At 41.4% G+C, this 113,743-nt stretch overlaps 1 protein-coding gene across 4 annotated transcripts; it reads right to left on the bottom strand.

Annotated features, from left to right (window-relative positions):
- Positions 1–11,543: 11,543 nt before the first annotated feature.
- SULF1 (sulfatase 1) lies at positions 11,544–105,551 on the bottom strand. Of its 4 annotated transcripts, XM_075270410.1 has the most exons (21): positions 105,296–105,550; positions 91,971–92,075; positions 67,681–67,911; positions 65,146–65,385; positions 61,836–61,987; positions 54,341–54,510; positions 50,970–51,120; positions 50,502–50,677; positions 49,480–49,608; positions 47,976–48,032; positions 46,409–46,538; positions 28,824–29,040; positions 25,215–25,482; positions 22,663–22,759; positions 21,983–22,077; positions 21,447–21,512; positions 20,147–20,319; positions 18,711–18,853; positions 17,469–17,592; positions 16,686–16,719; positions 12,736–12,917 (listed from the first exon to the last, which is right to left on the bottom strand). In XM_075270410.1, exons 3-21 carry the CDS (start codon positions 67,838–67,840, stop codon positions 12,887–12,889), a joined length of 2,613 nt encoding a protein of 870 aa, XP_075126511.1. In that variant the 5' UTR covers positions 67,841–67,911; positions 91,971–92,075; positions 105,296–105,550; the 3' UTR covers positions 12,736–12,886. The 4 variants fall into 4 exon arrangements, with proteins under 4 accessions (XP_075126507.1, XP_075126509.1, XP_075126510.1 ...); XM_075270406.1 differs by lacking the exon at positions 16,686–16,719 and having other exon boundaries at positions 11,544–12,917; positions 105,296–105,551; XM_075270408.1 differs by lacking the exons at positions 16,686–16,719; positions 91,971–92,075 and having other exon boundaries at positions 11,544–12,917; positions 105,296–105,551.
- Positions 105,552–113,743: the final 8,192 nt, after the last annotated feature.

The following is a 113,743-nucleotide window of genomic DNA, read 5'->3' as shown; positions in this document are numbered from 1 at the left end:
GTGGGACAGGAACTACGACACTGGGGGCATTGAAAAAAATTGGAAAAAGTCATTGGCTGCCGAAATCAGGTGACCTCCATTTTAGACGAATAGTGGATTTCAAATCCGGGTCATATGAGAATGTGAACTTTGTGACTATGAGACAGGGATAGCTGTACAGGCAGGGATAGCTAGGGATAACCTTTATTTAGGGGGGAATGTTATTAAAAATAACTTTTTGGGGCTCTATCGGGTGTGTAATTGTGATTTTTGTGAGATAAACTTTTTCCCATAGGGATGCATTGGCCAGCGCTGATTGGCCGAATTCCGTACTCTGGCCAATCAGTGCTGGCCAATGCATTCTATTAGCTTGATGAAGCAGAGTGTGCACAAGGGTTCAAGCGCACCCTCGGCTCTGATGTAGCAGAGCCGAGGCTGCACAAGGGTTCAAGCGCACCCTCGGCTCTGATGTAGGAGAGCCGAGGGTGCACTTGAACCCTTGTGCACCCTCAGCTCTGCTACATCAGAGCCGAGGGTGCGCTTGAACCCTTGTGCACACTCTGCTTCATCAAGCTAATAGAATGCATTGGCCAGCGCTGATTGGCCAATGTATTCTATTAGCCTGATGAAGTAGAGCTGAATGTGTGTGCTAAGCACACACATTCAGCTCTACTTCATCGGGCTAATAGAATGCATTGGCCAGCGCTGATTGGCCAGAGTACGGAACTCGACCAATCAGCGCTGGCTCTGCTGGAGGAGGCGGAGTCTAAGATCGCTCCACACCAGTCTCCATTCAGGTCCGACCTTAGACTCCGCCTCCTCCGGCAGAGCCAGCGCTGATTGGCCGAAGGCTGGCCAATGCATTCCTATGCGAATGCAGAGACTTAGCAGTGCTGAGTCAGTTTTGCTCAACTACACATCTGATGCACACTCGGCACTGCTACATCAGATGTAGCAATCTGATGTAGCAGAGCCGAGGGTGCACTAGAACCCCTGTGCAAACTCAGTTCACGCTAATAGAATGCATTGGCCAGCGCTGATTGGCCAATGCATTCTATTAGCCCGATGAAGTAGAGCTGAATGTGTGTGCTAAGCACACACATTCAGCACTGCTTCATCAAGCCAATACAATGCATTAGCCAGTGCTGATTGGCCAGAGTACGGAATTCGGCCAATCAGCGCTGGCTCTGCTGGAGGAGGCGGAGTCTAAGGTCGCTCCACACCAGTCTCCATTCAGGTCCGACCTTAGACTCCGCCTCCTCCGGCAGAGCCAGCGCTGATTGGCCGAAGGCTGGCCAATGCATTCCTATGCGAATGCATACTTAGCAGTGCTGAGTCAGTTTTGCTCAACTACACATCTGATGCACACTCGGCACTGCTACATCAGATGTAGCAATCTGATGTAGCAGAGCCGAGGGTGCACTAGAACCCCTGTGCAAACTCAGTTCACGCTAATAGAATGCATTGGCCAGCGCTGATTGGCCAATGCATTCTATTAGCCCGATGAAGTAGAGCTGAATGTGTGTGCTAAGCACACACATTCAGCACTGCTTCATCAAGCCAATACAATGCATTAGCCAGTGCTGATTGGCCAGAGTACGGAATTCGGCCAATCAGCGCTGGCTCTGCTGGAGGAGGCGGAGTCTAAGGTCGGACCTGAATGGAGACTGGTGTGGAGCGATCTTAGACTCCGCCTCCTCCAGCAGAGCCAGCGCTGATTGGTCGAGTTCCGTACTCTGGCCAATCAGCGCTGGCCAATGCATTCTATTAGCCCGATGAAGTAGAGCTGAATGTGTGTGCTTAGCACACACATTCAGCTCTACTTCATCAGGCTAATAGAATACATTGGCCAATCAGCGCTGGCCAATGCATTCTATTAGCTTGATGAAGCAGAGTGTGCACAAGGGTTCAAGCGCACCCTCGGCTCTGATGTAGCAGAGCTGAGGGTGCACAAGGGTTCAAGTGCACCCTCGGCTCTCCTACATCAGAGCCGAGGGTGCGCTTGAACCCTTGTGCACACTCTGCTTCATCAAGCTAATAGAATGCATTGGCCAGCACTGATTGGCCAGAGTACGGAATTCGGCCAATCAGCGCTGGCCAATGCATTCTATTAGCCCGATGAAGTAGAGCTGAATGTGTGTGCTAAGCACACACATTCAGCACTGCTTCATCACGCCAATACAATGCATTAGCCAGTGCTGATTGGCCAGAGTACGGAATTCGGCCAATCAGCGCTGGCTCTGCTGGAGGAGGCGGAGTCTAAGATCGCTCCACACCAGTCTCCATTCAGGTCCGACCTTAGACTCCGCCTCCTCCAGCAGAGCCAGCGCTGATTGGTCGAGTTCCGTACTCTGGCCAATCAGCGCTGGCCAATGCATTCTATTAGCCCGATGAAGTAGAGCTGAATGTGTGTGCTTAGCACACACATTCAGCTCTACTTCATCGGGCTAATAGAATGCATTGGCCAGCGCTGATTGGCCGAATTCCGTACTCTGGCCAATCAGCACTGGCTAATGCATTGTATTGGCTTGATGAAGCAGTGCTGAATGTGTGTGCTTAGCACACACATTCAGCTCTACTTCATCGGGCTAATAGAATGCATTGGCCAGCGCTGATTGGCCGAATTCCGTACTCTGGCCAATCAGCACTGGCTAATGCATTGTATTGGCTTGATGAAGCAGTGCTGAATGTGTGTGCTTAGCACACACATTCAGCTCTACTTCATCGGGCTAATAGAATGCATTGGCCAATCAGCGCTGGCCAATGCATTCTATTAGCGTGAACTGAGTTTGCACAGGGGTTCTAGTGCACCCTCGGCTCTGCTACATCAGATTGCTACATCTGATGTAGCAGTGCCGAGTGTGCATCAGATGTGTAGTTGAGCAAAACTGACTCAGCACTGCTAAGTCTGCATTCGCATAGGAATGCATTGGCCAGCCTTCGGCCAATCAGCGCTGGCTCTGCCGGAGGAGGCGGAGTCTAAGGTCGGACCTGAATGGAGACTGGTGTGGAGCGACCTTAGACTCCGCCTCCTCCAGCAGAGCCAGCGCTGATTGGCCGAATTCCGTACTCTGGCCAATCAGCACTGGCTAATGCATTGTATTGGCTTGATGAAGCAGTGCTGAATGTGTGTGCTTAGCACACACATTCAGCTCTACTTCATCGGGCTAATAGAATGCATTGGCCAGCGCTGATTGGCCGAATTCCGTACTCTGGCCAATCAGCACTGGCTAATGCATTGTATTGGCTTGATGAAGCAGTGCTGAATGTGTGTGCTTAGCACACACATTCAGCTCTACTTCATCGGGCTAATAGAATGCATTGGCCAATCAGCGCTGGCCAATGCATTCTATTAGCGTGAACTGAGTTTGCACAGGGGTTCTAGTGCACCCTCGGCTCTGCTACATCAGATTGCTACATCTGATGTAGCAGTGCCGAGTGTGCATCAGATGTGTAGTTGAGCAAAACTGACTCAGCACTGCTAAGTCTGCATTCGCATAGGAATGCATTGGCCAGCCTTCGGCCAATCAGCGCTGGCTCTGCCGGAGGAGGCGGAGTCTAAGGTCGGACCTGAATGGAGACTGGTGTGGAGCTATCTTAGACTCCGCCTCCTCCAGCAGAGCCAGCGCTGATTGGTCGAGTTCCGTACTCTGGCCAATCAGCACTGGCCAATGCATTTCTATGGGGAAAAGTTAGCTTGCGAAAATCGCAAACTGACAGGGATTTCCATGAAATAAAGTGACTTTTATGCCCCCAGACATGCTTCCCCTGCTGTCCCAGTGTCATTCCAGGGTGTTGGTATCATTTCCTGGGGTGTCATAGTGGACTTGGTGACCCTCCAGACACGAATTTGGGTTTCCCCCTTAACGAGTTTATGTTCCCCATAGACTATAATGGGGTTCGAAACCCATTCGAACACTCGAACAGTGAGCGGCTGTTCGAATCGAATTTCGAACCTCGAACATTTTAGTGTTCGCTCATCTCTAATTAAATCGTCCGAATATTGTAAAAATTCGCTTTTAATCACAAATTTATTTCTGTGTCTTTGTGGTCAGACTAGTGTCGCCAGGTTAGGCTCTGTTCACGCTGGTATCATGGTTTCCATGTGACCACACATGGCTGCTATCTCACCAACACATTGTCCTGCTCTAAAACACCCGTGACAGCAAATCCACATCTTTGAATGGATTTTTGGTATACTCGTCATGTTGGAAAAATAACTTTAGTAATATAGAATCTAGACAATCTTTATTCTGAACATACATGATAAGATTACCTAAGCATGCTCAGTTTGGTGATGTACAATGGTCTCTAACCTAGGACTAAGCTTTTGCAAAACTACAAGTGCCAGCCTGTGACTCTCAATGACTGCTGGAGGGCAAAAGATTGGAGATCATTGTCTTAATACATATGTAGAATTAACCCTTAAGTACTATCATGGTGTCTATCATACATTACCACTACCATAGACATATCATTATGATAGAAACCATGATAGTACTTAATGGTTAAAGACTTTTTTCTTTTAATGGGTTAAGTAGCTGGCTTTAAACAGTTAAAAACAAGGGGGCAGATTTATGGATTGTCTGATATTTAGTCAGTCTAAAGCGAAGGCCCCACGTTGCGAAAAAGCTGCTTTTTATAGCCTGGAGTGGCTGGAAAACAATATAAAAGGAGGCTTTATACTTCTCCCTTCTGCTCTATCTATACCTGGCTTTGGTCTAAAAAACAAAACAAAACTTTTTTTTATCCTGTATAAATGGGGTAAATTCACATGGGATCAATTACACTTTTGTAAAAATTAGTCACTGTAAAGTGTGGTATAAGTAGGTATAGGTAGTGAGTAAGTAGTAAATAAAAAAAATAAAGGCCATGGTTCAGCCTTCAGGCTAAGGCCCCACATAGCCGGCTGCAGCAAAGAAATAAAAAGCATTGCTGAAAAAAAAACAAAAAAAAACGCAGCAGCAATGCATCACAGTTTTTCCTGCAGCGCTTTCCACAGAAAATCCACAGGAGGACTGTAAAACGCCACTTTTTTTTTCAGTGGCATTTGCATTACATGGGACCCCCGCCTCAGTCTTCATGCTTAAAATGATTGCTTTCCGGGGTTAATGTCACAGTATTCCTTCTAGAGAGCCATCATCAGCCCGGCCCCCACAAAGTCCTAGAGACATACACACCAGGGACCGCTCCTCAGAGCTTTCTAAAGGAAATTAGTTACTGCTATCATATACATGTATATATCTCAATGCAAGATAGCCTAAGGCCTGGTTCACATCTGCGCCAGTAATCCGTTCGGATAATCTACATGGGGACCTTCCCCCCCGAACAGACTACCGAACACATTGACAAGTGGTGTGCAATGAAAGCACATGGACCCCATAGACTATAATGGGGTTCGTGTGCTTTCCGCACAGTCTCTGCATGAGTCATTGCGGACATTAAAAGTAGATCATGAACTACTTTTCTGTCCGCATGTCAATGCGTTCGGTAGTCCGTTCGGGGGGCCTAACTCCTGTGTAGTTGATATCTATGATGCTCACACACCTCATTCAGGCTGGGTTCACCTCTGCACCGGAGACTCCATCATTGAAGCCACTGAAAACAGGCGGAGAGAAGTTTTCTCAGTCACCTTCAGTGTGAAAACCGCACACCTCATTATAGTCAGTGGGGTCTGCCGGTGTCCATATGTAACCATTGTTTTAGCGGCCCGACTAGCCATCATTTGGATCCCTCAGACTCCATAGAGTCATTAAAATCCATGAATTCATTAAATGTCCATAAAGATAATAAATATGGAGTAGGAAGGGAGAAGTTTCATAACCCTCAGAGAAAAGACGCGATTTATAGAGTCCACACTCCTCCCTCTATGCGTTTCACCCACAATATTGGAGCAGTTAAAACATTTCCCAGCACCCTGATGGTGGGAGCCGATACTTTCATATACAGTCATCCAGAATTTTATGGGTTACTATTACTTACTACCTATTACTATACCTACTAATACCACAATGTATAGGTGGGGAGTGCACCTCCAGAATCTTATTACTATTCCTAAGGTCCTAAAAGGGTCTGTCTGGCCAACCATCTTCCCAGGTGCTGTTTCTTTGGGGGGAAAAAAAAATTCTTGAATTTTAATATACAGTATTCCCTTTACTTTGGTCTATATTTAGCGGTTTCAGTCATAGTCGCAGTTGGTTGCATGGCTAGTACATGGCGGTATATCACTTGAGGTAGACTAGTATTAGCAGTTATTTGCCGATAACTCTGGCCTCACACAAAGGAAACCGTAGCGCTGTTCCTGGCGGGGTAAATCAGTATTAAACTATACGTTTTGCATTTCAATAGAATAAAATTGCTCTTTTATAAAAATTTACAGACTCCCCATTGTACCGAAAATGATCTGTTATATGGTTTCCCTCCTAACTTCTCCTAATCATATATATTAACATGGCTGCTTATGATTGACGAAAACGCGACAGTGTGCAATAATCTGTAGTTTAGCACATACCCAGAATGCTTTACATTACTATTATACATCCTAGTGTAAGAACAAGCATGGTGACTTGGGAATGTTGCATGACAATAAATGTAGTGCACTCACTTATCGATTATACGGAAGTCATTGTATCCTTGAATTATTCGTACATTTAGGAGATAGCGTATATTATTCCGTAGTATTGCTCATGTTCCAGTATTAAGCAATTGCAAGTGATTTTTTTTATTAAAAAATTATACATAAATATAGATCTAATGATATCTTACATAAGAGAAAGTATCCAAATCCTCACCTATAGACTTAGAGTAAATGATATGCTGGTGCGATGTAGCAAGTACAATAAATTGTGCAATACAACAAAGTCTGACTGTATATATAGAAACAGCCCATCTGGCACACGGATGACTTGGGTTCACACAGTAATATGCATTTGTCATAAGGAAGTATTACCGTAAACTGTGTGATCTGGAAGTAAAATACCTAAAAGGGTTTTTCCCTTAATAGACTTTAATGATGTGTCAATCAGACTTTCAGAAGGGTCACATCAGTGGGGGTCTGGGAAGTGGAAACCCCCACTGATAATAAGATTAAATGGGTTCCAGCATGGACTTTTATAGAAAGATGTGCAGTCACCAAATAAATGGAAGCTTATGGGACAAACACTCCCTAAAATCAATCAAGTAATAAAACTTGCACAACTTTCCGGAAAGTTAAGGAAATGTGGCTGTACGTGCATGGCGATAGATCATTTGTGACATCAGCAGAGGGCCTGACATGTCTGAGTCATATGGGAACCTCTTATGTACGTGAAGCCCTATCTGCAGGCAGCATGTTATAGAGCAGATTGATATACCTTTTATAACAATACTATATAACTTGTATTTTATTCATTTATTCATGAGCCGAGTGAGCCGTACACGCGAGCGCTTCCCATTCACTTCAATGGGAGCGCTCGTAGAGAAAAAAAGCAGCCCATTCATTTCAATGGGGAGCGCTCGTATGCCGGCTCCCATTGAAATGAATGGGATCTGCTTTATATGCGCTGATTCTGAACGTGGTTTAATGTTCAGAATCAGTCAGCGTATCCGTAGTGTGAATGGGCCCTTAAAGGAATAAAATACAAATTATATATCTTTTCCAACAAAACTAGATCGGTCAATCGCCCTATTAGACATTATGGATTCCCTTTAAAAACTTTATGGCAAAATGTCAGAAGAAGAACATAAGAACTCCTTTAAAACCAGGAATTCATCGGCCAGACCCTTGGCTGGATAAAGCCTAAAATTAGCCTACTAGGACTATCTTGTGGCTCCTGCACACTACTGGACGTAGTAATGTAGTATTGGTACTGCATGTAGTATTGCACAGCACCAATGAATGAATGGCTGAGCATAGAATACCTGATATCACCAAGTCCGTCAAAGCAAAAGTTCTTCTTTGCTGCGTCTCCCTGCTCTGACTAATGGGAAGCCTCCTGTGCGGACACCTCCTCCATGTATAAAGTCCATATGTCTTAATGCGATTTGTAAACAGTTATTCTAAAATGAGAACTTCTCTCAAACACACTTTTTATTATCATACAGGTTTTTGTGTATTATTACCTCTATCATTTCCACTGGGTTCCATTTAGAGGCCCCGGTCATGACATACTTCTCTTTTTTTTAGCATATGTTCATGTATTTGTGTTATGTATCTGCATAATTACTACGTTATATAGAACTAATAGGACACTTTAGGTTAGACGCCGTGTCCTGGGATAGAACTAAGTGCCGAGTTAGCGGGCAGTGGACATACTATATGGGAATGAGACCCATTACATTTTTACCCTCTTTCTGACTTCGGTCACATGTTGCCTAATAGTTTTTATGTATTCATCTCAATTTCAACAAGTTATAAACCAGGTTAAAAAGTTGGTATGAAAACCTATCAAACTGGAGGTGGTTACTGAATTTAGGGTCAGTTTCCAGCCCTGATGATATTAGTTTAACACCACTACTATATTTTACTACTTTGTGAAGTACAGCAGACATTGCCAATGAAATACCTCTACGAAAACCAATCAGGGCGGGTTCACATCTGCGCCCTGGTCTCTGGTTTCAGGTTTCCGTCTTGTGCCCAAGAAAGTGGACAGGGCGCAGATGTGAACCCACCCTCACTCGAAGATAGACAAAGATGACAGAATTAAGAAGGGGTTCACCAGGATTTTAATATTTTGTTGGGCCATATGGCAGACCACCAATTTTTCATGTTCTGGAGAACCCCTTTACGTAATGGACATCTCTCCAGAACATCTTTTCAAAATTGTACATAATGAAAAGGATTTACCTAATGTTTGCCGAGGATACGGTTTTGCCGTAACGCGAGGCATTTGGCAATCAGACCCTGGTACATATTGTAGTTAGGAATGAATGAATGTGTGTTGGTGCTATATCCAAGGAAAGCGCACATCGGCCCATACATCTGCCATTATTGTGATTGTAGATCATTGGGGAATATGTTGGCGCTTATTCATTGATGACGTACAAGTATTATCATCGCGTTGGGTATGGCACAAGAGTATTTGTGTGGACAGATTTCACTTCTAGTACAAGAGTCTGCCTAAGTTAGGTTTGTTTTTACTTGATATTTATTTCTACAATGACCTTGAAATCATTTTTGGGAAACTTCTAACTGGTTTGTTTAGCTCAATCTTTCTGAAAATGTTGTTTACAAACCTTTCGATACTTGATATAATGTAATAAAGATGAAATATTCATACTGTGCGTTTCATGGGTGGCATTCCTTATTCATGGCTTGTGACGTGATAAATTATTTGCTGCTTTACCTTTCATGAATCTTTCACACTTTTATCAAAGAGGTCATTCATTGCCCCCACCCCATAAAATTAAAGTAGTACAGTATGCTACTGAGATCAAAAGGACCCCTGAATCCAATTCTGCAAGACTATTTAGCCAGTGCATCATCCAGAAAAAGACTGGCTTACATGTGTGCAAAAGCTGTGAACATGCCATCATGTCCATTAGGGTCATTTCACAGGTTTTTGGAAAAATTCCAATGCAGCTTTTGACAATATTTCTTGAGCCAAAGCTAGCAGTGAATCCAGCAGAAAGAAGTCTATGGCCTTCCATAATATTTCCCAATCCTTATGAATCCACTCCTGCACTTTATAAGAAAAATACATTCATAGGCTGGGGCCCTTAGTCAGGGTTTGCGCAGGCTAGCAGATACAAACATGCCAGGGTCTATCCCACTGCAAGCTATATTAGCAGTTCTGTTGATGAGATTAAGCAGATCTCATCCATATATAGACAAAATTGCAGAATTTCCTTGGAATTTTGCAATGTGTCCATAGTGTGTGTCCCCAGCTTTAGGGTATGTTTGTGTGGTAAAGTAACAGCATTCTACATGACCAGCAAGGTGCATGAATGAAGTCAATGTGGTGAGCTTTTACACCCCTAGCATGTCAAATTATGCTGCAGGTTGTCATAGTGAATAGGGTGAAATTTGCAGACCACCATAAAAATTTGCATTAATTTGGGCAAATCCACAATTTGCAGAATTCCTTGATCGTTTCTTTGAATACATCTTGGGGGCCAGGGCCCAACGTTAAATATTGGAGCCTCTGTTGCTGGGAAGTTGCTGTTTTTGTTAACATGCAATTGAGCTCTTAAGAGCAATGGGGACATTGTTGTTGCTCCTGAGAAGTAAGCCCTTCTACCCCATCTGATTGACTGTGCCAAGCTATATACCTAAATCGCTCCTGGACCCCGGTTCTGTCACACTTGACACTGCTCATTCTCATGCATTCCTAGTGCATAGCTCATTTGCATAGTCAAAAAAGGCTATATAAAGCAACAGCGGAGGCATGGAGGAGCCTCACGTAGAAGAAACGCCGCAGTGTTGTACACTCCCTGCAATGAGGGTGGGATTTTGCCCTTCCTGCAGTTCTCAACCCTTACGCCTGGTACACACGGGGTGTTTTGGTCCAGAATCTGAGGTGGAGGCCGCCTCAAGTTCCGGACCAAAAACTGGGTAGCCGTGACTGAAAGCCAGTGCACTGCACCAGCATCCAGTCATGCACTCCGTTCCGGATTAGGCCCAATGAATGGGCCTAGTCAGGAGGAGGGAGTTTCTTCAGACCGAATCGCGAGGCGAAACTGCCTGAAGAATCAACGGCTCCCATTGATTTCAATGTGAGCCGTATTTTTGGTCAGGATTTTGAGGCGGATACAGCCTCAAAATCCTGACCAAAATACTCAGTCTGAACTTAGCCTTACAATTCAGAAATGAGACCTGCACCAGTAACTAACATACCTCAGGTTTTAGTGACAGAATGTGGATGAGATTTTTTTTACTCTCATCTACTATGCTGCAACTGTATATCCCAGTAGATCAGCAGCGAGTTTGTGGCAGGTAATCTGCTGCGATTACTCCCTATATGGCCCCAGTCTGTGGCTGACATTGTAGGTCATCGTCAAAAAAAAAAAAAATCCCCAATACTGGGTAGAGAAGACTTGTCCAATAACGAAAGGATAAAAAAACATTTGCACAAATCTGCACTAACTTAATAAACAAAATCAAATTAAAGTTTCAATTTTTAAAATTAAAGCACATTTTTTTTTATTTGAAGAAATGTTGCTTCGTGACTTTCCTGAAGCCCGAGTTGTTCTATAAAAGTATAACAGATACTATACATGATAAAAAAAAAAAAAAAAAAGACAAAACCTATAATCTGAAATCTATTTACAAAAAGGAGAAATAGTACTTTCATCACCATAAATATGTTTGTGCTGTCATCTTGTAGATGACCTGCACACCAACAAGTAATTTTTTAAGTAAATTTACATAGACCATGTAAGGACTGCTCAGAGAATTAAAAATATTCGCTACTACAACTGCAATGAAGAAGATTTTTATGTCTTATGTGAAATCCAAAAACATTTTTATAAAACTGGCAAAAATGAAAATTTTGAGGTAAACCGTGAATTTTTTTTTTTTTTTTTTTTTTTTTTTTTTTAAATCAACTCTCTACCTGAAAGCACCGATTTTTATTTTTTAATTTCTTTTTTGTTCAATGTGCCATGTAGACCGTTAGGAACAGTCTCTAACACTCTTGTGGTATATTTTTACATAGATCAAGAGGTACATGCGACTTTTGAATTCAATCTTTTAAGGCACATTTTTGGCACAGAATTTTTTTTTTGTTTGTTTTCTATGCACAATTCGTCACACCGTGATGCAGAGATGAAAGTAAAAAAAAGGGATAAAATTTGTGATCAAGCTCAAAAAGCTTTAAAAAGTGCAAAATTAGTTTAATTAAGAAATTCCAGTGGTTAGAAAATAAAACAAAAAAAATATTTAGTGGGGATGTAAAATCATTTTTGGTGTATAAACACCAAAAAATGAGCCCAAATGGTAGACAGAAAATAAAAAGAATACATTAACAATATGGTAAATACAACTTTGCGATGTGGTGATGTAGGTAACAACGTCATATAGGGGCCGATGGTTGAACCATTTTCACAAATTATGATCCGATAAAGAAAATCAGTTTAGAGTACCAAATCTGGAATGTCAAGTGCCACAAATTTTTGCCTGCTGTTTGTTTGAATTGTCATGCGTGTTCCATAGCCAGAGAAGGCCATGGATCAGGCACTGCCTTCCACATCAAAGTTTGTGGTAATTTCCTCTTGAGAATGTTTTGTAGATCTGACTGTTGTGCTTTCTTGATCTTCAGAATTATACACCGGATCTGCAGCTGAGACATTGCTTTTCTGTTGAGTCACAGAGTCAATGGGAAGGTACATCTGATCTTCAAAAATATCTTCACTTGCGTGACTGCGATGCTGTTGTGTTTCTGTAGGGCTGTAACTAATAGTCTTAATATTTAAGGAATTCTTGGATTCTAGTTCCAGGAACCCATTTCCACTGAAGTCCATTTCGTAAGTATCTAAGTCTACATGGTCTCTCCATTTTTCGGATTTATACTTGATCCAGTGTGCCTGGTTAGTTTTTTTCCTTTCAGGAATATCGTTATTGGTTTCAAGTTTTTTCTTGTGATGAAATATCACTGTGCTCAAATTCAAAATACCAAAGTTGGCTTCCATTTTAGGTTCCCTTTCTTCTGCAACTACACCACTAAATTCGTCTTCGAAATCAGCAGAGGACATTTCCACCAGAGATGAAGAATCGGAAGGCCCAAAAATTTGTTCAACCACAGTTGTATTTGCTGGATTTTTTTTAGGGATACTGTTCAGCAGTGCAAAAATTCTATCTACATCCTTCAAGTAATTAGCCCAGTCATCCGGACTAAGCCTGTAGTTGTTTCTGTAGCCATACAAGCTTTCATTGACGCTGTACAAATCTTCCAGTCCTTTCCAGTCAACATCCTCTGTGAAATTTGGCAGGTTAACCTTCCCATCCGTCCCATAGTTGCCCTCTGTAAAAACATAAAGTGGATCTGTGAGATTAAGGTTCAACAGTTTTTTCACCAGTTTTATACTTATCAGAATGGAATTGAAAATTTCAGCAATGGAAAAAAATATGGAAATGGTGAAAGCAGGAATATGGGGTTTTGTGGGAATACAATTTTTAGTTATGGTGAATTTACTGCACTGTAACCCCCAGTGCCAAAAAGTATTGTATCCCCACACCCCCAATAACTCTAGCTATAAAAGCACAGTATATCTCATGCATTAAACAAGTGCCAACAACTAATCTGATCACTGACTAACTCAAACTTTACTAGAAAAGGCTTCAGCTTATATGAAATATCACCGATATTTTATACAATGGTTTTACCACCAATTATAGTAATTGAAAAATTCCCCTTTTAAAATTTGCCGACAATCTGCAGTCCTATATACGGGAAATATAATAGAGAAGCATCTGAATAGTTTTATATTTAGGTTTTTGGGAAAATATTCAGCATAACCCTTAAATTTTGATTCCTGCTCTTTCTAGACTTACAGCCATCTCTGCATGTATGTATATATATATATATATATATATATATATATATATATATATATATATATATATATATATATAGTGGTCTCTCCCTAAGGAGTGACAATATCCCCCGAACCCTATATAAGGAAGGTTGTCAATTACTATTAGGACCACCCACTGGACTCCTAAGCTCAGAGTAAGCAGGAATTTAAACAAATGGTTTACAAGTTATACCAAGTCTTTTCCCACCAAGGTTACTTTGCTTTTTGTGGGCAAAGAAAAAAAAAAATTAAACGTTATACATCCTAGTAGGGCTGGGAGATTATGAACCAAATCAAAAATCACGAATTAATTGGGTATTTTCGCTTGATTCCAATTACTGATTTAAACCACGCCCCTTTTAAAGTAACAGTACGTGTTTGAATGAACCACTGGGTGAGGTTCACTTAGACTGAAAGTCAGGACCAAAACGATAATACTCTGGGGTCTCTTCGGTTTAGAAGAATTTGGTCCGAATTAAACTAAATTATGTTATCGGAGTTTGTTGGGGAGAATAGTAAACGCCTTAATTTTTTCCCCCAGTGTCTTTCTGTACATGAAAAGACAATGGACATGTGAATGGCTGGATAGACTAAATTAGGGTCATGTACAATCTGATTTTTCGCATATTGCACTTTTGTTATGGGTCTTGTAAATTCTGATGAAGGCCGTATGGGCCGAAACATCATAATCTACTTGTCCAAACACGCGTTAAAATTATAATTTAATCCTGAAGTAAAATTACACCATTACCGATTTTCTATCTTGATTTAAAGTAAAGTAACCGTAATGCTAGCTATAGCCACCAAAGCAAACAGAATGAACTTTGGATGACTGATTACCCTTACATATTAGGTTGGCAGCCCCTCCTGGCAAAGTATATAGTCAAGGAAATAGGACTGGACTTTCTGTCAGAGGTGCCCGACAGTGGTTTATCCCTTCACTATTCATTAAAGGGAGTCTATCATTGGAAAAAGTGCCTTTGAGTTAAACACATGTCTGAATAGATTTTAAAAGGGCTATTCTTCTACTACCTTTACTTTCTGTTGTCCCCGCCATTTATTTTTAAATTGCTTTATTTCTGTATGCTAATTAACCCCATGGAGCACCCACGGCGTTCCCCAAGGCATCCAAGCAACCTCCACGTCATACCATTAATACCGCCCCACTTGTACTCCATCTGTCCTCCTTCTCAAAGCTCAGGAGATTACTGCATGTCCAAGTGGCCATTTTGGTGTAGTATATGCTCAGTTCTTCAGAGAACACCAAAATGGCCGCTTGGACAGTACCAGGCATGTATGAGCGGCAATTTTGGTGTAGTTCTCTGGAGGAGGGCAGACTGAGCACAAGCACTGGAGGGGAGGTATTAAAGGTATGACGTGGGGGGGGTGCTCAGAGGCCTTGGGGAACGCCCAGGGTGCTCCGTAGGGTTAATTAGCATTAAAAAAATAAAGCAGTTTAAAAAGAAATGGTGGGGACAACAGAAAAAGTAAATGGAATAGTAGAATAGCTTTTTTAAAAGTCTATTTAGACATGTGTTTTAGCTCAAAAGCACTTCCCAATGATAGAGTCCCTTTAAACTACACAGATTTGAGCAGTCTAAACATGATTTTTAAGAGTGAGACATCCGAGTATTTACAATGTGTATGACTGGTTTAAAAAAGGGGTGTTCCATCTCAATTTTATTATTTTATACTGCTGCTGAGGGCCCCTTGCATAAACCATTATTCACCTCTTCCTGGGCCTCAGTTTCCAGTACCTGTGGCTCATAGGTGTTCAGGTCTACTGGCTGTTTGTACAGAGTTTGCATCACAGTAGTCACATGCTGTCTGTGAAGAGGTCACTACTAGGGCCTGTAATTAGCTGCAGTTGTCACCTAGCAGGATATCACAGACAAAAATAGCTGCTGGTGGAGGCTCAGGGAGAGGCGAGTAATCATTGATTAAGTTTAAGGGCTCCTTAGCAGCAATGTTAAATAATAGCATTAGGAGTTGAACCACACTTAGGTTGGTTCTATTCATGTGATTTGGATGAACTTGTGACACAGATGTGAACACAGACTCTATGGTCTACACTCTGTTGACGGATCCAACATACAATACTGAGTTTAATTTTTTTTTATTTTATTTTTTTTAACTACCTACCACTGCGTAAAAGATATTTTCTGTATGGTTATATATTGAAGTACACATAAAGAGAAAATACATTCTTGCACTTCATAAGGATCATTCAGCTGAACAGCACACCTAATGGTTAGGCATGGTATTGCAATGCAAGATTTCATCATTACATGAATGATCCTACAGTTCCTAGCAGGTTACTAAATAAGGATAGGTTATTTTTTTCCCCCAAAGCGTTCTGGTTCAGTATTGATTCAGTACACAATGTGGAATTGATCAACACATTTACATTGTTTTCTAGTGCAGATATGTGATAATGTGGCACATGTTTGGCATATGGCCGCATCTTGAGCCACATTCCCTCTTCTCAGCCTTGCTCAACATTTTCTGCAGACATGGGTGGAGTTGGTGAGAATGACTCAGCCTAACATATTTATTATGATACGCCAGTTTTTTGGCATGAGTTCTACATTACTTTATGCCGATCTCTTGGTAATTCAGGCACGTCTTGCCCCAGTCTGGCCCTTTACCAAGAGCCATGTTCCTTAAATCTGACCCATTGTTTACAGAAGTTGCAACGGTACAGATCTTTATTTTCAGAATCCCTTTATGGATACCCAACAAAAGCTGTCACCTAGTACTATATGTGTACATGGATGCTCATTGTATGAATGCATGTGAACATTGACATATGAATGAAAATGCAAAGACTGTGCAGTATATACAAGAATAAATCTAACAAAATCTTACAATATAAAATGAAATGCAAAATAAAGGCATATCATAATGATGAAAGCGGAAACAATACACTGTATCACCACTTATAATGGAAACCAAATCATTTAATGAATTTTATGTTGAAAATCACAAGTCACGACAAGCATGAAATGGGATGCATGAGCTCTTGCTGTGAAGGAGAGAGAAGTAAATGATGGTAGACCTCAAACCACTGACCATAAGTGAAACCATGGTTAGAATTTGCATGCACCAAAAGCTACGCCGTGTGCCAAGATACAGACATTAGTCAGAACGGACTGATCATGCAATTACGTGGGAAGAAGCTGCTGAGAAGGATAAATAAGAAAAAGGACATATACCTGTGTGGATCATAGGTTCCTCCATCTTTACTTCCTGATATAGGAAAATACAAGAGTAACGTTTGTTAACGTTTGGAAGAGAAATCAATCACAAAAAGTAGATTGCCACCACATCTAGAAAGATGAGTTACGTTGTACCTGTGCCTAAACTCAGTCAAGGCCGCTATTGTTTTGGTTTGACCAAGAGACATAACCATGCACCGAATACATCAAACTGAATGCCATTTACCGAAAATGGCTGAATTCACCTAATGGGAGTTCAGTTTGATCTGCATGTAAGTAGTGTAGTATGTTTTCATTTACTAAAAGGTGCAAAATAGGCAAAAAAAAAAAAATCCATGAAAATTTCTGAAGGTCAATTAAGAAAAAAAAAAAAAAAAATTAAAGATCACTCAATGTTTGTATTAAACAATAATGTCAGTCTTGGAAAAGATAAAGTACATTGCACTATACAAGGTGTCAGCGGGTTAGTTGGCAGCCCCTGGCTAGGCTCAGTCTAGTAGCTGTTAGCTGGCAATAAGCTTTGCTGTCTAGGTTAGGCCTTCCTATTAAGAACCCTGTAAAGAGGAACTGAAAGGCTGTGTGTGTGTGTGTGTGTGTGTGTGTGTGTGTGTGTGTGAAGATTCAGTAGTCCGCTGCACATATATACATGGAAGGTGCAGCTTGATCCTTCAGCCCCTGCAATAGACCACATCTGGAATCCAGAAAACCTTAAAGGGCCCTCCACAATAACCACAGGTACCATTACAATTAACCGTTTACCTGCTCATAAAGTCACGTTACCTGTTTCTAATCCTCTTGGCCTTGGGTTGCACTGTCGATGACCTTGGCAGCTTCTTAGCTCCATTAGTTGTATGTGAAGCTGGTTCAATACTCCTCTCTCAACTGTATGTACGGCATTTGTTAGCTACAAGATAAAGCAAGGTAGTCTGAGAAAGAATTCTGCATCAAAAATAAAGTTCTGTGCACATTATGGCATTTTTATTAGTAGTATGGCTTTTTATAGACCTCTTTGAGGCAGTTTTTTCTCTCTATGTGAAAACTAATTTAATTGTATATTGTGGATGCCTAAGAGCATTGCTTACAGGAGAGACCAACCTTATAACAGAACCCTCCATACTTCGAGTGCCTATTACTCATAGTAAGGAACTACAGAAACTTGGTACCCCTACAGAGTATTATGGACATCGCTCTACCGCGCATGGTTACTAAAGAAACATGGTTGAAATTAGGGGCATTATAGTAGAATATTTAATATAAAGCATGGTGGCTCAGTGGTTAGCACGGTTTCCTTGCAGCACTGGAGTCTTGGGTTCGATTCTAACCAAGGACATCTGCAAGGAGTATTAGTATGGATTTCTTCAGGGTATGTCGATTTCCTTTCACACTCCATGCGCACATTATTGGGGAATTTAGATTATGTCATAGTTAACAACCGTTAAAGGAAAGTTCATCATCTGAACCAGTGATAAGGCCAGGACAGCCGCTTCTTAGATCTGATGTAGCATGTATAGTACAAGGAGTTTAATCCATGGACAGCTCTAGAGTAGATCTCCATTCTGAGCAGGAGACGTTCAGAAGTCCTACTAAAGCATATGACCATGGTTTTCTATGGGGAAAACCACTATTCTCATAATTCAATATATGAAGAGTCCCAAGTACACTATTCGATAACTCACTAAGCTCAATGTATTTTATATAACTAATTCTTTAATAAGAAAATCAAATAGCAGCACTCCAGGATTTAGGAAAACTAGCAGTTCTTTACTCCAATACAACATTTTGGTTCACATCTGTACCTTTCTCCAACCTGTGGTTCAGACTTGAACCGAAATGTTACATTGGAATAAAGAACCATTTATTTTGCTAAACTCTGGAGTGCTGCCATTTGTGTTTCTACTATTGGAGGAGATTAGCCCGTCTTCTTGGATATTGCACCAATCTGCCTTTAGTAGGTCGTATACTCAGCTTAGAAAAGAACTATACAAAAATAAGTCTATGGCTTAACAGCTTTTACGCATTTACCTGATAAGGGTCGATGTTCATATCAAAATATTCCAAGAATCCAGTTGCGAATTCACAAAACAGAAAATTATGAGTCTCATTGACAGTTCTCAGGCACCAGTATGTGTTATTGTTGGAGCTGGTACAGGCACAGAAAGATCCCACTGTGAACATGGAGGAGGACAGATGTCAGATGAGGAGGCATAGAGAAGATTTCTAAACTGAGCAGTAAACCATGAAATCAAATAGCAGATCATAATTACAATAGCGCAATAAATAATAATAAATCATATAAAATAAGGTCTGACCTGGAAATCAAACTTAACTGCACTACACAGATGTAGCAGAGCTGAATTTAGAATTTCACAATGTCTTTAGATAGATTGGTGGATACAAATTATATTATCTACAGACAAAGATTTACTGCAATATAAACAGATGAAGTTTCAATGAGTTCAGCCAAATTCAGCTCTACTACATCTGTAGTAGTTTATTAAAGAGTGTCGTTTATGGGGTAACACTTCATTAACTGATCGCGGCTCCTCAGTCCTTAAGAATTTATCTACCCTGTACGTAGGAGGCCGAGCGCTTACATCACTTTTATAAGGTGTCGGCCATTTGATTTACTGCGCTTATAGACAAACCTGCATATAAGAACAGTACAGTAGATGACCGACAGCAATTTACATATATCTCGAAGCTAATAGTCACAGAGAGGAACGCTCCACTATCGAATCCGGTTTTTCCATAAATGTTCCTCCTTTTAGTAACACGTATAAATAGAGAAGGTCTCTACAAAGTCTTTGCAAGCAGAAGCCGTATCTACTGGAGAGCAGATACACCGACCGGCATGAAAGTCCCGCAGGCAATGCTTAATGGAAAAGGTATAAATGTTAGGAAGGAAAATCTGTGTCCACTGCCACCAATAGGTAGTACCCATGTAAGTCAATGCCCAACCTATTCAAAGAGATTTAAAAACATGAATTTGGATGTTGGCCAATTCACAAAAATGGAAGAGACACCCATATCCTCTTGGAGGGGACTCTGACTAGGCTAAAACCCCAAGTCATATCTTGTGGCTTTTTAATAAGTTGGGCATCTTTATAGTTTGCTTTAAGGAAACTAATTTCTTTCTTCAGTAAGAGTTAATTCTCATATTAATGCTTGGTTCATCTGCGTTCGGGGAGGAATCGCCCTGAGTGGAAACCTAATCCACTTAAAACAGCGGTTACCCTAAGAAACCCAAAGGCCCCAGAGGCTATAACAGGGACCGCTGGGTTTCTGAAAAATGTGGAGAGAAAAGTCTTGCAGAACTTATCTCCTCATTTTTAAAGTGGAATGGGGGAACACAATCCTCCAGCGGAGTACATGCACAAGTGTGAATGTATAAAGTACGGAATCTAGATGAGGGTGATGGAGACATAGTTTAGTATTGGTCTCTATCATGCAGTCCTTACAGTTCCAGAATGGAGCCGTCTGCCAGTGGTTATTGTCATGGGTGAAGCAGGTGAGTCCTGGAAGGCTGCATTCTTCTCCTTTTCTCTGACGTTTCTTTTCTTTTCTCTCCTTTTTCCGTCTGCGGTTCTCCTTAAAGATCTGTAACTTGTTGTCGACCTCTTGAGCACCTTCCCTGCAAGCGTTAAACATCTTTACTATAATGTACGCAGCAGTAATAAACAGGTCTTATGGCTCATGTAATATGTTCTTCCTGTGACACTTCATTAGAGGCCAACAATCCTGGATATGAAGAATACCAAGCTGCAAGCCATTACTGGACTGGAGATATTCCTATTTAAGATTGCTAATGGATAGACCTGACTTTAGTCCTGACTATCATTCGACACGCCTTACCCTTTTCTTATCAGGTATGACAGTGAAAGTGAGAAAACCGGTAGAAAGTAATACCCGATAGACCGCCACCAGTTGTACACCTCACGTACAATGATAAATTAACTACTATTGCAACAAGTCACATGTCTAGTTTCTCCAGTTTGTGTCCATTCATGGTGTGCCAAGGCATGTGGATTAGCAGTTATTATGGGGCCCTACCTGTAGTTGCCATTGTCTAGATAGCATGCATAGGTTTAGCTTGGCACTAGCCGTAATCCGCAAGTCTTAACCTGAGCTTGGACACACTGGGGGAAATTTATGAACGCTGTCAGAACTTGTCACATACTTGATAAATGTAGCACAAGGCATTTTTACAATTTGTCTGACAAATGGGCTTGACTGCGTAGAAAAAGCAGGCATGGTCTAAGTTTTGACACCATGTACCAAACAACAAATAGGAGGTGCAAAGTTACACAAGACAGTCTAATAATGCAATAGTATCTAGCATTGGATGATAAATCTATGATAAATCTGGAATATTCTAAGGCGGTCGAACATTCCTTTATTACAATAAAAGAACTATACCACAAGTATCAGCCATTTATGAATGGTTTAGTAGCCACAATTGTGCGCACTAGTCCAGCAGTCGAAGGGCATCTCTATAATCTCCATAGAGAATACTGGAGTGTTGCACATTGATAGTTTGGAAAGAGAACATACAGGTTATTATAAATGATATCACTCAATGATCTAAGCATGGAGGGGTTATGGGGCCGGCCATGTATTATGGGAACTCTTCTCCGTTCTTTCCACTGAAGTAATAGAAGGCGGAGATGACTAAATGAAACAAGCCCTATAGGGAGAAGGCGCCATATGTGATACATTTCAGTAGAAAACATCTGCACAATGAGGATTACTGATACTTACTTGAATGGATGGAGATGACTCTTTATTTTATCCTGTGTCCTAGCTCCTTTATCTTTTTTATAAAACCTGCAAAACACACAATATCACACGACTAAAACTTTATATGGACGACAGACGTCACATCTGCACAGAATTTCTGGCAGCACCAGATCCGTCCACATGACAGAGACCAATTGGCACCTGACAGTCCCTATTGATCACAATGGTGTCCGTCAGGTTTCTGCCATAGTGCCCATCATGTTACGAGAATATCGTATGTGGTCCTATTTTTCTAGCTTTTTGACAGTATTTGCAAGACCATTTAAAAGACAGATCTGGGCCTAACTTGGAACGGTTGTTAATCTACATCGCAATAGTATTTGCCAGCTGGCTACGGAGCAGTAAATCCGGTTCTACAAGTGGAGCTGAACTACCGGGGTCATACAGTATATTATCTAATACATTTAGTCTGTACATGGATTTAGTTATCATCTATACTCGTGATAAAACCAGTAATGGTATACGGTATACAGCCCATACATCATCTGAATACTCACCCAGGCTTGCTACAGTCACATTCATCTGGCTTTCTCCTCTTCAGATGTCCTCTTACTTCTCGTAAATTCTTTATTTTGTCCTGTAACGCTTCAATCTAACAAAACCAGAAAACAATTATTCATTTTACAGCATTTCCATCTGACAAGTGCATTTATATGAATGGGAAATAGCAATAGGGAATGCATTGGTGCAAAGGTCTGTTGGCCATATAAAGGATCGTATCAGGTGCCCTGTGCGTTGGGTGTTGGCGGGGCATCGCTGGAAAATACTGGGGACAATAGGATTTTGGTAGCAGTGTAAATCTGCATGGGGTAGGTGAGCGTGTACCGCACACAGCAGCAATGCATGCAAAAAATCCAAATGTGCATGTCGGTGATTCTTATGTATTACTTTGTAAGAAGAGGGCACTATCAGGAGCATCATACCATATGTATGACATTATTGGAACGGAATTGTGTAATGGTTAAGGGTCCAAAATGTTCAGCCAGTTGTTGGAAACCATTATTAATTGTACAAAGGAATAACGATATCTGTGAGAGTGGACACAAGCAGTGCCCCTAAGTTCTGCCAAGAGATTTGGTATTCTATGGCACAAAATGACTATTGTAGTATTTAATACAGGTATTCTACAATATTATACAAGCAAGAGAAAATGTATTGTCTTCAAGAATCAGTTTACCTCCTTGTCAATGTACGCTTTGTGGTCCTTCCAGGCTTTACTTGAATGGTAGAGTTCCCTTTCACAATGTACGGTGTCATTAGAGAGGATATAACACCTATGCAAGGCACATAAAACATACATACCATGAATGCCAAGAACCACAATGATTTAAAGAGGACCTTTCACCACTTTTGGGCACATGCAGTGTTATATACTGCTGGAAAGCTGACAGTGCGCTGAATTCAGCACACTGTCGGCTTTCCCGATCTGTGCCCGGTGTGAAGAGCTTACGGTGCCGGTACCGTAGTGCTCTATGGTCAGAAGGGAGTTTCTGACCATTAGCCAGAGACGTCCTTCTGCCTTGCGGCGCCTATCGCGTTGTGCTGGGAGAGCCGGGAGGAACGCCCCCTCCCTCTGCTCACACAGCTCATCCATAGACGAGTATTATCAGGAGCGGGAGGGGGGAGTTCCTCCCCGCTCCACAGCACAGCGTGATTGGCGCCGCGAGGCAGAAGGACGTTCCTGGCTAACTGTCAGAAACGCCCTTCTGACCATAGAGCACTACGGTACCGGCACCGTAAGCTCTTTACACCGGGCACAGATCGGGAAAGCCGACAGTGCGCTGAATTCAGCGCACTGTCAGCTTTCCAGCAGTATATAACACTGCATGGGCCCAAAAGTGGTGAAAGGTCCTCTTTAAGAATATCATCTACCTACTAGTTTGGTACTAGACAGATTGTTCCAGGATTGCAATGGAAGATTAAGCTAATATTCCTGAAGTGCCTTGGCCTACTAGCGTGCTAGTCTTGGTTTATTCCTGTGTATATTAAAGGGGTCCAAGCATACATAATTAGTAAGTAGCGGAACACCATATAAAGGACCTGGTATGAAATTCCCAATGACATACATGATCTGATTGATGACATCATCCCGAACATTGTAGTGTTGGGTTTATCCAAATCTATTCAGCCATTCCAAAGATATAAACCCTTTTAGAGTTAATGCAAATTAGGGTATACTAGCCAAGTGGGCTATAACCCTTTATGACATAGCACCTAGAGAAGTCCGTGTTACCAGCCACTTGCATCAACCCTATAAAAAGGGCCTAGATCTTTGGACTAGCTGAACAAAGAAAAATGCTCAGGGTGACATCTCCTAGCAGATGAAGGAGGTTATTGGGCTTTTCAGACCTTGTTACCAGCACACTGTAATGAACATACGGCTAGGTTACTTTGGGAATGGGCATAAGTGTTAGATTGTGTACTTTGTTTGTCATAGCAGTTTCCTATTCCTATAAAGCTCTGGCTCAGGGATTTCTCGATCACGCACTTGGAGACATCTGGGAATAATCAGGGCTTAGCCTTGTTAGACCTTGCCTTGAAACTTGCTGGACTAACTTCGGCCAGTGACCAAAAATCCAGAGCTCTTTCGTCAAAGTGAATCATGAATCAAATGTTAACAGCGTGGATTAATTCCTGACACATCAATGACTAAGAACAAAACCTTCATTCCCGGTTTTAAGCCATATCATAAGCCAAATTCACGGAATGCAGAATTTGACTCAAAACAGTGTAAATTGTGTCACTTTTTACTTAACCCCATATTTCAAAACCACTAACATGATAATATAACACTACATCATATACAAATGGGATAAACCTGAGATTATTCTGTACTGTCCTCAAAGGATTGTATAGGAAACTATAGAGTGCAAGCTCCTGAGCTCAGGATTATATAGAAGCCACAATTTGATTCTGTAAATTAAAGAGGGCCTCTGACCACCGCTGCACCCATTAGTAGGTGGTGTGCCATTGATTCTAGTGCAGTTGGAATTTTCTCTCTAGATCCCACCATTTATCAGAATCATTTCAGTATCCAATATGATAATTAGGCTCTCTACTGTCAGGTGGGCGGTACCTGCCTGCTCTATCCCAGTACTACCCACATGACCGTAAAAACCGAATTGAAATTTTTACTTTATGCTAATTTCACCAGAAAAGTAGCACAGAATCTAGTGGAGGATGCAAAGAGTTGGAGTGGTGGTGAAAGGTCCTACCATAACCTTTAGGATGACCTTTCAGGATAAAACACCATAGGTTCTTACATGAACAATAACATTAGGCAAACTCTGGCTCCTCCCCACTTTCTGGTTCCATAGACTTCTACGGACACATGCAATTTGAGCTGAATGACGTGTAAGAGAGACCAGTTACTCTGTAAGGGTAGGACAGTTGCAGGCCATCTCTGTATACAGTGGCGTAACAAGGAATGGCAAGGCCCCAAGGCGAACATTTGACATGCCATACGTTAGCTAAAACAATAGCACAGGCAAATATATGAAGCTTTGGAATATATCTGATCAGAGAAAAGAAATAAAAATGCCCTTTTCTCCACTTTCACCTTATTCTTTCCCTCCTAAACGGACAACATCATCCCCCTGTATCCAATACTGCCCTCAGATAGGACAAGACAGTGGCCCTAGTACATAAGCTCTTCTTTATACATCAGCTCAGTCTGCATTACAAGCAAAATAAATCAATTGGAACATAGAAATTAATGAAAATAATTACTTGTGTGTGACTCTGACAGATGCAGAATGACTGGTTTCAATAACCCCGTCAGCCACCATGACATCATCTTCACTTGGGATTGTGAACGAGTCTTCATCCTCCTCCTCTTCATCCTCATTCTCCTCCGCATCCTCTTCTGAGGTGTAATGTCTTTTGGTCCGTGAAGCCAGAATATTGTCATCATCCAGACTTATATCATAGATCGCTCCTTCAAACTCCACAGCCAAGGAGCGCGCTTGACGCGTGTGAACAAAGCGAGGGTTGAATTCTGTAGAGGGCACGACATGGTCAAAAGGAAAGTCACATTTTTCATAGACTTTGTTAATAAATATATACTTCAATATACGTGTATTTGATCAGATCTGGACCAGGTGTAGATCCTGGGCTCATGACTGGGCCATAAAAGGCTGCAGCTCTTGCATTGCAGGGCAGAACCATGAGGTGGATGGTTCTGTCCTGTAACCCTGAGTCCGGTAAGACAATATTACACCTGTTAAGTCTGTGTGGCTGGAAGTAAGCCACATGTATAGTTAGGTTAACCTATCGTTTAGCTAGTGGCTCAGATGAGCAGGTTTTTATTTTGTGTTTGCCTGAAGTTAAGGCTGTATTTTGTTGTATTATTTTGTGCCTGAAGTCAAGGTTTATTTATTTTCCTGTTTTTTTCTAAATAAACCAGTTTGCTACATATTCTGTGTCCCCGTCTTGACCGTTTGGGTCCACATCACCACTTCTACCGAGCTAACTTCCCCACATAAGGTACAAATTTTTACAGAGGAATCCATATTTTGTGGCCCTACCTTGAAAAATATTACATGTGCAATGACAGATTGCTATCAATATCTAAACATAGGTCACTGCAGAAGTGGTTTTGAACCCATGTGCTCGTAGCTTAAAGGGATTTCCTGAGCTTTAAAGGATAAGTCATCAATATCAGAAAACCTTCTGTTAGGTCATCAATATCAGATCAGTGGGAAATTTGCAGCTTATTGATGCTGGAAAACTGGTGCAGATAGCATAATACATTCCACCCCTGTGGGTCCCCACAAGGAGAGAACAGCTGAATTACATAAACATTCTCTCGAAAATTCAGAGTCGATTAAAATTCTTTACTTCTCCTGCAAGAAAATGGCCTTTGCAATGTATTCCTATGTATGTGGCCACAAGATTACCAATGGTTAGGAGTATTTACAAAGCATGAACTAAATCTTCTATAAATATTCTGCATAAACAACTAATATATACACGACTCCTATAGCGAAACACAATGGTTAGGCCATTACTGACAATCTTATACAATGCAGCTGTATACCTACACATTGTAACCTAGAACATCTGTTGCCCTTTCATTAAACAGGTCAACCTTTGCCCCCATCAGTGCCCTAAACATCACATGGGGCAATAAAACTAATTGAAAAATAGCCTCAATAAAACATAATTATAGTGATTTATGGTATCAGATCTTAAAGAATGACATACATCGGAAACGCAATAGTGAAAGGCAATTGGGCAATTGGCATGAGCCTCATGGGGTTATTTGCCTTCCCCTGGATCAACACTGTAGTGGATTGTAGGGATTGTATAGGTTGGACTTGATGGACTAATGTCTTTGTCCAACCTCATCTACTATGTAAGGTTAGTATAAACCATAAGCAAATCCTCTGTCTCAATAACATTTATTGCTACCGCTGAAAAAGATCAGCCATTAGTAGGAACTTCTGCCACCTTGGCTCCTTGAGTATAAATTTTACAGATTTTTTATCCTGCCATTTTCCAAACCATCCACTAGGGGCCACTAGAGTTTAGTAAGTGCTTAATCATATTCGGTAGTTTGGCTGATCCCTTCATTAATTCCAGATTTAATTAATTTAAGTCAGAGACTCTAGCGGAGCGGCGATTATGGATTTTCAGAGAATTTAAGATGAATTAGGGTATTATGTAACAAAAAAGTCTACAACTAAGTTTTACAGGATTTAAAAAAGGAACTTTTAAGATTTGGTAATAAAAGAAGAATGAAAGGAAATATAAATTAGGCTTATTTTCACACGAATACATCTGCAAAAAATTTATTGAAAACCCAAATTTATCCCGATCTTAACATTTGAGTGTTCATTTAAGAAGTGCATTAATGCAGATAAGTGTATATTCCGCTAATAAGTATAAATATATTCATGGACACACAGCAGCTTTAGACTGGAACGCCAGTGATAATTGGTATTCATGGTTGTCAGCAATATAAAGTAATGGGAAATTAATAATTCAGGTTCTGTGCAAACTTTACGGTTTATTTTTACAGGATCTATGAAGATTCTTTCTGATCTACCATAGCTTGTTATACGGCATTTTATCAATCCATCGGACTAAATGGAGCATAATTTGCTTTTTAATATTAGCTTCTTTATAGATCGAAGATTCTATGCTAATTTCTTAGTATGCTTTTATCTTATAGCAGTTGGAGCTAAAATCTGCACTGGTTTAGAGCTCATACCAACTTTGTGGCAGAGTTATGCCCAATCTATCATGCCCACCTTGGCACTGACTCCCCACTTTCATAAAATGCATCGCGCGTGGTGTAGAAAGGAAGGTGCAAAAGAAGATGCACAACTTTTCCATGTAGGCCAATTTTGAGAAGGAGGGAATCTTAAATTTCAACCAATTTAAGGGCGCCTAGACAGGTACCAAGGACCAAGTATAGACTCTTAAATCCAGGCAAAGACAGGGCCTCTTTGCAAACTAGATGGGTGTTGACTGTGTACGTTACCAATTAATCACATTTTGTCGATTTGTTCATTACAATAAGGGTAAACTTATACACAGTGGTTAAATTGGGCCGGAACCGAGTTCCGGCATAATTGCGAAATGATTCCGGCATAATTGCGAAATGACTAAGCGTTCCGGTATAAATGTGTCTGAAGCGGAATGTGTGGAACATAACACAGTTACTTACCTCTCCTGGCTCCGGAAGGCTTCAGGCTTACTTGGTGACGTCCCATGCACGGGAGTATGCGTCCTTAGGTGTCGTGACGCAGTCCCCTGCTCATGTGACGTCCACTGTCCCGCACATCATTGAAAATGGCTGACATCTGCAGGGAATCCGCCGGAGCCAGGGAGAGGTAAGTAACAGTGTTTTATTTGCATCCTCCTCAGGTCCTGGGTCTCTGAATACTATACTCTGGGGTCTGTGTGTAAATGTGCCCCAATAGGGCTTTATAGGCCGTGAGATCATCATGCTGAAAATATTTGGCTACAAGTATATTTATAACACACCAAACACTTGTCTATAGTGTGACAAAGTGGTGCGCAAATGGATTTGTAAGTCCCCAATGACCCAGTAGTGAAATGTGGGCCAACCTATTTCCCAAATGGGCGCAGCCTCACATATTATGGTGGTAACCTATCCGCAGCAAAGTTCTTCTTCATAAGGTTTAAAGAGTGAACCGAACCAGATGCATCTGCCTGGCACAACGCTGCTTTATCAGATACTAATCCCTTCACGCTGTGAGACATCAATAAAATACATTCCCAATTGGACCGGACTGTAATGGAGCTTTGGATGTGATTAGGTTTTAAGAACTCCAGCTCACCTACTTGAGGAATCACCTGGTTACTTACTTTTAGAGTTGGAAGCTCTTAAGAAAATCCTTTGTTTTTTCCTCTGGTTTTTACTGGTCCTATATTCCGTCTCTGGGCAGATGCAGTCTTTGTGTTTGCTTCCATAGCCCCTTGAGTTGATGCTTCGTGTTCTCTTCCTTAGTGCTAAGATATCTGAGGATCCTTTACACTTATGAATCCGAAGTTTTCCCGACATATCTTCTATACATTGCCACTTCTGAGAAGAAATCACAGATGCAGGGTGTACTGTTAATAGATACAGTCAATGGATAGCACTGCCCCCCACCCACAAGAACTGGTCCATGGTCAGAAGTAGAGATGGGCGAACCTCCCAAGTTTTGGGTTCAAGTGGCATATATACTGGATTTGCTTCAAGAATACATTGAACTGGAAGTGAAAATATTATACTCTGAGGTTTCTTCAATCCCCAGAATATAATAGGCGGAGGCCAAGGGGAGGTGTAAAAAAAACAAAAAAAACAAAAACACATTTATACTCCCCTTCCCTAATTTCTTTTGGGCCTCCTCATATCAATTGCACTCTCTCACCGTCTCCTTGGTGACATCATACACTTGGGGACACAGTTGAGGCCTATGCTTAGGCCTCAGTGGAGAAATAAGCGTGCCGAACTCCATTCTGCTTAGTTTGCCCACGTGACTCCGTTTACATGATGTCACCAGGAGAGACGCAAGGAGGCTCAAAAGTAGTAAGGAAAGGGGGATAGGAGGGTTTTACATTTTAGTGTGTCCAAGATGAATCCACAATGGTTTGGGTTAGCTAAAAACCGAACAATTTGGGATATTATTTAGGTTGAACTGACTTGTGACATATATAAAAAAAACAAAAAAAAACAAAACAAAACTTGATAGCCATTAAAAAGGTATCAACTACTGAAGACTAACTCATAATGATTAGAGATGAGCGAACACTAAAATGTTCGAGGTTCGAAATTCGATTCGAACAGCCGCTCAATGTTCGTGTGTTCGAACGGGTTTCGAACCCCATTATAGTCTATGGGGAACAGATACTCGTTAAGGGGGAAACCCAAATCCGTGTCTGGAGGGTCACCAAGTCCACTATGACACCCCAGGAAATGATGCCAACACCTCTGGAATGACACTGGGACAGCAGGGGAAGCATGTCTGGGGGCATCTAACACACCAAAGACCCTCTATTACCCCAACATCACAGCCTAACAACTACACACTTTACACACTCAATACCACCTCTCTGACAGTAGGAAAACACCTTGAAACATGTGTATTTGGCACTTGCAGTGAGGAGAGCTTGTCACCAGCAGTGAATTTGGCCCTTGTAGTAAGTTGAGGTTGGCACCAACATTTGTTTTGAAAATCAGGGTGGATTGAGCCTCTAACCAGCAGAGTTTGGGCAAATTCATGGTGGAGGGAGCCTCTAAACACCCCAGTTTGGACCAATTCATGGTGGAGGGAGCCTCTAAAAACCCCAGTTTGGACCAATTCATGGTGGAGGGAGCCTCTAAAAACCCCAGTTTGGACCAATTCATGGTGGAGGGAGCCTCTAAACAGCCCAGTTTGGACCAATTCATGGTGGAGGGAGCCTCTAAAAACCCCAGTTTGGACCAATTCATGGTGGAGGGAGCCTCTAAAAACCCCAGTTTGGACCAATTCATGGTGGAGGGAGCCTCTAAACAGCCCAGTTTGGGCAAATTCATGGTGGAGGGAGCCTCTAAAAACCCCCAGTTTGGACCAATTCATGGTGGAGGGAGCCTCTAAAAACCCCAGTTTGGACCAATTCATGGTGGAGGGAGCCTCTAAACAGCCCAGTTTGGGCAAATTCATGGTGGAGGGAGCCTCTAAAAACCCCCAGTTTGGACCAATTCATGGTGGAGGGAGCCTCTAAAAACCCCAGTTTGGACCAATTCATGGTGGAGGGAGCCTCTAAAAACCCCAGTTTGGACCAATTCATGGTGGAGGGAGCCTCTAAACAGCCCAGTTTGGACCAATTCATGGTGGAGGGAGCCTCTAAAAACCCCAGTTTGGACCAATTCATGGTGGAGAGAGCCTATAAAAACCCCAGTTTGGACCAATTCATGGTGGAGGGAGCCTCTAAACAGGCCAGTTTGGGCAAATTCATGGTGGAGGGAGCCTCTAACCAGCCCAGTTTGGACCAATTCATGGTGGAGGGAGCCTCTAAAAACCCCAGTTTGGACCAATTCATGGTGGAGGGAGCCTCTAAACAGCCCAGTTTGGGCAAATTCATGGTGGAGGGAGCCTCTAAAAACCCCCAGTTTGGACCAATTCATGGTGGAGGGAGCCTCTAAAAACCCCAGTTTGGACCAATTCATGGTGGAGGGAGCCTCTAAACAGCCCAGTTTGGACCAATTCATGGTGGAGGGAGCCTCTAAAAACCCCAGTTTGGACCAATTCAAGGTGGAGGGAGCCTCTAAAAACCCCAGTTTGGACCAATTCATGGTGGAGGGAGCCTCTAAACAGCCCAGTTTGGGCAAATTCATGGTGGAGGGAGCCTCTAAAAACCCCCAGTTTGGACCAATTCATGGTGGAGGGAGCCTCTAAACAGCCCAGTTTGGACCAATTCATGGTGGAGGGAGCCTCTAAAAACCCCAGTTTGGACCAATTCATGGTGGAGGGAGCCTCTAAAAACCCCAGTTTGGACCAATTCATGGTGGAGGGAGCCTCTAAACAGCCCAGTTTGGACCAATTCATGGTGGAGGGAGCCTCTAAACAGGCCAGTTTGGGCAAATTCATGGTGGAGGGAGCCTCTAACCAGCCCAGTTTGGACCAATTCATGGTGGAGGGAGCCTCTAAAAACCCCAGTTTGGACCAATTCATGGTGGAGGGAGCCTCTAAACAGCCCAGTTTGGGCAAAATCATGGTGGAGGGAGCCTCTAAAAACCCCCAGTTTGGACCAATTCATGGTGGAGGGAGCCTCTAAAAACCCCAGTTTGGACCAATTCATGGTGGAGGGAGCCTCTAAAAACCCCAGTTTGGACCAATTCATGGTGGAGGGAGCCTCTAAAAACCCCAGTTTGGACCAATTCATGGTGGAGGGAGCCTCTAAAAACCCCAGTTTGGACCAATTCATGGTGGAGGGAGCCTCTAAAAACCCCCAGTTTGGACCAATTCATGGTGGAGGGAGCCTCTAAAAACCCCAGTTTGGACCAATTCATGGTGGAGGGAGCCTCTAAAAACCCCAGTTTGGACCAATTCATGGTGGAGGGAGCCTCTAAAAACCCCAGTTTGGACCAATTCATGGTGGAGGGAGCCTCTAAAAACCCCAGTTTGGACCAATTCATGGTGGAGGGAGCCTCTAAAAACCCCAGTTTGGACCAATTCATGGTGGAGGGAGCCTCTAAAAACCCCAGTTTGGACCAATTCATGGTGGAGGGAGCCTCTAAAAACCCCAGTTTGGACCAATTCATGGTGGAGGGAGCCTCTAAAAACCCCAGTTTGGACCAATTCATGGTGGAGGGAGCCTCTAAACAGCCCAGTTTGGGCAAATTCATGGTGGAGGGAGCCTCTAAAAACCCCCAGTTTGGACCAATTCATGGTGGAGGGAGCCTCTAAAAACCCCAGTTTGGACCAATTCATGGTGGAGGGAGCCTCTAAACAGCCCAGTTTGGACCAATTCATGGTGGAGGGAGCCTCTAAAAACCCCAGTTTGGACCAATTCATGGTGGAGGGAGCCTCTAACCAGCAGAGTTGGGGGAAATCAGGGTGGAGGGAGCCTAGTATTAGCAGAATTGTGCAACGCTTATGGTGGATGAGTATGAGGATGCGGAGGAATTGGAGAGGTTGAGTACAGACATGGAGTTTCATGTTGGGGTGCTTTACACAGGTGGGCCCAAAAATGAAGGCTCTATCCAGTGGTGGTTCATTTTTATCAAAGTGAGCCGGTCGGCACTCTCAGCTGACAGACGGGTGCGCTTGTCAGTGATGATGCCACCGGCTGCACTGAACACCCTCTCAGATAGGACGCTGGCGGCAGGACAGGACAGCACCTCCAAGGCATATAGGGCAAGTTCAAGCCACAGGTCCAACTTCGACACCCAATACGTGTAGGGCGCAGAGGGGTCGGAGAGGACAGGGCTGTGGTCGGAAAGGTATTCCCGCAACATGCGCCTATACTTCTCACGCCTGGTGACACTAGGACCCTCCGTGGCGGCACTTTGGCGAGGGGGTGCCATCAAGGTGTCCCAGACCTTAGACAGTGTGCCCCTCGTTTGTGTGGACCGGTGAGAACTTGGTTGCCTACTGGAGGAACTGCCCTCCCTGCCGCCAACGTCACATGCTGGAAACATCTCCATCATATTCTGCACCAATTGCCTGTGGCAAGCATTGATGCGATTGGCCCTCCCCTCTACCGGAATAAAAGACGAGATGTTGTTTTTATACCGGGGGTCAAGGATAGCAAAGATCCAGTACTGGTTGTCCTCCATGATTTTGACAATACGCTTGTCGGTTGTAAAGCACCCCAACATGAACTCAGCCATGTCTGCCACAGTGTTAGTTGGCATGACTCCTCTGGCCCCACCGGAAAGTTCAATCTCCATTTCCTCCTCATCCTCCATGTCTACCCATCCGCGCTGCAACAATGGGACGATTCGAAGTTGCCCGGAAGCCTCCTGTATCACCATCACATCATCGGACAACTCTTCTTCCTCCTCCTCCTCCTCCTCCTCCTCCATTAAACGCAGTGAAGCGGACAGATGTGTGGACCTACTCTCCAGCTGTGACGGATCGGATGCTATCCCTAACTCCTCTGTGTGATCTGAGTTATCCCTGATGTCAATCAATCAGGGATTCTCTCAGAACACACAAGAGCGGGATTGTAAGGCTCACCATCGCATCCTCAGAGCTCACCCTCCTTGTGGACTCCTCAAACACCCGTAGGATGTCACAAAGGTCTCTCATCCATGGCCACTCATGGATGTGAAACTGAGGCAGCTGACTTTGTGGCACCCTAGGGTTTTGTAGCTGGTATTCCATCAAAAGTCTCTGCTGCTCAACCACTCTATTCAACATCTGAAACGTTGAGTTCCAGCGTGTGGGGACGTCGCACAAAAGCCGGTGTTGTGGCACATGCAGGCGTTGCTGGAGAGATTTTAAGCTAGCAGCGGCTACTGTCGACTTGCGAAAGTGGGCGCACATGCGCCGCACTTTCACCAGTAGCTCTGGAACATTGGGGTAGCTCTTTAGGAAACGTTGCACCACTAGGTTGAAGACGTGGGCCAGGCATGGAACATGTTGGAGTCCGGCAAGCTCCAGAGCTGCTACCAGGTTCCGGCCGTTATCACAAACGACCATGCCTGGGCCCAGGTGCAGCGGCTCAAACCATATTGCCGTCTCATCGAGGAGGGCATCCCTCACCTCGGAGGCAGTGTGCTGTCTGTCCCCCAAGCTGATCAGCTTCAGCACAGCCTGCTGACGTCTACCAACGCCAGTGCTGCAACGTTTCCAACTCGTAGCTGGGGTCAATCTAACAGCGGAGGAGGAGGCGGTGGCGGAGGAGGAGGCGGTAGAGGAGGAGGAGGAGGGGGGTGTTCTTCTCGTGTCCCTGCCAGGAATGTTAGGCGGGGAGACGAGGTACACCGGGCCAGTTTGGGAAGCAGTCCCAGCCTCAACTACATTCACCCAGTGTGCCGTCAGTGAAATGTAGCGTCCCTGTCCGCATGCACTTGTCCACGCGTCGGTGGTCAAGTGGACCTTTGTGCAAAGCGCGGAACTAAGGGCCCGCCTGATGTTGAGTGACACGTGCTGGTGCAAGGCGGGGACGGCACACCGGGAGAAGTAGTGACGGCTAGGGACGGCATAGCGAGGTGCCGCAGTTGCCATCAGGTCCAGGAAGGCGGGAGTTTCAACAAGCCGGAACGCCAACATCTCCTGGGCCAGCAGTTTAGCGATGTTGGCGTTCAAGGCTTGCGCGTGTGGGTGGTTAGCAGTGTATTTCTGCCGCCGCTCCAATGTCTGAGAGATGGTGGGTTGTTGTAAAGAAGCGCCTGATGGTGCCTTTGATGGTGCAGGAGAAGGAGATAAGACAGGAACAGGGGAGGATGAGGGAGAAGTCAACAAAGTGGCGGAGGCAGATGAAGTGGTGTCCTGGCTCGTCCTCTGGAGTGCATCGCCAGCACAGTCAGCAGAGGCAGTGGCAGAGGCGTGAACGGCAGGCGGCCTTTGTCCTGCCGTTGCTGCCTGCCACTGATTCCAGTGCTTGGATTCCAAATGACGGCGCATTGAAGTGGTGGACAGGTTGCTCTTCTCAGAGCCCCTAATCAATTTCGAGAGGCAAATTGTGCAGACAACACTATATCTGTCCTCGGCGCATTCCTTGAAAAAACTCCACACCTTCGAGAAACGTGCCCTCGAGGTGGGAGTTTTTCGGGGCTGGGTACGAACTGGAACATCTTGGGAGATTCCGGGTGTGGCCTGGCTTCGCCTAAGCTGCTGACCTCTGCCTCTGCCTCTAGCTACCCTTTTTGGTGCTGCACCTGCCTCAACATCCACACTACTTTCCCCGCTTGACATCCCCCCTGTCCAGGTCGGGTCAGTGTCCTCATCATCCACCACTTCCTCTTCCAACTCCTGTCTCATCTCCTCCTCCCGCACAATGCGCCGGTCAACTGGATGCCCTGACGGCAACTGCGTCACATCATCGTCGATGAGGGTGGGTTGCTGGTCATCCACCACCAAATCGAACGGAGATGGAGGAGACTCTAGTGTTTGAGCATCTGGACACAGATGCTCCTCTGTTAGGTTCGTGGAATCGTGACGTGGAGAGGCAGGTTGAGGGACAATGAAAGGAGCGGAGAACAGCTCTGGGGAGCAGGGACAGTTTGGGTTATTGTTCTGTAAAGCTTCGGAATTTTGGGAGGAAGTTAGACAAGACTGTTGGGTAATAGGAGGAGAGGAGGCAGAGTCTGACTGGCTGCTGGACAATGTGCTGTAAGCGTTCTCTGACAGCCATTGCAAGACCTGTTCCTGGTTCTCGGGCCTACTAAGGTTTGTACCCTGCAGTTTAGTTAATGTGGCAAGCAACCCTGGCACTGTGGAGTGGCGCAATGCTTGCTGCCCCACAGGAGTAGGCACGGGACGCCCTGTGGCTTCACTGCTACCTTGCTCCCCAGAACCATTCCCCGACCTCGCCCACGGCCTCGTCCACGTCCCTTTCCGGGAGCCTTGCGCATTTTGAATTCCTAGTTAGAAATTGGCACTGTATACCAGTAGTAAAAATTGTGGGTGCACGTAACCCCAATATATTCTTTGAATTCCCAGTCAGACAATGGCACTATATACCAGTAGCAAGAAATGAGGGTATTTATAACCCCAATATATTCTTTGAATTCCCAGTCAGACAATGGCACTGTATACCAGTAGTAAAAATTGTGGGTGCACGTAACCCCAATATATTCTTTGAATTACCAGTCAGAAACTGGCACTATATGGCAGTAGCAAGAAATGAGGGTATTTGACTTCCCAATATATTCTTTGAATTCCCAGTCAGACAATAGCACTGTATACCAGTAGTAAAAATTGTGGGTGCACGTAACCCCAATATATTCTTTGAATTACCAGTCAGAAACTGGCACTATATGGCAGTAGCAAGAAATGAGGGTATTTGTATTCCCAATATATTCTTTGAATTCCCAGTCAGACAATGGCACTGTATACCAGTAGTAAAAATTGTGGGTGCACGTAACCCCAATATATTCTTTGAATTACCAGTCAGAAACTGGCACTATATACCAGTAGCAAGAAATGAGGGTATTTGTATTCCCAATATATTCTTTGAATTCCCAGTCAGACAATGGCACTATATACCAGTAGCAAGAAATGAGGGTATTTATAACCCCAATATATTCTTTGAATTACCAGTCAGAAACTGGCACTATATGGCAGTAGCAAAAATAGTGGGTGTATATAGCCCCAATTCTATTGCTAGGGGACTTGCAGGGTATTTCTGGGGTGAAGGTGGGGGGGCACACCGTTGGAACGGGTATCGGGGGTATATATCGGGTATACGGGAATACACTGACAGTGTATTCCATTCAGGATCCTGGGAAAGCTGGGTTGCGGCGATTGAGCCCGTCAGTGCCACGTTACACTGACAAGCTTCTCCCTGGAATTTAGCTCTTATAAGAGCTGTTGGTTGTCTTCTCCTTCCTATCCTAGCCTGTCCCTGCCTACCCAGAATCTAAGCCCTAGCTAGCTGGACGGAAACCTCCGTCCTCGGTGAATTGCAAGCTCAGAATGACGCGAAGCTGGGCGTCGCTGTTCTTTTAAATTAGAGGTCACATGTTTTCGGCAGCCAATGGGTTTTGCCTACTTTTTTCAACGTCACCGGTGTCGTAGTTCCTGTCCCACCTACCCTGCGCTGTTATTGGAGCAAAAAAGGCGCCAGGGAAGGTGGGAGGGGAATCGAGTAATGGCGCACTTTACCACGCGGTGTTCGATTCGATTCGAACATGCCGAACAGCCTAATATCCGATCGAACATGAGTTCGATAGAACACTGTTCGCTCATCTCTAATAATGATGACAGATTACAACATTTCGGAACTCTAGGCTCCTTTCTCAAGTAAATTTAAAACCATTTCTGAAGGCTACATATTTATATACAAAAGGACACATAGGGATAGAATTCTAGGAGGAAGAGGGGGTATCAAAGGGTATCATCAACTACTGAAGATTATCAAGTTTTTTGTTTTTTATATTTCCTACCCACTGGCTAACACGGTACGAGAGCAAACATTTTCCTTGTGACATATATCTAGCATCTGTGTGACTTCTGTTTTGCTCAGACCCTGAGATATTCTAAAACTGAGATCATGGAATAAAAAAAACAAAAAAAAAAAAACACGACATTTGGAGACATTGAAATAGAAAAACCTAATAATTTTTTTATTTTATTCTCGGAAATGAAATGTGTGTATATATATATATATATATATATATATATATATATATACATACATACATACATACACACACACACACACTATAATAACGCGGAATGTTAACACAGGGATCACATCGCTGCATGACATGTACTGGTGTCCTGTACCGTCTTCACTTTTTCTACTTTCCTAAATAGAAGTGAGTGGGAATCTCAGTTTACTACACACTAGACTGGATGAAGTGTCTTTTCAGCTTTAGTATTGTGTTACCGCCTTCAGATCAAGTATCGGCCAGCCATGATATATTTATGTACACTGTTTAGGACAGGAACAGTCAACTCAACAGCTGATCCATTTCCTTGATGGACACTTTCACATGCCCGGCATTCTGTCTGCTGTGAATCACTTGCTAATGGCATTTTTTATACTCCATTTTGCAAGAGATTGATGGCAGCTGAAGAAAAAGAAAACACACACTTTCTGGAAGTTGAGTAATGAACTCTATGCGGTTCTTAAAAAATGTACTGTGTCAAGTAAATAGATGTGTCTAGCAAACGATGACTCAGCGCGGGATCTTCATGCCTCATCTATATCTGCACCTCACAAGGGTGGGTTTACGTGCTAGTAAACAGGAAGAAGTGGTCCATCTTCTCTAAACTTAGCCTAGCTTGGAGATGACGCATGTTATGTTTGTGGATAATGGTTTGTTATAGGAAAGTGCCAGAAATTTCACTTGTGTTGGGAAAATTTCAATGATGAAGAAATGAACGCTCACAACTTTTTATTGCACAAGCAACAGAACAGTTGTCAGAACCTTGTGTGTCATTTAATGTTACACGGATTCTCATAGAAAGTAAGACATCATTGTTATCTACAGTGGTATTTAAGCTAATCTTGTCCCCGTCACATCCATCTTGGCTCTAACAATTACATAACAGGACAGGTCACCATGATCACTCACAGTAACCGGAATGGATTTCCATTCACAGCAGAGGCCATAAGGACATAGTCTACTCATTTACTAGGAGCTGCTCCTATATTACCAGATTATGGTCCCCAAATCATTCTATTCATGGACTCTTCGGTAATCGGAAATTTTGCCTCAAATTAACCATTTGGAATCTGATTCTGTTTTACAGTTGGGACTTGTTCTCATGCTCTTTGGAGGATGATAGAAGGGCATCCTGATATAAGATGGGCGTCCTACCATGCCAACCCTTTAATAAGTTACCGGACTGTATCTATTCTCTGCTTTCATCACTACGACTAGCAAATCACATGTATATTTGTGTGCGCTTTCTAGATTTTTGTTTTAAATATTTTCCTTCACCTTTGGTTTTTGCCACTCTTTTTTAAGATAATTCTTGAATCTTAAATTTATCCCCTAATAGTTTTGTTATTAACGTTTCCCAAAAAGTGGGCAAACAATTAAAAAAAATCTAGAAGAAAGTCATCCTGCATTGGTTAATATCTAGGTTATGTAGCTGGTAAACCACTGACTTCAACTCCACTACTGTTCTGTCTTATACTATATCATACATGACAAAGCAAGGGTCATACAGAAGTCGTAACGCTCTTCTAAATAACAAATAAAAAAAGCTAATGATTGAATTCCTATGAAAGTAAATATGTGACATATTATATATCTAATTAATTTTAGAATATCAATACTTTTGTGCTAAAATATCATTAATCTCTCGGTAACTACCCAACTCCGACCGTGCAACCCCGATTAAAAATCCTGACATCCCTTGCTACCAATATCTCCCGCTCATCATTTCTGATGCTTGCAAGGGAACCAGCATAAAATTCCACTTTTGCATGTATACAGTAATTTATGTTAGAAGAAATGAGGGTGCAAAAAGATCGAAATAGAAAGTGAATACAAGCTGAGCAGCTAGTGAACTTTCTCCAAGGAGTTTGAGATATGATCTCACAAATAAAGGTCCCTTTCGTTTTGTAGATCATTGTTCAAAAAAGTGCATGCTTGTGCAAAAGTGATCAATTACGAGCAGCTCACTACCATACAATGATCAATAGGAATGTAATTGCTTAGTAGAGATGAGCAAACAGTGTTCAATCGAGTACATGTTCGATCGGATATCAGGCTGTTCGAGAGGTTTGATTTCAGTCGAAGACACTAGGTGGCAAACCCACTAAAAATTCGATTCCCCTCCCACCTTCCCTGGTGCTTTTTTTGCACCAATAACTATGCAGGGGAGGTGGGACAGGAACTACGACAACAGAGGCATTGAAAAAAAAAAATAGGAAAAAGTAATTGGCTGCCGAAATCAGGTGACCTCCAATTTATACCAATAGTGGATTTAATATCTAGTTCATATAAGACTGTGAACCATGTGACTGAGACAGGGATAGATGTTCTGGCAGGGTTAGCTATGGATTACCTTTATTTAGGTGGGAATGTTATTGAAACAAGTCCTTGGGGGCTCTATCTGGTCGGGATCCCTGTCAGCTTGCGATATACGCGAGCTGACTTTTTCCCATAGGAATGCATTGTCCAGTGTTGATTGGCCGAATGCCATACAGAGTACAGCATTCGGCCAATGAACGCTGGTTCTGCCAGAGGCGGAGTCTAAGATCGGACCAGAAAGGAGACTGCTGTGGACCGATCTTAGACTCCGCCTCCTCCGGCAGAACCATCGTTGATTGGCCAAATGCTGTACTCTGTATGGCATTCGGCCAATCAACGCTGTTCAAAGCATTCCTATGCAGAGATGTATCAGTGCTGGCCGTGCGCTCAGCTTGACTACACTGGAGATGCAGCCGAGCTGAGTGCATGGCCAGCACTGCTACACCGGAAATTAAATCAGATCTGGCCGTGCACTCAGCTTGGCTACTCCGGAGATGTAGCAGAGTTGAGTGTGCGCTGAACCCTGCTGCATACTCAGCTCTGCAGCAGATGCCTCCGGCAGAACCAGCGTTGATTGGCCGAATGCTGTACTCTGTACGGCATTCGGCCAATCAATGCATTCTTATGGGAAAAAGTCAGCTTCCGCATATCGCAAGCTGACAGGGATTCCGACGTAATACAGTGACTTGGGCATGTTAGATGCCCCCAGGCATGCTTCCCTTGCTGTCCCAGTTGCATTCCAGGTTGTTGGCATCATTTCCTGGGGTGTCATAGGGGACTTGGTGACCCTCCTGAGTCGAATAGTGGTTTCCCCCTAAACGAGTATTTTTTCCCCATAGACTGTAATGGGGTTCGATATTCAATCGAACAGTCGAGTATTGAGCGCCTACTCAAATTGAATTTCGAACTTTGAACATTTCACTGTTCGCTCATCTCTAATTGCTTAGTTTTACGGACAATTGAATGTGAACAAACAACCATAGTGTACCAAATAGGTGAGAACATAGTAGAACAGATGGTTACAGAGAAATGACTAAAGTTAGAACATGTGAGATACGCCATACAGGCAGAGGCTCTCAAGTGCATGTCTTCTGTATCAAATATCCAAGATGGCAGCCATCATAAACATGTACAGAACACAGAATAAAAATACTAAAAGCAGAAAGTAAAACAGATTAGAAAAAACTATTAGGTTGTATCTGGTTTTGATACGTTATAGGTTCCCCATTAAAATTATGAGATGAAACAATTTATCATCTAAGGCTATCAGGTGTTAGAATTTTCCTTGCCTGGAAGTCCCCTTTGAGAATAAGAGAAGGTTTCCGTTTTTCTTAATCTTTAGTCACTTGTCTTAGTATGGAGTTGAGAAATACATCATCAATATGTAGCGGTTATATAACAAGCAGACCCAATAGGCCAGACATAGTGCAGAGCTCAGTGTACCGAACTCGTAAATCTCAGCCCCATTACAGCAGCTTTATTCCATTGTTTCCCCTCTTGGCTAATTTGTTACTTCCTCCTCTTGGCTCCATTTCCTCCCAAGGGTGTACTTATAATTTTATATAAAGCATCTTAACATAGTAAAAGTAGTACGACCAAGTGTCCTAGAACTCATGAAAGTCATGCGTGCATGTTACCACAAATACACTAACCGTACCACCCCAAAACACTCCTTATATAGTTCCCCCCCCCAAACGTAGCTCAGCAAAAAAATTAGACAATAAAAGCTTGATAGTGTGACCTGTTCCGATTGCGTCTAAGATTTCAAAATGGCAGAAGCCAAAAATAAAAAATTAGAAAAAAAATAAAAAATCAGCCACTTAAAAACACATGGCCTCAAGCTTATGGGTCTGAAGTAGTAAAGGGAGTGCAAGTCTTCCATTATAGGTAGCAGGTATAAAGAGGTGGCGAACCGATCAGAAACAGTCTCTGCCTTGCGGGATGAATCACAGTTGTGATAAAACCAAAATATTTGTCTGGTATTTGACTGTCAGTATCTGCTTCACCATCTGACACCTCCACCTCTCAATCCCAGACGTGTGTGGTTTTAGACAGAATCCACAGCTGGCCGTAGACTGGAAGTTTACAAATGTATGGTCGGAAAGATGTTTATTTTATGAGAAAATCACATGGCTGAGCCAAACCAGACTGCATTAGCTTTTGTCAGAATTATTAGAAAGACCATGTTTCTATGCAGAATGGAAACTCGACAGACTACAAGCTTTGTGCAAAATGCGGAAAACTTTTACAGTATAGTAGGGAAAAGCAGGATGCCGGTAATCTGGATGTAGTGCATTGGGAAAAAAATTGTTGAAAAATTTTGCATGACTCTTAATGAATTAAATAAATGTTTTCAAGGAATGCACTATTTTATCAGAATCAAGCTGCTATATCTGTATCACTATCTGGAGGATGCGCAATCCAGAAGATAGGACCCCCACCAATTATATAAAGGTACCATGTCTCCCGTTGGAATGGACCAATTGCATCAATAATTGGTCATCGGTTGATGCTCTGTAATAAGATCTCACGTTGCAGCAGTTCGGCCAATTGCAGAAGTTTAGGTTAATGCTGAGACATCTATGTCTGCATTGTCACTCTATTCAACGTCTATGGGATTTAAGAAGATGGGCAAGTGATTTACTTAGCCATCTCCATTAGTCCCATAGATACTAAGTGGAGCTGTAGCTCGCATGCATGACCATTGTCCTATTCCCTAATAGGGAATGTAAAAATTGGTTTCCTATACCAGATAAGTGTATTGTCATCTTACATTGTTTTATGATTTGACATACAGAAGGGATGAAAGAGTGGGACACAGATTATACTAGGTAATAACCTACAAAAAGAGGGGGGGGGGGGTCACGGTGCCGATTTTGAAACCTAAGACTACAAGTTGCAGAAACGCAGCTTTTTTTGTTGCAGATTTTGAGCAAGAGCCAGGAGTGGATGGAGCAGAAATTAGAAGTATTTCCTATACATTTCCCATTCCTTTCGTAAACCGTTCTTAACTTTGCGGAAACGCAGCTTTGTTTGTTGCCAATGTTGTACTCAAGCCTAAAGGAGACTTTTTGAATATCGTATTTTTCCAAGTCATCCATACCAAACTTAGATACAGACTGTACACACTTAAAGGGGATTTTTAAGGCCCCCTAATGCATATTTTCTGGTGATTATCGGGTGGATGGGTCATCAGAATTGGGTCAATGGGGGTCCCACACCTGTGCCCAGCAGGTCAGCTATCACGGCAGCCTTCAGCCACCGCTATGATTCAAGAGTGGAAATAGCTATGGTCCCATTTAAGTAACTGGAGAGGAACTAGTTCTCGGGTGCCATCACTATACAATGCACAGGCCTGCTGCTCCACTGCTATTACTTAATAGCAGCTGGAGCAGCAGGAACACTTTCTTAGTGGAGTCTGACAGCCATGGTTCCATCCTTTGTTGGAGACCTGGGGATAGGTCATCAATTTAAACAAAAAGACATACAACCCATTTAACAAGACCAATTTCTCTCATTTCTATTACGTTATAGTCTCAATAAGTAGAAGGAACATTAAACTTCACTATAAAGGGATCCTTGTATCTCAAGTATTTATACAGTAGGACTCAGCCAGCAGATGGAGGGCGCAACAATCCTCAGAGGAACCCTATACTCAGCATAGTAAAGGTTTATGAAGAAACTGCTTGGTGTGCACTTTTACAGAGATTAACAACTAATCATTTGTGCGGCAAGTAGAAAATTCTTTGCTGGGAGATTTGGGCTCTGCAATGAGCTTACGATTGGCCATTGGAATGCAATCCTATGTTAATCTGCACAGGAATTTATAAGAACAAGGATAAGTTGGACATATTAATAATGGTATATGTCAGAAAATACAGCAAACTGAAATTAGACGCCGCTGTTAGCAACTCTTTTCAGTAAGTAACCGCTATTCACTACGTTTCCTAACACAGATCGTACCAAGATCAAAAGAATAAGCGCACGTGGTCTTATATGGCAAATTATTTTCGGGAAAGTTAAGAACGCAATAAGAAATCTAATGATGGTGTAGTTTTTATCTAACAGTCCCGTTACAGGACAAGTGTTTACCCAAGTGGGTAAACACTAGTTCACATGGTCATTTGCAGACAAGAGCAGCTTCTGTAATGTAGTCGGCTTGTTTATTTGCACATCAGTAGCACAGAAACGTCCTTTATTTGTTCATTGTTTCGCCCCGCACTTTCTATAGACCTCCACTATGGGAAAAGAAACCGCTGGTACTTGGATTCTCCGAATTAGAATTTTCCTCCTTTTATTGTAAATAAGCATTAAAAACACATTAAAATAAAAACAGCGAACATGTTTACGGATTTCAGGCACTTAATCATTGCCATAGACAAAGGCCCGTGTGGTCTTCAACCCTTGAGAGTGTTCTGTATTCACTGAGGAATTTCAATATGTGTTTACCATAAAAGGAAGAACATTCCTATATGGCACAAGGGGCCCCTGTAAAAGAAGACCCCTACTGGTTCAGCCACCATGGTGCTTGTTGCCACTTCCATCTTGTGTAGGACAGCATTATCTGGATACCTTTATCTCTTGTTTGCCAGTATCATTGTTATTATTAATAGGGGGTAGCCTTTTATAGGTTCCTTCAATAAAAGGATAAGTGAAGGAAATAGGATTGTCCTGACAGAAGCCCATATTATAGATTTCATAGCAGCTCGGCCGTACTGACGATAGTTTGTATAGACAAGTCATTTCTTACCTTTCTTCTTGCCTCAACATATCTGGAAATGCAAGATAACCAGCTTTTTAAGTAAACATGATTTTTTGATATACTGTCACAAGAGGTCTATCCTATATGTACCTATGTGCAGCCACCTGGTGTTTGTATCATGAATGGCATCCTAGCAAGGGTTGTTAGCATGTTACAATGTGTATCGCAGGGGTAGGGAACGTACGGCTCTCCAGCTGTTGCAAAACTACAACTCCCAGCATGCATACTTGCTCTGCTGTTCTTGGAACTCCCATGAAAGTGAATGGAGCATGCTGGGAGTTGTAGTTTCACAGCAGCTGGAGAGCCAAAGGTTCCCTATCCCTGGTGTATCGCATTGAATTTATGAGAATTTGGAGTCCTTCTCCAAATTCAACCTAAAATAAGGCCTTATATTCACTGGTCAGCGACATCCATGAACAGGTTTTCGGTGCCATTTGGCATCCACTCCATTCTCCCATTTTTCAATTTTTTATTTTGATTGTGAGCCCCATATGGGGATCACAATGTACATTTTTTTTTCCCTATCAGTATGTCATTGTGGAATAGGAGGAAATCCACGCAAACACGGGAAGAGCATACAAACTCCTTGCAGATGTTGTTCCTTGCGGGATTCAAACTCAGGACTCCAGCTCTGCAAGGCTGCAGTGCTAGCCACTGAGCCACCGTGTTCCTCCTCCATTCTCCCATTTTTGATGGCCAAGAGCCATCCTTTTTGTATCAATTTTTAATGGGCCATTATAAAAAGATGGATCATTTCATTGGTCTTTCTTTTTTGACCCAACCCACTGAGTTTTCAGTGGATATAATGTATCCATTTTACATCTGCTAAAAACCAAACTCAAATGATTTCTATTGGGTTTGTCAAAATGGACAAAGCATGTCTGTCAAAAAAAAAAAAAAAAAAAAACCCTAAAAAAACCCCCACCATTTGTCATGTGGCCATTTCTCCATGTGAGTAAGGTGAACAGGTTTCTCCTATAATGCTTTGTTGCTCGATTCCTCTCTACTACATATGTGCCTTGAATAATGTGCTAGTATACAGACTAGTAGGTATGGCCTGTATACCACGGCTTCTCTTCTTTGGCAGTGACACATTGCGACCTTTTTAATTAAGCTTTGCAGTGAGGACATTTATCACGACTTCTACATACAGAGCAAACAGAAATGCAATTACATTACACCGGGCTGCCATAGGAACGTCAAATGAGGAAACGTCTCGAACGTTTGTTTAAAGTAGTTATTATCCGTCCTCTCTACAGGATATTTTCCTCCATAAAAGTCGGAGACTTCTACTCTAATTCTTCTACTGCTGAAACAAACTTGGACTTGTTGGAAGTTTATTGAACTGGACCTACCTGAAGGAAACCATGTCAGCACGGATACAACATATATCGGTGATACTCTAGTTGGATGCAGATTTATAGTCCCCTCAAGCTGCCCGACAAGTATTCATTTCATTGTTCCATTAGAAATAGGTTTGTTTTCTTTACACTTTCGTTTTTGGCACTCATGGTGGTTGTATATCTCAAAGGGAGTGAGAAGGAAAAATGTTCTCCTTACCTGGCCCGGCTGTTCGCATGCTGTTTGGTATCGAGCCTGTTGGCACAGCTCCTTGACACGCTCATATTTTGGCAGATGATTGGACTGGGGAGTACTTTTGTTTGGTTCCTCTTTCTTTCTGAGAAACTTTCTGTTAAACGATAAAGGAAGCTACATTTTAAAAAAAAGTCTAAAGAAAGCACCGACGTGGATCCCGAATACAGAGTCCAAATATAGGGGCCTATTCTGTACCTCTACATGCCCTTCCTTTTACACCATATGATATACATAGAGTGCCTGTACCTGAAGCTTAAAAAAAAAGGACCTGTCATCAGGTGTGAAAAACACTTGGACAATCTAATAGGCAATATCACCCTAAGCATTTTTTCTTTAGCCAAATTTGCTCTGCCGTTCCAAAGATATAAGCTCATCTAGTGTTGATACAAATTAGGGTATACTAGCCAAGTGGGCAGCAACACTGTGGTTTTCCTGAGGGTGGGGGTCTATATGGGCTTTACTGCCCACTTAGATAGTATACATCAACACTAAAAGGGCTTATATCTTTGGAATGGCTGAACAGATTTGGATAAACAAAGCACCAAAATGCTCAGGGTGACAGCGCCACAGTAGCTCGGCTTCTGTGAGACAGGTTCTCTTAAGGCTGAGGCCCCATGTTGCGGAAACGCAGCTTTGTTTGTTGCAGATTTTGCTGTGCTTTTTTTGAACCAAAGTGGCTACAAAAGGAATGAGAAGATCTTATATAATACTTTTGGCTCAAAAAAAAAACGAGCAAAATTTGTAACAACAAAAAGCCAGCTTTCGACAATATGGAGCCTTAGTCTAAAGGGGTCCCTGTAGACATCTTGACTTAACAGCAAAGAGGAGGATAACCTGGTACCTGAAGGATTACGTAGATGCCCATTCATTTCAATGCCCTTTAAGGGTCTGTGAAACCAAAGGTGATGAACCCCGTGGATTTGTAAAAGTGAGCGTATTTTTTCTGTCAAGGTACTTCAAGATCCACTTTAAGTCTGTAGTTGTAGCCACCAGTGTGTGAAAATTTCCAGGGCAAGGGTGATGAAAGTGGTAATAAAATGTAATAAACTTAACACAGAAACAAAAATGGAGAGAAGCCAAGATTACTTTATGCTGGAGAAATACAGGCAAACTCGCCGCGGCTAACCCTTCTACAAATCAGATCCACATGCTGTGACAAAAGCCCACAATGCAAAGTGACCTGCGCTGCGAGTATTAGATCTGCAGCATGTCAGCTAAAGCTGCAGGAGACCTGCAACAACTCCTGCAAGTGTGGCCCCAGCCTTGGGCATGGCTGCTTCATTTCACAATTAACAGCTTTTTAATTATCGCTTTACATCAACTATCACTAGCCTGATAAGTAGTTTACACATAGCTGGTAAAGAGACCTGAAGCTATTGGACCCACAGATACAGACAGAGAAGAAAAATGGAGATGAATGCTACAGCCTAAGCTTGTGCCAAATGCACTATTACTCCATGACACATGTTTATATTGCTCAGGCAAGTTAGATGAATTTCAGTTATTGCATAAAAAATAAATACATTCTTACCCTCTTTCCACCAGGAACGTATCTCTCCAGATCTTGGGTTTTTTACTTGTCCTAAGTCTGAAAATAAAGAAAGGATTGTAGGAATAGAAACTGGTTGTGTAAAGTGTATATAAAGCATACCTAGCTCAAAAGCCAAATTGTATCTGTAAGGAATGCTCTTCTACTGCAACAGAAATTAACTGCTTCAGTCTCTTCCTTTAACTGGGGACATGCTCACAGACTGACTTTTTAGGCAGATTTCTGAGTTTTCTGCACGGAAATCTATATTGAAACCAAGTGTATCCCATTGTGATCAAAATAAATACACACTGCAGTTATTTTAGATTGACTAAAAAGTGTTTTGTTTTTTTTTAATACTCGCTGCTCCACTGATTATGAGAACAAACAAACATTTTCCTTATACTAAATGGAGGATACCAGAATCTACCGGATATATTCTGTCATCATTATGAGTTAGCCATTAAAAAAGGTATCACCCACTGAAGACTTGCAAGTTTTTTGTTTTTTTTTTATATTTCATAACCACTGGCTAACATGGTACGAGAACAAACATTTTTCTTATACGGCACAGTTGGAATTTTTTCTCTAGCTCCCATTGTTGCCAAGCAATCAATGCTGCCATCTTTGGCACCTCATTGGCTATTTAGATTCTGTACAGTCATGAGGGTGGTGTCAGGCAGGGGCAGACAAGAGGTCTGATTCTGAGCTCTGACACTGGCTGTCTCTGAATCACACCCCCTGCCTGACACCGCCCTTCTGACATTACAGAGCTTAAAATAGAACCACTACAGAAAAAAAACAGCCCTTCTGTCCACACATAAGATATTGCTACATTTGGAGACGCAGATTGCTGATCATGTGACTCAGCTGAGGACCAGAAAAGAGTGGATAATAGAAATGAGCGAACACTGTTCGGATCAGCTGATCCGAACAGCACACTCCCATAAAAATGAATGGAAGCACCTGGCATGCAGACTTTGCCAGCGGCCGGCCGCTTAACCCCCCCGCTTCCATTTATTTTATGGGAGCGTGCTGTTCGGAACGGCTGTTCCGAACAGTGTTCGCTCATCTCTAGTGGATAACTCAGAAATATAGCCACAGATAAGACGACCTTTACTACAATTTACATCATGTGCATTTATTAGGGCAAGAGTCAATCATTTATGTATTCCAAAATGTTTTGTAAGGCAGGAACTCAATAGAATAAAGAATTATCATTGAGGAGGCGAAGAGATTCCAAAGTTGTGCAAACAAATACAAACTCATAGCTATAGTGGCTGCAGTTACAACTATGTTCTCGTGTCTGAATTGGCTCAAAAGCCCTTCTACCATTAAGGAAACATCAGTAATATAAATGACAAATGGTAAGCAGGGCCACTCTTACAGGCTTTATATTACACCCTCTTACCATAATATATATTTTACCATCCTCTAGAGTCTAGACTGCATAACCTACTGAACTAGTTACTGATGAGCTGAATATGTGTCCATTAATAAGACCCACCTATTTCCTGGTCTCTCTATATCCATCAAAGAAAGGACAGATTTTCCATCCATGTCAGGAGGAGTATCCAATCCTGCGATATCCAAAATAGTGGGGGCGATATCCAAGTTCAGCACAATGTGAGGCACACTGCAAAACAGAATGACAAGTCTATAACTTAGAATTTTACAATAATAGGACAGATTGGCGATTCAACCGAAAACTGATCACACTTTATATTAGAAGACATAGCACGGAAGTATAGAATACATGCATGATTTTTCCAATTGGTTACACGTTAAAATTTATTAAAATGTCTGCGTATTTAATTACCGGTACTTTGTCACTAAAAACCCCATTGGTTTTTGTCAATAGGCAAAAGAGTTCTATCGATTTACACACACACACACACACACACACACACACACACACACACACACACACTCTAAAAAACAGGACACAAAGGTTCTAAAACTTGTAGACTAAGAGACACTTTACTTATGTCAGGTCCTGATTAAATTGTTGGGATCTGCCAAATAAATTTCAGTCTGCATTGGCCCTCTTCTATTAGAAGGATTTGTAGAATGTTATTTATTCCAAAGACTAAAAATTCTGCACAATTAGTAAAGTTTTGTCTCAGTCTGAGACAGAAAAACAAACAGAACAATCAGTAAACTTGTCATTAGGACCATGTGTCGGGCACGGAGGGATTGGTTACAATCAGTCGCTACGTCTCTGGAGAACATCCCTAGTCATGTAGCTGAAACCCTTTGATGCTATATCCCCCCTGTACATTATTGTATACAGATCTCCGCTAGGTCTGTAGTGAGTACACCGCCGGCTCCCAGGCTTTGCTGTTTATACTTGGTGCTTATAACAAAGTTTAACAAAATCAAAAAGAAAAATGATTTTCTTTATCTAAACAAGTTCATAAAGTAGATTGTTGGTGATGAAGTCCAGGGCTGGGTATCTGAAGGAGACAGCCATGGTATCTGGACACATATGAAAGATACAATAAATGTAAACCAGAAAAGACAACCTACATTGATCCCGGCTCCACATTTGGACCACGAACAAAGAAAGGGACTCGAATATCAAAGTCATATGGCATGGACTTTCCTTTCACAAGGCCAAACTGTCCGATATGGTAACCATGGTCGGCTGTGTAGATTATGTAAGTGTTGTCCAGTTCTCCAGTTTCAACCAGCATGTTGTATATCTAGAATGATAAAAAGTGATGGGATGTTATGCCAGGAACACAAAACCAATATGGTCTAAAAACTAGAATAAAAAAGGAAAAACCCAAAACCGAAACCTAATACTTGTGCTGTCCGATCAAAAACTACAAAAACATCCCAACACACAATCTTATGTTAACATGGACAACACGTATTGGGATAGACCTCATGCTGGGAGTTGTAGTTTTTCAACAACCCAGGTTGTAGAGTCCATTTTAGATGGTGTACCACTAAACAATGAGCCACACATTGAAAAGAATAGAGGTAAAATACCTTCTCCATCGAATCGTCTACGGACATTAGTGTCTGCAGTCTCTTCCTGTGAAGCACATTTGTAAACTCCATGTGGATTGGTAGCATGGCCCCAGTATACTGCATGATCCAATGTTTGTCCATATTTGGTGCATAGTTGTAGCTTGGAGTTCTAAAGAAAAAAAAAAAATGCAAAAAGGTGTTTTTTTGTTGTTTTTTTTAAAATAGGGACTATGATAAGGCAATACGTCACACTCAGATCATCACCAAGGGACTCTCTAGTCCTAAAGGTCTTTTTAAACGCTAGCTCACACCTGCGTCTGGGTTTCCATTTTCCCTGTCCATTGGAGGAACAAATGAAAGTTTAAAAACTTGAAAATTAATATAGGACATGCACTTTTCCTTTTTTTTATTTTCTAAAATGAAAATCAATAGGAAAATGCCTTATATATGGAGAAAAAAAAAAAAAAAAAAAAAGCAAAAATATGCAACGAAATAAGTTATGTACAATTATAAAGAAGGAATAGAAAAAAAAAAAAAAAAACACACACACACAAAAACTGTTTAAGGCTGGGGCCCCATGGATCAGAAATGCCGCGATTTGTCTGCAGTGAAAATGCCACAGGAAAAATCATGGTGTTTTACAGTAATTGCAAAGTAGATGGGATTCATACGAATCCTATGCCCACTTTGCAGTAAAAACCGCAGTGCGTACACGCTGTGATTTCCAAAACCGGCACGGGTTTTGGAAATTGCAGCATGTCATTTACACCTACAGAAATGCCAGTGACTTCCCCGTAGATATAATGGTAAAGTCAGTGGAGGAAAACTCTGAACTGTCTGTTTAAAGCGCTGCGGGAAGAACCGCGATATGTTCCTGCTGCGGTTTTTCCCACAGTGCTTTAGCACTGCAGATAGTTCCGCAGGGCCTTAGCCTAAGAGTATCAGCATAGTGAATAATACATCATTTAATGCCATCCACACATTGCTAGAAATAAAAAAAAGAAAAAAAAAAAAAAACAAAGCTGCAGAAAACTGCATTTTGAAAAACACTTAGAATTAATTTCCTGTGAATTTCAAAATTTCTAAATGCAGAATCAGAAACATATTGCATATACATTTAATGGGGGGGGGAGGATTAAAAACAGAGGAAAATACAGAAAAAAAAAAAAAAAACTCAGCGACACGCTGCTTGGTGCCTTAGCGAAGTTTCCCTGTACATACTATACAAGCCAAAGTCTTGGATACTTTGCACTAAAGATTTTAATATATTAAGTTCCGTTGAAAGATATAAATCAATCTGTAGTTGTGCAGGCCGCCTTCTCCAGGAAGTTATAACTTCTGTCACTTACAAGTACAGTTCACTTAATAAACATTTCTATCTATAATTTCTGGGAAAATGTGAAATTTCTGGGAAACAACTTTTTTCATGTAGTGATGATTTATACACTAAATCCAGTAAAGCAGGCGAGCCTTGAATGTTACATAACTCATGTCATTAGATCAATGTCCATTAATTAACTTGATGGGTTAGATGAAAACCAAAAAAAAAAAAAAAAATCCTGATTTTAAATACTAAGCTGAAAAATGAAATTTATATCATCCCCGCTAATTAAAAAAATAAAATAAAAATTACTCATTAAGATAGACACATGACTGCATTCATGATTTCTCTTTTGGTAAACTACTCTGCCTAAATTCCTGGCAAAGACTGGAGTCGCGTACTAAAATGAGTGACTAAGCAGAACTGTAGTAGGATATGGAATTGTCTACTGCCTAAGAGTAGCATTGTCTGCTGCCCCCCCAGGAGCATTGGTGGCTGCTGCCCCCCCAGGAGCATTGGTGGCTGCTGCCCCCCCAGGAGCATTGGCGGCTGCTGCCCCCCCAGGAGCATTGGCTGCAGCCTAACACTGGTCATTAAGACAGAGAAAAAGAGTAGATATAAATGATTAAACTCTAATATTAATGACATATATTGATCATAAAATATGGTAAAAAAATGTTATTGAACCTCATCTACTTAAAAATAAAAAATTCTAAAGGTTTATGTCGTTGTCATCTTCATACTGAGAAGAGAAAAAAAAAATACTGAAACTAAATAAGAAAATTGGAAATGAACATCTTACAGACATCTTTGTTTTAACAATCTGGAGGGAACATCCTTTGGAACCCTGAAGCAGTTACACCCCTGCTGGATTATTCCAAGTATATTATCACTTGGATAAATGTTCTTGGAAAATATTTTTATTTCTTTCCTACTCTCTTTAAGCCAGTGACATTTGGGTTGTTTTTATTTTATCAGACAAGAATACAGAGGGAAAAAGTTTTTACCCACCCACAGGGGGGGTTGGGGTCGGGGTGGAGGGGGGGACGGTGGAGTTAATAAAGCAGTAAACTACACTGAAGATTCTCAAAGAGAGAGAAAACAAATAAAAAAAAAAAAAAAGGAAAAATGTTAAAATAATTCAGTATGTTGTGTTTTCAAAGGTTTCCAATGACAGCTCAAACATTTCATCAAGTGGACCCTGAAGGCAGATTTTTATGAAGGTAATTGAAGTAGCAGAACCAGAACTACATAACTCATACAAAAGTAAATAACGGTGAATGAAAAGCCCTTGCAGTGCAGCAGTGTTCCCAAAGTTTATAGTCATCATATTCAGCAAGAGAAGTCCTAAATAATAATAATAATAATAATAATAATAATAATAATAATAATAATAATAATAATATAAAAATAAGCAGCTTTGATAGTCTTGATAAAAAATTTTTTTATCTATCTTCCTGTTTTTGTGTATTGTTCCTATGAAAACCCATAGATTTCCATGTTTGTGCACCTCTACCTCTTGATAACCTGGGAGATGATTTCTAGATGCCGCAGGAATATGTAAAAAGCAGTAATATATGACTGAAGGATAGGGCTAATAAGGGTTTGTTTTGACTTCGTACCCATGGAGACATACAGCTCTTCATAAAAGCTGTAGGCACAAAACTGATCTTATTTAGATCCAGATGGTTGCTTTCTTTGTAATTTAAAACATACCTAACCTTTCAACAAAATTTGCAAAAATATGGCAGATTTTAGAAGTTTTCCCCTCTGCAGGCTCTATCTGTAGTTTCCGTTCCTTTCTGAGCTGGTGGTTGGAGACTAGCTGCCATGAACTGCACACAGTGAGTAAAGGAGAATCTGCTCACTCAGAAACAAACCAGGAACATGCAAGATACAGTACACTCACAAAGGGAATCAGGGATCACCAATCTTGTTTTGACCAGACACCCCAGTGGTTGGACACTCCAGGGAACTCTAACCACACAAAGCAATGCATACTGTAGATCAACCATCATAAATGCCCAGTTTCTTTGTGGCTGGGGTATGGCATACTACTACTACTCACATATGCTGAGAAGCATTGGGAAAGAGTTCTGAAAATTGTGGTGCTGAATCTTCTGGCCCGTGTGGTGCAGCATGACTGATGACCATCATAACAGGCCGATGTGGGTACATCCTCTTGGTCTGTTTAAAGTAATTTATGCTGTCATTGGTGATGAGATCTGTGAAATAGTCCTAGAATAGAAAAAGAAAGCAAGATACATGAGATGGTTAATTCAGTATTATTATATCTGGTAAATCCAGTGAATATATACAGTAAAATTCTGAAATATTCCAGTTCTTCATTTTAACCAATATGTTTGTACGGTGACATGTAAGAAATTTTGTGCGGCTTCGGATGGAAAGTTTGTAGGGTGTAAAGCAGTTATACTGGACATCAATAAGTTTTCCAGTTAGCTGAAAGCAAAGTTTCCACCTGATTTTTTGATCTTTGTTGGATGTAAAACATATCACTAAGAACAAAGGAAGTGTGCCACCCTGATGAGTTACATATGCATATCAGGACAACACCTCTATACACATGCCAAGCCAAATGTCTGATATCCTGAGAGTACAAAGAAAGTTGATAAGGTTGTCATTATAGTGTGGAAAGCATAGTAGGATCACTTATTCAGCCTTATTATTGCAATACACGCTGTACTGAATTACTCTGTATAATAAAAGGATATTCTGCACACAGAGCCCAATGTAAGAATTCCACCATATAAAAATGATCACCGGAAAATTAGGTTATTCAAAAAATTGTTTTCAGTGCTAGATTTTTCTTTTATGTGACTATATAAAATATGTTTGTAGTATTAGATATTGGAGTGGAGACCACATTCTGACCTTTCTGCAGCTTACTTTTTTGCTCTTCTGCATAGACTTTGACATAATCAACAGAGTCATTTCATTATTATTATTAGAAGGGGGTTTCCCAGCACCTGACGGTAATTTATATTAAAGATCTAAGCCGGGGCCACACGGTGGCTCAGTGGTTAGCACTGCAGCCTTGAAGCACTGGAGTCCTGGTGTTCAAATCCCACCAAGGGCATAAAACCATCTGCAAGGAGTTTGTATGTTCTCCATGTGTTTGCATGGATTTCCATCCCATATTCCAAAAAGACATACTGCTAGAGCTCACAATGTACATTTTACCCTATGTGGGGCTCACAATCTACATTTAAAAAAAAACAAAACCAAAAAAAAAAAAAAAAAAAAAACCAAAAAAACAAAACAAAAAACACACACCTATTCACAGGATAGGTTACAAGTATCCAATTGTTCATGCACCAACACCCCATCTCGATCAGGAGTTTCAGTAATGGAAAGCCATATACTAGGTACATGGCAAGAAACAGCCCTGCTACTATTGAAGTGAATGGCGTGGGGCTGGGGTTCCAGGCATGACTATTCTGTATGCACTAGAAGCTGTATACAGAGCTCTGTACACTGTAGTCGTGGAGCCTGAAACTCTAGCGCCACTCCCATTTACTTGAAAAGGAGTAGGGCTACTTCTGGCTGTATACCTTGTATATGACTTCTGGCAGTTGAAACACCTGGTTAGAACTGGGTTAGGTGTTGGGTCCAATCCAATACGGATAATCCTGTGGATAGGTCAACTGCACCAATCATCTTCTGCTCCTTGGCAACCCCATTATTAAGGGTTTACTTCTGCATGTCTAGTTACGGCAGTAAAAGCTACATCCATAGATAGGTTCTGTATGGAGCTTGTTTGCCACACCCTTGTCTCACGAGGAGGCTTAGTACTCCCTTTTGGAGAATATTAACCTATTGATACTTTTCTAGCCATTGACTGCAATATGTTGCCACTGCAATGTCTGTAGTGCAGGAAGGAAGTATATGCCTCCAATAAGGCCACCACAGGGAAATTTTATTATTTTTTCTTATTTTCAACAAATTACAGGCTACAATATTTAAAAGAAAACGTGTAGCCAATCTGGATAAAACAGCCTTCGTAAATGCTAATATTCTTCATGAAACAACAATTCTGGAGCATAGTTTCTTTTAACTGTAAGCTGTCCTGCTATTTGTCCCAATTTATTAAATTGACAACTGAATGTTATCAATACCTGTCCAATCGATAGAGACCATTCTAGACTGTCGAGTGGCAACTCTGACAAGAGTGGTAACGCCTAGTTGTCAGTTTATTCAAAAATTTTGTAAAGGAACTGAACATAGTCATAATAATACAAACTCCAGAATTATCTTTATATAGGTAATACACCGAGTTATCAAAATGAAGGATAGACAACAGATCCTCATTCCAAAATTATAAAGCCACACACAAATGTTATTGCTTTTACATAGAATACAACAAACTAAAGTGGATTGAATACTAGATATTCCTTTTATGGAATAATGGCAATTTTGTTTCCAGCAAAGATTATATTGCAGAGCCACATGGTATTATAGCAATGTAATCTAGGGAAAGGATTACCCATGAAAGACACCCAATCTATTCTCTACTGTAATTATGCATCAACTAATCCAAAATATGACATACAGAAAAGCATTACAGAAAACACCGCTCTAGGCTTAGACCTCAATGCGAATTCTAAAAATCGATCTCTGGAGCGTTCTGTACAATAGCCCTCTGCTTCTTATTAAATTCAGATTTAAGGCTTTCAGTAGTTGCAAATAATTGGATTCTAACCATAACACGGGCAGAGAGACTTGTAAAGCATCTCTGGTGTACACGTCCAGATCATTAATACCGGCATGATCACTAGGTTCACGCAGCTGCTGGCATTAAAGGCGAGCCTGATTTGCAAATAAGTATACTTAACCTGTAGCCAAGAAGGCTCACGGAAATTGTGTGGCTCAGGGAAATTGAGGAAATGGAACAAAAGAGGAGGGGGATGGGAACAAAGATGAATTTTTAAATTAAACCACCTGCCACCGCTACTTGCCTGCAGTCTGATGCAAACTTCATAGGGGAACGAGTAAGACACAAGTGGTCATGTGACATGTACTTAAGGCTCAGAACAGCTGCATAAGCACGGCCAAGGAGTCTGAATCTGTGCTCCTTACTCTATAACACAAGTGAACCAGGTGTTGCCTCCCCCTTCCCTTCCCGTCCTCAGTTTACATATGGAATTGCCACTGCTACTATTCAGCATGTTCTAATGGGATTGCATGGGGCCATATGACATTCTAGGATTACTGGAAAATTATGACATGTCTACAGTTACATTTGTCAAGTAGATGGAGAAGTTTATAACTACTGGGAGGACTGGTTTTTGTTACGGTATTAACATATACAGTGGTAATTTCCCAGGCTCATCACTCTATGACTACGTCTACTACTGCCGTTTAGCCCAGGAATTATATCTTATGTAAATTCTATATACATACATAGGTACGATGCTGAGACTATATAAGGGATCATGCACATAATGCAGCGCAAATATCAAGAGAACAAGGCACTAAAGGAAGATCCATCACACTTCTGTCTGTGCAGAGAATCTGCTATAAAATAATGGATACCCGGCCAGACCTCAGTGCTTCATTTGATGGTCAATTAATAGGACTGGAAGAGGTCCAGTGTTCAGACTAACGTCCTGCCAAACGTGGAATAAAAAGACCTGGAAGTTTCCTAGTATGTAGATCTATTAAGTAGAAAGGAAAACCATGTATAATATTTAAAGGGGGTTTCATACTAACAGCACTTCTCCCTTAACTTGTGGACAGGGGAGAAGTGTCGGATTGCCAAGGGTCTGACTGCTGGGACCCACAATGGGAGTCCACAGTCCCCTTTGTGAATAGAGCAAACAATTGGCCACGTATGTAGCCCTCACACTACTCACTTCTATAGGACTGATGAATAAGAGTAAAGCAGTCTGTCAGTCCCTTAGTAGTGAATGGCACAATGGACATCCATCCTCTCGAAGACTATTCATATAAGGGGACTCCCAATACAGCAATCACTGGGAATCCCAGTGGTCAGACCCCCCAGTAACAGGATATTGGTCTCCTATCTTGTGGTATTGCAGAAAAGGGTTAAGTGTTTATGGACAATTTTTTTTTTTTTTTTTTTTAAGGGACCATCAACAGTAAATTCCTCATAAACCTAAGTTTTAGTGTTCTCCTCTATGTGCAGGATAGAATGTAACCTGCTGATTGATGGGGGTAAGAAGACTGATGGGACCCCCGGAGATCATGAGAATGGGGGTCCTGTTTCTGAATTAGCCAATAGTGGTGGTTCCATACACCATGAATGAAGAAGTGCACATACTGTGCCTGCTGCCCCATTTGGACGCCCTTCTTAGGATTGGTGGAGGTCCTGGTGGATAATTCCCAACATGTTATTCTCTATCCTGTGGATAGGGCACCACTAGCCTAGCCTCTAACCTCTTTGCCCTCTACAAGACTATTTTGAGAACATGCATAAAGTGCTGCAGTCTGACAGTATGTTGATAAATTTACATGTAGGTTTTATTTCCAGGTTTAATATTTCTTTAAGATCAGGAATTATAGTGCACATATACTGTATATGTGTGCACTATAGGGGAATATACTGTACATTCCCCTATTTGTACCTGACAAACAGAAGCCGTACCGTTCTGCATTATATAAGAGGCAGTAACGTTCCTAATACCTTTGTTTCACTTAATTAAATCCGCAACCAGAATACAGACAACTACATGAATAGTAAAAGCGTCTATTACACAGGCTAATATTATAAAGAAAGCAGTTTGGCTTTCTATTAAAAAATACCATTAGATTATGCGCATATAAAAGAAAAATAAAGGACGATTAGAATGTATCACGGAACATTAAAAGGAGGTTATGCCGAATTAATTTCAAGCCATATATCTTCCAAGACCTAAGGGGATGAGCACCACTAAGCTTGTAATCTTATGTGCAATCCCATTACATGGGTCAAATGCCATAACTGGAACATCTGTGTCACTGGCTGACGGAATCCCAGCATGCTGTAATCACACTGAAAAGACTCAAGCGTTGCAGCACTCCAAGGCTCTGTGAAGTCTCACGGCTGTGGGCAGGTCACCTTGGCAGACATTCCTTGCTTTTGTTACAAGTGAAGTCTAAGTTTCGAAAATCTTCCCAGAACCTTGTTAGTTTTCCTCCACGTCCATTCCAATTGTACTACCCTGAGATTTGACAGCGCAAAACATTTTTTTCCAAAGCATAATGAAAAACAGCAAAGGTCCAGGTCCTGTTTATGAGTTTTATAGATGGAAATACATGGTAACATCATCTATCCCCGCATTACTGTTCCAAAGAACACCATATGCTGCCCGCTCCTCTCTGCCGACTCAAACTTCACAGGATGAACTTTTTTTTTTTTTTTCAACCCCCAGACAACATAGGCCAGGACGTTCACAAGCTAAAGGAACTAAAATTCATGACAATATACTAAAAATATTACATTCCAAATGGACAGGTATGACGAAGATTTAGTAACATCTGGTGAAATATAAAGAGGGGGAGGGGGATAACTGTGATAACTTCAAAGCAAGGTCAAACCTTGCAAAAAGCAATGTCACTTATAAATCAGCATTAACGTCAGTAGCGCTAACATGGATCGATCCTCTGGATGTTATTATATTGCAGACTGATCCTGGGTCTGCTCTGTTTTATACATTTGGTCCAGTGTTGATATAGTATTAAAGGAATAGGCTTTGCCTCTATTGTAGGAGCTTCTTATCCATTCCCCATCTAAGTCTAGGGCAGATTTATTAAAAATAGTGGGGCAGTTTCCCATAGCAACTTGTATGGTCGACGCTTACAAGTGGCTCAGAGAAACAGGAGCTGGAATCTGGTTAGTGGTGTTGAGGTGGTCTGCAATTGGACCAATAGGTATATTGGATGGAAGCCAAATTGAATGTAGGTCCAGGCCACTGATGGATGCATTACGGCTCCACTTCTCTCAAAAATCTACATTATTATTATTTATTTATTTATTTTTTTAAGTCTCACAATAAATCCAGATTTAAATGTCCATTGGAGAGAGTATGTATTTCTGTATCACCACAATATATAGTCTACAATATTAGCTAGTTATGATGGTTATGAGCTGTCCCCATATAGGACAGTTTTCTTTATTGCTGCTATGTGGATACAATTTTCTTCTACCTCTACCAGGACAACTGATCCGGGTACATGAAAGAATGAATGGGGCCATGTATCGTGAGATTTTGAGTGCAAACCTCCTTCCATCAGCAAGGGCATTGAAGATGAAACGTGGCTGGGTCTTTCAACATGACAATGATCCAAAGCACACCGCCAGGGCAACGAAGGAGTGGCTTTGTAAGAAGCATTTCAAAGGTCCTGGAGTGGCCTAGCCAGTCTCCAGATCTCAACCCTATAGAAAATCTTTGGAGGGAGTTGAAAGTCCGTGTTGCCAAGTGACAGCCCCAAAACATGACTACTCTAGAGGAGATCTGCATGGAGGAATGGGCCAACATACCAACAACAGTGTGTGCCAACCTTGTGAAGACTTACAGAAAACGTTTGACCTCTGTCATTGCCAACAAAGGATATATATCAAAGTATTGAGATGAAATTTTGTCACTGACCAAATACTTATTTTCCACCATAATTTGCAAATAAATTCTTAAAAAAAAAAAAGATTTTTTTTTTCTTGACCAAGACCATATGGTGGTTTTTAAAAGTAACCTCTAAAAATTGGGTATAGCTTAAGAGATGGGTTATGTCTGGGGTGGATTGTAGCCTGTGCCAGCCCCAATAACTAGGCATGTGCCTTGTGGATAATTCTGGATCATTGTGCATCACTAGCAGTGGTGTAACTAAAGTCTTATGGGCCCAGGTGCAATCTTTTCTCCGGGCCCCCTACCTCATCCCTACAGTGAATTCTTTATAGGGATGGGTGCTAAGGAGTTTAATCATCCTTAGTGTGGTTAGGGGGATCTGTAGGTCTCCAGGTCTAATGGGCCAAAGGGAAGCTGCAATCTCAATACTGATGCCAGTGCTTATGGGCCCCCTAAGGCTTCTGGGCCCCGGTGTAACTGGAACCTTCTGCACCCCTTCAAGTTACACCCCTGATCATGAGTCTTTATGTTCACCTGCAAGGAAAGGTATTTTCCAATGAAGAATGAAGCTGTAGTTTACCAACTAATAGTTATCATTATATATTACTCACTGGTAACTTCAAGAGTTACTCAACCAAGAAAAATTGGAAGCCGTAAATTACAGGCAGATGCTTTCCACTTGTAAATTCTTCACATGCTTTTACTGCTGTAGGATTTTACCACTTAGTCACGAAAGCAAAAGTAGTTATTGGTATGCTAGAGCATGTATTCTATAGAAATACCTGGATATAATACACTGAATTAGAACAGGATCCTGCCGCTACAGTTCACCTCGCGTGAATTCATTAGACATCTGTCAACCTAAGACCCCAAAGACTCGTAGCCATATTTTGTCAGGAGCGATATGATAAGTATATAGTAGTAAGAAAGCTCCTTAAACCATGATAAAACAGAAGAAGAAGAAAAAAAAAACCAGAATACCTTTTCATACTCAAATCCGTGTTTTTCTTTGTATCCATTCCGACATAGTGTGTAGTTATAGAATCGAGAGTTCTTGACCAGCCCCAGCCATTCTCTCCATCCTGGGGGTATGTAGCTTCCATTGTATTCATTGAGGTATTTTCCAAAAAATGCTGTATAAATATGAGAAAACAAGAATAAATCACAAAACCTGGTGTAGGTTCATATATACGTAACACAAAAGTAACTTTTTGGCGATTTTTAGTGAGATTACTCATACATACAACAACATGAAAATGTCACATCAATGACTTTTATTCTAACTACAGACCGACTGCCCATTACATGCCACACAAGTTGTATTTCTGCCACTTGGCATGGGAAACTAGCAAACAAATCAATGCCTCCTATTGCCAAAAATTTCCTGCAGCTAAGTAGAGTTCCAGACTTACAATGCAACGTGCCAGTGGCTGGATCTGCTGGCAACATTTGATGCCTTTTAGCAGATTGATAGAGGCGACTTTCTGCCAAGTGTATTTCTAAAAAAATAAATCATAATTTTTAAAGGAATATCGCGCTTGGTAAGTTTAGCCATATATGTCTAGCCATGATTTACTGAACTAAATCACAGATTGTGTTACAACATGGATGCTCTAATGCAGGGCGCACAGTTTATATTGCCGCCATAGAAGGTTTAAAAAACAAAACACACACACACACCTGACACCTGTCATAACGGACACAAGCTGACAGTAAGGGCGGGTTCACACCTGCACCCGATCTCCACTTTCGGGTTTCTGTCTTCTGCCGAGAGAAACTAGACAGGAGACAGAAACCGGCAGTCAGTATTCAAACCCTATCAAGTGAATGGGTTTTCAAAGTGACTGCCGTGTGAGTCTTCAGCCTCTCAGTGAGACACCAGCAGAGCAGAGTGTGAATGCCGGCCGGCGGCCATTTTTGGGAGGCCACTTCTGCATTGAACTACAAGAGCCAGAGAGGGCCTCCAAAAAATGGCCGCCAGCCGGCACCCGCAGTCAGCTCTACTAGTGTCTCACTGGCAGAGCCAACTGTGCAGGAGTCGGAGGTGACGCAGGAGGAAGACGACAGAGAAGGGGAGGATCCAGCAGAAGATGGAGGCGTCGCAGGATCGTGTTCTCGAGCAGTAGTAGGGATGCCCCCATCCCATTTTCAGCAATGGGGCCCACCCCCATCACTGCCAGAGAACTAATTTACACACCGGTAAAAACAGGTATTTCTAAGGAACGGCACGGCAGAGATCACATCTAAAGGTAAGAGACGAATAGCCTAAAGGCTATTCCGACATCTTATCCACAAAAAAAAAAAAAAAAAAAAAAAAAAAAAAAGTATAAGAATCCCTTTAACTCTAAACAAATATTTTTAACCATTACATAGCCTAAAAAAGAGCTCTGACCTCTCCCATATGACTCAGCACATTTTGTAATTAGTAATATAATAAACCTCTTGATATGAAAGAAATTAATCCATGATTTTCTAGGAAATACTAAAGAAAAAACCCTAGAATGGTGAGAATGTGAATATCACATGCTTATAGTAGGCACTGGATTACTTCTTATGAAGTTCTTTCCAATTAAGATGGAATTTCCTGTTTTTTTTTCAGCACAGAAGATACTTAGAAGCCTATTAAATGCCCATTGCATTATGGTACCAAGGGGACCATTGATGCACCCATGACAGAATGCAGATTTTTCTGATGAATGCTATCTCTTTAAAGAATGAGAGCTCTGTGATGGGTTCAAAGTTCAGGACAAGACCAAGACAATGAGAATAAGAAAAGTATTGCTGGCAAGCTGTGCGGGTTCGCAAGATGTCCAAATTAATACTAACAACTGCAGGAAAATCATCGTAATAGTTTATAATAAGAAGTGATGGCGTGTTCACAATGTTTAGCAATGCAATGTGTACAAAAAGGTTACAAAGTTTTTGTGGTTTTCTAGTATTGCATTCATAGGTGTATCCAGAAGGAAGGTGGGTCCATATAAAAACTACAAATAAAGACCCTCAGCTGATGCTGGCCCCATCTAATGCCCCCCTTTTTTCCCCCCATCGTGGAGAATATGCTAAAGCTTATGCAAACCCCCTAGTTCAACTCTTATGGGAAAGGGACGGCCAACCTGACCCGGGGCCCCATAGAGGCTGTCTGGGATATGTCTAGAATACAATGAACCTTGCCTTTGTCATAAATCTCAGAGACAACCACAGAGGTGATTATGTAAGATTCTGTCCATCATCCCACAATATCATCTCATTTCTTTAAACCATTTTATACTTACCATGCAAATTCCATAATACAGTGCTCATATTTATGCTCTGAAATCCATTATATTCCCTCCATTGTAGCTAGCAGGCAGGTAAGTAAGGGGCTTGGGATTGTCCCCCATAAAACTGAACTATCCAAAGTCCAGATATTTGCCATGAATAGGCAGTTAATAGGTTTATTGTAAGACACTCTTGGGTTCTAGGGCAGCAACTCTGGTGGTCTAAGGAAGTAAACATGGTTAATCTCTGCATCCCTGGAGACCTAGGCAGAGAAATGGTTAATGCTACATAACTGATGTCCGGTAGATCACTTCCCCCCGTAGATTCACGTAATGTGAATAAACCCCAGGGCTAGAATGCCCCTTCTCACAATGGTTGCTCCCCATGGCCCTGGCATTTCTTATACAGACTGCTCTCCATTCCCCCCATCTCACTTAAACTTCTTTTCATGGTTGTCTCTCTCTCACAGACTGATCAGTCTTTAACTATAGGGCCAAAAGTGCACTTGCATCAGGCCCTATGGTTGTGGGGTCCCCTTTGGGACAGTTCCACTGTTCCAGTCCAATGCTCCCTCAAGTCCAACTCATCAATGAAGAGAATGGTGAAGCAAGGAGTAGTCCACCACTGTCTTTGCTCCCGTGTCCTGGGAGTGGGAGGTACAATGTGGTGACATCACTTACATGGTGTCTGCTGCTTCCCAAATTCTCCAGGACCAGAGAGAAGAGAACAGGGGAGTATTAAAGGTTTTTTGGATGGGACCTACTTCTGAAACCTTTGCATTGGACCCACCAGTGTTAGATTGGTCCTGAGACTGCTTCCCCATGCCCCTCTTGTTCGCCAGACTACTCTCAATGTCCCCTCTCATACAGGGTTTTTATTAAGCACCATAACCATTGTGCCCAATCACTAAAGTGATATTTCAGGGACCCTGAGTGAGGGTACAGTATTTATTAGGTTTTCACCAGTAGGAGTCTCCATTAATCTGTCTCAAAAACCATTATGAAATGTTGGCATTATTAATAGCGGCTCTTACCTGTCCTATATCCTGTATTGTTGAGATATACTGCAAAGGTGCGCGGTTCATGTATGGCTTGCCAAGAAGGAGAGGAGCAGTTTTCGTTGTTGGTGTAAATGTTGTGGTTGTGGACGTATTTCCCAGTTAGCATAGATGAGCGGGACGGACAACACATAGGAGTGGTGACAAAGGCATTGACAAAATGTGCACCTCCTTCTTCCATGATTTTTCTGGTCTTGTTCATCACCTGCAACGATCCTGAAATAAATAATACTCTTTGCTAATGTATAAGACATGTATGTGTGTCAGACAGCTTAATAACTGTACCTAATGTTTTAGTCATGCTGTTTAATAAAGCAGAAGCTTCAATCCCTTCAGGGCTTCATTAAGAACGGTGAACGCAGCCAAATAATGACTACATGGGATCTCCAAGAACTTTTGCAGGTATTCACACACCCCAGCATTGTATACATACACCATTTTGTTCGCATCTGACCTGCCACACCAAAAACCACCTGTGTGATCTGGCTTGCTTTTTTTGGGGAACATTTTTTCATTGGCATGAGTTTTTTTTTTTCTGTCTAATGGGACATAGTTAGTTTGTGCACCAGTCTTAAAAAAGGTCCCCCAATGGGCGTAAGGTGTGGCCGATTTACAAAGTGACTTAGGCATGCCCTTAGACCAAGAAGTGGCAAAGATTTCTGGCATCACTGGTTAATGAATCTGTCAGGCCGAGCTGTCAAAAGTGGAGAGAGAGGCACAAAATGGAGACTGTGGTGCATCTTTGGTGCAAGTGGGAGCCTTGCACCAAAAATTAAATACATTTTCACCCCTGAGTAACAGACGACTAGCATAGAGGGGTTGATAAATTCCTGCCAATATTATTTAAGAATAAGGCCACATATGGCAAAACACAGTATTCCCAAAAATAGATTACATATTAAGGCTAAGGCCCCACATTGGGGAAATGCAGTGTCTTTGGCCGCTGCAGAAAAAAAAAAAAAAAAAAAAGTAGCTGTGTGTATAAACCCAAAGAAATTAATTTTAATTTTTAGGAAAAGAAGGAGAAAAAAAAAAAAAAAAAGTGTAATAGATATACACTCACCGGCCACTTTATTAGGTACACCTGTCCAACTGCTCGTTAACACAATTTCTAATCAGCCAATCACATGGCGGCAACTCAGTGCATTTAGGCATGTAGACATGGTCAAGACAATCTCCTGCAGTTCAAACCGAGCATCAGTATGGGGAAGAAAGGTGATTTGAGTGCCTTTGAACGTGGCATGGTTGTTGGTGCCAGAAGGGCTGGTCTGAGTATTTCAGAAACTGCTGATCTACTGGGATTTTCACGCACAACCATCTCTAGGGTTTACAGAGAATGGTCCGAAAAAGAAAAAACATCCAGTGAGCGGCAGTTCTGTGGGCGGAAATGCGTTGTTGATGCCAGAGGTCAGAGGAGAATGGCCAGACTGGTTCGAGCTGATAGAAAGGCAACAGTGACTCAAATAGCCACCCGTTACAACCAAGGTAGCCAGAAGAGCATCTCTGAACGCACAGTATGTCGAACTTTGAGGCAGATGGGCTACAGCAGCAGAAGACCACACCGGGTGCCACTCCTTTCAGCTAAGAACAGGAAACTGAGGCTACAATTTGCAGAAGCTCATCGAAATTGGACAATTGAAGATTGGAAAAACGTTGCCTGGTCTGATGAGTCTCGATTTCTGCTGCGACATTCGGCTGGTAGGGTCAGAATTTGGCATCAACAACATGAAAGCATGGATCCATCCTGCCTTGTATCAACGGTTCAGGCTGGTGGTGGTGGTGTCATGGTGTGGGGAATATTTTCTTGGCACTCTTTGGGCCCCTTGGTACCAATTGAGCATCGTTGCAACGCCAAAGCCTACCTGAGTATTGTTGCTGACCATGTCCATCCCTTTATGACCACAATGTACCCAACATCTGATGGCTACTTTCAGCAGGATAATGCGCCATGTCATAAAGCTGGAATCATCTCAGACTGGTTTCTTGAACATGACAATGAGTTCACTGTACTCCAATGGCCTCCACAGTCACCAGATCTCAATCCAATAGAGCATCTTTGGGATGTGGTGGAACGGGAGATTCACATCATGGATGTGCAGCCGACAAATCTGCGGCAACTGTGTGATGCCATCATGTCAGTATGGACCAAAATCTCTGAGGAATGCTTCCAGCACCTTGTTGAATCTATGCCACGAAGAATTGAGGCAGTTCTGAAGGCAAAAGGGGGTCCAACCCGTTACTAGCATGGTGTACCTAATAAAGTGGCCGGTGAGTGTATATAAATAATATAATCTCTCTCCATGAAGTTGGAGGCTACAGATGTACAGTAGTGGATCTTACATAATGCATCTACTTGGAGTATATTCATATGGGACAAATTTGTTGCAGAAATTTCTACTTAAAATAACTTTGATTTATTATGAATTTAATAGAGCTTTCCACAATTCCATGTAATTTCACCCTTCTAGATTGAGTAACCTGGTAGACTCCAGATATATAAAGGCTGCTTACCTAATTCCACATCCTGGTCATCTGTGAGGACGAGAATAATATTCGGTCTAATATTTCTCCTATCTGGTGCGATGCGGCCTCTAAACCTGGGCACTTTCACCGATGTACAATAGCTTGCTGGCAGTAGCATGAAGACGAGTGCAATACAGTAATACTTCATTGTAGACCTGCAGGTTGATGCGATGTGAATGGATGATGTTGTCGCCTCTTCTATTTGTAGACAATCTGGCGCTGAAACAGAATTATTGAAAGGTCATTTTTACGCTATTTAAACCAGCATAAATTTCCATGCATTAGCACGTGGCACAAATGATCTGCGCCAGGTCAGCCTAATAAATAATTATCTCCAGTGATTAGCTAAGGGAATAGCATCAGCCAAGGGAGCAGAAGCCTGAACATTGCTAGGCAGCATGGATATTGTCTATCCAGTATAGTACAGAAGGTCTGTGGATGCAAAGAGGCAGTGGTACAAGTCTAGAGTAGAATATATATTTATTTATACATAAATATATGACCAGGGTAAGTAGAGTAGGGTCTATCATGGCCCTATTATAAGAGGATATTCAGATGGTGCAGCAGGGGAGCTGTTAAAACCATATCAAAAACCACATGTACACTTTTACAGACGAAACAAATAAAAAAAACAAAAAAAACAAAAACATCCCCCCCCTCCAAACACAATGCGTTTCCACAGCGTTTGTAGCAATTCACTGCACGGGCCCTTAGCTCACAGAAGGAATGGGAATTATAAAAGGACGCCCTAATACGTCTCCCTTCTGCTCAACACAGTCCTGGCTTTGGCTCAAAAAACTGCAGCAAAATCTGCAACAGCCACAGGGAAGCAATGACTCCTAGTACCATAGATCACAATGATGGTCCCAGCTCAGGTTTCCATCTGAGAGATACAGACGACATCCAGCTTCTCTCAGGGACCAAACCCACCCATGTGAAGCCAACCATACACAACACATTTTGTTAGATAAAATGTCAGACATAACAGCCACAAATGTTTATTAATAAATGGCTGATATAAAAGTCTCCCAAAAAGAGATCAGCCATGCTGGATATATTTTTGGATGGCGGACAGGTAAGTATCAGTGTTTTGCATGATCGTCTGCTTTTGGCAGATTATAGTCAACTTTTTTTTTTTTTTTTGATAACGCGATTATTCATATGAACAACTATCAAGCACTGCATGAGGTCCATTGGAGATGTATGGCTGGTCATCTATGGACCCATTGGGATTGTATATGGTGTCCCCATGAATATTCCCTTGCATTGTGCACGAGGCCTAGAAATGATTAAATTGGAATAACACCGGGACCATACCAACATCTGCGGCATCATTTTCTGCCCGTCTTATAAAGCTGTGAGGCTTACTATGAGTGACAGTATTGATGATCAGGTTTAGCACTGTAGGAAGAGCAAAGTTCCCGAGCTGCATCTCATCCATCAACATTGGCAGAAGCTCTGCACTATTCATAATCCACTGAGCCTCAGATGATCCCTGGTTTCTCCCCGCTGTCTATACAGACCCATTATTTTTTCAGCAAACTTCTTTAGTGCTTGTCACTTAAGATGATATATAATCGCTTGTGACAGCAAACCTCCAGTACGAGGGGCCAACTAAAAATAATCATTACAGCCCTGGCTTCAGAGACAGCCTTCCAATCGGCAAACAAAAAAGTTATAATCAAATGCTAAATAAATGTAATAGAATTGTTCCTGACATGGCGACAATTGTTTCCTTGGTTGGATGAAGCAGGTGAACACTCGACCTTTGCCTTTAAGGAAGAAAGAACACTGGCCCAAATATACCACCCCATCAGCAGTTTGGCACCTGAGACGTTGAGCCAAGCAGTGTTTAGACATGCAACATTAACCTGAATCAGACAAGCAAGTAGAACTAATTAAGTGAGAAATATCCCTGGTTAGGGAGCGGAGGGGGCGACCGAGTCAGCGTGGGGGGAATTCTGTCAGTCAGCTGAAAAAGGACCGCGTCTTGCTTACGACTCCAAACCCAAATGCAGTTTTAATGAAGTACCATTTGTCTGCTTACATCAGTCACTGCAAATGATCTAAAATTCAGAAAGGGCATGTGAGTTAAAGCATAAAGACAGAGACTGCACTGGACGGCTTACTTCAAGGGATGTGTATCTTAAACCTTCCTAGCAAATGTCAATCCAAAACAGACTTAAAAGAAGCACTCCGGTAAAATTTGTAGGTGTCCCCCCCCCCCCCCCCATTTGAATTCGGATTGTGTGTAATGTAAAGGTTAATGAATAACTTATTGACCACATTGAACTTGTGAGGGAAAAAGAAAAAATAAATAAAAAAAAAAATTACAGAATGGCCGTGCTCCTGGGACCGATATAGCTCTTGGAAAATCTTCAGCAATCACAGACTCCCTCAGATACTGGAGATACAAGCTGTGACCACTTGGTCAAGTAGTGCTGGGGATGGTGGGAATAAACCCAGCTAGTGAGTTGCGTTCAACAGATGTACAGCTGGTCAGATGCCCCAAAACCATAGAGAATCAGGACAGGATAGGAACTACTTACACATGCAAACAAGCAGCCAGACTTAGATCTGACGAAGGGATATGCTATTCGTAAGCAATTCACACCCTGAAACGCATTTATCTCCAATAAAGCCTTTTATACTTCGTATTACGGTGCACCCAGTGAGTTTGTGAAGATCACGAGTCTCCTTACTGACCACACTGACGGACACGCACAATGGGGGTTATGTACCAGTTTATCTATGCCAATTTGCAATCTGGCACATCTGTGTTGCACAGTCCTTTCTTTCACCCCATTTTGAGCCTTGTTTGCCACTTCCTGCAAATGTGGTCCTAACAGAGCATAGAGTGGGGCAATCCAGACTATATTTTATGCCATCTGGTTCACAGGTATGTGTCTGACAAAGAGGCCTGAACCTCTTGATAATTTAGGTGTGCCTCTTGCCAGTCAGGGACTGGAATTGAAAATACCAGTATTAATAAATCCCCCCCAGTGTTTCCCCAGAGGAGAAACTCACAATACAGTTATATGAGAGTCAGATTGAGGCTCTAGTAGGTTTGCATTGTGAGTGACTTCCTGTTTGTATAGGAAACTGTGTGTATCAGAAGAGCAGAGGTGGGCAGTGCTCCAGAGGGGGAGCACATAACTTCCAATAGTGTAGATAGAGTTCTCCTGTAACATTGCACTACAGACTCTCCAATGCATCCCTGGCTCAGAGAGTAGGACTGCATTTAATTTAAATATATATATATATATATATATATATATATATATATATATATATATATATATATATATATATTTTATGCCTCTGAAGACTGCAGGGGACAAAAAGAAGGTTTCTTGCAACCTTTACCTTTTCTTGCAAGTTCTCTCTCATAGGGAAACATTGAAGTTGCTATACTAGTTGTGGAGATTATTTGACTAATGTCATGCCTTTTTGTATCCCTAGTCTTAAAGGAAGTTTCTTGATCTTTAATACACATAAATGGCTGACCGTGTAATGCAAGTAATATGCTTGAGGTCCAGGGTGACACTCTGGCATATGCTTGGGCACCTTTTACTCCAATTGTAAACCAGTGTTAAACTTGCAATTGTGGGAGTTTAAAGCCAAGGACTTCAAGAGGTTAAGGAAACAGGTCTGTGGAATATTCCTAGAACTGCTCCTACTTAAACCACATACGAAGTACTGAATGTAAGATCAGCACAAGCAGTTTTTACATGTGGTTTTCAATTTTGCAGTTTTTACCGCTGAGGTCAAATGGGTAAAAAGCCACAACAACACCATGTCTAGAGTATTCGGAGACTTCAAAAAGTACAGTCTGCCTTAAAAGCAACACAAGACCACAAAGAAAATGCAATGTGTGAATGAGAGCTCATAAATCCCTATTCAAAAATATTGTACACATGGCAGCCGGGGTAACCTACAGCAAGAGTCAAGCTACCAAAGCGATTTGTGTAGATCCAACCTAAAGGAACTCATGAGTAAAGTTTTGTGCTTATTTCTTTAAGGATAGGTTACTTGAGGTAATTTCCTATATAGAGGTCTATATGGCTTTTCCTCCACCTGCAAAGAATCTATTCTACCAAACCAGACGTAAGAGGGTTGGTGAAATTTACATATATATAATTTACAAATCTAGTCCACAAGAGTACACCGATGCATGAGACTGCATATATTGGTATACATTATGTATTATACGGTTTCAGGGGACTGACCACAGAAAAATCAGTATGTTCTCAACAGCAATGGTCTCCAACCATGGGGAAACTCCTAGCATGCAGCTCTCAGGGCCCGGTAGGCATAATGGGTGCACTAGTCAAAACCAGTACTGAGCTCAAATTGGTGGCATGCTGCTATGTGCACCTATCTCCCTATTGAAGACCCTTGGGTGGCCATTATGCATTTTATTTTACATGGAGAAGGAGCATTGTAGAACTATTAAATAGAACCGTATCTTATCTTATTTGTGACACTCTAACACCATAGATGTCTCAACATCTGCCAAACATGGCGTAGTAGAATTAACCACTGGATATACTAAGTTTCAGTAAAATCAGGTTCCATTGTGTATAAATCCCATCCCACAGTAGCAAAAAAACTTCTGAATTATCTGAAAGAACCATGAGGAGATTGACTTAATACCAGAAGGTTTCACTCACACAAAAAGCCAGGTTTCGCTCATTGAAAAGGAGATAATCCTTTCAAACTGCTTGGCCACACAATCCAAATATGAATACACCCCCCACCGCTTCATGTAATCCTGGAGGGAGCTGCTATACCAAGCCAGCGTAGTGTCTGTATACATCGGAGTGCTGCTCATTCACATTCCTATACCATAGAGGAGAAGGGATTGTGACGAGTCACCGCTACCTACAAGATAAAGCTTAGTCCTAAATACCCAAGACAACCCTAATAAATATAACCCATAATGTTCTCTCAACAAGAATATAGATATTACATTCTGTATAAAGTATAACTGGAGAGAATTTGCAACCAACAGAATAAGACAATGCAACTGATACTAAAGTAATACAAAAGAATTACAAAGTTGTGCCATTAGTGGTTACTTGGTGGCCCTTGTTCACTAGTTGTCATTGGTTTACCACGTTATAAAACCTTTTAGGTTTCTGGTCCCTAGACATGTGACAATGGATCTCAATACCATCTTAGGGAAGATAGAAACTCTACAATATATCTAATGTGAACACCCATTACAACCTTCTACCAGAGGGGTTCACTACCACTGTCTTTCAATTTGGTAGCCACACAGTATAAGATAGGCTACAATAGATATGAATAGATATGAAGCGTCTCAGGGGTCCAAAAACAAAAAGGAAATTGACCATTTCAATCCGTGATATAACTTGAAGGTGCTGTGCCCAATACAAAATCTGTACCTACCATGTGCCATTTACAATAGTGATACTTTCAAGTGGCAGAGGTTACTTTAGGGCCCCCTCAGGATTTAGGACTGCCACCTCTGCTCCACCTATAGGGATCAATGCCAACCTGTAATATACAACGATTGGAACAATTTCCATATTGAAGCAATTTTTGTTTCTTTTTCTAATTTGATAGCGTATCTATGGTCACATCCTTGAAGAATAAAATAACGGGTCATTTAACCAAAGTCTCACAATCGATTGTATAGGAATCATTCCAGCCAAGATGCAAGCCAGAAAACCCTATATTACTGATGAAGTGCCAGCTCTGCTCGGGGGCCATTTCTAGCTCACAGCTGCGCTCCTTGTGCATACAGGGACGTGTCAGTCACATAACATACAAGGCAAAGCTACAAAGATGCTCTATAAAGGATTATAAACCGTCTGAATCTAACGGCATTAACAAAGGAGCCATTAAGTCATGCACACATATCTCCCACAACACCGCCGACTTCTAGAAAGTAAACAGACTGTATATTATTCCCACAGGAAAAGTTAAGAGTTGAACTCACCTCCGTAAAACCTCATGTGAAATGTCCCACACCATTTTTTGTTACACAGTTCAGAAAACGATTCAGACAATGTTGACCCAGAAAGTGCAGTCATCCTGACTACGCTGAGCAAACATTGGCAGGGAAGTGTTTAAATAACCCCCTATGGTATGAAAGAGCTGACAACTATACCCCAGCGGTAATAAAATTCACACCCTTGCACCATATCTTTGTAATTCTCCGTACATCCACAGGACCATAGGAATAAACTCTGTTTAGCTCTTTGGGTGTATTATTTTTAATAATATTCGATAACCCTTAAAAGTTCTTAATATAAAGCGATTATTCTGCTTTTTCCTTATTACATTCACTTTTCCGTACTAGACATATAAACTAATGACTATAGATTAGGGACAGGGCTGTATGGTTACTTTAGGTCACTGCATAATTGTGGGTTGATGAGAAAGTCGATGTTTCCTTATGAGGGGACATTACAGGTTAATGGCGGTGACCGCACAAATTTTGACCAGGTCAGGATTTCAAGACTCATTCTTTCACAGGGAAACACTGAGGTTGTGCACAAGTCATGGAAATGCAGACGTCAATAAACTTACCTGGAAAACTCAGAAATTCTGCACAACACAGGGTTTTGGAATTTTTTGGCAAGCCAAGCAGATAACTAACTCTTGACTTTAGCTTTTATGACACTGCAGCCGTCTATATACAGGACGTTCACTTTTCTCTTTTGGAGTGAGAAGATAAGTTTAAGAGGGAGTCTTAAATAATCTGAATCTGCTGATAGATAAGACTCAGGAGATCCCACCCTAGCACTTTTTCACAGGGAGGGGGGGGGGGGGACAGTTTCCCCCTCCCCTTTTGTGAAAAGGGCCACTGTTGCAGAGATATCACCGTTCCTATCAATATGCAAATAAACTCTTTGGAGCTGTGGCCACGCCCTTGTTGCACCAAATAACTGAGAAAAAGAGTAAATTTCTTGGCAATGGGGTCAGTGATTCACAGGGCAAGACAACAATTCGGCTCACTCTAAGCAATCTGTAGGTTGTGCTGATCTGATGGCGTCTGATGACAGACTCCCTTTAACACCCTGTCACATAGGTTTGCTCAGATACAAATGAGAGTTTTAATTTCTGCATTTTCCATCAAAATAAGATGTAAACTGAATAATACCTGCTACCCCTTTATGTCTAGGCTAGGGCCATTACATAAGGGAATTTTCTAGGACTTAGGTTTTTTTTGCAATGTGCTGATCCCCCTTAGGTCCAGCACTGGGTATAGCACAGGATTTGTTTTGAAGGGTTTCATTACTTTAGTACAATACAAGTACATCTTCCAGTTTTATTTCGAAAAGCCACTAATAGGCTAAGGCCCCAAGGGACATCCCGCAGCCAGAAAGTGCAGGGGGAAAAACCATGGTGGTAACGCATCACGTTTCTTCCCGCAGCGCTTTAAAACAAAGTTTGTAGAGCTTTCCTCCACAGACTTTGTTACAGTTCTACCTATTGGTAAACCACCGGCGTTTCCGTAGGCATAATTAACATACTACGATTTCCAAAACAGTGCCGGTTTCGCATGGTGATTTTTACTGCAGAGTGGGCATGGGATTCACTAGAATCCCATCCACTTTGCCCTAACTGTAAAACGCTGCGACTTTTCCCACAAGACATCTAGATGTAGTCTATTCCTCTCCGTACTAAGAATACATCCACACTTGGCTGTGTGTGTTTGTGTGGGTATGCATGTATATGTATGGGGGCCGTGATTGACAGTTTATGGCATTCACCAGCTAAATTGTATGGCCACCTTTTCCCAACTTTATCTGGTTCAGGTTTTTAGAAATGACATCTTGCAACGAATTTGCTCTAAATTCCCATAGTATAAAGTTTATTATGCTACTTTTTATAGATGAAGGGTTTGGATTCCGCTGTATAAATTTATACACTGCATTGACTCAAATAAGTCAGAACAAGAAATTCTGAGACTGACAACTATTTGTGCGCTCATATTCATCATGGGACTTTCCAGAAGTGGTCAGTGGGCTCACGGTGGCTCATCAAATTTCCAGACAAACCCCCATTTAGACCGAGCAGCCCACACTTGTCGCTATATTAACTGCTCACATTTCCAAGGTTCATCTTTAGCATTTTGCAATCTCAAGGCATAAAATTCTGACAATAGTTTCTCTGCTGCAGCATGGACCCGGGGATGAGTGTGTGGGAGGCTTTAATGCTCACTTCAATGGAAGTCAAAGCAAAGATTTACAGTTACACTAACAAGGATGTAAAACAATTTTCCATATGGAGGTTGACTACAGCCCACTTAATATATCAGCAACAAATCCACGGTACATAGAAGCTATGAAAAATGTTTAGCATGAAGCCAAGCTTTCTCTAGCGTGACTCAATAGAAAGTAGTATATACAAGACTCATGTCCAAATATGGAAAAATACAGATTCTAATGTTCCAAAATTATTTCCATACAACTCTATTACCTAATATTAAGAGACATTGTAGCCAATGGGAAATGGCTGGCAGTAACGTTACCTGACTCACACACAATATGGGGCACAAGCTCAGCAGAATATTCCGTCCTGCATCTAGGTTTCCATAAAAACCATGTAAGAATAGATTGCATTTCAAAATACATTTATAGAAGGTTCTCTGTCTAAGTTTACTTTTATAAACATATACTATGCAATAGCTGGAACCGCTTTGTCTAAGCTCTACCATCGGAAAGGTGGTACATTTGCCTTCTACCGGAGACAAGGGCAATTTGAAACTGGTTGCTGCGTGGCAACTCTGTGGTTTATAGGCTCTAAATCCTTATTAACCAGTCTGTCAAGTTGCGGAGTTTAAAGGCAGATCTGAAAGGTATTGGCAGGAGAGAGGTTACTAAGTTGTCAGCTGTAAGCCACGCTATTTGCACGTTATAGGGCAGATTTATCTGGCCTTATTTTCTGGTGAACATGGCATGAACAGTCACAATTCTTACACAAATAATAAGAGTCATTGAGGGGTACAGTATAGGTCAGGCCACCAGCCCCATTAGATTTATCATCATCATTCACGCCAGAAAACTGGTAGAAGTTATACAAAAAGTTGCATCAGGGGTGCGAGTCATCTCAGGTGCACCCTCTGCCACCTCCTCTAAAAGTTTAGTCGGATCAAGCCCTTTGGCAGGGACTCCCTTGCTCTCCAAGATATCTTAGGCCTGGTTCATATCTGTGTTCGGTATGTTCGGGTAGTCCACTTGGGGACCCCCTCGAACGGAATACTGAATGCATTGACAAGCGGTGAGCTTCTGAAAGAGCATGGACCCCATAGACTATAATGGGGTCTGTGCGTTTTCTCCGCAGTATCCGTACGGAAGATGCGGATAGAAAAGTGCTTCATGAACTACTTTCCTGTCCACATGACTCGTGTGGACACCACACGGACCCATTATAGTCTATAGCGGTCCGTGTGCTATTACTGCTCACCGTGGGAATCAACAAGTGGACTCCCCAAACGGAATACCGAATGCAAATGTGAACCGGCTCTTACACAGAATTCAGAAAGGTGACTGCTCTTTTCCAGAAACACCACCATACCTCTTCAGTAGAACCGAGCTGTAATACCAGAGATGACCAATGAAGTACATGGAGCAGACCTGAAATACCACGCACAAGCTTTGTACAGGGGTGGTGCCATTTTTGGAAGAATTTTTTTTTTTTTTTCTTCTAAATCCTTTAAACAGAACGGCGAGTGATCGAAACATTAAAAAGTTAAAAAAAAAAGTGTAGTGTAAGTTATATGGAAGAAAGACATCCAGTACCCCTTTTTTCTTTTTCTTTTTGGAAGTGCTCCTTGGATGCCCTTATGCTCCTTTATTCATCATAGCCTTATACCAGGATTACTTGAATGGTTTCTTCTTTGTGAGGATGATGCCAACTTCTCCAAGTTCTGCAGTACATCTCAGCAACAAGGTGCACAAAGATTGGAAGCATCACATTTCTTCTTGGGAATAATTCAATGACGTTTTTACAACTTGCTCATTCTACAATTCCAGGAACTGTATCCATTTCATACAGTTAATGCTTTATTTCCCAACAACCTTTTTACTGACTTGCACCCCGACTTCCGGATCTGACTTCCAAGAACAGTAAAGCAGGCATAATGTGCTTCTTGATGAGTAAGACAATACAATACTCGCTCTGAAATATTGGCAGACTTTACCATAACCTCAGATGTTACATATGAATAATTAGATTTGTGATCTATATTAAAAAAAATGAGAAGTTTGATGTTAGAAACATTACAGAAAAAAAATATACTGTAGATAAAAAGGCAACAAAATGACCCCAAGGTTGAAGATGAGGTAACAGCAGAGACATGTAATGAATTCCATCTGCACCATTTTATATAAATATTAGCCATTACTTTGTAAAAGTTGTGTAAACTTTGTCAGTTTAATCTTTCCGGGATGTAGCCGTTATCTCTTTCCTCTTGGTCTGTTTTTGTCCAGTAAGCAAAGTTTTTGTATAAAATAGTAATGCCCTCTGCTTTCCTAGTATAAACTTTTCATCTAACTTGTGAACCAAAAAGCTGAAGAAAATTTTATTAATGGTCTAACTTAAAATATAGTTAGTCTTTAAGTGGAACTAAATTCTGCAATGGTCATACATATAATAAAATTGTAAAATAGAATCCATAGACACTATCAGGAGGGGGGCACTCCTCCCCGCTCTCACAGTACAGTGCTATAGGCGCTGCTGGGATGGTGAAGAGCTATGGTACCGGCACTTATAGCTCTTCACCCGGGTCACAGATCGTGAAAGCCGACAGTGCACTGAATTGAGCACACTGTCGGCTTTCCAGCGGTATATAAAACCGCATGTGCCCCAAATGATGAAAGGTCCTCTTTAACATACTCCTAATGTGATCTGCTCTCACCGATACAGCACTGTGTTAGATCTACAGTCATCGGCCTCCTGCCCCTCTGTCTATTGCAACATAACCTTCTATCTCTTAGATTCCAACCTCTGAAGAGCAAGACCTTCTGTTCTGGAGAGGTTGGTGCACAATTACTTTAAGATATATTTTTATATTGATTTATGTTGAATAATAAGTTCTAGAATTTCCTTCACACAGTTTCCTACAAAGGGTCATAAATTGGCCACATATAAAATCTGGGATTTTAAGACCTCTCATTTTCTTATTGAATAGATTTATATTAAATGATCCAGAACACTTTAAAGTGTCTGCACCACAGAAGGTATTACTCGCTGATCCAAGGCTCTTCTAGCTATGTGTGACCTCTTTTGCCTTAATAAATTGTGTAACAATGAAAGAGTCTATAAATGTATAAATAACAAAACTAAAGTAATGATGTATAAAACAGCTGTAGAAATCCTGCAATGCTGTGAGCAGATTTTCACTTTGGCATCTTACGTTTCCAAATGTTTTGTGGTTAAGAAGAGTGAGAATACTCAGTCGGAGATTAATGTCACTGCTTGTGGTTATTATGATGCAAGACTGTTAATAGTTTCATGTGTATACTTTAATCCTTCCCAGGACTGCACTTAAAGGGGCTCTCCAGGAGCACATAAATACAAAGCACAGTGACTATTTTTAATTTTTATGCCTAATTCTTTGGTACACTTTGTACTAAATTTCACCCCCTATTGCACCATATTTCAGTTCTCACAAGATTGGAATATGTTTCTTTTCAAGAAGAGATCTTTGCATCTTAAACTTTACTGGATATGCAGTCAGCGACAATCTCGGATAATGCGTTCATAGTGGTCAATGTCAGGAAGCTGCTGACAAAAAAGATCATGTAGGGCATCAAAAGTGCACTTGAAAATAACAGTTCTGCCATTTGAGTAGGCATGAGGGCATTTTCAAAAGGTGGCACCCACAGTATAATATTAACATACTGGTATATAAATCTATATATAATGTGGGGAAGTTAGCTTGGTAGAAGCAGAGATGTGGGCCCAAACAGTCAAGGCAGGGACACAAAATATGCAGCAAACTGATTTAAAAAAAAAAAAAAAAAAAAAAAAAAAAAAAAAAAAAAAAGCAAAAAAACAAAACAAAACATGAAAATAAATAAACCTCGACTTCAGGCACAAAATGAGCAAAACAAAATAAAGCCTTAACTTCAGGCAAAAACAAAAGAACCTGCTCGTCTGAGCCACTAAACAGAATGGATAACCTAACTATACATGTGGCTTACTTCCAGCCACATGGACAAAATAAGTGCAATATTGTCTCCTCTCACATCATAGAAATGCACTGCAATGCAATGCAGGATCTGCAGCCTTTTCTTGCCCAGTAATGAGCCCAGGCTCTACACCTGGGCTGAGGCCTACTCCAGATCCGCCCCGGGCCACACATATGTCAGAAACCTGGGGCTGATCTATCTGGGCTCCAACACTCTGCCTGTCACCTTCTCACAATAATAAAATTATATACATCCCCCCCCCCCCTTTTGTTATGTAGCAATATTACAAGACTATGGTCACTAGGTTACTGGAGATGGCTCGTTGATCCAGAGATTTATTTTCTGATAACCATTTTGGAACTGGAACAATCTTTTCCCCAGAATGAAGAAAATTGGTGTCAACCTTATAAGGTTTTGCCTTCCTCTGAATCAACGCTGCAGGATAACAGGTTGGGCTGAGTAGATACGTCTTTCAGACTGCCAAACTAAGTTACTATGGCAGAGAAGGGGATCTGAAGATTCTCACAAATTATGCAGCATCGGGACAGGGGTAAATCCGAAGAGCAGCACAGAGAATGGCATCATTACATGACAAATCTTCCATCTACCTGACACTGATAAAAATTGGACTAAAAATGCAATTTTAGAAATGTAATTAGTAAATACCAGGTGCAAGGATTTTATGTCTGATGGAAAATTGCTGACATTGGTTTATTATCTGTGGGCTAGACCACAGGAGATTAAGTATGGCCTCGAGAACATCCAAAATAATGGAAACAAATCACAGTTCAATTTCCGGCAGGATTTCCAGTCTACAGGCAGGATAGAGAGCACAGTAACTGTATACTAAACCCTGAACCTTTGGTTTAATTCACGGTCCTAAGATTCCAGCACTAAGTTCTCCTCTACTTGTCCCGGTCATAAACAAAACTAATGTATAATATGGAGAATAAAGTCTGAGCAAAGTATATGATAATACAAGAGCTAAGGGAATTACTTAAAGGATAGAACTTCCATTTTTGATCGATCCAACTGGAGATCAGTTAAACAGTTATTCTCCAAGAAGGCAGAAGGTTTTTGTTCTGGAACTTGTCATAAAACCTGCCATGATATCCTTATTGTGGCTGGAAGATCTCCTCATACATGTCGTGTCCCTGTTTGATAACCTCCATAATAAGGACATCATGGCTGGGTTACTGACAAGGCTAAGGCCCTACGTTGTGGAAAAGCAGCTTTTTTTTCTTGCACATTTTGTGCCAAAGCCAGGAGTGGATTGAGCAGAAGGGTGAAGTATAAGAACCTCCTATATATTTCCCATTCCTCTTGTAGCCGTTGTTGGCTTTGGCTCAAAAAACTGCAACAACAAAAAAAGCTGTGTTTTTCTGCAGCTTTTTTTGTTGCAGATATTGTTGCGGTTTTTTGAGCCAAAGCCAGGAGTGGATTTAGGAGAAGGAAGAAGTATAAGAACCTCCTCTGTATTGCTCATTCCTTTTGTAGCCACTCCTAGGTTTGGCTCAAACAAAACGCAGTAAAATCTGCAATAAAAGAAGCAGAGTTTCCGCATTGTGGGGCCTTAGCCTTACAAACACTGCATGGTGGATAGGTTTCTATGGAATCCCATTCACACCTTGTGGAAGAATATGCCGTTGCGATTTCCATAACAGTTGTTTTGGAAATTGCAGCATATCAGTTATACCTATGGAAATACTGGCAGTTTCCCTAAGGGTGCATTCACAGGGAGGAAAATGGTGAGGAATTTAGTGTGGAATCTCAGCGCAGAAAAAAAAAAAAAAAAGCCTCCCATTGACTTCAAAGAGTTCAATGTGCTAGCAGAAAAAGGAACCCAATGAAGTCAATGGGAGTCTCTCTTTTCAGGCCTAAAATTCCACACCAAATTCCTCCGTGTGAATGCACCCTATATGAAGGTAGTCTGAAAAGTTTCCAACCTCCACATGTAGATGGCAGCACTCATCAACCAAAGTTGGGGAATGTGTTTGCGCATGCGTTGGGATGTACTCACAAAAATTTCAGCCATTTTGCACCAGCAGTTTTTCTACATGTAGAGGTCGGAAACTTTTCAGACTACCCACGCAGGCAGAACTGAAGCTGGAAACCTCTGCAGACTTTCGGTGAATTGCACTGCAGGGAAAAAACGCGATGTGATGCTGCCGCTGTTTTTTTTTTTTCCATAGCACTGTTTTTGCTGCAGATCGCTAGGTGGGGCCTTAGACTTAAGTGCATCACATCTGTAGGTTTCATCCAGATACATTATATACAAAGTCCTTGTTGATGAAACCTCTGACATTTGCTTTAATAAACTCTAAACTGTATCTTATATAAGATAATGTCATCTTTTAAAAAATAATTTTATATTCTACCAGGTCTATATTATTCCCCTTCCAAAGTTTTTAATACATTTTCAACTGGGCGTTACCATTCTCCTTGACAAAGGGGTGTGTATATGTCCAGATAGCAATGGTACTGACTGGACAAGGTCAGAATATTTAGCCACACCTCTTCCACAACTGGTAACACCCACTTGTTAAATTCCTACATTTTTAATAGGAATAATAGAGGGACAGCACAAAAAAAAAAAAAAAAAAAAAAAAAGTTCTCTTTAATTCTTAGAGACAGATCATTTTGAAAAAGCTGGTTACCTACGGTCAGATTCTCTCTAAAGTTTTTTTTTTTTAATTAAAAAAATTAAAATAAAATTAGAAACTTCATATAATTGCAGTATTCTTTTGTTGCATCTTTTGATCCCATAGATTTCTTTCCCTGCTCCATGTTGTGTTGCTGCTTCGAGTCCACATCTCATCCTGAGCTAAAAATATACTTGTCACACAAAGTCGGCTGATATAATTAAAACAGATGATTTGTCGCTGCAGTAAAATCAGCCATTCATGAATGTTGGTCACCAGAGGCCATTTCAAACAATGCATATTTCAGAGGAATCTGTAATCCCTTCTCCGCACTGATTCAGTTTCCTGGCTGTCTCAGGCACATGTGGCCGGCAAACGGAGGCTTATTAAACCCTCATGTTATATAGCAGATTAGAAGTAGTCCAGGTTTTACTGTAATTTCATATTTAATATTGTTGGCACACTGCTGAACTTTTAGAGGAAATGATTTGCATAGACGTCTAGGATTTTTTTTCTTTTAACATATTCAAAATTATTATAAATAAAAGTTAAAAGAAATGAGCGGTCAGTGATAGCCAAATGTCAAAAACCTGCAACGTCCAACAAAAATATAGAAAAACACAATGAAATCATCAACTGAGGAATGAAAAAAAAAAAAAAAGCCACACCACCACAAAAAAAAAAAAACCAAAACCCTAAATAAGCTTTTTTTTTTTTTTTTTAAAAAAAATAATTAATTATTACATAGTTATATACATAGTTGATGAGGTTGGATAAAGACATTAGTCCATCAAGTCCAACCTATATCTCCAGTATGTATGTACGTACTAGTTTGTCATGGTAGGCAAAAAAAAACAAAACAAAAAAAAAAAACACAAAAAGACACACACCTTTAAAATTTATTTTATTAACAGCCCAAAAACTATTTGCAACTATAATTTTGATTTAGCCTTAAAATTCACAAAGGAAATTCCTAAGTTTGAAAGAACAATAGACTTCTATAAGGATACGATATTAGCCATCTCTCCAACATGTAGCATATGTATAATAGGGGTCCAATTTCATATACCCAAATAGTTTTCTTATAAGGCCTTACACCACACGAGGGTCATGCCCGAACGAAAGTTGAACACTACTCTTGCAAAAAATTTAAGCCAATTTACAGACACCCGAGAGTCATAGAATGGCTGCAACATGTCTTCTAGCTGAATGTGCCCACATTTGTTTTATTTTCCTTCCTTCCATGCGGCCTGAAAGGATCAAAGCCAGGAATTCAGAAGTCAAAGAACACATACAGCGACATGCAGTATTATCTATACCGGTAAGCTACTTGTTAACTGAGCATGTCACCAGTTTATTATGTCGCCCTAAGTAGACCCCAGGGTTCTCCAAACAACTTTTCGCTTGGAACATGTTTACAGTATACACTACAGTGTCGGGAACTGGAACGTGCACATTAATTAGCGGCCCACGGGTTCTGGTATTTAATATAACAATAACAAGGAATGGGAAGGAATTTGGGTTGACACTTTTGTTTTCAAAGTCTTGCGGTGGGGGCTGCAGTTTACAATCACAATGACATTCCCTTATTGCAGTTACTTGACATAAATAATATAGAAATATTAATGAGGAGAACTCCATGAAAAGAAAAAAAAAAATTACCTTCCAAATTCGGGTCGGCAAGGAAAGCACAATATAGACTTTATTGAAGATCCACAATGAAGCATTCATTTTTTATTTATTTATTTATTTTAGGTGGGGGAGGGGGGCTCACACCACACATCATAGAAATCTGAAACAAGCAATTTAGAATGGTGGAAAGTGTTGGGATCTTCATTTGGTGGTATCGGCAAAGATTGGAGATGCCAGTAGGGCTATGGAGTTGGTAGGCTAAACCACAGACTCAGACTTCCATTTTCCTACAAAAAGACGGACTTCTGCTCCAACTCCTTAATGTAGATAGGAACACTAAAGTTACTCTAAATTTATTAGAAATTAATTGTATAATATTACATTATTTTATTCTGGAGACAAAATGCAAGTTGGTAACTTTTTTCCACTTCTTTCCAAAATTGGTCTCAACTCTGACTCTATAGCCCTGGATGCCAAGGTAATGCCCAACAAAAATCCAATAAACCAGCAGTCTGATCTGTATATAGGATGATATTTAGCCATGTGAGAAAAGATTTAAATAGAATGTATAATATAAAATTCTCCCAAAACCCTACACATATGCCCAAATCAATAGAAAGGATGAAACAGATCCCCTCTTGGTGCCGATTCATAAAATTATAATAGCCCCATAAGACAGTTTGGGGATTCTTTATTCTATTTATCTCATGCAGAACAAAAACGTCACTGTCGCCATTTTGATATTTGCATTTTTCATATTTGAGAATGTGGTTTTCCCCATAGAATGGGAATTATGTGCAAATATATAATGGACCCAGTGAAGAACAATGGGGGGATAGGATTTGACCACATTGCAGCTGTCCTTGTATGTAGGCAGATACCACATTTGATGTAATCCATGTGATAGATTGAGGAAACACACACGCATCTACAAACCATATCCACAAATAACATTAACTAGACATTATATTAGTTCTGTAGGTGGCAATGATCATTATATGCTTTGCTTTTCTAACAAGCTTGTGAAAGTCATGAGAAAGCCATGGTATATGTGGTTAGCTAAAGATTTTTGTGCTAGTTAGCCGAGGGCAGGCAGTATTCCTCTGGGGTCTGGACTAAATGAAGCTATAGATTTCAGACAGTTGGCAACACAAACTTCTGTGCAGAATATTCCAAGGCGCGCGGCTGTTCAGTGCGGACACTGCAGTCGGCCAACTTGGTACAGTAGACTGAACGCAGTGAAGTCTTTACAGTAAAGCAACGTTTCATTGTATACACTGGCAGATTCTGAAACCACGTGACTTACTTCAGTTAGCATGTCAGTTCCCCAGTTACGCTCAATGTATTCCACCCATAATCAGCCTAATTAATATATATATATATATATATATATATTTATATATATTTATATTATAGATGATGTATCACTAAGGACACATCCCAATGGGATACTGCATAAAGAGTTAGATCATTGAGGGTCCAACCACTGCCCCCTTCCCCCGCAGTGCCTGCAACTTTCCCTGAAGTCTCCATGCAAGTAGAGCTCTGGTGTGGAAGGGCTTTGTAGGGAAAGGTTGTGCCAGTCTGAGGAGTACGTAATGGAACACAGTCACACAAAAAACAAACAAAAAAAACTAAGGTACTTTTCCATTATCGGGCCAGCACCACCGCAGTTCAGCACCAGCATCAGGACAGCAGTATCGAGAATTACATCGGTACTTTTCCGTTAAAGTACCAAAACTAATCGTAAATAAAAGTTACTTGAAAACATATGTAAAAAAAAAAAAAAAAAAAAAAAAAAAAAAAAAAAAGTACATTGTGAGCCCCATATAAAGTCTACAATCTACAAAGAAAAAAGTCCAACAAGGTTAGCTAAATTTGGTCAAGTATCAGTCATTATTGCATGGGGGCGGCAACTGCCAACAACTAACACTTGAGGGAAAAAAAAAAACAAAAAAAACAAAACACATCATATGCAAAAAAAAACAAAAGTCACATCCCCTCCTAACAATTGGGCTACATTGCTTTAAGAAGTCTCTTAGACCACAGTGCGGGGCTGTCATGTGGTTTCTGACAATCTATTCTATACGCCACTAATGGCGCGCTAACACTCCAAACTAAAGACACAACATGGAATTTGTACTTCTTTTGCAATATGAGGTTTACTAACCCAACACAGCTGGCCAACTTTAGGTCCATAATTTATTCTATGTACAGCGCTTGGCCCCATGCAAATAAAGTTCAATGCGGCTCCACTTATGGCCTTAAATGGCTTCAGGTTGTTGCACAATCGCTAATTGCTTCCTAATTAGAAGACTGCAGTACGCTATGTAACAAGTCAATGAATGGGAGATATTCTAACCCACAGCACAGACTATTCAGCTGAGTCACCAACACAAAACCAACTTGTCATCCCGATGAAAAGAAAATGCTTAGATTTAACAACTGCTATCAAAGCCCCTGTGCAGATTAACCTAAAACACCAGCAAAATCCCAAAACATGTGGCAACAAATAAGATCTCCAGACAGTAGCGGAGAAACCATAACATTAAAGCCACCATTACAATCCACGACCCGCTTGTGTTCTAGGACAAAGAGGAACATGTTTAAACGCAGAAAGTTTCCTTTCCAGAGAATCCCTTTGTTCGGTGGTTGTTGGAGCTCAGTCATGTTCCCCGCTTTATTATCATGTCTTCCTTCTTAGGATGACACAGTGTGAACAGTTCACTTTACTTACATGGCTTTTTATGCTTTCCGTTTCTTTGTTCTCATGATGAAAAGGAACAATGTCATTTTTCTTCATATAACGTGGGACTTGACTATTGCACAGAAGAGGCAGGTCAGGTATTTAGGGATGGTTTTTTCTTCAGTTAATAATTTTGGAACTGGCATACACAGACATTACAAGCAGAACCCCAATGACCTCATGTTTAACCCCTTAAGGAGACAGCCATTTGGGGCCTTGAAGACATAGCAATTAATTTTGTTCTTGCATCACCACATTCCCAGAACCATAACCTTTTAATTTTTGTTTTTAAAGTAATATTTTTTGGAGTGTATATTATATATAAAAATGTTATTTAAAATTTTTTTTTTTGTATTAGTGGGAAAGTACAGCAAATTATATATATATATATATATATATATATATATATATATATATATATCTATATCCGCATGAGTCATGCAGACAGGAAAGTAGATCGTGAACTACTTTTCTGTCCGCATGTTCCAGGTGTAGACCATGTGGAAAGTACATGGATCCCATTATAGTCTATGGGGTCTGTGTGCTTTCACTGTACACCACTTGCCAGTGCGTTTGGTAGTCGGTTCGGGGGGGGGACCCCATGCGGACTTCCCCAAATGGATTACTGATGCAAATGTGAACCAGGTCTAAAGCTGACAGGACATGCGTTCGTCAAAGTGTAGAAGGATAGTTGGAAGAGACTACGGTCTTCACTATCGAAACTATAGATTCTAAAATGTCAATCGACAGGAGTATAGCATGCATACATACAGTATAATAGATTAATAGTAAGATCTTCAGTACTTTATTTGTACTAATCTTCACCAATATTAAGGATCTAAAATAAGACTCAGTTTCGCATGGCTTTAGAGTTCTAAGTTTTGGTTTAGTAAGGCTGGGTTCACACTACCACTGCTATCCACCCCAGGATTTCCGTCCTAAACCCTGGGGAAACTGGATAGTGGACAGCTTGCCAGTGGTCAGCTTTAAAACCCATTCATTTGACTGCCGGCGTCTGTATGTGGCCTCTCTGCCTAGAAACTTTTTTTTTTTTGCACGAACACAAAATCGTACATGCACAGGTGGAGAGGCTGCATAGGGACACAATGGTTTTAAAGCTGACCGCTGGCAAGCCGTCCACTATCCAATTTCTTTGGAACTTAGGACGGAAACCCCTGGATGGACAGTGGCAGTACTGTGAACACCCCGTAAGTGCTGCAGGTCCGTCAAAAGCAGCCATGATATAATATTACTGCCTTTTAGAGTATATAATGGCCTACAAAATAACGTTAAAACTACCAAGTTCGGACCCATTCACACGGAGTAAACGCGCATGTATTTTGGCACAAATCACGTGTAAAAAATAAAACTCCCATTGACTTCAATGACATTTTTAAAAAGACACGTCAAAATACACGTGTAGCATGTCATTGAAGTCTTATTTTTACACGTGGATTTTGCCAAAATACATGCGCGTTTACTCCATGTGAATGGGCCCTTAGAATATATATGAGAAGTAAAAGGGAATGAGAAGAGTCCACCGATAGCCTAGAAAGTCACTGACAAAACTTACTTCTCCCATTAATATCCTCCATTGTAATGGACTAGAACAAGTCATAAAACCAAGTTGATCCACAAAAACACAGCGCATTAATAAGGGCATCCCAAATCATATTTCCCACAACCAACTTTTCATCCATTTCTTGATCTTGGCAGACCTAGGTGTATTGGGAATAGATTGGGACATAGCCAAGGAGAAAAGTTCCCATGACTCATGTTAACTTAACAGGACATTTTTGTTTCTTACAGTATATTTTTAAGAAGCGGTAATTTATCCTCATTTAACAGTAGTATTTAGACCTGAACATTCACAAATCTGTTTGAAGAACAACGCAGTCTGACTCCACTAACATACTTGGAAAGCCCTAACAAGACAAGTTATTCATACCATCACAGCCAGCCATAACAGCGTTCATTATGAAAGCCATTTTGTCTCCCAAAAGATCTTTATTGCCTTGTACAGTGCTTTTACACGTGCTAGAGGGTGTATACACTCAGACAGTTAAATGATGGATTCTGTCATACCAGGAAAAACTAGCCACACATATTACAGCATGTGTGGCCATCAGCTAGGTCACTGCCGATCATAGAAGGTCTATTGATGCAACAAGGTCTTTAGGTGGCCATATAACGTCGGAATGGGTTGGACAGCTATTTCTCCTAATGCCCCAATACATATTCATGCTCGACTCAGCAGAGATTGAATTTGTAACATAGTAACTTACAAGGCATGTTACTATTACCCTAAATGAGAAAAAGAGACTAGTAACAACACCCTAAAAGGGTGAGAAGAGACCGACTGTTCATCCAGTAGAGCTCATTACCTTGCAATGCTGAAGGCAAAACACCCCATTTTAGGGGAAAAATTCCTTCCCGACTCCAAATCTGGCAATCAGAATAAATCCCTGTATCCATGGCCCATTCCAGGAAATAAAACTTATATATCCTGAAATATTGTTCCAGTCATAGACACCCATTGAAAATTCCCATGGCAGAGCGTTATATACTCACTGCTCAACAAACGTTTCTCCTGCCCCTGACATTATCTGTTAATAGGAATGGTTGGATAGTCTACGGGTCTTGTGATATCAATAGGACAACATTAAGGTATATAGAACCTCAGGAGGGACTGAGGCTTTGGAGCAGTTTTGACATGGAATCCGCTTCAAAAAAACGTCTCCCGTTGACTTCAATGGGAGCCACTCGCTTCTTTTTCTGCTAGCTAGTAGCAGAAAAAAAAAAAAAAAAAAAAAAAAAAAAAAGGGGAGCTGCCCTGTCTTGCCAAGGATTCCGTGGCAGATTCAGCCGCAGCACAAGGCTCTCTCCTGATTAGGCCCATTCTTTGGGCCTAATCCAAAGCGGATGCCGTGACTGGATGCCAGTGCACTGCACCGGCATCCCATCATGGCTAGCCGCATGGAAGTGTTCACACGCAGAATGCAAATTCCACTGTGTGAACATACCCTTATAGGTTGCTTTTTGGTGCCAAAGAAACAGTGAATGACCCGCTAATTTAGGATATTTTTATTAGATTATTGATTCTACCTGAGAGATGATCGTAATATAAAAAAAATTGCAATGATAGCTCAGCGACATCATCAATAGAGGTGTTCTCTTCCATTGTAATGATCTCTGTAAAGAAACCCCCTACAGAGTGTCAGACTATTTTGACGCTTGGCAGCCATAATGAAAATCACAGGAATTTTTTTTTGTAAATATTTTACATCAATATTTATAAGCGAAAAGTAGCGGGGATGTGAGTGAAGATTTACTAACAGATTCATTTGAAAGTCAGGAAGTAATTCTAAGGCTAGCAGACATTTCCATGGCCAATAACAACCCAACAGACAAGTTCAGCAGGTGATCTTCATGTTAGATTTTGAGCTACCTACTCCTGGAGTTAGAATAGTTTGGTAGGTAAATGGGTGGGATAAGAAAACCAGACATTATTTTAACACCCTATAATGGTATACAAATATCCACTTACCGTGAATGGGAGACTGAAATGTACTATATGACAGAACGTGAATAAGTCACCATTCATTACAACCCTGGTTGGAGAAGTTCTCAGTCATTCCTGCACCGTTATCAGCTGAGCTTCCCTCTTCTTGGCTAAACCATGAGCAATGTCTTATCATTCATCAATACTTCTACTATTTGTCTATTGCTTCCTCATTTCTTCTGCTTGACCGTTAGTTCTCCCTCTACGTAAGCATGACAAAGATATCGCTGTATAGGCCATTCTATATAGATCTGTCATTGTGTCGTCTGGTTTCTACCTCCTTGACTATCTGTTTCCAGTATATAAATCATGTACGTTCCCCTCTATAAATAAACAATAAGAGGAATTCACTATAGACCTGTTCTGCTCTATAAGACATTCTGAATAAGAAACTCTTCTCGTTCCTTTTCTCTTCGCAGAGCACAAGTGTTCCTGGCATGTACGTCATGGCTCCTTCATTTATAAAATGGAAAGATCCTCATCATTCATCTTCCATACGTCATTGTCAAATTCATAATTGGTCATAACTGTTCAATAAATCCACTAAATTCTCTGTTAAGGAATTCAGTGTTAATAGAGGGGAATATCTAACTGAGCGCATCCATCAAGTAACCAGAGCAGAAAGCAGCTAGAAAAGGCATCGCTCTATCTGGAGGACTAAGCCTGTCCACCGACACCATGTAATACTCAATCGCTCCTGGGGTGGCACTGCAGGGTAACACGTGACGCTGTGACCACCAAGATCACAGATTAGCAAAGCGACCGTCTTGTGCCATCTATCTAGGGATACTCTGAACCAAGTGAAAAGAAAGATGGAGGAGTCTGTAGTTACTAGCTTTACATTCATACACTTTAATAGTTTTTTAAAAGCTTTGGCGTATAGCGTTCTTAGCATTCTAAAGTCAGGCTCACACAGGGTTTTTTTTGGAACAGATTTTGAGGCAGAGGCCGCCTCAGTATCTGGTCCAAAAAACAGCTAGCCTTGCACCGGCTTCCAGTCACGGCATTCCGCTCCGGATTACGCCAAATGAATGGGCCTAGTCAGGAGGGAGGTGTCACGCCGCAGACTTTGCAGCGGATTCCGCCACGGAATCCGCCTCAAGAAAGGGCATGTTGCTTCTTTTTTCCGCGAGTGGGAACAAACAGCTTGCGGACAAAGAAGCCCATTGAATTCAATGGGAGGCGGGTTTTTGAGCTTGTGTGAACACTGCTTAAGTTTTTCTATTGCCAAACCATCACCCAATAATACAATTAATATGAGAGTGTTAAAGAGCTATCTGGGCACCGTGTGGATCAGCTATTCAAAGTGACAGCAACACTGCCAGGTTGCCACTTCAAAGGACATGTGATGTCACATTCATTGAGGGCATGTGATGTCACATTCATTGATCACATGACCTGATGGCATCTCAGGGCCCATTTAGGTAAATGGGTACCAAGCAAAGCTGCTGCATAAATGGATAGTGCCATGCTTGCCAAGTACTGAGCTTTGTTGAGATTCTGAAAATAAATAAGTGACTTACTTGGTTAAAGGTATCTAGCCACAGGGAATGACTTCTTTATGTAGACCATGATTCTGACATAATATTTAGACTTCCAGCAGACACCGGTCCAAGTTTTTGTTTTTCCTAAAGTCAAGAAAAATACATGTAAATGTAAGTTACAAATCGGAGAAGATTCAGAATATTATCACAGTCTGAAGGATATTCTGGTCTCAGCAAATTAAACTTCTCCTTTGCAGAATGATACGTTACACAGTTTTTCAATATAAGATCTCTACCTAATATTAATCATTCACTGTTCATATCAACACATACTGAAGTTGGTAAAATAGGGACCTTTAAAGTCCCGCCATGGAGTCATCCACATTGCAGTGGGTTTGTTAGCCATGGCCCCTCTTCAGGTTTGGTTGGTCAACAAAAACCAACCACCAACTGTTGGCAACTAGGGTCATTTACTTCTAGGAAATCAAAAAAAATCTGTCCTGGCGATATGATGGTCACACAAAGGTTAGACTAAGGCGAAATGCATTCAACAGTGAGCTGTCCAAACAGAGCTCCGATGCTCCTGTCTGATCTGAAATTTATAGAGCAGACCCAATCTTGCTTTGTGATGAAAACCTCTATAGTAATGATTGATGTACGGAAGGCACTTGGATACACTAGGATGTTATCTAAGGGTCTTCCGTTGAAAGTTTCCCCCAGCCTGCACACTCGGTCATGTGCATGAGACCCAAGTGTACTTTGTAGATGTAGTCAGTTCTGTACAAGCGTGTCCAGGGCACAAGCAGAAATTTTTTTTTGTATCTTCTAAACAAACAGAGAAGCCTCCCATTAAAGGGGTATTCAGAGACTTATTAATTCATGCCTTATCCTTAGGAAGAACTGTGGGGATCCAACACCTGAGGCCCTATTCACATCTACATTCGGGTTTCCATTACATTCCAATTAGGGACCCCCCTCCCCAAAGTGGTTACCTGGGAAACCTGCAGACCCCATAGACTATAATGAGGTCCATGCAGTTGCCACACAAAACATGTTGAGAGAAAGTTTCTGCAAGCAGCACTTTTCTCTCCGCCTGTCGTGCGGAAACAGAGCGGTAACCACACGGACCCCATTATAGTCTATCGGTCCACAGATTTCCTTTAGGTAACACTTTTTAATGTGTATAGGTTTTTGTTCGGTGGAGTTTCCAAGCAGACTCCCTGAATGCAGATGTGAATAGGACCTGAGATCTCCATGGATGAGCTGTTATGAGCAGCAGTGCAGCTCCTGACTTCCGCCTCCCATTCACAGGCCATGTGATGTCACCTTCATTCATCACATGAGCTATTCAAAGATGAATGGCACTGTTACCTGAACACTGCAGCTCTAGAAAAACAGATCTATTGGGGACTCCGATGTCAGCACAAATTATTTATCCTGGAAAACCTCTTTGAGGTTAAGGCCCCAGTTTGTGGCCACGCCTCGTTTTTAGTTGCAGATTTTGAGGTGGTTTTTTTTTTTTTTTTGAGTCAAAGACGGGAGTAGATTGAGCAGAAGGTAAAAGTATAAGAACTTCCTTAATATTTCTCATTCCTTTTGTAGCCATTCTTGGTTTTGGCTGAAAGACACACGGTGCAGCAAAATGTGCCAAAAAAACAAACAAACAAACAAAAAAAAAAAAAAAAAACACAAACACGCTGATTTTCCATAATTTGGGACATTGGCCTCAGAAAATCTTAGCCTAAAGGGCAGCAAAAAACAAAACAAAAAACAAACAACAACTTGAAAACTGAGGAATTTTACAAGAAATATATTAGATAACTTCTCATTAGAAAATGAAAAAATTTTAAATGTGAAAAATAAAAACCCCTTTAAATAATGTCATGGAAGGAAAAGTGTGACATGTGCTGACAAGACACACACATGCCTTCTAGGTAACACATTTTAGTTCAGTGGATTCCAGTTCACACAATACTAAGAACTGATCTTATTCTATCTTTGCTGCTGTATAAATCACTGGCAATAAAACACTCCATGGACTGTACATTATTATGAAAGATGGCGGTAGATTAGTCGCTCATCTCATAGTGATCCTTCATGAAGGCACAGGGTTTGCCTCATTACACTATAACAAATGCACTAAGCATCCATTACTTTAACATATTGTAGGCAAGACGGAAATGATACTTCTGTGTCACCTTAAGTAAATATTCAGTCTGTAAATGACCCTGGCGATGGCGGATTTATCACTGCACAGATAAAGTTACTGTATATAATACAAGACAATAAACCTGTAATGTATTTCTAAATATAATAAGCAGAATAATTGTAACATTGAAGGATCAGGAGGAAATCCGCACCTACAATCTGTAATCTCAAGGACAAAATCAGAACCTTTCAAATAAGTCACGAGAATCAGACTCTGTAGATCCGGATCTCTGTTTACAATGTCTTTATGGTAATCCTTGAGGCTTAAGAAGCATGAGACTCCTCAAAGTTTATGTCACACGTGTATTTAGAGGAAGACTCCAGGCAAAACTGATACACTGTTATTCTTATTCCTAATACAGGTCCTGAGGGGGTGGCACATGACATAGGGAGTCAAAGAATACCAAGGACAGAACTCAAAGTGTTCTCTCTGGCCATGACCTAGACAAAGTGGGGCAAAATATACTATGCTAAATACTAAGAATTTTGGTTAAAAAAAAGCAGTTACATTAGGAAACCCACGGACCCCATAGACTATAATGGGGTCCGTGTGATTTCTGCAAAAAAAGTGCGGAGAGGAAAGTACTCTTCTCTCCACATTTTTCATGCATAGAGGGGAACAGAATGACCCAAATACAGATGTGAACCGGGCCTTACCAATTAGGGCTTGTTCACACCGGCACAGAGGGGGCGGATTATGGCGCATAATCCATGTTATAATCCGCCCCCTCGCAATGGTGGTCTATGGAGACCGCCAGGCTACTTTTTTTTCCCCGTGAGCGGGCAGTCCTTGCGGCAGCAACTCCGGAGTCGGCCCATTCATTTGAGCCTATTCTGGAGCGGGAAGTGGAAGCTGCAACTGTTGGAAGCTGCGACAGTCGTGGCAGGCGGGTTTTGACCCAAGGCTCCCCATGTCACCCTAAGTGCAAAAATCCACCCACATCCTCCCAGTGTGATCTAACCCTTAAAGAACCCTGACATAAGTGGCGTGGTTTAAAATTTGATTGGTCACAAAAATTGAATGTAAAGCTTCCAATTGAGAGGTGGCATAAAGTTAAACAAAGGGATCTAAATTCACTCCAATTTTATTATCTAACATGAGCCACTATGATAAATTTGACGCATCCAGAATAGTAGTCTAGATAGTATTAGTAAATCTGGTCTAGTAGATCAATCTTGCCTTCTGAAGAAACAAGATCTTAAGAAGATTCATAGTTACATAGTAGATGGGGTTGAATTAAGACATCAGTCCATCAAGTCCAACCTATAACCCTACAATCCCTACAGTGTTGATTCAGGGGAAGGCAAAATAAACCCCATGAGGCTCATGCCAATTGCCCCATTTCAGGGGGAAAAAATTCCTTCCTGACTCCACTGTATTGTTTTCATTTCTAGTTATGCTATAAATCTAAAATAATAAAGTCCATTATAGTTTTGGTTTATAATTATAGCCTATATTTAACAACAATGTATCTTTCATTATATATCTATATAATTTATAGTTATATATTTAGTAATGTATCATTTTACTGCAGAAGAAGTTTGCTCAAATGCAACCCGAAGAAATAAAATAAAAGATTTTCCATAAATTCACGTAATTGAGATAAAACAGTAGAAACTAGAACCTCTAATACATTAGATTCTGGAAAGTTTTCCTTCAAAGATCCATATGTATTATTTAAAGCGTCTGTCCGAGTGATAAACTACTTTATTAACAAGTGCACCGTGCTGTAAAAAGGTGTCTGGATTTTAATTATATAAATCTGCTTAGAGTCTGACCGGCTCCCTCTTGAGTTCGCGCAGCCAAACCAAACATTTAAGAGATGTTTATAGGTTACACTTAGCAATTTTCCTTGAAAACATATACCTCCCACATGGCGCTGTCCGTATACCTTGCTGCAAATGTTAAATAAATAGGTCTGATATTTTCACAATCAACACAGCTTTGATGTTCTTTGTTACTGGTGTAAAAGGCATGATAAAAGATGATATTTAGGCAGTGTATAGCGGTATATTTTATTAATTATATAGTTTATGCTTTCCTAAATCATCATGAGCCTTTGAAGTATAATTTCAGTAATGTCTTAAACAGAATAAGATACCAAAATGCTGATTTTCTTTCATATTTTTGTACATTTCATATTTTTGTACAAGTCTGGTTAGACAATTCTAAGAAAATTATTCAATATTCTATGAAGAAATGTTCAGACTATCCCTATATATCATATATCCCTACTGAGTTATATGGTATAGCTTAATCCCCCCCCTCAAATCACCTACCCGTCACTAACTAGAGCAGGGCTCAGAGTCCCTATTGCGCCTCACTGCATGACCACAATGAGAAAGAATTTGTACAAGCTCACATGGCGGACTTCTTGCGATCTGTTGCAAAAACTGAGGAAAATACATTTTTGGCCAAATTTCACCCATTGAAGTGAATGATGGAATTTTTTTTCTGATTCCCACTGTAAGATCTCTGCAGTAAATTTTGCATGGCATAACAAAGCCTTTCGTGTGAACTTGGCCATCTCTGTTAGAACATGAGTGTGCATGTACGACCATCGCTCCATCCAGAATTCTCAGCTAGATTGGTAGGGTTTTGTGGGATAGCCCTTTTAAACAAGCTGGCCACTCATGAATTGGGGATAGCCCCTACTAGAATATATAAATTAAACCTCTTCTAAAATCTGACAATTGGTCTATGATCTCTGCATCAGTCCATTGGATTAGTCAAAGCCATCACTGAGGCTTCAGTAATCCCTACCAATAAGCAAACTAAATATAACCAAAATTGGAAATCCCCATTATATTTTATCTATAATTTGCTTCCCAGAGTATATAACCATTGGCCATGCTTACAAGATTTATTTTTTCCTCTTTTTTTTTTCCTTAAAGCTCACCTTTTCATATAGACATTAGGACTTGTACTAGTCTAGGTTTTACCAAACCATAGGTCTTTCAATTCTTTACAGTTGTCAGTAACCCTGGGTTGTCTCCCCACCTCCAAAGGTCATTCACTAGAACCACCCACCAAGAAGACACTAGACAGGACTGGAGGACCTATAAGCGATCCTCCGTGACATGCTTGGCCCTGGGCTTGTCAATCAATCACCCTCACAACTGCCCCTGTGCGGCTAACCTTGTGGTATTGAATAGTTCCAAAATTATACGGTATGCAGCATTAAAAAAAAAAAAAAAAAAATAGATTTTAAATGAAAAAATCTCAAGTTTATTTTCATTCTATGCATTTTAGACTTGTCTTGGCTGTTTTACACATTTGCTGGTAACAGAGAAATCACATGTAAGGAATGCCGAATCCACCATAAATATTTCGCCTGAGTGTTCACCACCTGGAACAGTAAATTATACTTTGACAATAAGCTGGACTTCCCCAGAGGCAACGCCATTTAACTGCTTTATTTATTGCATGGGGGGGGACACAATTACTTCATTTCTTTTAACTTCACACAACAGCTTTACTGTAATTCCTTTAATAAATCTCTAATAAGTGTCTTTTTGTTTTCTTCGCAGACCCATAGACTGGATTATATGTTTGGTGGTTACATTAGTGGATTGCACTGTTCCTGGACCCGGCTACTAGAAGACCGCCATATAACATGTGATTAGTCAGAAGGCTATTGTAATGCCAGGAAGAAGAAATCCTAGATATTAAATTATAAGCCAACAAAACACTAAGACAAGTCATCGTAAGGCCTTACTGAACGAAAAGCAATGGGGCAGATTTATCATTAGGAGATTTGTTTTTGACACTTTTCTGACGTTGCAAGTTTTACTGCAACAAACTTAACAAAAGGATTCATGCTGGTTCATACATTTGATGCAAACCTATAGGCAAAGGTGCCAGAAGTCAATAAGGATTGTTGCGGGACTCACTCAGCCACCCTGGATTGAGCGGGACAGTCCCACATTTTGGGTGATGTTCCGCTCTTCTGGGCAGTAATTTCCCCTCTGTCTCTTTAGGACACAGATAGAGGTTGAATAGTGCAGCACAGAGACTAGTGTCTGCGCAATGAGCGGCGAGCTGCAGAGGTTCTGTGGTTCAGTGATTTTTTAAAAAAATTTTTTTTAATGTAACATTGGTGGTTGAGATGGGGGAAGGGAACTTAAGTTATTGGGGGCCCACTTTCAAAAAGTTTTCACAGGGCCCCCCAATACATTAAAACAGCCCCAATTATGTGTACACCTATGAACCATCTACACTACACTAAACTTCTGAAAAAGGGGACATTAGGTGCAAAACATTTTTAAAGATGGAGCAAGTGAGTAATATATTAGATGTGCACAAGTAAAAAGGTGCAAGATAGGGAAAAGTACATCAGAATTGTGGCACAAAAGCAATGATGTCAGTCTAATGGGAGAGTAGCTTTAGTGAGTCACCCATGTGTATTCCGGCCAGTATATGACTTATATACTCTCATAGCTGATCCTATGGAATTAGTTGTTGCAGTCTCCCCAACAGGGGGCTGCTATTACATAATAGTGATCATGTGATTCACCAGTATAATGTAATCAACTGAATTTGCACCATCATTATCCGGGTAACAGGCTCCCCAAGGGACTGGGGTCCCCAGTGGGATATAGCAATGGTGGAAGTTCTGTGGATAACATGAAACTAGTGTTGAATTCACCAACATCAACATTAATATCTGACCCCTGGGCAGCCGACGGCTCTTAGGGAAGAAATGTAATTTATTGATTTTCAAATAGACAAGGGGGGGGGGGGGGGTGCTGTAATATTCTAACCACTAGGGGCACCAATTCAAGTTTCCTTAAATATTCGGTTATTTTATAGGGGTATTCCAATGCATAGAATATCCACAGTCCCTAAGTTTGGTGGGGTTTCCACTTTTAATGGCATTATGGCTTAAATAGTGGACATGTCCTATTAGGAATAGTCTGAAAACCTCTTTAACTTGAGCTCACATAGGGTGCCAGGAGTCATCCATAATGCTTAATAGCAGGAGTATCCATACTACATCATTATAAAGGGATGGGCTACTTTAGCTAAAAACCAAACAAAAACAGCTTTTCCACAACATCTGACCTTAGTCTTACTTTTTAGTCTGCTGTATGTACACACCCTTTTGACCATTGTCAATTTATTCATAAATTTCCAGGAGGAATAACAGAGGAACAGCAAAACAAAGGTCGAAAATGCTTCAGAACGGTTATTTCATGGGGAATGCAAGTATTGAATAATACAGACAACAGGAGAGGTGAGGGGTCTGCTTTATGTTTTACTATCTAATAATCCCATTTCCAGAAAATATCGCTCATATTCCCGTATACCAATCGTGGCAAGAGTGTCTAGTGAGCTCAGGCTGCAGAAATGGTGAGCATTTTATGAAGAAAGCAGCTAAATGTCAGTGTCAGAACTTTGCACATAAACCAGAAGACGCATTAGTTCATTCTTGTATAATCCATGTGTTTCAAGTTCTCACTTTGAGTTTCAGTAACATACTACAAAACAGATAAGCCCTGGGGAGATTATGTATTCCATAGCACTCAAATGTATTTTATCCTATGCAATCAGGGTTACAGGCCCTTTGTAATCTAATAAATCCACCATATGCCTTACATTGAGTTACTAGTAAAAAATAAAATCCCATACAAGTCTCCTTGCCAAGTTGGTGTCAATCTAAATTCTGACATCTTGCTGGGGGTGACCGTAAACTTACAATGTATGGCTGTGTTATCGCCACCACTGCATCATGTATGAGCAACTTTTCTAAGGCTTAACCAGGGCTGTGGATTCAGTAGGCCAAACTACTGACCCCACTATTTTTCCTCAGCCCAACTGAGACTCCATCATAGACAGACAGAAAGCAGTGTAGGCTGCAGTCCGCGTGACCGTGGCCTGCATGGAGTGCAGTGTGAGACCTCTGCCCCGGCGCAGGCGTGATGACGTAAATTATCAGCGCCTGCAGTCAAACAGGAGAAGGACGCCGGCAGCTCTTCAGCTAAGTTTATGTGTGTGTGTACTGTGTGGAGAGGAGGGCTACTTTGGAGCATTTAATACTGTGTGGGGAGGGAGGGGGGCTACTGTGGAGCATTTAATACGGTGTGAGGAGGGGGGATACTGTGGAGCATTTTATACTGTGTGGGGAGGGGGCTACTGTAGAGCATTTAATAGTGTGTGGGGAGGGGGTTACTGTGGAGCATTTAATACTGTGTGGGGAGGGGGGCTACTGTAGAGCATTTAAATACTGTGTGGGGAGGGGGGGGAGGGAGGCTACTGTGGAGCATTTAATACTGTGTGGGGAGGGGGGCTACTGTGTAGCATTTAATACTGTGTTCAGAGGGGGGCTACTGTGGAGCATTTAATACTGTGTGAGGAGGAGGGCTACTGTGGAGTATATATCACATAGTATCTTTTTTATAGCAGACATGGTATTAGTACAGACTATATAGTGAACATGAATTGTTCAAAAGTACCAAATGCAGAGACCTTTACCTTTCAGCACAAGCTCTGTAAAGCCCCAGTCACACAACTGTAATTTTTGGGTCCGCAATTGCGGATCCAGAGTTTTAAGGTTAAATTGAGGTGTTGGCACTCCGTGATAATTTATTGGGTTTTGCGTTGCAGTTTGGGCACTTGGTCTCAAAAAGGTTCGCCATCACTGATGTAGGTCAGCTTGCATGATGGGTTTGTTGCGTAGTGTGTGGATAATATTTGATTAAATCCGTTACAATTTGCTACCCTTTTACATTCCTGCAAATATGCCCCATGTGGACCAAAACCCAAAACCCCATCTGGATAACCCTCAATACAAAAGGATGGTCTTCAGCTAAGGGTCTGGCATCTGAAACCCTGGAAAGCAGCGGGCAATCTTACATTTCTGCCGCAGTGGCCACTACTGGAAGAGTTTGGTATTGCAAATTAATGGTTATTCAACTAATAATTTACATTGCATTTACTGGTAAATTATTGCACTACTTTGAAGTTGCTCTTCGCTCTATCTAATAAAGGGAAGGTCTCCTCTATGATATGCCTATGGCCCAATAGCACAGTTTTTTTTTAAAGGGACAGCTATGTTAACAATGCAAATCATTCACCAAGTACAGTATAGCCTATACACGTTCCTTCAGGAAAGTTTAATGCGACTTTTAAAAAGCAGAGCACATCTTCTTTCTGATCATACTTCACATGCATATCTAAATTTTGCTGTCATGTGTTACTTTGCTTCTATGTCAGTCTCAGTGAAACTGTAGACTGCTATCTGAAACCGAATATGTTGTTTCTAAGTAAGATTGACAGAGACTTAACCGCTAATAATGTGATATCACGAATTGAAATACCAGAATCCTTGAGACAATGCTCTGTGCATAGCTGACATTGTAACTCTAGCTTTCAGGTATGGAAGGATGTGTTCTTTATAAATGAAAACAAGTATAGCAACACAAAACACCTCTAAGTAGTCATCTATGGAGCGGAGAATGGCTAATATACAGGAGAATGGAAATCATTTACACACCAGAGCTGATCCAAGAGTCTTACAGTCTTAACACAACCTCATCAGTCAGTGGAGAAGGATGTGACATTTCCTTGTGGTCTGGGACTTTGTGGCAATGCTGTGGTGGGATGATCGAGTTCACCATTGTTTTAATATTTGCCTTCAGATGTATTTGGCATTTTTTTTAATACAGCGACAAAACCACATGCTTTTATACATCAATCAGACTCATTCACATTGGCAAGAATCCTAACCTGGAAAGGGTGAGCACAGAATGCAAGAGCTGAACTGGCTGGTATATAGGCTGTGACTATGAGCGACAAGTGCTGTAGTCATACTTCGAGGAAGGGGCAGGATATGGGATAGATCCCTACATAGGCGTTTTGCAGTCTATGCATTGATTATATATAGAGTAGATAGCCACTTTATCCATCAATCTGTGTGCCATATTTGTAATTTGGCAGAGCTCTGTGTAATATCACAATGGATGGTCTTACATATATAATGCAAGCATATCAGCAGTACTAACAAGGAGACAGTATACAGTGAGCCCTAGTGTTGGTATACATAGTAACATCACACTGGCATAAAACGGTCACTGCAGTATTCTAAATTGTATAAGCAGAGGGGCTCCCATCAGGTCTTCATTTTCCAATGCATAGAAGGAACTGGGTCTATTTTCCCCCATGAACAGAAAACAAAGGGGCTCAATCCTTTCTTCTACAATGATGGTGGCCAGGCACTTGATGGCTGTGAGGGAGCAAGTCATGCCTTGTGGCCCCTTCTTTACATCTAGTGCAATGAAATAATACATATTCAGGACTACTGGTTCAAGCCTCTGGCATAAATCTCAATGCCTATGTAATAAAATCTCACTAGCCATGGGGAACACTTTCAATCCAAGAATAGTTGAAGGGATACTAAAGTACAGTATACTACATACACATATATACATCTTCCGTTACAGCTGTATACAAATCTATGTATTGGCAGATTGTCACACTCTTAGAAAATGCTGTCTTTAGGTTCAGTGTTCCTTTAAGGGATTTGAAGGGACATTAAATGTAAATTACAAGGTTCATAAATGTATAGGGTATATTCTCTATATACATATGGTTCCAACTGCTTACATTCTGAATACCCGAGTTAATATAGCCACATAGGAGGCTTAGTCTGGGAAAACTATAAGTCTCAGATTTAGAAATAAGCCTATGAAGTTTTTGCAAGAATGGCGAAACTTTGTCTCAACTCTATAAACTACTTCCAAAAATGTCTCATGATGAAAGGATGTCACATACCAGGCCACATTTCTGGCTGTTTTCTGTAGGTTAAGTGTCATAGGGATGCCCTAGTATCTCATACATCAATTCAGAATGTTTAGTGAAGACAGTTTAACTGCACCATTTCTAAGCAACCCACAGTGGTAATATTACACAGAATAAGGCCTGGCATTAGGGAATGTCTTCACTACTGAGCAATTCAACCAAAGTCTGGGCATATGTGATATTCTAGAACAGTGGCTCTTAACCTTGTTTGAGGTACCAAACCCACCAGTTTCATATGCACAGTCACTGAACCCTTCTTTAGTGATAAATCAAATAGGATTTATTTCCAAATTCAAGACATAGGTATATGGTTTTTTGACTGGTACACAAAATGAACCGTGTATAGGGCCTAGGGTTCGATTGAACCCTAGTTAAGAACCTCTGCTCTAGAATATTCAGTTTTCTGGTAGGTAGCATTATCTCAGCCCAACACAGTGAGAACATTTTTTTCATTTTTCACCTCTGATAACATTTGTCATTTTCCCTTGCATTGCAATCAGAAGTAGCCCGTAAGCCATAAAGAAACAAGCCCTGACACACCAAGAGGAACCCATGCAGGTATATCCAGTGACAGGCATAAATAATAAAGCTGAATTACCTGTGCGGCTTAGGTAAGATGTCACAGTCCATTTATTCACACAATGTTATTTCTGAATAATGAAACCTTGGGGATTTTGGTCCCCCTGTCCCCCAGAGAGAAGTAGATCTTGTTTAGCAGACACCAGTCAAGTCACATACACAATACTAAGGAAAGACATCAGGTAGCAATGTTACACCGCATACAATTCATTGCCATCAAAGCATATCTGTCTGCACAGAAAGCCAGGATATGAGAAGTCCAACGACCGGGAAGAAATTAGGAAGTATCTATGAGACATTGTGATGGAGAATTTACACTTTACAGAGAGTAAATAAACACATAATGACCCCCTCATGGGTCTGATTATGTGGTGGGGGGGCATAATACTGTACTAATGAGGTGTAACACCTAAAACACCAACTATTTCCTCCCTGTGAAAGTGCCACATTAACCCTTACATCACAGCCTTGTATTGTACTCTAATGGATAAACCTTTAACTACAGACAGTCAATCAATAAGCATTAGAGGTAAGCATACAATACCAGTCACCAAATAATATATAGATAGAATTGTTGTATTCAGCTCTGTCTGAGTTTGGTATTTTGCAATAAACATTTTATCATAAAAAAACAAAAAAAAAACAAAACTATGTTTTACATAGGACTGCAGGCATTTACCTACGTTCAGCAATTTGGGTAAATTAAATATGACGTGATAATTGGTGGTTTTACATAGGGCTGCAGCTAAATCTACCCTTAATCCATTTAGCACAATGGTCATATAGGTCAAGTTTACTATATAATATTTCAATCTAACTACACAACCCAATACATGTATGAATATGTAGCAGAGCTGTATATGTCACTTGGCCCAGCTGAATGCAATATCACAAGGCATGGTTTTACATAGGACTGCTAATATACAAACACTTCACTATCTGGTCAGCTCTGCTACATCTATCTATATAGTCAGCAAGAGGCAAAATTCAATGTAATATCACAATGGATTGTTTTACGTAGGACTGCAGCTAATGACAATGCACAAACCAGTCAGCTCTGCTACATATATTGGAGTTACATTTGCCCACTTCAATGCGATATTACATAGTCCTGCAGGCAAACCTGCTATAGTATCACAACTCAGTCATCACAATGTACAGACAGTCACATTTGTCATCTGGCCCAGCTGAATTTACTATCATAGTGGGTGGTTTTACATAGGTCTGCTGATCTACTTGCTTCATTAACTTAGAGATTTATTAGGATGCAATGACCTGCAGCTGGATCAGAGGCTAAGAACACAATCCCCCTGCTACTGCTGACAATGTCTACCATACACTGCACCTATATGTTCTAAAAAAAAATGTTACATATCTGTAAGTCCTGACACATTTATTAGTTTCCTATTCGTAAATATTGACATTGTTATACATTTGTAAATATTGATAGTATTTGTTGCATTTACTGTATCCATTCTAGAGAAGTTGCAGAGAGTTCTGCAGGAAGAGACAACAGATTCTAGTAATAACAAACAGCACTTCTGAATAATTCAATAACTTCTTTTTTTAACTCCTGAGTGACTGAACCAGCCTGCATAGCAGCCTCATAAGAAGCAGGTAAGCTGAGCCTCTATGTATGTCCTTCCCTGGGGCTCTTAAGCAAACAGAGTCCCTGGGAACAGTGAGATGAGGCTGCACTCCCAGACACAGCATTTACTAGCATCCTGCTCTCCAGGAGCCTGCAGCAGTAAGTGACTTAGAAGATCTTGGACTGTACCTGAAGAAGCTCTCCTGGTGTCTCCCCTTCACTTGCAGAAGACCACACAGCTCCAGCAATGCAGCCTCCCTGCTCTAATCCCCACTCCAACGTGATGACACACTCTAACCCCAACCATCTGTTGAAACACGTCCTGCAGCACTCAGCACACTCTGCTATGTCAAGACAGGCTGCCCAATCCAAGAGCTGCTGGGGTTGGATGTGTCTTCTATAGCTGCAGGTCTGCACACAAGTAACCTGAGATATGGAGAGGGGAGCTCTATAAGAAGAGTGTGAGTGAGTGAGTGGGAGGGAGGTGCTGGCTGGGGAAGGTACAGAGGGTGTGATCACATCTGATGGCCACTTGTGTTCATTCTCACAGCAACCCCCCTGCAATCCCCGGGGACCACTAGGACCCTGGCCATCTGAAATCATCGTTTTATGGTTATTGGGGGTCATTTCCTGGAAGGGACACACTTTTGTGATGCACAGGGCTGGGGGATTTAGGGTAACAATGAGTAAGTAGGGAGCAGTGAGCTGAGCTGTGCAGCCAGCACCTCCCCTGGTCTGTGACTGCTCCCTGCATTCCAGGGGAAGCACTGGGTAAGTTTAGATTGCAGCTAATGCAGTCTGGGACATGCACTCAGCAGTCAGTGCCTAGATAGTGCTCAGCTCAGCTTCACTCACTTGGCACAAGGTTTAGCCCTAAAATAAGGGGACACATTTCCTTGACTTGTTTTCATTTGTTGCATTGATTCTAGGTTATATCTGTTTCTGGGAAAGCTGGGTGTCCATCAATATTTAAGTCAATTACCACAAAACCTGAATGGAAAATTCCTAATGATGTATTTTAGCAGGCTTGACCTTCAGGTGTCTAGGCAAGCAGCATAAAAATCTATGTGGCGGCTATTTTAGTTCACCCATCTTTCCCAGAAACTGATATTGCAAAATTTGGAGAAAGTGATGCAAGAACTGCTCCTATTATTATCTGTAAGTTCATTTCTGACATCTGAGGCATGACATCACCTTATACTAGACATAAAAAGGGTTTTGTGTCCTGCTATGAACCAGTGCATGAGTTCTATAAAACATTATACAATGGCTATGTGTGAATCCAGCCCTAGAAAAGAGTTCAACTTCATGGTATTTTTTTATATTTAGGTGGAAATTCTAGCAAGATGTATTATTGTGGTTATGGCATTACTTGGTACATCTAGTTTGAGCTAATATACAGTATTTTCGGCTTGCTAGACGTAGGTGTGGCTTCTTAGGATAGAGGTGGTGTGGCTTAAATGCACCAAGATGTGCCAAAATTGTGTCGTAAAATTCTGGCTCGAAGTAAGAAGCTAAAAGGTGATATAACCCTAGACTAGACAGAATAAAGATACAACAGATTTATCCCCAATGCGATAAATCTGAAATATTTTCAGACTAAGTTTATATTGTCCTGTTAGTAAATCCGGGCCAATGTCTTTATGACGATGCACGAATGTTACAAAGAGTTAAATGTCGAATTGAGCTGTACAGACAGATCAGTCTAATAAATCATCACCGCTATATACGTACATAAGCGCCCGGTCATATAAACGGTTAATATACTGAGAAGCAGCATTTCCTTTGAAGCAGGTAAAAAAAAGCAAATGAAAAGCAGTGATTCAATTGGACTCATTTGAGATCCCAGGAGTTGCCTGTCTGCCCCTCACACATCACCACAAGCATTCACTTCTTTATTACGGCTTGAACATGCTGCAAAGAGAAGAGGGACAATGGCAGCCAGCAGGATTTCATGTAACAACACATGGCCAGTGCATGCAAGTTCACAGTTCAGCTAATTGAAAAGAAAAAAGGGGAGGGGGGTAATAGAATAATCATGAAGTCTCGCTGCTGGCGCGTACAACAGGCTTTAGTTAAATGGCCTTTACATCAATAAAGCAAAAAAAAAAAAAAAAAAAAATCAATAAAGCAAAAACAAAATTAGAAATCAAATCAGATATAAAAATAAATTCCCTGCTGACAGCAATTCTTAATTCACTTATACTGAAGGTCTACGAGGAATGAAGCACAGATGTAGCAGAGCTGAGGCAACTTATTGCTGTAATGTATTGCTTCAGTATTTTTCCATAGGTAAGTATCATCCTATACAAGAGTAACACTTGGCAGTGAGTGCTAAGCAGGGGTGTAACTAGATAGGGTGCAGTCACACACGGCCCAGGAGCTTTAGGCTGAGTTCAGAGTTCAGTGGAATCCACGTCAAAATCCTGACCAAAACAACGACTCCCATTGAAATTAATGGGAGCAGGTCATTTCCTTTTTTCCGCGAGAATTTTGTTCCCACTCGTAGAAAAAAGAAGCGACATGCCCTTTCTTCAGGCGGATTCTGGGGCTGATTCAGCTGCGGACATCCGCATCATGACACCTCTCTCCCAACGTGGCCCATTCATTTGGGCCTAATCCAGAGGGGAATGCTGCAACTGGATGCCGGTGCACTGTACATCCCAATAAAGTTCATCTCGTTTTTTTAATTGACAGTTAAAAATATTTGATAAATATTAGATGGACAGAATATGGATGAAAAATATCTGACACATCTAATGTTTATCAAATATTTTTAACTGTCAATTAAAAAACTAGATGAACTTCATTGGGCTGTGCAGCGCACCGGAATATCTGACACATGGATGGAAAATGAACATTTTTATATTCAGTATTCCGACTGTTTTTTTCCACTGACACCCATTATTAGACATTCATGGTTCATCAACAGCTCTGTATTTAATGTCCAAGACTCGGCCATTATTAGAATCATTTTTCATTGATCATACAGAGTACAGCATTCGGCCAATCAACGCTGGTTCTGCCGGAGGAGGCGGAGTCTAAGATCGGTCCATAGCAGTGTCCATTCTGGTCCGATCTTAGACTCCGCCTCCTCACAGACGGGCCTCCAGCAGAACCAGCGTTGATTGGCCGAATGCTGTACTCTGTATGGCATTTGGCCAATCAACGCTGGTCAATGCATTCCTATGGGAAAAAGTATCACAAGCTGACAGGGATCCCGACCAGATAGAGTGACGTTCCCCCCTAAATAAAGGTAATCCCTAGCTAACCCTGCCTGTACATTTATCCCTGTCTCACAGTCACATAGTTCACAGTCTCATATGAACCGGATATTAAATCCACTGTTCGTATAAATTGGAGGTCACCTGAATTAGCCAGCCAATTACTTTTTCAGTTTTTTTTCGATGCCTCCATTGTCGTAGTTCCTGTCCCACCTCCCCCGCGCAGTTATTGGTGCAAAAAAAGCACCAGGGAGGGTGGGAGGGGAATCGAGGTTTTAGTGAGTTTGCCACCTGGTGTTCGACTCGAATCGAACATCTCGAACAGCCTGATATCCGATCGAACATGCACTCGATCGAACGCTGTTCACTCATCTCTAGTAAGGATCAGCGCTGCAAAACAGAATCCCATTGACTTCAAAGGGTTCCGTTTAGCGCGGGTAACACATTGAAATCAATGGGTTAAAAAGCCTCCTATTGATTTCAATGTGTTACACGCGCTAAAAGGAACCCATTGAAGTCAATGGGATTCTTTTTGCAGCACTGATCCTTACGCAAGCTATCGTACAAGAATCAGTGCCACGTTACATCGTGTGAATGCTCCCTTATATAGAAAATATAAGAGCTGATCTCTCGAGAACAATGTTTTTCACCTGCTGGAGTTTCCAAGTAATTTATAATAAAGTGCACTCCTGCCATGAGTTAGGTGCACCTATATAGGGCTACACATCAGCCCTTTCCTGGTGTAGAATACTGACCTGAGTTATGGAAAAAAATGGCATAGGTGATGATAAATCTGACAGGGCCAGGAGAGTGGCCTGACTTTTTTATGGCTTGTTTGCCAGTAGCATAGGATGATCACTTAGAATCAATTGCACTGAACCCGAGACATCTCCATCTGATCCTGGAATAGTTATATAACTACGGCCTTCTGCATACAAAGTATGTAATTCGTAAACACGGATTCCCAAAAAGACTTGTAAGATCCCGTACACTTTTCTGTGCTGTAAATGCAGATAAAAAAAATGCACATGCTTTATAATTTGCGGTCCTTGGATACAGAACGGACACATGGCGCAAAAAGTGTGGTCACATGTCTGGGCCAATAGAAATGCATGTGTCTATATGTGTCCTCAATTGTGGATCCATATTTGCGGATCAAAAGTACATTTGTATCAGGAGGCCTTACACTATACTAAAGAAGATAGATAAGAACATGGTATAGCCCTTCTAATGTATATAGGGGCCTCCGAGTTCTCCTCAAGATCCTTTTGTTCCCGTGTAGATAAGCTGCTGTCGGAGGATTGTCATAGCACTTCTTGTTAGCTACAAATGCTCTACTCACTGGAGATGAGTGTGCATGTGTATGGGGGAATTGGAGAAACTAGTTGTTAATGTAACAAGCATTCAGCCAATGGTTACCTAAACCGTATGTACTCCCTTCAGAGATGAGCCAGGCATGCATGTGTATGGGGGATCGGGAAGAATAGCTTCATAGGCTTTCCAATGAGTATGATCAGAGGTCCATTAAAGTCAAGACTGGCGTTTCACCCTGATTAATGTTTGGTTCACATCTGCGTTGGTATTCTGTCCGGGGAAATCCGTATGAGGACCCCCTCAACCAGAATACCGATTGCAACTGCAAGCACTGTGTAGTGAAAGCATAGGGACCCCATAGACTATAATGGGGTCTGTGTGCTTGCCACGCGCTGCCCACACGAATCATGATGATTGTGAACTACTTTCCTGATCCCTGCAGAGATCTGGCAGCAAGCACACGGACTGATGGACCTGTCAATATAGTTTGAGCCTTGGATTTCTATTATAGATTCTCTAAAATCCCTTCTGCCAATCTGCAGAGGTAAATCCAACATTTCTGAATTTGTATTTGTCCTTTTGATGGCTCCTGAATTTTTGGTAGACGTGCGACGCATCTTTTGTGTCTTTGTCTGAAAACAGTCAGAAAATTTAAAACTGTACACTATAAAACTGCATCAGGTTAGGCTAGGTTCACACCTGTGCCTGCGCTCCGCTGGAGGATTCCATTCCCCATTCTGTTTGAATATTGAACCTGGTGTTGGAGTCACATCTGCTTTAGAGACTCTGAAGGAGACTCTGCTAAAATCGGTAGAGAGAAAACGTCTACATGGAGGACTTTTCTCTCCCCTGGTTTTACACTGAATATGAATGCTGGGGGTCCGTGGGTAAATCCGTTTTAGCTAATGGGCTCATGTGAACCTAGCATTATTTTGTTTTTCTTGTCTTTTTGCTTTATGTTACGACCAGCCTGATGTTATAGAGGTGCCCAGGGCCTTTCCTGGAGAAACTTGTAACATAAAAGAGTGTAAAAATGGTCTTTATTCTTTAGAACTGTCTCAAGGCAAATTGCTATTTATTGGAAAGCGTTAGAATCTCATCCATCTGTGCCCAACTGAAGATGTCTACTGCGCATTACTGTACACGTTGGGTCTTCTTCTGTGGAAATATATGGGAAGATGTTTCTGTCACCTCGGAACATATAACATCCATATAGTGGGTGATAACATGACATTGTTGTCTTTGTTTCTCTTCCTCTTTAAGGACAATGTACGATGTCTTTGTTTGGATATGGGGACCACTCAGATGGCACACACTTTGTTGTTATGGATATGTGACACTGTGCATATGGGAAGAAACAAAAGCATTCGGATGCCGACAGCTCCAGGGACGGCTGATCTCCAGCTAACCCAATGATTATAAGTCCTGTGTCTGCTACTAATAGAACATCCAAACGATTATTGTAACATCTGGTAGGATTGGCAACTATTCACCGAGTCCAGGGACCTCTGAACCATAGTTTAACCCTCACAGACACAATGCATTTTGGATATTTGTCTGCATTTCAAAGGACACATTCACCCAATGACTTTGGGTTCCAGTGCAAAATGTGTTACAGGGTCTAGTCATGAATCATTTGTAATATTGTCTGCTCATATGGGCCAAATAACTATTGTTCCTCTTTCAGGCTTTGGGTCTTGGATGTGACTTTCTGCTCCTCTTTCCATAAAAATGCACCCCTGATGTGACTGACTTCACTAGGTATACACTCCATAAACCAGTGATGTAGCAGTGATGTGGAGGACTCTTATATATGTCTTTTTTTATGGAAATACCCAGATTTATTACCTGGACATAAGTAAGCAAATTACACTGTGTGATCAAAAGTATCCGGACACCTTGCTGAAAATGACTTACATGTTGGTGGCGCCCTCCATCGGTAATGCTGGAATTCAATATGGTGTTGGCCCACCCTTAGCCTTGATGACAGCTTCCACTCTCACAGGCATACGTTCAATCAGGTGCTGGAAGGTTTCTTGGGGAATGGCAGCCCATTCTTCATGGAGTGCTGCACTGAGGAGAGGTATCGATGTAGCTCGGTGAGGCCTGGCACGAAGTTGGCGTTCCAAAACATCCCAAAGGTGTTTTATAGGATTCAAGTCAGGACTCTGTGCAGGCCAGTCCATTACAGAGATGTTATTGTCGCATAACCACTCCGCCACAGGCCGTGCAGTATGAACAGGCGCTCGATCGTGTTGAAAGATGCAATCACCATCCCCGAACTGCTCTTCAACAGTGGGAAGCAAGAAGGTGTTTAAAACATCAATGTAGGCCTGTGCTGTGATAGTGCCTCGCAAAACAACAAAGGGGTGCAAGCCCCCTCCATGAAAAACACGACCACACCATAACACCACCGCCTCAGAATTTTACTGTTGGCACTACACACGCTGGCAGATGACGTTCACCGGACATTCACCATACCCACACCCTGCCATCGGATTGCCACATTGTGTACCGTGATTCGCCACTCCACACAACGTTTTTCCACTGTTCAATCATCCAATGTTTACTCTCCTTACACCACGCGTGGCTGTGTGATGTGTGGCACCCAATCACCTGACCACATTCGAATGTGAGTTCCATGGAGTGCCCCATTCTTCTCTCTCACGATGTCTAATGTCTACTGAGGTCGCGGATATGGAGTACCTGGCAGTAGGTGGCAGCACAATGCACCTAATATGAAAAACGTATGTTTTGGGGGGTGTCTGGATACTTTTGATCACATAGTGTATATCCCCCAGCACCCAAGCGTTAAAGGTACCCATACACCTTCAACATCTCTATAGATACTTTCTTTACTGTACTTTTTGTTCCATGATAGGTATAGCCTTCAAATGCTCAGCCTGACACTTTCTGGTGATGTCAGAACGGAAAAGTCTCATATAACAGGAAGGCTTTCTATTGACTTTGGGTCTTCCATCCAGAACTCCATTGTGACCTCTGTGCAGAGGTAAGCATAGTAAACCTATGAAAAATCAAAAGGAAAAACCGCTACATCTGACTGCATGTATATATGCAATGACTGCAACGGACAACCCCAGACTGTAAGGGCCAACAACAGACAAAATAGAAAAAAATCATCATCCGGCAATCAAATACTTAAAATGTAACTTTTACTTCATTGATATAAAAAACATAAACATGTTTCAGGAGCAAGAAAAAAAGAGGAACAGCTTACGCGTTTCAGGACATGGTGTTGAGTCCCTTAGTCATAGCACTGTAAGTTGTCCAGGGAATGGAGATCTCACACCATGAAAGGTTTGTTCAGAGAAGTTATTCCTGGTTGTACTGCTGTGGTTGATCCCTGCGGCAATGGCTATGAACTACTATGTGCTGAACAACTTCTATCTCAGTGACAATGAATGCTGTGAAAGTGAATGTGCTTTCTTTGGCTGCGTCTCTACAAACATTTAAAGAGAACCTTTCACCACCTCCAGCAGCTCCTTGCATCTTTCAATAGGCGCTGCTCCACTGATTCTGGCACTGTTGGTATTTTTTCTGTAGGGTCTCAACATTCCCGAACAATCATTTCTGATAGTTTCAGCACCACATAGTCTCTCCCTTGTCAGCGCGGCAATCCCAGGCAATCTGCTCCACCTGACTGTACAGAATTTAGGTAGGATATTTGGAGATATTCCTGGATATTCCTGGTTGCTCAGGAATGGTGGGGGCTAGAGAAAAAATTACACTTGTGCTGGAATCAGAGGAGTGGCTCATGTTGAAGCATGCAATAGAGGAGAATAAATAAAATAATCGGGATCTGGGTGCCCTGTACTTGACTAGTTTAGTGTGTATGGGGAACAAAGGAGTGAACTTGACCGTATATAACCTGTGGTGTATACAATTAGTGCCCATGCCACTTAAAGAAACACAGTCTATATCTGGACTTTCCATAAATGCTGAACAGGTTTAGTACAGCCAATTGTTCATGTTACTGGGTAAGTCAGAGCCGTTATATGGATAGCTGTCATGGGAATTTGTCCCGCTTTGTCTTTAATGTCATATTTTCTACAAGAATTGTCAAAGGGATGTCGGGAGG

The sequence above is a fragment of the Leptodactylus fuscus genome, chromosome 4 (genome assembly GCF_031893055.1).
Source record: "Leptodactylus fuscus isolate aLepFus1 chromosome 4, aLepFus1.hap2, whole genome shotgun sequence".
In the NCBI taxonomy this organism is placed as follows: Eukaryota; Metazoa; Chordata; class Amphibia; order Anura; family Leptodactylidae; genus Leptodactylus; species Leptodactylus fuscus.
The sequence above is the reverse complement of the archived record's forward strand: the minus strand, read 5'-3'. Positions and strand labels throughout refer to the sequence as shown.

Bases quoted from the DNA above. Each gene is read 5' to 3' on its own strand.
- SULF1 (XM_075270406.1), bottom strand. From the start codon at position 67,840: ATGAAGTATTACTGTATTGCACTCGTCTTCATGCTACTGCCAGCAAGC. The intron at 20,320-21,446 runs GTAAGTATCAGT...TAACGCTTGCAG, and splicing joins AGTCATCTCCATCCATTCAA to GGAAGGTGCTCAAGAGGTCG. The intron at 17,593-18,710 runs GTAAATGCGTAA...TTTATCTTGTAG, and splicing joins TGAACATCGACCCTTATCAG to CTAACAAATGCCGTACATAC.